At 37.8% G+C, this 107,911-nt stretch overlaps 7 protein-coding genes, 2 long non-coding RNA genes and 1 pseudogene across 13 annotated transcripts in view; 5 read left to right on the forward strand and 5 right to left on the reverse strand.

Moving 5' to 3' along the window:
• The first annotated feature begins 18,119 nt into the window (after positions 1–18,119).
• On the forward strand, positions 18,120–30,699 carry LOC126634580 (LRR receptor-like serine/threonine-protein kinase IOS1). Its single transcript, XM_050305109.1, has 13 exons — positions 18,120–18,289; positions 20,224–20,761; positions 20,974–21,456; positions 26,577–26,708; positions 26,789–26,860; positions 27,022–27,093; positions 28,233–28,313; positions 28,652–28,824; positions 28,928–29,151; positions 29,250–29,376; positions 29,536–29,598; positions 29,817–30,006; positions 30,180–30,699. The coding sequence occupies exons 1-13, from the start codon at positions 18,154–18,156 to the stop codon at positions 30,565–30,567; spliced, it is 2,679 nt and encodes an 892-aa protein (XP_050161066.1). The 5' UTR covers positions 18,120–18,153; the 3' UTR covers positions 30,568–30,699.
• LOC126634579 (uncharacterized) lies at positions 24,631–25,520 on the reverse strand. Its single transcript, XM_050305108.1, has 2 exons — positions 25,147–25,520; positions 24,631–24,829 (listed from the first exon to the last, which is right to left on the reverse strand). The coding sequence occupies exons 1-2, from the start codon at positions 25,490–25,492 to the stop codon at positions 24,786–24,788; spliced, it is 390 nt and encodes a 129-aa protein (XP_050161065.1). The 5' UTR covers positions 25,493–25,520; the 3' UTR covers positions 24,631–24,785.
• A 756-nt stretch (positions 30,700–31,455) lies between the features above and the next one.
• Positions 31,456–31,987, reverse strand: LOC126634581 (uncharacterized). Its single transcript, XR_007627389.1, has 2 exons — positions 31,843–31,987; positions 31,456–31,751 (listed from the first exon to the last, which is right to left on the reverse strand). It is a non-coding gene; the product is annotated as an uncharacterized LOC126634581 (long non-coding RNA).
• Positions 31,618–32,442, forward strand: LOC126634582 (uncharacterized). The gene is made up of 2 exons (XR_007627390.1): positions 31,618–31,759; positions 31,877–32,442. It is a non-coding gene; the product is annotated as an uncharacterized LOC126634582 (long non-coding RNA).
• Positions 32,443–35,421: 2,979 nt separating this feature from the next.
• On the forward strand, positions 35,422–66,298 carry LOC126634577 (LRR receptor-like serine/threonine-protein kinase IOS1; annotated as a pseudogene).
• An 8,038-nt stretch (positions 66,299–74,336) lies between these two features.
• Positions 74,337–76,717, forward strand: LOC126634578 (GDSL esterase/lipase APG-like). The gene is made up of 5 exons (XM_050305107.1): positions 74,337–74,623; positions 75,121–75,251; positions 75,436–75,669; positions 75,991–76,246; positions 76,357–76,717. The coding sequence occupies exons 1-5, from the start codon at positions 74,365–74,367 to the stop codon at positions 76,551–76,553; spliced, it is 1,077 nt and encodes a 358-aa protein (XP_050161064.1). The 5' UTR covers positions 74,337–74,364; the 3' UTR covers positions 76,554–76,717.
• Positions 76,718–76,745: 28 nt separating this feature from the next.
• LOC126634576 (polyadenylate-binding protein 6-like) lies at positions 76,746–80,153 on the reverse strand. Of its 3 annotated transcripts, none has more exons than XM_050305104.1 (8): positions 79,787–80,153; positions 78,980–79,286; positions 78,420–78,679; positions 78,030–78,323; positions 77,695–77,936; positions 77,532–77,591; positions 77,190–77,420; positions 76,746–77,091 (listed from the first exon to the last, which is right to left on the reverse strand). In XM_050305104.1, the coding sequence occupies exons 1-8, from the start codon at positions 80,061–80,063 to the stop codon at positions 76,942–76,944; spliced, it is 1,821 nt and encodes a 606-aa protein (XP_050161061.1). In that variant the 5' UTR covers positions 80,064–80,153; the 3' UTR covers positions 76,746–76,941. The 3 variants fall into 3 exon arrangements, with proteins under 3 accessions (XP_050161061.1, XP_050161062.1, XP_050161060.1); XM_050305105.1 differs by having other exon boundaries at positions 78,420–78,652; positions 78,977–79,286; XM_050305103.1 differs by having other exon boundaries at positions 78,977–79,286.
• A 639-nt stretch (positions 80,154–80,792) lies between these two features.
• Positions 80,793–84,879, reverse strand: LOC126582937 (protein CHUP1, chloroplastic). 3 transcript variants are annotated; one of them, XM_050247178.1, is made up of 5 exons: positions 84,409–84,879; positions 83,710–83,872; positions 83,408–83,505; positions 81,988–82,758; positions 80,793–81,900 (listed from the first exon to the last, which is right to left on the reverse strand). In XM_050247178.1, the coding sequence occupies exons 2-5, from the start codon at positions 83,861–83,863 to the stop codon at positions 81,025–81,027; spliced, it is 1,899 nt and encodes a 632-aa protein (XP_050103135.1). In that variant the 5' UTR covers positions 83,864–83,872; positions 84,409–84,879; the 3' UTR covers positions 80,793–81,024. The 3 variants fall into 3 exon arrangements, with proteins under 3 accessions (XP_050103135.1, XP_050103134.1, XP_050103136.1); XM_050247177.1 differs by having other exon boundaries at positions 83,710–83,942; XM_050247179.1 differs by lacking the exon at positions 83,710–83,872 and having other exon boundaries at positions 84,409–84,878.
• Positions 84,880–96,958: 12,079 nt separating this feature from the next.
• Positions 96,959–101,875, reverse strand: LOC126582276 (ATP-dependent 6-phosphofructokinase 6-like). The gene is made up of 13 exons (XM_050246360.1): positions 101,592–101,875; positions 100,628–100,674; positions 100,478–100,517; positions 100,287–100,349; positions 100,063–100,200; positions 99,612–99,770; positions 99,451–99,504; positions 99,215–99,283; positions 98,980–99,109; positions 98,455–98,711; positions 98,029–98,077; positions 97,739–97,893; positions 96,959–97,472 (listed from the first exon to the last, which is right to left on the reverse strand). Exons 1-13 carry the CDS (start codon positions 101,847–101,849, stop codon positions 97,269–97,271), a joined length of 1,623 nt encoding a protein of 540 aa, XP_050102317.1. The 5' UTR covers positions 101,850–101,875; the 3' UTR covers positions 96,959–97,268.
• Positions 101,876–107,877: 6,002 nt separating this feature from the next.
• Positions 107,878–107,911, forward strand: part of LOC126582278 (mitochondrial-processing peptidase subunit alpha-like) — a 4,400-nt gene continuing 4,366 nt past the window's right edge. The window contains exon 1 of the mRNA XM_050246361.1: positions 107,878–107,911. This exon is cut by the window's right edge and continues 131 nt beyond it. The gene's annotated coding sequence lies outside the window, so the exon portion shown is untranslated.

The raw sequence follows: 107,911 nt of genomic DNA on the forward strand, positions 1-107,911 counted from the left end.
ATTTTTAAGTTATTAACCTTTTAAACACATAACTAACCATTTATATGGGAACACGTGCCGTACCATCTCGTGTGACGATCACACTGAAAAATCTCTCGTGGCCGTGAAACAAAATCCAGGTCCCATGTGCTCCCATTGGCCATGAAAAGCGTATGACAAAGACCCATGAGACCTACCCCTTCATTAACCCCTAATGTGGTCTGTACGACAGGATGAGTGTAAATAAATACGCTCAAGTGCTATTATCACGTGAAGGCTGTGCGAAGTATCGCGAGTCACCTACAAGTCGGAACCACCTAATGTGGTCTGTACAACAGGCTAGCACCTGCCTTGGATCCAAGGTAAGCGTACGATGCGGGAGGTGAATGATCACGTGAAGGCTAGCCCTAGCCTTGGACGGAGCACTAACACCGGGGTGTAGGATAATGAGCACTAAATGCATGTAAACATAACCATACACACTGCAATAACTATCATCAATATGTACTCACCTAAAACTTACCTGGGCATCCGCAACATCATGCAATAATATGCATATCTATACTAATGCATATACTACAATGTAATGCAATTGACATGGCATTTAAAAACATAAATCCATTTAAAACAATTTATGGGAAAATAGAAAACATATATATGTATATATAGAAAACCAAAAGCCCACTCACCTGGAGTCCGTGCTACAACTCCCTAGCACAAACATCAAGGCGTCACGAACGATCGGCGCCTAGAACAACTATCAAATCATGTCTTAGAATTCTTATCAATATAACATGTAACTTACATATCCTATTCGGGAAGATCTGTACGTCGGATTCCCGATCCGTAAGTTTCTAATATCCTTAAATATTATGTATTATAACGTATCAAAGTTTGGTGACGATCCAACGGCCGGATCGTCGACTGCTATAATAGTTAAGCGGCGGACCTTAATGGAACTACGTTCAAATGACGAAAAATCGTCAATCAAACTTCACCAACGGAATCATGGTATTCAAATTTAACTTAGGAAGGTCAGGGGAAGTCTAGTTGGCCATCTCGACTAGCCGGAAAAATCAACTATTTTCAAAAATTACCAAATTCTACAAAAAAGTAGATCTTAGTAAGGGAAATAATTTTCATACCTGTAGCCAAGTCCAATTTGGCCAGGAGAGACCTGAAATCCACCTCGATCCGTCGGAAACCCTTGAAATGGGTGTTGTTGATTCGACTCCAAACAAGCTCCGACGCCTCCAAGGTTGATTGGGCTTTGTTTCTGGGTTCATGGAGAGTCTATTGGTGGTGTTAATTGAATGAAAACGTTTCAGGTTTGATGGAGGTCCTCACGACCCCCGTGGTTCTCGTCGGGATGTTTTCCCCAAAATACAACCAAATTCATTATAATTTTAGGTGGAAAAGGAAGAGGGAAGGTAGTGGAATGTTTTCCAGGTGATGGATGGCGGCGATTTGCCTAAAAAATCACCTGAAAAGGCGTCAGAAGTTGTGGAGGAGCCAAGTTGGGTATGGGTCAAGGAGAACCCAGCGGGTTCCTCTCCTTCTCCCATTCTCTCCTTTTCCTCCTTGCCTTTTTCCTGATTGGCCACCTCAGTTTTTTCTCCTATTCTAATTGGCCTCACATCCTCCTCATTTCTCTCCCTTATCCTTCATCACCACTGCCTATCTTTCCTTCCCTTCAATCTCAACCACACACGTGGCTCCATCAAATTTTGCTCCAAAAATCTGGAGCTTTCTAGATATTAACTAATTTACTAAAATGCCCCCAACTTTAAACGTTAATATCTCATTCGTTATAACTCCAAATTGTATTCCGTTTGCGCCCACACGTTTGTAGCGACGAGTACTACGAGGATACGCAAAGAAAACAAACTTTACGTGACACGACATGGTAGTCAACAAAAGTCAACACTTTGGCTGGAAGGACATTTTCATAAATTCACTTTTTAAAATTACAAAAATTATAATAATTAGGGACGGGTCATTACAGTAGGTCCTACTTGTGACATATCACTAATTTTAATGGATTTTTTTAATAAAATTTGATGGCATAGGGCAAAGTAGTTAAGTTTTAGAGAACTAAGTGACATATTTTAAGTTACATGAGGGGTGGATTCGGTTCCATTCAGTTCGGTTTTTTGTCGAAACCGGAAACCAAACCGAAGTTAATGTTCGGTTCAGTTCGATTCAGTTTTTTCCCTGAATTTATTTTTTTTAATCTGGATATTAAGGGTTCTTGGAGATGGGATCAGAAAAGGCTGCTTCGAGGTCATGATCCGAAAAAGATTCAGATCACAAAGGCCTCTCCCAATAGCATTCAGTCAACAATTATGAAATCCACAAAATACCCAGATGTCGAATCCGATCAAAGTTGCAAACTTTCACAAGAACAGCAACGAAATCTCGAAAACAAACGAACTAGAAAAGAAAACAAGCAAATAATCCAGTAGAGTTAGCTAAACATGCAAGAATTGTACATACAAATTAATACAGAAAGTTGGGAGTGAAAGAGAGAAAGAGTCTTTGGGTTGAGCCTAATGGGTTAGCATTTCAGAGGAAATTGAGGAATTGCAAACAACAATGGTGGTTGAAGGAAATGTGTGATGGATTGGAAATGGAGGATGAGGAAAAGTAAAAGGTCATTCAATGAAGGTGCGGGAAACGTGTGATGGACTGGAAATGGAGGATGAGGAAACATAAAATGTCATTCAATGAAAGTGTGGTTGGAGTGCAGGAGAGAGAAATGAAAAAGATACAAGATGGAGAGATGGTGAGTGCGGCTAGGGTGAAAGAAAAGAAAGGGAAGAAATAATAGGCTAGGGTTTAGAGTAAGGCTTTTTTTATATATATATTTTGGGCTTGAAGTTTAGCAACACATTGGGCTTAGCATAATTGGACTTACAAATGTTTTTCCCATAGTGCAGTCCAAGTCCAAAGCATGAAAACCGACCATGAATTTAAGGTGAATGGGCATCGTTTGAAGCCCTATTACGACCTGTTTGAGGAGCATATCGTGGAGGAAATACCTCTCCATGCCGTGAGTCCTAATGGAGCTTAAAATGAGGTATCGTCCGGCTGCAAGACGTTAAAGAAATCGCTTCTTGGGAGGCAACCCATGTATTCAAATAAGGAAGATTTTTGAATTGCTCCACAATCAGTTTTGCGTTTCTAAAAACCTTCCATTTTCTGTAGTTTTATTTTGCCATGATTGTCATTTTTATTTTGTTGCTTGTTTAAATTGTTTTTGGTGTGGGTTTATTTTTGAAACACTGACAATTATGCAAGGTATTTTTACATTCATAAAAAAAAAGGAACATTAAGCAGATAAATACAAGAGGGAGCCTTCACAAAGGCTGCTTAGGAGAAATCTCAGTAGTCGGCGGAGCCTCAGCAGTCGGCGGAGCCCCAGAAGGAGGAGGCATCAGAGGTTGATCATTTGGAGCTTCATTACGCAGTACAACCCCAGAAGACGAAGGCAAATGTTGTAGGAACAAACCCACAAACCGCTGATGATCAAGTAAAATCTGACCATCAGATTCCTGCATCTGGTCAATCTTCCTCTTCATGTTTATAGCATAATTATGTGCGAGCTTGTGCAATTGTTTATTTTCATGCTTAAGCCCTCTAATCTCTTGCTTGAGACTCATCACTTCAGTCGCCAATGATTCAACTTGACGGGTTCGGGCAAATAGGCGTTGGGCCATATTGGACACGGAACCTGCGCACTGCACACTGAGAGACAGAGATTCCTTAACAGCCAACTCATCAGACCGTTTGGTAAGTAGTCTGTTATCTTTGGGAGTGACAAGGTTCCTGGCCACCACCGCAGCTGTCATATCATTCTTCATCATCGAATCCCCAACAGTAAGGGGACCAGTAGGGGATATGAAGGATGGGCGCCATATGTTGTCTGGAGAAGGCGGGGCTGCCTCTTCACCAAGGTTCAAGTCAAAACGATGGTTGGAAGGGCCAGACATTTTTCAGAGGTGTTAAAGAAAGAGGAGATCGGACAAGTCAAGATCGTAGAAGTGCAAAACGGGAGTGTTTACAGGCAGAAACTCAAATGTACTTTGAACGTCCTGCATACCTCTATAAAAACCAGCACGCGATGAGATTTCAGAGATCGAATAGACAATTCCAGATATCGGAGAGGCATCTGCTTTTACAGACGTGTCAACATCTGTCACATGCAGAGTAAGCTTTGCGGAAATCACGGGCAGTTTGTCGAAGCACCGATTCCAACCATCTGCTTTTCCAGACGTGTCAACATCTATCACATGCAGAGTCAGCTTTACGGAAATTACGGGCAGTTTGTCGAAGCGCCGATTCCAACCATCCGCTTTTCCAGACGTGTCAACATCTGTCACATGCAGAGTCAGCTTTACAGAAATTACGGGCAATCTGTCGAAGATCTATTGTGAAGTAGAAAACACGTGAAGTTTACTATTAAATCATCCAACGGTTGCTAACAAGAGTGAAAGAATAGTACCGGTTATTAATTCCTATAAATGTCATCCTTCACCCTCAATTGCAAGGCAGACATACATAACCCCCATTCGTCTTAGAAAATGCCTTTCCAACACCCTCTCGAGTCACTTAGTGTTCCTAATTCCTTGGGGTACTTCTGCAAACAACTCATCCAAAGCAAAAGTATTTCATATCATGAAGGTTGAAAGCAAGAGTATCTCATATCATGCTTTCTCCCTGTCCTTCTCATTGTCTTTGTTTTAGGACAAGGAGAAAGAGAGCAATCAGCCAGCACTTGGTATTAATCTTCCGATCTGGAACCGACTGCCTGGAACCCCTTCTTGATTACTTACCTAGCCTTGCTCTCGAGTACTCATCTTCATCATCTTATGCTTCCTCTTCGTCTACCACATCTGCCTGGGGAACAGATAAGGGAAGTGAAAATGATACCTCGAAGCATGTGGAGACAATTTACCAATTCATCCTCAGTTAGGGACAAGGAGAAAGAAAGCAAGAGGTGGGCAATTAGAAAGATTTAAGAAAGAAACAGACCAACACCTTTACCTCGTGCCTGCCCGCCGTGCAGAAGAATCAACCAGAGAAGAATGCAGACTGCACAATCAAATCAGGGAACTCTCATATTCCTCGCTCAGAATTCCAAACCAGTTCAAGATCAACGCTGTGGAAAGTCAACAAGATCATCTATCTCCAAAACTAGATTTGCGTTCTTAAACTCCACTCTGTTTGGTTTTTACTTTGCTATATTTGTCATGTTTATTCGTTGTTTGTTTGTTTGCTTGTTGTTGTGTGAGTTTATGCTTAAAACATTGAGGACAATGTTTGATTTAAGTGTGGGGGGGGGGGTAACTATTGTTTTGCATAAAATTCGTAGAAATTTATCACCCATTACTTCTAGTGTTGTTCCTTGCTGTTTTAAGTGTTTTTAAGCTGTTTTGGAGTGTTTCAGTGTGTTTTGACATAAAAATAAGAAAATCTCATAAGAATTTGAAAAATTGTTTTTGTATGTTTATTTGTGTATTAGGGTTCCTTCCAACACAATGATGAGGATTTGCTTTTTAATTGCATGACTGTTAAAGAGAGTTATAAACATGGATGAAAATTTGATTTACTCTTTGGTGTATGCTTGGTTGTCGTTATAACTTACGAATTCACATGCAATCATAAAGGAAAAATCAGTTTTGTCACATGCTTGAAAGAAGGAACTCAAATGTACGCTACAACCTTGTGAGACTTGAGCCTAAACGTTTATTTGGAGAGTTAATAATTTGTGCATCATTGTTTTCTAAAGTCGTTGCATGATCTCATTATTCTTTGCTTGGTTGCTACTTAGAAGACGTTTCATCAGTTAGTTCCAAATGCTAGAACTCATGCCTATTTCATTCAAAGCATGTTATTGATTTGCATAATACATATTCAAGATGAAGTTGTGTAGTGACCACCACAGCCAAATTGCCGTGCCCTATTTCATTATGTGTTTAAGTTTAACCCCGTTGAGCCTTGTGTAGCCTATGTTCTTTGTTAACCCACACTATCCTCACCTAGCCTAGATTAGGACCATCCATACCCTTGTTCTTGAAGCATAGTAAAACATAATTTAGAAGGAATTCCTTTTGTTGAACTTTTGCAGAAAAACAAGTGTGGGGGAAGTGATTCTTGTGTGTGTGTGTGTGTGCCAAAGTCCTTAATAAGGCACGGAAAAAAAAAACATTCGTGGAAAATAGAATGAAAAGAAGAAAAGTGGTGAAAAAGAGCTCTAAAGTGTTGTTTGTTGAAGAAAGGGTCCAAAACATTGAATTCGGCCCCAAGTACTGCTTCAATCTTCCCGTTGTGTTTGAAAGTTAATTTCTGCATTATTAAATGAATTCCAAGCGTCTATTTCATTACGTTGCTTGCTATTGCTTTCAGAATGTTTGTTATCCCTATCCCTTCTTTGTTAGCCATTACCCTTAAACCCCGTTACAACCCTTAACTTCATCTTGAGTGTCATGCGTTTCAATATGTGGAGTTTGGAATTGGTATGAGCATATGGTGTCACTAGTTCTTGCATCTAAGTAGTAGCATTCCATTCATGAGATCATATCTAAAACATGCTTAATAACTCCAGAAAATCGCTTTCTTTGTTATACATATATGTGAGTGTTCGTTTTCATGTTTACATCAATCTTCTCACATATAACTAGTGTAGGGTGTGTAGTCAGAAAATGTGAGAAAATAGAGAGTATCTTGTAAGGAATTGAGCAAATTCTCTAAGGCATGTTACTACATTCAAAACATCATTTTAATTGGTTAAATGTGAACTAGTAAGTGGTGATTGTGATTAAGTATGTGTTCAAGTGTGAAGATAACGAAACTCTGTGGGAATAATGATTTTTAACATGTCATGTGCATTGGAAATACCTGAGGCAAACGTTGGAAGGTTTAGGTTGTGTTTTGTTTTCTTTATTTTGCTCGAGGACTAGCAAAAGCTAAAGTATGGGGGAATTTGATAGGAGCATATTTATGCGACTTAGTTAACATGTTTTCTTACACTTACTTAGTTAGTTATTGCTTATAAGAGTATTTTAAACCATTTTCGTATGTTTGTAGGTCCTAATAACAAAGATGGCAAGAAAAGTGCATTTTGGAGCAATTTCTGGATGAAATGGATTGCATGCACTTGGAGACATGAGGATGGATGTTTTGGGAAGATTAGAATTCAACATATGTGTGTAAGTGTGTGACCTACAACTAACAAACATCATAGCTGCCATGTGATGGAGACAACATCATGCAACGTACATGCAAAGACACCCACATGCAAAGACAACACACACACAGCATGGGTAGGAAATGAGTTGAATTGTGGTTGAAATAATGAAGAGCATGTGTGTGTGCAAGTGTGACAGCTTGTACATGTGGAAATGATGACTAGATGGCAGCACACACACACATGGGAATGCAAGGAAACACACGGCATGGGCAGCAGGAAATCAGAAAATGAAGAATGAAGATGTGGAAATGATGATTACATGGACATACACACACATGCAAAGAGGCCTTGAGCACCATCCTTCACACTTGTGCAGCAACAACCCTTCATCATTACTTAACATTTCTGCCACAAGAACATGGAGACAACATTATACAAGGCATGTGCAAAAGAGAAACATGGACAGCCAACAAATTCGTCAAAACTGCCTGTTCAGATTAGCTGACTTTGGAAGCATGTTACGAATAGCTCCGAATGAATGAGAGAATGTGCCTTATATGCTTGGAAAGCTACGGATGTCTATTTTCTGAAGAAATTTACGGATTGTTAATATCATTTTTCTAGAAGAAGTTATGGGCATTGTAACACTGAAAGGTTCAGAAAAGGGCTAAGCAGATTTGGCTAATAAAATGAGAAAGTAAAGGCACTTGTTTTGTGTTTTGCTTTGTCATCAACACTCAGCAGCAAATGGGGTTATGATTGCACTCATTTTTCTTTGGAGCAAGTGGAAATGCACAGCTAGAAAGAGAAGACACACCCACATGCAAAGGAAAGGAGAAACATGGGCTGAAAATGGGTGGATTGGTGGCTGATATGATGAAGCATGTGTGTGCAAAAGGAAAGGAGAAACATGGACAACACTCACCCATGCAATCTGTACATGCAAAGGAAATGGAGTGGTCCTCTCCCTAGCCTATAAATACATCCACCACCCCCCTTCCAAATGAGTACAATCTTGATCCATCAAAAGAGCTTCATTTCATTCACAAACACAATTTCCTTGCAGTGACCTCCATCCATTCATCTAGCCGTACTACATCTCACCAATCCATACACTTTCATCTCTTAGCCGTGCAAATCCATTCCATCTATGTATCCATACACATCCTAGACACTTGTGCTACAACAAGGTGGTGAAACCAAAGGTCCTTGGCGTTTCAAGCTTGGAACTTTGGAGCGTTTTAGGTGTACTTCGTTCTTGCTTTCAATGTCTACTTTATTATTTTCTAATTTTGTTGCAATTATGAGTGGCTAAACCCCTATTTAGTTAGGGGGAAGTTTGAAGCCATGAACATGCTTGAAATTTGAATTGATTTCCTCCAATTGTGATTTGATAAGTTGTGATTGCAATTCAATTATCTATTTTATTGATAACTAATTCTTGTATGTTTATTAAGGATGCATACTTAGTTTTCATGCATGAATTAGATGCTAGAATATAAATGAGTTTCACCTAATCGTTACAAGTTTATATTCATGAGTAGTGAAGGTTGTTTATCACAATCGCGTTAATTGAATTCTTGGCAAATGTATCATGCATTCATAGTTATAATTGCCTCGTCAACACTTATGATTTTCATTGAACGTAATGATCTCTGATTGTATCTCTATTATGCATTCATATAGGGGACTTTTAGAGAATGATTTGGGTTGTTGCATGCATTCATCCAACTCAATGAGTAAAGGAAAATCTGAGGGTTAATTTGTGCATCATAGTTAATTTGGGGTGTTGAGCATCATAGTTAATTGAAAAGCAATTGGAAATCGATTCATATACATTTGTGTCATGTGTGAAGAATGGACTTCTAACTAATCCATCCATCATCTCATTTCTTAAATTCGCTTTACAATCTGTCTAATTTTATAAGTTGTTTGTTTGTTTCAAATTCATCAAAACTAAAATCCCCCTTTTACTTTCTTGTTTCAAAGTGTTAAATTTCTATTTCGTTAGTGTTTTTAAGTTGTTTTGCGTCTTTAGAATCTATTTTGAGTCCTTTGAGTCTATTCAAATGTTTTTAACGTTGTTTTTATGTTTTTGAGTTAGTTTAGAGGTTTTAGCAAGCCCTCCTAATCCCCGGTTTAAGAACGATCCCTACTTATATATATAGTACAATTGTCAAAAGATGGTGTAATTTGAGTGCTTAACTTTCATCGCATCAGTTATGTTTGGTTTTCGGTTTTTTGAACCCACCCCTAAGTTATATGAGGCAAAGTGAGACTCATATTGAGTTCTATAAAGCGTATGTGTAAATAAATCTTAGGATTAAGTATCTAAAACCCCCTAACCTTTTAGTGTCATTCCAAATTCGTGCCAAACATTTTTAACATTCCAAATTAACAAATACCCAACCTATTGTAAAAGTCACATCCATTAAGCCCCAATTAATTTTTCAATTAAATGTATATATGGCAACACTCAGTGGCGAAGCCAGGAATTGTTGAGGGGAGGGGCGAAATATAAAAGGGTAAGAGGTGCAAATATGTAGACAACTAAATCCCTTTAGATATTTAGTAGACACTATTAATGTCGATCATAATTTATGACTACAAATAAATTACAATTATTATTGACAACGTCTCATGTTGTGAAAACATCGCATAATAGGCTCATTATCAATAAAAGCAAAAATATCTCTCAATGTAAACAACCATGCTATCCTTCAACCATTGATCTCTCATTTTGTTATGCAATAGTGTTTTCACAATAGTTATAGTTTTCACAACTCTCAAAATTCACCAAAATTATCACTATTTTTTTTATTGATGAAAAATTACTATGCATCTTCATAATTGCTTATGAGGTGAAATCTAGTTTCACCACATTACAAAATCCCAAAAGATACAAGTTTAGTTAGCCACGTGGGTTTAATTTTAAACCAGAATGCTATCTAGTTCTTCTTATTCTCATCAATCTCGACTTCTCCGAAAAACTCAGCTTCCCTCCGTTTTCCCTATAAAAAAATCATTGAAAATTCGTAACTTTCTTTTTGCTCGTCAATTTGACAAAATGTTTTCGCCTACGGATTTAGTGAGTCGAGTGAAACAAGTTTAGGTAAAGGATTTGGACATGCAATCAGGTTTGGGATTTTTTTTTTAATTCGAGATTTTATACAAACTAGACTTTAATCTCATTTTTCAAGCGTTTTTTTTTAATTCGGGATTTTATACAAACTAGACTTTAATCTCATGTTTCAAGCGTTCTTGACTTGTGACATTTGGAGGTTCAATCAAGATGAAGGAGCCAGCTTGGAGGAATTCAAGTAAGCTATAAGCTTATATATTGTTGTCGTCAAGTTTTGGAGAGGAATTCAGGTAAGCTATGAAAGCCTTTGAAGCTGGGCAGTGGCTTGGCTTGAAGGCTGGAACTTGGAGCGGAAGGGCGAAGGCGCAAAGGGGGAATCTGGGCAGTGGCTTGAAGGTTGGCTTGTCTTCTCGAGCTGGTTCGTGGGGGCTCCAATAAGGTTAATTTGGATGAGTGGTCCCCATATGTCAGTCTTATTTATTTTCATTTTCCAATGAATATAAACGACACTGTCTTTTCTTTTTTTTTATGTCCAACATGACGCCGTTTGGCTTGGGGTTTTCAGAAAACTGAACTGCCGCGCGCAGTGCCTGTGCAACAGCAGCAGAAAACCAAGGGTTCATTTTCGGCGAGAGGAGGGGCGGATACTCACTCCTGGGCTTCATTTCCAGCGAGGGGAGGGGCGATCGCCCCTCATTGTCCCTATGTAGCTTCGCCACTGGCAACACTGAATCCAACCAAAAATATCACATATGTTAAGCCCAAGTTAATTTTTCCGTTGATCCTATATCTTGTTATATATATGTCCTCATTTAGAAAGCATGGTAACTATATATGTACTGCTTAATCTACCTTTGCAGAAATTTGGAGAATAACAACCTTACAGGCTCAATTCTGGTGGTACTCATTGACAGATGGAAGGATGGTTTACCATCAATAAGGTGTGCCACCCTTTTTCTATAGTAGAACGAGGATATTTGTTGAAGAAAATAGAAAAAATTAGGATTTTTATCACAAATGATTCCTGAAATTAATCTATATTTTCACTTTGGTCCTTTAATTTCAAAATCAATCAATATCGTTCCTGAAATTGACTACCACACATCAATTTGGTCCCTACCGTTACAATCCGTTAAATTTTCTATTAATATATTGATGTGGCATATAAATGGGACCCATTGCTCCAATAATAAAATGCCATGTAGATTATATAAAAAAATAATTATTTCTTTTAAATTGTTTAAGTTCTAAAATTTATTTTTTAAAAACAAAAAGGAAAAAAAATAAAACGATAAAATTTCACAGCGGTCGTAACTTAGGGCTTTGCTGTAGAGGCATCGGCGCTGCTATATTGGACGAAGACCTTCAACTGGTAGTGACGAAGTGCGATGTTGGCTGCAAGTGAGGAACCATTAGAACCTCAGGTTCAGGTGAGGGGCAAAAAAATAGAGCTAAAACAAATGACAAAGAAATGGCTGTGCGGATTTCTTCAAGGGCTTTTGGGCTTGATCTTGAAGAAACGGCTGTGCGGATTTCTTCAAGGGCTTTTTGGCTTAATCTTGAAGGTTGATGGGTGAACGGATCTTCAAGGGTTTTTGGGCTTGATCTTGAAGAATATTTGGATGTGTGGATTTGTTGATGTTGTTAATCCAAAGGGTCGTTGACGCTTGATCTTAGGATGAACGGACGATGAACGATGAACACTTTCTTCGAGGGGCCGTCGGGGCTTGATCTTGAATTGGTGGAAGTTCTTTAAGGGCCGTCGGGGTTTGATCTTGAAGGAGGATTTGACGAAGAACGAAGAGAGATTTCTTGATCCTTCGGGATTCGCTTAGGAGCTTTAGACTTTCAAAATAAAGGTCTTGGCTTCTTATTTATAGAATTCCAAAACTTGATTTTTGGATTTAAATAATCAGATGAAATAAATCATTTCTGCCAGGTGTTGACACGTGTCCTATTTGATGACTTTTCTGATGATTTTCGATTTTTCGTTGAGTCACATGCTACGTGTAAAATTTATGTGACAGATGAACGTTGAAATTTTAATTATTGATCAACATTTATTTCACCGAAATTTCGATGTTGACATTAAGAAATAATAAAAAAAATACATTGTTAGAAAATGAAGGGTCCCTATCTAAATTTTGCACAGGACCCATAAATTCTCAAGATCGGCCCTGTTGCTCAGTGACAATATCTCTTTTTTTTTAATGGTTTTAAAATTTTAAGAAACTTTTAAAAAATTGTACTGTATAATCCATGTGTCACCATATTATTGGAGCAATGGAGCCACATCAACACATTAACAGACAATTTAACAGATTGTTGCGATAGGGACCAAATTGATTCAACAATACAATATTATTTTGGGTAAATTACACTTTACCACCTTAGGTTTGAGGTCTATTACAACCTCATACAACATCTTCAAAAAATTTCACTTTCATACCTCAAGTACTTGGGATGTGCTTCGATTCCTCGTTGGGTTACTAGGTACCTTAAGAATCTGCCTGAAGATACTCCAAATGTGAATTTGGTGGGATTGAGCTTCATCTTGTACTTTCTAAAGATGTCGAAAGTTTCCACCAAGTTGCCGATGTGGTCTAATCACTGCTTGCCTTTTACCATGATGTTGTGGACGTAGACCGTTGTGGTTACTCCAATTTGCTTCTTGAGCATCATGTTTACCAACCTTTGGTAAGTGCCTCACACGTTCTTGAGGCCAAAAGGCATCACCTTGTAGTAGTAGGTGCCTCGCTCGATCATGAACGCAGTTTTCTCCTTGTCGAGCTTGTACAAGGCTATTTGGTTGTAGCCAAAGTATGCATGAGCAGCTGGTTCCCAGAAGTTGAATCTACTAATGGATCGATTTGGGGAAATGGATAAAGGTCATTTGGGCATGCTTTGTTGAGGTCGGTGTAGTCTAAGCAAACCCTCAATTCGCCATTCTCTTTCTTCTTTACTAGCACGACGTTGGCAAGCCATGCTGAGTGTGCTACCTCTTCTATGAATCCAGCCTCTAGTAGCTTGTCAATTTCTGCTTCGATGATCGTTACTCGTTCGGGTACCAAATCCCTTCTTTTTTGGATCATCGGTTTGGTAGCGGGGTCGACGTGTTGGTATCGATGACATGGGTATCGATGCCTAGCATGTCAAAATGTGACCACGCAAAGATGTCACGATTTTCCATAAAGAAAGCATTGAGTTCCTCATTTTTTGCTAGGCTCAGACGTGAGCCAATTCTAGCCGCCTTCTTCAGCTGCTGGTGATCAAGAATTATGTGCTTGGCGTCGTCTGCTGGCATGTTGGTTTGGACTCCATCTTCTTGATCCGCTTGTTGTAATTACTATTTGGTAGCTTCGTCGCCTCCTTGGACCACGGTAGTCTCCACGAGGGTAAATGTCTTTTTTTTCTTCCTTTAGTACTTGCACAGTGCATCATCGAGATACGCCTTGGTCAGACTTGATTTCTCCGACTCCTGCTCCCAGCATGCGAAATTTGATTTTTTGATACTTGACAAAAGTGATAGCGTCCAGCTTTATTAGCCAAGGTCTCCCTAGAATCCCACTGTAGGGAGACGAGTCGCTTAGTATTGTGAACGTCTGCTTTGAGACAATTAGCGGTGTTTTCATGTCAAATGTGATGTGATTGATGGCAGTCGAGGTGTGTCCGTTGAATCGAGTGAGTACCTCTACTCGACATATGATTATGTTTTCCCAACCCATCTTCTGAATTACTAAGAGTTGAAGTAGGTTGACTGGACTTCCATTGTCAACCATCATTTTGTCGACTATGGAATGGGCTAGTTAGATTGATACCATCATTGCGTCATCATGTCGGAAATCGACGCCTTTAGTATCCTGCTTAGTGAAGCCAGTGATGGGTTCAGGTTGGGTGTCGACTGTTTAGACTTGCGAGACTAGTAAAGCTTATTAGATCTTCCTCTTCTTTGAATTATTGGTGGCCATCCAAATGCTCAGATTCTGCGAAGATGCTTTTAATCTGAATTGTCTTATTAGGTGGTTCTTCATCGACATATGTGCTCCTTTTAAGCTACGCAACCAGCTTGTATCTGTTGACTTTGCCTTCTTTCATGAGCTTTTCTAGGTAGTTCTTCCAAGTGAGCACAGTTGTGTGATCGGGACCTCAGTGGAATGTGCAATACTTGGTGTGGTCCAACTTGGAAGTATCTCTCTTTGATTGTTTCGGCAGCTTGAACCATGGTTCGCTTTTGATATCGCAAAGGATTTGGTGAATCAAGATTGAGAACTTAGAATAGTTGTTGGATGCCAAGCCTTCTTTAGTCGTGGGTCATTCCCAACTTTTGGCCTCATGCCTGCTTTTGTTGTATTGATTCTCGTCCTCCTTCTTTTAAGCCACTACCGACTTTTCATAAGGCTGCTCAGACACCTCTTCTGCTCAGGCGCCTTGCTTGTTCGCCGAGCCTCGTCCCAGAGAGCATGCTTCTTTCCCAAAGCGAAAAAGTCTGCCAGAGTCAGATCTTCTTTCATGATCAACTCTCCAAACTGTGAGTGGTCTGCTGGGAGTCCTTTTTGGAATGCTGCAATTGCTATCGAGTCGTCGCATCCGACTATCTTTGCCTTCTCTGCTTTGAACCTATTCACATAGTCGATATTGAATAAGTGATTGGACTTCTTCTTAATCGAGTGGTAAGATGAGTATTCTTTGGTGAAAACCAAGGAAAAATCATCAAAACTCCAGATGGATCGTAGTGGTAGGGTGTGAAACCAATCGTGCACCTCACCTTACAAAGTGATGGCGAATATCTTGCACATGAAGGCATCGTTGTTCCAATAAAGAACCATCATGCTTCAATAGTTCTTCAAGTGTCTCTCCCGATCATCATCTTATTTGAAAGATGTGAAATGTAGCATGCTAAACTTGCGTGGAGGCTCTACCTACTCGATCTCGTCTGTGAAGGGTGATTTGCTCATGTTGGTCATGTTCCATCATAACGCCTTTTCAGTGACTTCATTGCGTTGAAAGTCAAGCAATTGCTTGGTCAAGAGCCTCTCCACTTCTTCCTGGATTTACCTTTGTTGATGTAGCGGAGCTCTTGACTGCCCCCAGTCTTGACTTGTTGGTCTGGGTTGCTTTTCTACATTCTTGGCTCATCGATGTTGTGACGGCGGTGCATATGGTTCATTCCTAGCAGGTGAGGGAATTCATTGTAGGTTACCAGTTGAACAAAAGCCGGATTAATCGACTGTTTCTCTCCATTTGTCGTGCTGCCTACTCCAATGCGAGGTAAATGATGCTCCTTAAGGCCCTAGCCGTGAATAAACACTTCGCCTGGAAGGTTACCCATGTTGATCATCGGAGTGTGGTCCCAACCGTGAGTGTATGCTCGTTCGTGGGCCTAATCGAGAATGCACGCTCTTCTGCGCGCTAAGACGGAAGGGAATATACGTTATCTCGGGGGCCCAGTCGAGAGTGTACATTGCCGGAATGCTCGGTTCGTGGTTGGTCGAGTGGCTATTTTCCAGGATGCTACTGGAGAGGTTCTTCGTCTACCCTTGTCCTACTTTGAGATACCTCGTTCGGGTATATTACATTTCGGTACATTGCAAGAGTTGATTCACCAAGGTCGTCTGTTATGCAAGGGTGCTAGTCAACTTTATGACTTGTCGAGACAAGGGTTGTTCTCCGTTCAGGTTGGAAGAGCTTGGACAAAATGCTTCTCCTTGAGTAGTGGAAGTGTGGTAGACTCTAAGCGCGAGATTTGAGTTTGGAAATGTCAAATTTGTGGAGAAATAGGGTGAATATGCCCTTAGTTCAATCGTCAGCCCAGAAATTTAAAGTCGGGACGGTTGAACAGATCTTGGACCTGTTTGGGCTGCTTAGGACACCACAGGAGTTGGCTGGACCACAAAAGTGGGCTGCTCCATATGTGGTATGCATGGGAATTGTTCATGGGCTCGGCTCAGATGCACGTTGGGCTCGCACCTTGTCATGGCTCGGGTTAGCTCATCCTAGGCTTGGGCCTTTGGAGCTTGATGTGGCATGGCTTGGGCCCTTTGGTCATGGGCTTGGCCTTGAAATGGATTAGGCTTATGATGGCATTAGGCCGAGCTGGGTTCCTTTGTGGCGTAGGCCTAGGCTCGCCGCTGCAATGTGTTATGGGCCTGGGCTTGTGGCTGCAAAGTGACTCCTTCACTATGGGTGTGGGCCGCGTCGAGGGTTGCCACAATGGTGGTTACTACAATGGCTCCTACGGTGATGCCTCATGAGGGTGGTGCCACTCCACTTGTCGTCGCGTTGAGCCTCGTGGATCGTCATGGTCCTAATTCTTGAAAGTTTGAATTTCCGTTCATCGTGGTGTTTGAGTTTCTAGTCATTGTACTTTTCTTTTATGTTTTATCAAAGAATTTTTATAAATAAAAATTCCAAGAATAAGAACGTACAAAAAATCTACAAATGAACAAGAAAACAAAAAAACCTTGAATGCGAAAGTCTTTTTTCAAGCGTTTAAATCAAGACTCTCAATGAAAGCACCAATTTGTGGATGCAAATTTCTGCCTTCTTCTTCTTGGACGAAAATGCACCTGCAAAACAATTAATACCTAAGGTCTAAGCCAAGAGCTTCACATGCCCACGATGAATTTGGGGGGGGGGGGCTTTGGCCAAATAACCTCCGATGCCAAAGTTAGAATTTAAGGAAGAAAGTGTTTATAGGGATGTGGCCGTCCCTATTTGGTGAAATGGGGACCGGCCACTTATGGTTGTTTCTTGGCTCTAGATATTATGTTAAATCATATCTTGCAATCAATTAGGAAATTAATCAATTAATTTTGGTAATTAATCCCAATTTGAAAAGAATAATTAGGAGTTACCTTGTGGGTAAGAATTTGATGAGGAGTGATGAGAGGGTTTAAAAGAATATCATTATGATCACTTTTGACCTCGATTGAGCCGTTAGTCCGTTGCATGCGCGTGGGAGTCTCGGTGTGCCTCAAGGGTAATTTTGTCTTGTTACCCAAAAGTCCACATATCGCCTCCATATTTTTCTCGATTATTTTTAGCTCCACAATAAGCCGCATCATTTACAGGAAATTTCCAACGTTGGACATCCCTAGAATCATGAAATGAAGATGGAGACATCCATTAACTCTTCCTCCATTATTGCCTCCTCATTCACACAGGACCTTGATTTTCAAATGTCTTATAGCATAAATAAGCCTTAATTTATTTATCTTCCTGTTATAGAGTTAGACTCTAAAAGGAAATTCCCGTGATTGGTTCTAGAAAAATGTGATTACGGGACAGAGGTCCAGGGCTGAAGGGGTGGAGGAAAACCAAGGATAACTTTGAAAGAGACTCTAAGAAAAGACATAGAGTACTTGGATATAATGGAAGACATGACACAGAATCGAGCGCAATGGAGTTCTAGTATTCATATAGCCGATCCCACTTAATGGAAAAAGGCTTTGTTGTTGTTGTTGTTGGTTCTAGAAAAATTCGGAGCATTTTTCTTTACCACCATAAACTATATAGTGTATGCTCATTGCTCATCATATACCTTATCATTTGTTACGTGTTCTTTCATCTAATTCTGATTAGCTTTCAAATTAAATGTTTTTTTAAAAAAAAATCAATCAAGATTAAATGAAAAGACACGTAACAAATGATGATGTATATGAACATATAATAAGAAAAGTGATGATATACTTTGGAACAGCATATGCCAGACGACTTCTCAGAACTATTCTTATGACTTTTCAGAACAGTTTTGACTGGATACAGAGCCTATCACATTTTCTAATCAACCACACATCATTTCTAAGGCGACTGTATACATGTCACATTCAGATCATTAATAACATGAGATGCTATGGAACCAATCCGTGTGTTGTGCTGCCTTGCTCTTATATAAAATGAGATGCTATGGAACCAATATTCGGTGTCTTGTGTCCCAAAGATGTCACAGACAATGAAGCTACTCTTCCTCTTTGCAGCGCAGATTGGTGGTTTTGCTCTCAATCTTTTGCTCCTAGTTCATGCCCAAGATCAATCAGGTATGAATTCTAAATACAGTATTATAATAAAGTTAAGGTTTTTTATCACAAATGATCCTTGAAATTGATCCATTATATCAAAATGGTCTCTAACCCCGTCCCTCTTCCCCACCATTGATCTACTCTAACACAAACGTTCTCCCAATAGATTTGTAAGTATTTGAATTAGGGATGGACAACAGTTATGGCGGGCGGGTAACTGCGATTATTTATTCATAACCGTTTATGCTCATATCCGCATAATCGTTTACCCGTTGGGTATTTGTCTAAATGGTTATACTCATACCCATAACCGTTTATAAACGGTTAACTATACCTATAATCACATACCCATTTACCCTTTTTTAACCCATTTATCCTTTATTTTTTACCATTTACCTATTTTTCATCCATCTACATGTTTTTTTAATAACTTGAAAATTAAAAAAGAAAAATTTGTCATTTGACAATCGAGGAGTCTACATATTTTTTTCAACACTAAATATAATATGTTTATATTTGTTCCACTTTGCTGCATAAAATCTCATCTGACTGTTATGTTGGCATATGGATCTAATGGATCATACCCATCTGCATCATAAATTAATTGTCACCAAAATTTGAACAACTGAATTAAACAAATATCTTAGAGAGAGAGAGAGAGAGAGAGAGAGGGAGAGATAGCTTGTTGCTTACATGATAATCCGAAGGAGTTGATGAGAGAGAAGATGAAAAGCAAGAGCAGGTTCATCTTTTCTCCAAATTAAAAATTTTCAATTGCGCTGCACTAGCATATATCCAGACACATGCAGTGAGATGATATATTCTCAAATTGGGACAGAGATCCCAGTCCGATCTCCCCCACCAAGTCCTAAGGATCCAGAGATCCAAACTATTGAAATTTGATTCAACGGCTACAAATTCATCAAACTATGCTGAGTCTATATTATATTAACTACATAAACCATGCATTATAGTCAATAGCATTGATTTAAGTTTTGTTTGATAGGGAACATAGTTTGTGTTAATTTTACATATATAAAATAAACAGGTAAACGGTTATCCGTTTATAACCCCGGTTAATACCTATAACTACACATTTAAATTTTATAGGTAAACGGTTATACTCATAACCGTTTCTTTATCTAAACGGTTATTCATAATCGTAACCGTAAAATTTAAAAGGACGGATAACTGCGGTTACCCATAACCAATAGGTATTTGCCAATCCCAAGATGAAGCTCGCAGCTCCTTCATGATTAGAAAAGCACGCTTCTTTTCTCCTTCCTTGTTCTGCATGTGCGTCTGTACATGCTTCAATTTCGCAGTGAGCTCAATCATGCGGCCTTGAATCTCCAAGAACGCAGCTCTGTTGGCTTCGTCGACCATTTTTTCCCAAGATTGAATCTTTTTGAGTTATTGGTTTTAGTTTGTTTATTGGCGTCAAATCTGGAAGAAGAGGTGGCCTTGAAACAAAATCCAGGTCCCATGCGCTCTCATTGGCCATGAAAAGCGTATGACAGATCCATGAGACCTACCCCTTGATTAACCCCACAAAATTTAGAAATTCCCCACAAAAATCCCAAAAAATGTTGAAAAAACATATTAATGGTGGGGAAGTAGAAGATGAACAGTACTGTTTTTTTTTATATATAAGTTTTTAACTATACAAATAAAAATTGTTTTTTATTATTTAAATATTTTCAATTCACATAGCAATATTTAATTGACTTGTGGGATCCAGTTATGTACCACATCAGCATATAACAGAATTTTTTACGAAATTATGACAGAATGACTAGACTGAACTGTAACACCTATTTTCAAGGATTACATTGATTGATTTTAAATTTCATGAATCATCTTGACCAATTTCATAATCATTTGTGATAAAAATCCGAAAAATTAATAAACAATTAAGAACTATTTTCTTATATTTGTAATATCTGTGCCAGGCTTCATTAGCATAGATTGTGGCCTCCGGGAAGATTCCATGTATAATGACAATCCGTCAGGCATTACCTATATTTCAGATGAAAACTTCGTAGCCACTGGTGAACGGAAGCTTGTGTTGCCTGAATACAGAAACAAGTATTCCCAGTCATACGACTCTCTTAGAAGCTTCCCTGAAGGAATCCGAAACTGCTACAAAATAAATGTTACAAGTAAAACCAAGTATTTGATCAGAGCAGGTTTCTTTTATGGGAATTATGATGAACAACATGAAGTACCCGAATTTGAGATACATCTTGGACCTAACTTGTGGGATACAGTGAAGTCGGAAACAGATTATAATATCGAGCTCGAGCTCATACATGTCCCACTGCGAAACTATGTACATGTTTGTCTGGTGAAGACAGGCTCCGGGGTTCCATTTATATCAGTTATAGATCTCAGGCCCTTAACCGATGCCTCGTACAAAACAGTAAAAGGGTCCTTATCACTTCTCTGGCGGCATGACACTGGTCTAACAGCTGACCTTTGGGGATATAGGTAAGTGATTTACATGTTATTATTGTCCTCAATTTAACCACATATAGAGTCTGGCAGGATCCTTTTTTTTTTTTCACGAAATGACTTGGTGTTAAATAGTTGTAGAATCATTTATAAGTAGCAATTTATATTCTGTGTAGTTTTCTAGGTAGGAAATATAACATTCATCAACATTGTATGCATGCATTGATGCAATACCTTTATTTGTATAGGTATCCATATGATATTCATGATCGATTCTGGCATTACTTTGACAAACCCGGCTCTTGGACAAAATTAAATACCTCATCCACCATCAATTCAGAATTCGAGTATCAACCACCATCCGTCGTGATGGGCACAGCTGCAACGCCTAATAGTTCAAATGATCCGTTGAATATTTTCTGGCAGCCTGACACTGAAGTATATCATGTTTACTTGCACTTTGCAGAAGTTGAAAAGCTCCAACCCAACCAGTCTAGACAGTTCAACATTACTACAAACGGAGAGCTGTGTAATGGGACACTTGCTCCTGATTATTTGTCCACAACGACAATATTCTGTACCGCTGAATCCTTGAGTGGATCAGGAGTACAAAATAATTTGTCAATTATTAAGACTGGAAACTCTACCCTTCCACCCATCCTCAATGCCTACGAGATTTATAAAGTGAAAGAATACTTAATATCAGATACCAACCAAGACGATGGTGAGCCATATTGATTCCTTACACAAGCTTAAATTCCTTGCTATTGGTTTAGCGCCTCACCTAATATGTGAGTTTTATTAAGATCCTCTGTTTGCTTGTGAAAATATTAGTTGAGGCAATCACTATGAAGTTGGAATTTAAAGAATGCTCTTATTATTCAATCTTACTTAAACTAAAACAGCTAACATATATATATACATACAATGCAATCACGCATGCAATAATTAAATGTAAAAGGGAATGGGCATCCTTGCTGCCCATGATGTAACTGACACGTCCATGTTGTGCATCCACCATGTGCAAACCCTTTCTGACAAGGATTATAGTATCCTCATGCTGCTGTCCAAACTGTCCAGGAATGTGCATCCACATGCTACATTCCTGCTATCCACCTTGTACAGATTGAGTGATTTCTGCTCCTTTAACACTCCCCCTCAAGTTGGAGCATGAATGTTTTGGATGCCCAACTTGCTGAGAAGAGAATGAAACGTTGCCTTTCCTAACGCTTTTGTAAATATGTCGGCCAACTGATGCTTTGAAGGTGTGAACCTTGTTGCAATCATTCCTGAATGTAACTTTTCTCGGACCAAGTGACAATCTAATTCGATATGTTTAGTTCGCTCGTGGAATACTGGATTAGCTGCAATGTGTAAAGCTGCCTTATTGTCACAGTAAACATGAGCTGGAGCTGCATGAGAGACCTGTAAATCTTGTAACAGATAACGAAGCCATGTAAGTTCACAAGTGATTGCAGCCATTGATCTATATTCTGCCTCTGCAGACGATCGTGAAACCGTATGTTGTTTTTTAGTCTTCCAGGAGATGAGTGATTTTCCCAAAAACACACAATAACCTGTCACGGACCTTCTAGTCGTTAGACATGATGCCCATGAAGCATCACAGTAACCACTCAATTGTAATGCATCTGTAGATGGAAAGAATAGACCTTGTCCTGGAGTCCCTTTGAGGTATTTCAAGACTCGTATAGCAGCTTCAAGATGAGGCTTGCGTGGTTGGTTCATGAACTGGCTAAGGTTGTTGACTGAAAATGTGATATCTGGCCTTGTTATGGTGAGGTAAATGAGTCGTCCCACGATCCTTCTATATCTGGTTGGATCCTTCAATAACTCACCATCCGTTGGCCTCAACTTCAAATCTTGTTCCATGGGAAAATCCACCGGACATGCCCCTAATAGTCCAGCATCATCCAGTATGTCCAAAATATATTTCCTTTGTGAGATAGAAATGCCTTGTTGTGAACGAGCCACTTCGATCCCAAGAAAATATTTGAGAGGTCCGAGGTCCTTAATGCGAAACTGATGATGAAGGGATTGTTTTAAACGTTGAATAGCCTCATGATTGTTCCCTGTAATGATCATGTCATCAACATAGATGAGAACCACTGTAATGGAATGCGCAGTAGTGCAGGTGAACAATGAGTAGTCTGCAGTTGATTGTTTGAACCCCACGAGTTGAATGGCTTGAGAAAATTTTGAAAACCATTGGCGGGAAGCCTGCTTCAAGCCATAGAGGGATTTATGGAGTCGACAAACCAAGTTCTCCCCCTGTCGACGAAGTCCAGGTGGTGGAGACATGAAAACTTCTTCGTCCAAATCACCATGGAGAAAAGCATTCTGGACATCGAGCTGGTGGAGGGGCCAGTGGCGTTGAGCTGCCACGGCTAATAAACAACGAACAGTGGTAAGTTTGGCCACCGGTGCAAATGTGTCAGAATAGTCGAGGCCTTCAATTTGCGAGTAACCTTTGGCAACCAAACGCGCTTTATAGCGCTCTATGGAGCCATCAGAGCGATGTTTGATCTTGTAAACCCACTTGCTGCCGATAGCACGTTTTCCAGGAGGCAGGGAAGTGAGTGTCCAGGTATGGTTTTGTTCAAGTGCAGCAAGTTCAGACTGCATGGCAGCTTGCCAATGAGGATCAAGGTGGGCCTGGGCAAAAGAAGTAGGTTCGACGCTACGAGTGATGGTATTGATAAACACTTGGTGAGATGGTGATAAATGAGAAGAAGAGAGATAATGAGAGAGTGGATAGTGAGTACCTGACCGCGAAGATGACGTGGACTTGGAAGGCGACGTGGTGACCTGTGAACAGTCATAATCCTTCAATAAGACAGAAGGTTGCTTGGGGCGGAGGCCGCGACCAAGGGCAGGTGGTGGTGAGATAGAGTTGACTGGACGTGGAGAAGGAAGAGGGGATGGGGGCGACACAGGTGATTGTGGCGACACAGGTGAAGGAGGAAAAGCGGTTGGACTAGAGATGGTGGAAGAGGAGGATTCTTGTGAAAAAATGGAAGAATCTGAGATGGTGTCGGTGAGAGGAAGAGGGACGACGGGCACAACTTCATCAGGTTGGGTGTCGGGAGGATGATGAGCAAAAGGAAAGATGTGTTCATGAAAAACCACATCACGACTAGTAAAAAATTGATGAGTGTGAAGATTGTAGAGACGATACCCCTTTTGTCCAGAAGGATAACCAACAAAGAGACATTTGTGAGCCCTGACATCAAACTTGTGCTTAGGGGAGGTGTGTGTAGCATAGCAAAGACACCCAAAAACCCGTAAGTGCATATAAGTGGATGGTCGTTTGTTGAGCATTTCATAGGGTGTTTTTTTTGATAAAACGATGGTGGGTGTGCGATTGATGAGATAAGTGGCAGTGAGAAGACTTTCTCCCCAAAATTTGAGGGAAAGATTTGCTTGAAAACGAAGTGCACGACCTACATTAAGGAGGTGCCGATGTTTACGCTCCACCACCCCATTTTGTTGCGGTGTGTGTGGACAAGTATGTTGGAAAACAGTTCCTGAGTTGGCAAAGAATGAACGCAGGGATAGGAATTCTGCGCCATTATCAGTGCGTACTTGTTTAACTTGACGCTGAAATTGAGTGTTGACATAAGCAAAAAACAGTTTGATTTTCTCTTGTGTTTCAGATTTTAAATTCATGAGAAAAAGCCAAGTAAATCGGGAGTAATCGTCAACAATAGTTAAGAAGTATCTAGCACCTGATGAAGAGGGCAAACGATGCGGACCCCAAATATCACAATGTATTAACTCGAAAGGTTGTAGACTAGAAGTAGAACTTAAGGGAAAAGGTAACCTTGTTTGTTTGGCTACTGGACAGACATCACAATGAGAATCAAAATTAAAAGAAATATCAGGGATTGAACTAGATAAAACACGGGCTGGACCAGTGGAAAGATGTCCAAGGCGTTGGTGCCAGACGTTGGATGGTGCGGATGCAGAAGCAGCAACAACCCCAAGCTTATTCTGTCGAAGGGCGAAGTCTTCTTGGACTGAGACTAGGTAATACAGGCCATCACGCTCCTTCCCCAATCCAATCATCTTCTTCGTTGCCAAATCCTGTAAGAGACAAAAAGTGGGGAAGAAAATGATCAAACAATTTAATTCCCGAGTAGCTTTGCTAACTGACATCAGGTTAACTCGAAAACCAGGGACACAAAGGACATCTTTTAGGTCTAAATTTGGAGTGATTTTGATTGAACCAAGACAAGAAATTTGTGCTTGTGACCCATTTGGTAGATTGACGGAGGAAGAATGTGGGCTCCTTTTGTCGTTTAAATTGAAAGAAGAAGAGATGTGATCTGTAGCACCACTGTCAATAATCCAAGAATCTGGATTGCTTGTGGAAAAAGAATAGCATCGTGCATTAGGTATACCTGCTGTATTAGCAAAAACCTGGTTTTTACTATCACCACGAAGAATAGCTTTGATTTGGTTGATCTCGTCCACTGTGAATTTCAAGTCAACAGGTTCTTTGGTAGTGCTTGACTTGGCTTCTTCTTTGTGGGCATTATTGGCTGCTGCGCGCCTGGTTTTGTTTAGAGGCTTTACGTCCTTCCCGTGAAACTTGTGGCCAGGAGGAAAGCCATGAAGATAGAAACAGTAATCAACTGTATGAGTATTTCCATCACAGTAAGTACAATGAAAATCCTTACCAGTGTTTGTCTTGCCACCATTGTTCGGCTTGCGAGACCTATTCCAGGTGGTCTTGGATACGTGCATGGCATGTGTAGTGTTACTTTCACCACCTTCTGCCACCTCTCTATGTTTTTCTTCTTGTAAAGTCAAAGAATATACCTTACGAATGTTTGGTAGTGGCTGCATTAAGAGGATTTGTCCACGAACAGCCGAATAAGAGTCATCCAGTCCCATGAGGAATTGAATAACTTGTTCCTGTTGTTCTCTTTCATTGATCGCTTTCATCGTTCCACATGTGCAGGCTGGAATTGTATTGTAGGACGCTAGTTCATCCCAAAGTCCTTTGAGTTTAGTATAGTATGCCGATATGGACCGTTGACGCTGTCGATATTCAATGATCTCTCTTTTAATTTGAAAAATGCGAGAAACATTTCCTTGCGAGAAACGTTCCTTCAAATCCTCCCATATCTCAGAAGGTGAATCCGTGTATAGGACGCTGCTCATCAAATCATTACCAACAGAACTAACGACCCACGAGAGAACCATATCATTGCACCGTTTCCAAAGGAAATATTTGGCGTCGGTTTTTGGCGGGGCTTCTATCGAACCATCCACAAAACCGAGCTTGTTCTTGGCGCTGAGGCTGATTGTCATTGAACGACTCCATGTGGAATAATTGTCACCATCTAGTGGTTTAGAAACAAGGTGTAGACTCGGGTGATCCGAGTGATGGATGTAGAATGGATCAGTGATGTCCATTGTTGTTGTGAGTTGTGGTTTGTGTTTAGGAGTTTCTTCGTCACTCATGATGAATAACGAGATTGGGCGGAAGTGTTTCAGGCACCAGGAAGGTGCTCTGATACCATATGAAGTTGGAATTTAAAGAATGCTCTTATTATTCAATCTTACTTAAACTAAAACAGCTAACATATATATATACATACAATGCAATCACGCATGCAATAATTAAATGTAAAAGGGAATGGGCATCCTTGCTGCCCATGATGTAACTGACACGTCCATGTTGTGCATCCACCATGTGCAAACCCTTTCTGACAAGGATTATAGTATCCTCATGCTGCTGTCCAAACTGTCCAGGAATGTGCATCCACATGCTACATTCCTGCTATCCACCTTGTACAGATTGAGTGATTTCTGCTCCTTTAACAATCACAAACATCAAGTCAACCTATAATATTGAAAAGAACTGGCAAGGAGATCCTTGTAACCCTCAAGTTTACTCATGGGAGGGTCTAAACTGTAGCTATCATGGAAATGATCCCCCAAGAATTATATCCTTGTAAGTATAAATATCTTCACACCAAATTGCTGATTAATTTTCAGTAATAATTTTATTGACGTTATGGACTTTGCAATCAGGAACTTGTCTTCCAGTGGATTAGAAGGGGAGATTTCTCCTTCTCTGTCAAATCTAACAATGATACAGACATTGTGAGTGTATCTAAATAATCTGTAATTTTGTGTGAAAACATATCTCAGTAATACTACGGCAAATGATCAATTATACCTGAAAAGAAATGACACGAATCATACTGAAAGAATTTCAGTCATCATAACCAGTTGTGTTAAATGAGTTGAGCTGCCCATTGCAGGGATTTATCAAACAACAACTTAAGAGGATCAATTCAAGAAATTTTGTCAGAACTGCCGACGTTAAATGTCTTGTAAGTTATTTTGTTATATATGTGTGTATTTTGTTATTGTCTTATAGGCTTATTTACGCATTTGAAACTCAATATGAGCCTTGCACCATGCAACTTAAATTGTGTCACTTAACTTCCTAAAACTCAACTTGTTTTTCACTTTGCCACATGCGGTCAAAGTCTGTTAAAAAAATCCGTTAAAATTGGTGACATGATACAAATAGGACCCAATTTTTGCACAAATGGATGCTATTTGAAAAAAAAAATAATAATTGATTTAAAAAACAAGTTGGATTAATTCATTTAAAATAAGAATAAATCCCCTATACCCCTCTCTCCCTCCGTCAGAACCCTCATTGCCGCCCCCCCCCCCCCCCCCCCTCTTCCCTCTTCCCTCTTCCCTCTTCCCTCTTTTCCTCTCTCTCTATTCTCTTCTTTAATTTCCCAGACAACCCCACCAACCTCCACTCTCTCGCCATAGTTTCACTAGTTCTAGTAACAATGCAATAATAGAAAATGTGGCCATTTTCCCAGTAAAATTCCCGGATGTGTTTCAAAATAATGATGACCTTTTGTGAAAGGGCGTCGTACTCGGAGAGATCAGCGACATCGAGCAATTTTTTTTCTACTTTAAATACAAATTTGTTTAAATATAAAATTCATTTTCTATGTTAAAGTTATTTGTTTTGTAAAACAAAAACATTTTTATCGACACATGGTACTTATGTGGCACTGCCATGCATTTAAGTAAAAAGTGGGTCTTATTTGTGCCATGTCCCTAATTTTAAGGGATTTTAAGTAACATATTTTAAGTTATATGGAGCAAAGTGAGACTCATAATGAATTTTATGAAGCATACGATTAAATAAATTTTAAGATTAAGTACCTAAAACCTCCTAACCTTTTAGTGTCATTTCAAATTCGTATCAACAATTTTTAACTTTTCAAACAAGTACCCAACCTATTGAAAATGTGACATCCATTAAGTCCCAATTATTTTTTCCATTAGAAGTACATATGCCAACATTGAGTCCAACCTATTGAAAATGTTACATTTAAGTCCCAGTTAATTTTTTCATTAATCCTATATCTTGTTATATATATGTCCTCATTTAGAAAGCATGGTAACTATACATGTACTGCTTAATCCACCTTTGCAGAAATTTGGAGAATAACAACCTCACAGGCTCAATTCCGGTGGTACTCATTAACAGAGGGAAGCATGGTTTACTATCAATGAGGTGCGCCACCCTTTTTCTATAGCAGAAATATTTGTTGAAGAAAATAGAAAAAACTATATATTAAAATGGAAAAAATAAATACCCGGACAGCTGTAAGTTTTATACAAGGGAGAAGAAAAAAAATTAAAAAAAAAAGCTCAGACCGACTAAAATATAATCCACCAGTTTTTCATTTTTTTTTTAAAAACTTCTTCCTTCCTAGAAATTTAAAATGATGAGCCATTCCACAGAAACTTGATTTTTAGATATAAGAACATGTGTTACAATTTTTATTTGGGAATTATATTATCTTTTACCATAATTGATTAAACAATACAATATTACTTTTCGTATATCAGTTTCTGCGAAAATCCAAACCTATCCGGAAATGTTTCTTGCAACAAGAAGAAGAACAGGAAGTATAATTTTTTTGTTCCGATGATAATTGTTTCGGTTGTTGCACTGTCAGTCCTCTTACTTAGTGCAGCAGCTATCTGGTATCGGGCGGCTTCTAAAAGGAAAAGGCAACTTGGTAAGATTCCATATTTGTTAATGTCATCTTCTTCTGCAATAAATAATCACAGACAGAAGGTTTTGATTGTATAAGATACTTACGAAAAATGTTATGATTGTAGGAAATAGCACAGATGCAAATGTAGCCATTCAGCATGGGTCATTTGAACGAAAAGGGAGACAGTTTACGTACTCTCAGATAGTACAGATTACGAAGGGGTTCGAGAGGGTTCTTGGAAAAGGCGGCTTTGGAACAGTTTATCACGGCCACATAGACGACACTCAGGTAGCTGTCAAGATGCTTTCACCGTCATCAGTGCAAGGGTTTCAACAATTTCTCACAGAGGCATGTTTCTCATATTAAATAAACTAATCCCACTGTTTTTCGGATCAATATTAATCTTATTAAATTACATGTAGCGTTTCTGACCTACTAAATTACAGGTTGATCTTCTTATGAGAGTTCATCATAGAAATTTGACGAGTCTTGTTGGATATTGCAACGATGAAACCAACATAGGGCTGATCTATGAGTACATGGCCAATGGAAACCTACGAGAACATCTTTCAGGTTTGGCTGCAAATGAAATTACTCAGTACTAAATTTGCCATTGATTTCTTAATTAACTAGTACTATAAAATTCTTTGGTAGTCCTTAGTTTGATAATTCTATTTTCCTGGATCACCTGACTTTATAAAATAAGATAGTTATATTTTCTTATGGACGCAGGTAGCAGATCAAATATCTTGAGTTGGGGAGATAGACTTCAAATAGCAATAGAAGCTGCACAAGGTCTGTATAACTAACCAATCATATTATTTAGGCACACAAAAACGATACACCTAATATAGGTGCGTCCCATATACAGTGGTACGTAGGGCTGAACTTTATTAGAGAGTATGTTAGCAACTCTTTGAGACTTTTGAGTTTTAGGAGCTTAAATACCAATCATTATTGATAACGAAATGGTATCTACTTTTTGAGAAGTTGTGTCTGGATTTTAAAAACAGGACTGGACTATCTGCACTATGGCTGCAGTCCGCCTATAATCCACAGGGATGTGAAATCAACGAACATCTTGCTGAATGAAAAATTCGAAGCCAAACTCTCTGATTTTGGCATATCCAGAAGTTTCCCTACAGAGGATGGAACGCATATAACAACAACTGTCGCTGGCACTCCCGGGTACCTTGACCCTGAGTAAGAGTTCTTTTCATTTATTTGAGGCATCGTCTTTGTGTCCTTATTATATATGCAGACAGACTAATTAAATTATATAATCAACAAGAAGAATGAAGAAAGAAACTATAAATCATTTTGGAAAACTTATGACATTGGATGATATGATTTGAGATATATGGTTTGGCTTGTAGGTATTATGCATCAAACAGATTGAATAAAGAAAGTGATGTTTATGGCTTCGGCATTGTACTGTTGGAGATTATCACAAGTCGACCTGTTTTTTCTAGAACGCATGAGCGGAGTTACATTAGTGAATGGTTCAGTTTCATGCTTCAAAAAGGAGACATTTACAGTCTTGTTGATCCGAGGTTAGAAGGAAAATTCAACACTAACTCAGTCTGGAAAGCTGTGGAAATAGCGAATGCATGCGTGTCTCCAACTGCCATCAAAAGGCTAAGCATGAGTCAGGTAGTGGTGGATCTAAAGGAGTGCTTGGCAACAGAACTCGCTCGAACAAACCAGAGGGAAGAAACTGAACTAAGAAATTCCATTGCTATGCTACACCCCTCAGTTAGGTAGTAGTACTAAATATCTAACCAAATAAAGAGAAAGTTTGGGATGCATTATTTTCTTCTTTGTAATAGATACAATAGTTTTTGTATGGATTGCAACCATTTCACAATCTCATCAAGTGCATCTTTTCGTGCGAAAGGAGATAATGAAGATATGATCTAAACAACTATTATGTTGTTTGCCATTGAAGGTCCTAGCGATTAAGGATTAAGTTGAAGTCAACTTCAAAGTAGATAATGACTGGTATATCCGTATATAGAGAGTTTATCTGGAAGTTTACTTTTCTAATTTAACAACAATATCAAATCCACTTTATCATTACCATTACGAAAAGGTAATGTTGTGAATATATTGAAACAAAAATTAAAGGTTCAATAACTTAGGGAGACAACAAGCCTTATCCTTCCTAACACAATGTCAATAAGTTCACACGAGTTAGGCAATCATTATTAAGTAGCTAGCTACTAGAGTTACTTATAAATATCGGATCCATATACAGCCCGAAGGTTGTTAAGATCCTTGACCAATGATTTGAAATTCGAACATGGAGTACATAGAAGTTTATGAAAGTTAATACTAGGAACGTAATAAAACTTCTTCAACATATGAGAAGGAGAAACGATAACAAGACTGTCTCAAAGTAAGATTCTTCATGTACTTTTCATCATCTCATGTTTTTTATTATAAGATAAATCGAAATAGTCTCAATGGTGATAGGTTATTCAGAAGATATTATGTGGTAAAAAAAAGATAAATTACATTTTACTCCCTCAGATTTAAGGTCGATTGCAACCTTTTATAACATCTTTAATACATTCATACATTTACTTACCATTTTATTTTAATTTTAACATTCATTAATAAAATCTTTAAGTTGACAGTTAAATGATGATGTGGCAACTACGAATCTCATATTTTTTTTACTGACGTGGGAATCAATTTTGGAATGTAGATAAAAAAACATAAATTACACATAAAATTTTAATTATTTAATAAAGCCAAAATAAAATAAAATAAATACAAAAACCTAAAAGAAAAAAATCCACAAACCCACATTTCCCCTCCAAATCACCATATTCTCCCGTGCTGCTGTCTGGTTTTCCAGCAACTCTCCCAACCCCTCAAGGCCCATAAATTCTTCTCTATATGTTTCTATTTTTGTCCCTTATTCCAACGGATCTCTCTCGCAACTTCATGGGTAAGAAAATGCAAGAAATCTTAGATCCGCAAGCCAAATTGGAAAAAAACGAACGACAATACCTCAAAACCTACGAATCTAACCTTTATTTTTTACTTCGATTTTTTACTTAAACAGCAGAGATTGCTCCGATCAGAGTCCCCCTACCGCTTCTCCTACTCGGTCCTTCGCCAGGCGACTGACTCGTTCTCCCTGATGCGCCGTCTGGGCCAAGGCGCTCTAGGTGCGTGTCCTTCGGCACAATCCCACACACTCGCCAGAGATCTTTTTAGCCTCCAATCCCGATTCTCCGCTCGTTGTCTCGGTGCTCAGATTCTCCTCCGACCCAAAACAGCGCCGAAGTAGGAACTGGAGAGCAAGCCCCTCGGGTGGAGAAGAAGATGTGGGAGCAAGAGAGATGAAGGGAGAAAGAAGAAGAATAGGCAGGGCTGCAAGGAGGTTGACGCGATCTGGGTGGTGCGGATTAGGTTGTGAGTTTTTCTTGGGTTATGGCTTTTAGATGAAGGGAAGGAGAAGAAATTGGGTGGTGGAATTTGGGGTGAATGCGGCTGGGGATGGGGAAGAGATGGATTTTAGGTTTTTTTTTTTTTTTTAACTTTTCTTTAATTAATTATTTTAGTATTTAATATTCTGATTAAATTATTATTTTTTAAGGGTGTTGATAGACCCACCCTATTGTCTGATTTTCCCACCCACGTTATAATCTCACTCATTATAAAAATTTAAAATTTTGAAATCCTTATTTGTCCACTCACTATGATGCCTAAAATAACCTTCACCACAGTTCCATTGTTCCGTTTTCACCACCAAGAGGAGAAAATAGATGATCGATGGAACTTAACCTGATAAAACAAAATTTCTGTAAAAAATTTCTAATATCCAAATTCCCAAAATTTTGGAAAAATTCTGAATGCACTACAATGAGATGCCTTGAAAATTGGATGGAACCTAATCTAATAAAGCAAACCCAAAATTTGCAATCACCATGATCGTAATCCAATATTAGACGATATCATATGCATAGAATAATATGCAGAGTAATCAAACCGTAATCAGGTAAATTCAAGCTTATTTGAATTGATTTTGGAGAAAAATGGCCACCATGGTCAAGATTTCAAATTCAAAGAATCAAAGAATAAAGGAATTTCAATTAGAGAGAGTGCAAATTTTCAATTCCTCTACATTTTAGTTCCTTTGCAGAAGATAGCAAGAATTTATGAGGGCATGTGTGAATGAACTTCGAAGAAAAATTCCAGATTCGAAAAGAGTGAAATGGGTGGAACACTAGGTTCGAAGAGGGAGAGATTCCTGACGTTGGTCAAATGCCATAAAAATAATTCTATGACGCCTAAAAAGTGTCATCATGTGCATGGCGTTTAATAGGGACGAAGAGAGAGAACTTATGTGCTAAAATGATAAACAGGGGACGAGAGAGAGACGGTGGTGGTCGGTGGAGAATCCATAGCAGTCGATGTAGAAGGCGAGAAGAGATGAACCGAAGAGAGAAGCGAGAGGAGAGAGAAACGGGATAGGGGTTGAAAAGTCTTTTTATAGAAAATTAAACATGTTATTATTATTGTATTAAAAGGAGAGTGAAAAAATAGGACAATGGGGTGGGGTTAGTAGCACCATTTTTTAAATGCATAGAAATTTTTTTTTTGTCACGTGACACAAATTCGGCAGCCACATCCTTACAAATGTAGATTTAATATTTGCCACGTCATTGCTTAACGGTTTACTTAACAAATTTTGTGACGGATATATGAAATTTGGCATTAGAGAGCCCCTGAGGCCATGAAGCTTCTTACATTTATTAGTTTGCAATAGAAATCCAAACACTTGGAGCCAAATACTTTCTTCAAAATTTCCCGGGTGCAGTTAAAAAAATTCACTTTCATCACTTGACCAATCACCGATGGCATGTGTATCTGTTGAGGTCACCCAAAGGCCTACCATGAGTGAAGTATTGGTGGGACTAAAGGAGTGTTTGGCAACAGAGCTAGCTCAAGCAAAGCAGAGCGGCAATGAAACTGAATAGGAAGTTCCATTGAGATTATGTCTAAGAAGAATTCAATCTCTATGGAATTGGAAAGTCCCTCAGCTACATAGTACAAGTAGACCTATCTTGATAAAAGAGGAAATTGTTGTAATGGTCATTCAACTTTAATCTAATTAGAGTAATGGTCCCTTAATTAAAATTTATGATTATCGATCTCTTAACTCATCAAAACGTGAAACTATGGTCATTTTCGTTCACTCTGTCAAAATTTCTATCAAAATGAGTCACATATCACACACGCGAGGCTAAATCAAAGGTGCAAATATAGAAAACCAAATGAGAAAATTGTAGTGATTATCCCTAAACTTTAACCCAATTGCAGAAATAGTCCCTCAACTTTAACCTAATTGGAATAATGGTCCCTCAACTTTAACCCATATAGCAATGGTCCTTCCACCATGACTCATTTTGACGGAAGTTCTGACGGAGTTGACAAAATGACTATAGCTGCATATTTTGATAAGTTAAGGAACCAATTGTCACGAAATTTTAATGAAAATACCATTATTTAGACATTCTCCACTTTATTGCCCGAGCTAGCCCGCTTTTGTGTCACAAGCCTGACCCTATGTCCAAGTCCAATAGAGACTAGCATGTTATGAGCCCAGGAAGGCTAGCTTGGCCAATTTGTGACCATTTAGTGCAATAATTTTTGTCTAAATGTTGGCCAATTTGTGACCACATTGATATGTGACATCTATTTTTAAGGATCATCTTGATCGATTTTCAATTTTATGAACCATCTTTATCAATTTCATGACAATTAAGAACTCTTCTCTTATATTTGTAATATATCTGTGCCAGGCTTCATTAGCATAGATTGTGGCCTAGGGGAATATTTCAGGTATAATGAAAGTCCGACAGGCATTACCTATATTTCAGACGAAAACTTCGTAACCACTGGTGAACGGAAGTTGGTGTTGCCTGAATACGAAAACAAGTATTACCCGTCATACAACTCTCTTAGAAGCTTCCCTGAAGGAATCCGAAAGTGCTACAAAATAAATGTTACAAGTAAAACTAAGTATTTGATCGGAGCAGGTTTCTTTTATGGGAATTATGATGGACAAAATGAAGTACCCCAATTTGAGATACATCTTGGACCTAACTTGTGGGATGCATTGAACTGGTTGGGGAATTCGTCGGAAGCAAAATATACCGAGCTCATACATGTCCCTCTGCCAAACTATGTACATGTTTGTCTGGTGAAGACAGGCTCCGGGGTTCCATTTATATCTTCTATAGATCTCAGCCCTTTAACCGATGCCTCGTACAAAACAGTAAAAGGGTCCTTATCACTTCTCTGGCGGTAGTCCCCAATTTAACCACATATACAGTCTGGCGGGATCTTTTTTTTTTTTTTTTCACAAAATGACTGTTAAATAGTTATAGAATCATTTATAAGTAGCAATTTATATTCTGTCTAGTTTTCGAGGTAGGCAATATAACATTCATCAACATTGTTTGCATGTATTAATGCAATACCCTTATTTCTATAGGTATCCAGATGATATTCATGATCGAATCTGGAGTTTCCTTGACGACCAGGGCTCTTGGACAAAATTAAATACCTCATCCACCATCAAATTCAGAATTCGAGTATCTACCACCATCCGTCGTGATGGGCACAGCTGCAACGCCGAAAAGTTCAAATGATTCGTTGAATATTTTCTGGGAGCCTTATGATGAGACTGAAGTACATCATGTTCACTTGCAATTTGCAGAAATTGAAAAGCTTCAACCCAATCAGTCTAGACAGTTCAACATAACTACTAACGGAGAGCTGTGTTATGGGACACTTGCTCCTGATTATTTGTCCACAACGGCAATATTCTGTACTGCTGAATCCCTGAGTGGACCAGGAGTAGAAAATAATTTTTCAATTATTAAGACTGGAAACTCTACCCTTCCACCCATCCTCAATGCCTACGAGATTTATGAAGTGAAAGAATTCTTAATATCAGATACCAACCAAGACGATGGTGAGTCATATTGATTCCTTACACAAGCTTAAAGTCCTTGCTATTGGTTTAGTGCCTCACCTAATATGTGAGTTTTATTAAGATGCTCCGTTTGCTTGTGAAAATATTAGTTGAGGCAATCACAAACATCAAGTCAACCTATAATATTGAAAAGAACTGGCAAGGAGATCCTTGCAACCCTCAAGTTTACTCATGGGATGGTCTAAACTGTAGCTATCATGGAAATGATCCCCCAAGAATTATATCCTTGTAAGTATAAATATCTTCACACCAAATTGCAGATTAATTTTCAGTACTTATAATTTTATTCATGTTATGGACTTTGCAATCAGGAACTTGTCTTCCAGTGGATTAGAAGGGTAGATTTCTCCTTCTCTATCAAATCTAACAATGATACAGACATTGTAAGTGTATCTAAATATCTGTAATTTTGTGTGAAAACATATCTCAGCAATAATACGGCGAATGAGTTGAGCGGCTCATTGCAGGGATTTATCAAACAACAACTTAAGAGGATCAATTCCAGAAATTTTGTCACAACTGCCGACATTAAATGTCTTGTAAGTTATTTTGTTATATATGTGTATGTGTGTGTGTATTTTGTTATTGTCTTATAGCTTATTTACGCATATGAAACTCAATACGAGTCTTGCACCATGTAACTTAAATTGTGTCACTTTAACTTCCTAAAACTCTACTTGTTTTTCACTTTACCATATACCGTCAAAGTCTGTTAGAAAATTCGTTAATATTGGTGACATGTCACAAATAGGACCGGACCCAATTTTTGCACAAATAGATGCTACTAGAAAGTTCTACCCGCGTGTTGCTGCGGGATTAAAAATTGTGTAAAAAAAATTATGTTTCCAAGGTATCAACCTATCAACTTGTATCACATTTAATTAAACTACAACAGCATATTGACACACTTAATATGAAAATTCATAAACTATTTGACAGTATGAAATCAAGCAATCATTGAAAATCAGAAATGGAGCTTAGAAAGTAAAAAATCCTACCTCATTACATTAAAACAATTAACAAATTCTCAGGGAATGATCACAAAAAAAGTAATTCAATTTCTTAAATTCAAAAACGGTAAAGATGATAAAATAAAAAATATAAAAAAAAGGTTCTCAGTTCTCACCGTAATGAAAATTATGACATTGTTTTAACATGAACTCAGGTTCATTTTAGTCACCAGCATTAATAAAACCAGTGACTTCAACCTGTGCAAGGAAACAACTTAATTAGACGCAAGCCAACCAACTTCGAATCTAACCAAATAAAAAGAGCAATCACAATCGAACTAACCTCTTCTTCCCAATGAAGTAGAAGATGTCCCCTGTTTTGCCTTTGTGAACAGTGTACTCTACCTCTCAACAAACAAAAAGAACACACTCAAAATGCTGAGCAATATGATAAAAACTACACATATACATCATTGTATATATATTTGGACATAAAGTATGAGGATCTGCTGACAGTATCAAGCTTAAATTTAACAAAAGAAGTAATTACGAATTGAAATCAAACGATATTATAATTGTTAGAAAAAATGTCTAACTAAATTTTACAAATAGTCCCTTCTTGTGTATAGCTAATCCTTAGAATTTGCAGCTGAAAACGGAATGTAAGTTTAGAGTATGATGAAAAAGAAGAAATGAAAGAGTTGTGTCAATGAAAAAAAAATGAGTGAGCAGGTATCAGAACAATCTACAAAGAATAAGAAATTGAGATGAATAAGTGGATAAATTGCCGACAGGAAGAGCTGATTTTGAATCAATGATCCATTTCTCACCCTAATAATAGTTAACAATTGCAATTAGTAGAATTTTCTTGATAAGAGGAAATCTAGGAGCATAAGTAATAAGCATTAGAAATAGAAAAGCCTTAAACAGTGATTAAGGCCCTTGAATTAACTTGTGAAGCTTGAAAAGTCATTCTCTTCACTTGGTTAATTTGGAAGTTATCCAATGTTTGTAAAAACATGAATCAGAAGAAAATTGACGAAATCGAAGGGAAAAAATGTTACTTAATAATTGCATATGTTATGAAAGCATCGAATAAAGTCCTGATAAAATATCTGCATCTTTTTATTAACCACTTTACATATAAATTATAAATGATTATCAAACAGCCTTAAACAAATTTCATTTAGGGAAGACTGATGAGGGGATATACGACTCACAAACAACTGAGACCGTCCTCTTTTTTTTTTCTTTTTTTTTTTTTCATATCAACAAACACACAAATTCTTATATTTCCGAAAGCACCTGCATCCCAATATAAAAACTTAAATAATACATGAATCATCTATGTTTTGCTTTGCAAACAGCCAAGGGGATAGGAACTAAAATAAATTTCGTGACCAAGAACCTCTTAAAAACCAAGCTTGTAAGCATAAAAACAAAGCTTTCAATCTTTCTGTGCAAATAAAGATCACAATCAATTCAACCCCATTTCCGCAATCCAAAGCATCAAACTTCATACAAAAATACAATAATTTTTAGAATTTCACCCAAACATAAAGAGAATAATATTGTTAGGTGTAGAGAAGAAAAATCCAAGAAAAAATGGAAGATGGGTTTTACCTGAGGACTCTAGATGGGTTCGTGGTTTCTCAAGAAGATCCCGTGGTTTCTGACAGAGAATTGACTAAATAAAAACCCTGAATGAAATATATAACGAGAACAATGAATTATTTTTTTTATTATAAGAAAAAATTGAACTGAGAAAGGGTGAAAGCGAACGTTCCCAATTGCAATCCGATGATTTTAGCCTGGAAAAACATTTCATAGCAACAAAAAAAGTGAAATCAAAAGCTCAATTGAATCAAATGAAGAATTTTCTAGAGTGCAAACAATTAGTGTTATCAGCAAGAAGTTTCAGACCTTAAAATGCAAAAGCATGTGCCCAAAATGCAATCCTACAAAACATGAAACAGCAGCCATAAGAGAATTGGAAATTTTCTAATAAAATGAACCGAAGACCAACTTTGAATAATTGGTAACGATGACGCTTTGACATTGACAGAGTGTATGTATGTGAGAGAGAGAGAGAGATGGAAATAGAGTTAGAATTAGACCAATGCAGAAATCAACCTTAAGATTCCCTCTGGGTCATATGGTTGCACCATTGATGAGAAACTGTTGGTAGAGGTTGATAGTAGGAGGGCTAACATTGCATTCCGGAAACACAAATCATCAGTGAATGCACTAATACAGGACTTAAATTCTGAAATATTCAATAATCTAGTTACCAGAGAATGACTTTTATTCTTCTATAAAGAGGCAGTTGATAAAGGTGACTCTGGCCCAGTATACTTGACTGATAAAGTGGAAACTGTGAGGCTTCAAACTCTGAGCTAAAAGTTGAAGCTTCCACTTTCCAACTGGAGAAGAAATAAGAGTGAAAACGCACAAAATAAAGGGTTGTGCTATTCACACATCTCATTTTACTTGTCATACAACTCTGATAATTTATATCCATTCATCTTCTTCAATTCATCTGATCCGACGGTTTAAAATTAAAAATGTGTGAGAATAAAATGGGATTAAAAATGTGTGAGAATAAAATGGGATGTACGGATATCACTCTCCCAAAATAAAAAACCTAATTTCCAAATCATTTCAAGAGAAATTAAAATATTTAATTTGGGTAAGGGATTTGAACAGAATACTCTTTTGTTAACCTTCCATTTTTGTTAACCTTCCATTCGCCCTTCCTCAAGATTCATCCTTATTTTCTCCTTTTTTTTCTACCCACTCCTCTGGACGACCATTCTCTACTCTTCCTTTATTTGAATCAAAACATGGAATTACATTTTCTCAGCTACCAAACAAAAACTTACGAACTAAAATCACAGAAACACCAAAACTAAAACATGAGATCACATTTTCTCAGTCAACAAACAAAAATTACAAATCCAAAACTAAAAAGAATCAGAAACAAACTAAAACATGGGATTGGTGAAGGCCGTAACTTGGAAAGCATAGACGCAGACAGCTCTTCGAGAGCAATCCCAACTCCGGGGTCGGAGACAGAAACAGAGGCCAATATCCTCAAGATTTTGTGTTGACGATTTTGAGATCGGGATAAACCGGTTGAAACCAAATTTGCACGTTTTGGAAAAACGTTAAGGAATCGGTATTTTGTGAGAGAAAAAGCGCTAGATTCAAGAGCGAGTTCAACAGCGACAAAAGCGCATATTTGTGAGAGAGAAGAAACCGAAGGAAAAATGGAGAAGATGCAAGAGAGGCTTGGACGATGATCGACACATGGCAAGCATGGACAAATAGGTAACCTTACGTGTAAAGAGAAGAAAGAACGAAGCAGGAGAGCTGTTCGACAGGGTAATATCGCCAATTTAATGTTGGGCATTCGGATCGTATTTTTCGTGTTCATGTCGTTTTCGTGTCATATTCGATATCTTAATAGGTCGTGTCGTATAACACTTGTTAAAATAAACAGGTAAAATGACCCGACCTGAAATCGACCCGATAATATTAACAGGTAATATGATCTGATCCATTACCCGTTAAGGAAAATATAGTTCAAATCAATAAATAATCAAATGAAAAACATAATATTAAATAAGTATACACATACTATATTATCACAGTCAAAATATAAAAACGCATTTGTCTTTCAAGTATTACATATTTACATACCCAAAATAAGAGCATAATAAAAAAAAAACATTAGAACATTACAAAATATCAAATGTTCAAAAGATTTGCAAAATTAAGGGAGTTATGTTTCAAGGTTTGGAACCTTGCACATTTTCTTACAATCAAACTCTTCAATTTTCATCAATCACCATGGGAAACAGTATTGGAACTTTGGCTTGATATATTGTCTTCAAGTGTTATATTGATGATTGTGGAGCCAAAAATATTCACTAGGCGCCACGTGGTTTTTTGGACAAAAGAGGATAAAAATACCCTTGAGGCATACTGGGATTCCTACGCGCGAGCAGTAGGCAATCATCTTTCAACCAAATCAAAAGTGCCCAAAATAGGTAACAATTTAAAGCCTATTTCATCAAATCTTTTCTATAAGGTAATTCCCAAAACCTAATTTATTTAATATGTTTTATATTCCATTATTTAGCTAATCAATTAGCTAAATAATATATTCCTTTCAAATTTCCTAAAAATTGACTAATTAAGGGATTAATTACCTAATCAATCCCTTAATTACCAAATTGAAACACCCATTCAAACCTAAAAGTCACTAGAGGGCCGGCTATCCCCATTTCAAAACCTAATCCATCACTTTTTTTCTACCTTTTTCACCATTTCTTCCTTTTTATTAGCCAATAAATTCCATAACCACCAAAACATTTCCTTTTATGTTTAATGAGCCAATTAATTGCCTAATTAAACCAAAACAAAACCTAAAAACCCTACTAAGTGGCCGGCCACATTCCTCTCTAAAGTGAACCAACCTAGCCCTATAAATAGGCTCCTATTTTCACCAAATATTCATTCCAATTCTCTTACAAAAAATCCCAAATACTCTAAACACTATTTCTCTCTAAAATTCTAACTTTGGCATCGGAGGTTCTTCGGCCAAAGCCCCCCCCATTCATCGTGGGCACGTGAGGCTTTTGGCCTTAACCTAAGGTGCTAGTTGTTTTGTAGGTGCAAAATCGTCCAAGATCAAGGAGGAGAAAATTTGCATCCACAAATTGGTGCTTTCATTGAGAGTTGAAATCCAAACTCGTAGAAGACTCTCACACAAAAAGGTATTTTCTCTATTTTTTCTAGTCCATTTGAATATTTTTCATACGTTCTTATTATTAGAATTTTTTACTTGCAAAGGTTCTTTGATAAAACGTATAAGAAAAACATAATGGATAGAAATTTAGAAAATACCACAAGTGAAAATTCGAATACTCAAGAAATGGGATTGCGGAGATCCATGATGCAAAATACGGTCGTAAACAGAGTGGCACCATTACCACGAGGTTCCACCATGGCCCAAGCCTTGCCATCCAAGTTTGCATGGACCCAAGCCCAAGCCTCGCATTCGTATGCACCACGCACTGAGCAGCCTGTTCCCGTGATCCAGCCTGCTCCCGTAGCCCAGCCTACTCCCGTGATCCAACCTGCTCTCATGGCTTCCCAAGTTGCCCAAGTCGGCCCGAGACAATCTCAACCATTCGAACCAATCATCGAGGCTGGGGCGTTTTCACCTCATTTCTCCGCAGATTTGATATTCCCCAACTCAAATCTCGCACTTGGAGTCAACCACCCTTCTATTGTTCAAGGAGGTGCATTCCATCCAAGTTCTTCCAATCCGAATGGCGAACAAAACTTGTCCCGACAAGTCATAAAATTGACGAACGCCCTTGCACAACAAACAACCTTGGTGAATCAACTTTTGCAACGCACTGAGATCCAACGCGCCCAAGATGAAGTATCTCGAAGTAGAACAAGGGCAGACGAGGAACCTCTTAAGCAGCGTCCTGGAAAGCAGCCACAAGTCAAGCATTCAGGCAGTGCACACTCTCATTTGGGCCCCGAGATAGCGTATATTCCCGTCTTAGCGCGCGGAGGAGTATGCACTCTCGATTAGGCCTACGGGCAAGTATACATTCACGGTTGGGGCCACGCTTTGATAATCAATGTGGGCAGCCTTCCAGGCAAAGCATTCATTCACGGTTAGGCCCACAATGAGTATCCTTCACATCACATCGGAGCAGGCAGCCTGACAAACGGAAGGAAAGAATCATTCAATACGGCTCTAGTTTAACCGGTAGCCTGCAAAGAAATCCCTTGGGCTAGGAATCCATCTCATACATTGCAGCCACGGCATAGATGAACCGAGTGTGAAGAAGAGCAGCCTAGACCGGCAGGTAAAGACCAGGGGCAACCGAAGGCTCCGCTACCCCAACAAGGGCAAATCCAAAAAGAGGTAGAAAGGCTTTTCAATGAACAGATGCGTGATTTTCGACGCAACGAAATGGTTGATGAAGCACTAAGGCGAGATATGACCAACATAAGTAGGTCACCTTTCACGGATGAGATCGAGCAGGCAGGGCCTCCACACAAGTTTAGCATGCCGCACTTCACATCTTTCAAAGGAGACGAGGATCCCGAAAGACACTTGAAGCATTACTGAAGTGCAATGGTCCTTTATCGGAATAATGATGGCCTTATGTGCAAAATATTCGCCACTACTTTATAAGGCGAGGCACAAGATTGGTTTCATACCTTGCCGGCACGATCCATCCAGAATTTTGATGATCTTTCCTTGGTTTTCACTAAAGAATACTCATCTTATCGTTCGATCAAGAAAAAGTCCGATCACTTGTTCAACGTAAAGAAAAACCCAAAAGAGTCACTTCGCGATTACGTGAAGAGATTTAAAGCAGAGAAGGCGAAGATCGTCGGATGCGATAACTCGATAGCAAGTGCAGCTTTCCAAAAAGGACTCCCAGTAGACCACCCATTGTTTGGAGAAATGATCATGAAAGAAGACCTAACTCGAGCAGAGAAGCATGCATTTTGGGACAAGGCTCGACAAGCAGAAAAGGCGCCCGAACATCCTCGAAAATAGTCAACAGCTGCTCAAAGGAAGGAGGATGGAAAACAGCTCAACAAGGGCAGGCAGGAGGTTAAGCGTATAGACCAACCCACAACCAAAAAAGGCCCGATAACCAATAGCCATTCTAAATTCTCAATTCCGATTCATCAAATCCTTCGTGACATCAAGAACGAACCATGGTTCAAGTTGCCAAAACAATCAAAAAGAGATACTTCCAAGTTGGACCACACAAAGTATTGCGCATTCCACCGAGATCCTGGTCACATAACCGACAACTGCTACATTTGGAAGAACTACCTAGAGAAGCTCGTGAAAGAAGGCAAAGTCGATAGATACTTGGATAAGCCAGCTGCGCAACCTAAAAGGAATGCAGACGGAGATGATGAGCCACCAACCAAGATGATTCGAATCAATGGCATTTTCGCTGAATCTAAGCACTTGGGGGCTACTAATAACTCCAAAAAGAGGAAGTTCAAGCAGTCGATACCCAACCTGGACCTATTATTGGCTTCATTGAGCAGGATGCAGAAGGAGTCGACTTCCTACACGACGATGCACTGGTAGTATCTGTCCAACTAGCCTATGCTATAGTCGATAGGATGATGGTTGACAATGGAAGTGCAGTCAACCTACTTCAACTTTCAGTCATTCAGAAGATGGGCTTGGAAAGTACAATCATACGTCGGGCAGAGGTACTTACTGGATTTAACCGACACACCTCAACTGCCATCGGCCATATCACACTTGACGTGAAAACACCGCCAGTCGTCTCAAAGTAAACGTTCACGATCGTAAGTGATCCATCTCCTTACAATGGGATTCTTGGGAGACCTTGGTTGATCATGCTGGATGCCGTCACTTCCGTCAAGTATAAAAAAATCTGATTCCGCATCCTCGGAGGGGGAGTTGGAGAAATTAAGTCTGACCAGGTTTCATCTCGACGGTGCACTGTGCAAATGTTGAAAGAATCAAAAAAGAAAACCTTTACCCCCGTAGAGGTTACTGAAGTCCAAAATGATAAAGAGACTACCAAATAGAAATTACAGCAGGAGGATCGAGAATATGGCGCCCAAGCAGACGAGATAGGATGGAAACCCGAAGAGGACGCCGAAGACATCATTTTGATCCCTAGCAGCCGGAAAAGACGGCCAAAATTGGCTCACGACTAAGCCCTGCCGAAATGAGGAACTCACTATTTTCCTTAGAGAAAACCGAGATGTCTTCGCATGGTCACCATCCGACATGCCCAGTATTGACCCCAATGTGGCTTGCCACAAGCTGCACGTTGATCTTACTGCTAAACCGGTAATCCAAAAAAGAAGACATTTCGCACCCAAACGGGTAGCGATTATTGAGGCAGAAATTGACAAGCTATTGGAGGCCCGATTTATAGAAGAGGTAGCACACTCAGCATGGCTTGCTAATGTCGTACTAGTCATGAAGAAAGAGAAGGGCAAATGGAAGGTTTGCGTAGACTACATTGACCTCAACAAAGCATGCCCAAAAGACCCTTATCATGTCCCCCAGATCGATCTATTAGTAGATTCAACTTCTGGGAACCAGCTGCTCAACTTCTTAGAAGCATACTCCGGTTACAATCAATTGGCCATGTATGAGCTCGACAAGGAGAAGACCGCGTTTGTGATAGAGCAGGGCACCTACTGCTACAAAGTCATACCCTTTGGCCTACAAAACAAGGGAGCCACTTACCAAAGGCTAGTAAATATAATGTTCAAAAAACAAATTAGGGTAACCATGGAGGTCTATGTTGATGATATCATGGTAAAGGGCAAGCAGCGATCAGATCATATTCGCAATTTGGCAGAAACTTTCAATATCATTAGAAAGTACAAGATGAAGCTTAACCCTACCAAATGCACGTTTGGAGTATCTTCAGGTCCATTCCTAAGGTGCTTAGTAACCCAACGAGGAATTTAAGCACATCCCAAGCAAATAAGAGCAATCCTAGAGATAAAGTCTCCAACTACCTTGAAGGAGATCCAAAGCTTGACCGGACGAACAGCTACCCTCAATCGCTTCCTTTCATGATCCACCGATCGATGCAAGCCTTTCTTCAAAGCTATCAAGAGGGCACAAAGAGACAAATGGGATGAAGAATGCGAAAACGCTTTCCAAGACTTGAAGAATTATCTCACATCACCTCCCTTACTATCCAATTCGGAAGCAGCGGAGGATTTATACATTTATTTGGCAGTTTCCGAAGTAGTAGTGAGCTTTGTCCTCATACGAGAAGAGATGGGGGCCCAACTGTCGGTATTCTACACTTCTAAAGCTCTTCTCGATGCGGAAACAAGATATCCAAAGATCGAAAAATTAATTTTGGCATTAGTTGTTGCGGCTCGGAAGCTCAGACCATACTTTCAAGCTCATACAGTCATTGTCATGACTCAGTATCCCTTACGATCAATATTAAATGGTCCAGACGCTTCTCAACGAGTGATGAAATGGGCATTGAAACTTTGCCAATATGGTTTAGTTTTTTGACCTCGCACAGCGATAAAGGCCCAAGCCTTGGCAGACTTCGTAGCAGAATTCACGCCTAGCCTATGCAACGCAACAGAGCAGACCAACGACGCCCTAGAAGTAGCCGAAAGTACCTTAGTCACGCTTGCTCCATCCAATAAAGACTTCTGGAATTTGCATGTCGACGGAGCATCCAACTATAAAGGCTTAGGAGCAGGTGTAGTCCTTGTTACCCAAGACGGCTCAATGCTCGAGCAGGCGATCACTCTAGGCTTCAAAGCATCCAATAACAAAGCTAAGTACGAGGCTCTACTAGCAGGCCTTCGAATGGCAAAAGACTTGGCGGTGAAGAAAATCGCAATTCATTCTGATTCCTAGCTAATCACCAGCCAGGCTACTGGGGAATACACGACAAAACATCCTAGGATGGCACAATACCTAGAGAAAGTATGCCAGCAGCTTGAGGCATTTCAGACTTACACTCTCATTCAAGTTCCGCAGGCAGACAATGCCCATGCAGATGCACTAGCTAGTTTAGGCTCCGCCCTTGACCACCAATTTAAACGCTCCATTCCGGTGGAATATATAGACAAACCAAGCATAGAGATGGAGCCGATAGCCAAAGTGTCACAGGTTAGTGTAATTCCCACCTGGCAAAGTTCAATTATAGACTACTTGGTCAACGGCACACTACCCACCGAAAGATTAGAGTCAAGGAAGCTCCAAATCAAGTCGGCACATTACTATATGTGGAATGGCATTCTCGTCTGAATGTCTTACACCAGACCACATCTCCGCTGCCTAGCACATCCTGATGACTTGAAGGTTCTAAGCTCAATTCATGAAGGCATTTGTGGGAATCACTCTGGAGGCCAATCCTTAGCCCAGAAGGCTCTTAACGTAGGCTACTACTGGCCTACCATGCACCAAGATGGTAAGGAGTTAGTATAAAAATGCGACCGTTGCCAACGCTACAAACCAGTACTAGCACTACCCGCCAGTGAACTACCCCCACAGACGAGTCATCGGCCATTCATGCAATGGGCAATTGACCTGGTAGGGCCTATGCCACCTGCTACGGGAGGAAGATGCATGATGATCGTAGCAACCGACTACTTCACCAAATGGGTAGAAGCAGAACCCATGACAACCACGACTCAGACGGACATAGAGCGCTTCATATGGAAGAACATCATTTGCCGATTTGGCATCCCTCAGTCCATCGTCACTGATAACGACCCGTAATTTGTGGGAAAAGATTTGGCGAAGTTCTTCCAAAAATATGGTATCAAACAACACATGTCCACGTTAAGATATCCTCAAGGCAATGGGCAAGCCGAAGCATCCAACAAGACGATCCTCGACTGCCTCAAGAAATCCCTTACTGACAAAAAGGGAAAATGGCCAGATGAGCTCCCAGGATGTTTATGGGCATATCGCACCACCAAAAGACGAGCAACCGGTGAAACTCCTTTCTCTTTGGCATTTAGGTCGGAAGCAATCATTCATCCCAACGTCATTATGCCAAGTATCAATACTCTATTGCCAAACATTGAGCAGAACAGTAAAGAGATGGCCACAAATTTAGATCTGGCAGAAGAAATGCGCGAACAGACCATCACTCGCATCGTAGCCTACCAGCAGCAACTCATTTCCAGCTACAATAAAAGGGCCAAGATCCGGCAGTTCCAACCCAGAGATCTAGTCCTAAGAAAGGCATTCATCACTGCCCGCAGAGAAGGCTCGAAAAAAATGGATCCCATCTGGGAAGGTCCTTACAAGATCAGCAGAGTAGGCGGCAAGGGTAGCTACACTCTTGCTACCATGAATGATAAAGAGATCGAGAAGCAATGGAACGCCTACAATTTGAGGAAATACTATGTGTGACTTCCCACTATATCAAGACCTGAAGACTCAAGCAGCTCAATGGGCACCACTTCGTAAACCGAGGATTATCCAATCATCATGCAGTTTTTTGCAACCAAGTTTTTCGCTCATTTTATTCATTTTTCAATAAAGAATTCAAAAGTAATTTGTAACTTGGCTCGATTATATGTCTACAATAACTTATCTTTTTTCTGCACTTCAAAAGAAGATTACACCCCCATTTGGGACTTACTGTAGGAAATTGCACCCCCCCCCCGAGGGACCAACTGTGCTCTCCAAGGTGGGAGGATAAACTCAACACTTCGAATATCCAGACGTGGATGAGTCTGGCTGCCCTAGTATAACTAGGTGCATAATGGCTTGCGGTGGGATTCCTAGAAATAGCCACAATGGTCTTTTTCAAGGCTTAGCTAGCTGAATGATTATGGGTCTATCGGCCTAATCAACAGGGAACCGGGCCCTAGAGACGGAGGGGCACATTACGCAACACACCCAATGGGCGGCTGCCCTAGAAACCTAAAGTTACTACCGAGTGCACTAAGGTAGCCTACGAATTTCCAGAATACTGCCTACGGCTTGCCCTTCAAACAGTAGAACCACACTAGACTTATGCAACCGCACATTCTTGTGAAAGGTTAAACAAGCTAGCATGAATACGCGAAGATTTTATCCACTGCCGACATGCTACATAGTCGATAAGCTTCACCACTGCCAAACGCAGAACAACCTACACCAAGTCCTAAAGTGTTATGATACTTACTACACAACCTACGGAATTGGAAAGAGCCAAGGTTAAACAGCCTAGTGGTTACGCGGATTCGTCTGCTTCTGTAAGTAAGGCCACGGTCCAAGTCTTCAAGTACTAATGTTTTTACTTGTCAACCTAACTCTCCCCTTTTGTTTCAGTACTCCCCTAAACCTACGGTCTCAATTCTTCACGTACAAATGTTTCTACTTGTCAACCTAACTCTTCCCTTTTGTTTCAGTACTCCCCTAAACCTACGGTCTCAATTCTTCACGTACAAATGTTTCTACTTGTCAACCTAACTCTCCCCTCTTGATTAATTAATATTAATTGTATTTAGGCTATATTATAAAAAGCCTAATCCACACAACCATAAGGCCCAAGCCTTCAATCCATTTCCAAATGTCCCATGTTGTAATTATTAGACTAAAGCATTAAATCTATATAAAGGCCCTTGAGAATCTTGTTTTCCCCAATGTGGGACAAGAGTCTCAAAACTTCCAACATTCCCTACTCATAAAGCATTGGTTCTAAGTCTAGGGTTCTATCACCATAAGAGCATAAAGGGCCTGAGTGAGTAGAAGAGTTCTTTTGACAACCACGTTGGCTTCAACAGGTACGTCTTCCTATTCTATATATCACATTGTGGTTTAGGGTTAAATGATTCTTAGGTAGTCCCAACATTTGGTATCAAAGCCAAATTAACAGACCCTAAGTCCAGTGCATAATTATGTTGCACAAATGATAGGGTTTATAATTTACCTTACTGATGTTTCTGACTTCTTTTTCCTAATGTTACTTGGGTTCAACAGATGGTTGCAATCATAGCAATAAACTCTCTTATGATAATATTAATTGCACTAACCTTTACTTGTTCAGGAAAAACATCTGAGCGTGATTAGTGTAGACTTTACATATCTTTTCTTTTTACCAAAGTGAAAAGACTTAAGAAAAAGGATTATGTAAATTAGATTTTAAAAACTCATAACATGTCAATATTCTTTTCCAAATAGAGGAATGTATGAATGGTTTGAGATGTTTCCAGGGCATAACATTTTACGAGAATTAAGTTGACTGTTTTCTTGTCCAAAGACTCGAATTCTTGGTTGTTTTCTTAATCTTTTACATGATTGTTATTTAATAAGGTTACATGATCTATTATCGAATGATGACTGTTTATGTTTCTTGCCCAAAAGTGTGACATAATCATGTATTGATATGATTTAACATATGAAAAAATGGCGAAAAGGTAATAGAATGCCATTGAGGATTATGAAGAGGATCATGACTGAAACCTTTAGAGGAGGGGATTCCACTTGTGACTAAGCCAAGGTTTTTCTTGAAGATGTTGGTGTGAAGTTTTAAAAGTCGAAAAGGCTGGTATGTTTGAGTATTATTGATATGTATAAAGAGACATATTTTCCCCAATATTGCCTATGAGTTTGAAATGATCATATATACATATACAGGCCCTTTAAGGGAAGGGATCCCCATTTTTCAAAAAAAATGGGAACACCCTCTTAACCATTAGATTTGGCTGTAATGAAATTCTGTGGTTGAGATTAAATCACAGGTCACAAAATCTCAACCATAGGATTTCATTAAAGTCAAATCTAACGGTGAAGAGGATATACCTTCTTTTTTTTTTGAAAAATGGGAATCCCTTCCCTTAAAGGCTTTCTATATATATACACTGTTGAGGTGTCGACGAATTATCAAAACACACTTATGTTATAACACTTGTTTCTCCTTTAATTGGGCTTAGTTGCTTTTGTCATAAAATTAATTATGCGTATTGTGGCATTATATAATACATATGTGTGTGTGTGTGTGTGTGTGTGTGTGTGTGTTGAAATCCACATATGAGCATTTGTTCAGTATGGCTATAACTATATCTTGAGACTGATTTTCCAACATGAAATAAGTAAAACCCCATGTTGAGACATGGTTAAGAGGGGTTAGGCTTGATCATACTTATAGCAATATGAAAGGCAGGTGAAATACATGCATGATCAATCAATTAGGCTTTCATTTCGATGAGCTGGTGCATGTATAATTCTCTTCTTTAACATGTTGTTTAGCATCAGACATGAATCATAGCTTATATAGGGAGTAAAGTTTATAGCACGTACACGGTAAGATGATCCTATACAGATACTGCTGTCCATCCCTATGTGTCGACGAGTATTGGTCATGTGATCATATATATGTTAACGTCCAGTCAAGAAATGATGATTATATATTGAAAGACATGAATATGGAATTTTAAGTATGTGCAGCATTCACACATTCAAATTTTAAGCATGCGATTTAATTGATAAGGCATTCAAAATTGTATTCTGGTTTGTTAGTTTTCCTGCACCTAGAGAACTGAAACCATATTTGTTAGTCGATTTTTATATGCGAACAATCTAAGATGACATACTAATAACTTGATAATTAATATCTACTTTATCCTTCACGTCTAACCTTGAGTCTGTTGGTTGGAATTGTGTTGAAGGCAATTCAACGTTACATTGTTAAGTATAGTGAATACAAGGTAAGTGATATCATAAAGTCATATTTGGAAGAGCACATTATTAAGTGCTTTGCCCAAGGGGAGAATTGGTGAAAGAAAAATTTGGGCTTCTCACTCATTGACTTCTTTTAATAGGATATTGAATTTTGAAAACATGGTGGGAGTATCCTAAATCATATTGATTTTGAGCGGAAGAGATTTATGTATTGAGTTAACTTCCTCTATTATTTCATTATTCTATATTACATAAATATGTTGTTTGGTTACAAGACATTTCACACATTCTAATATGCTTTAATGGTTTATGAAATTTGAATTGAATCATGACTCAAAGGACAATAACATAACTATGTGCCCTTGTTAATCTTTCCTATTGCTTATTGTCATTATCAGACGCCTTAGATTAGTTACTTGTTAATTCTACAAAGGATTTTGAGGTCAACAAGAACCTAGCATTAATTCAAGTTTATTGACTCATACTAATTTTATTGTTAAATTGTATGATTTTGTGTGTTAATGAGAGCTCAAATGTTTCTTGCTTTCCAATGTTACTGGGGAATAGTAAAAACGAAATTAAAGGGACTAAATTTCACACAATAGCCAACCTTAAAATGAAGCATGGACTGAAGGAGAAACCCCAATAACATCCGTACATGTGGTTTTGGTGAACAAATTTGTGTTGCTTTTAATACTATGGAAAGGTAGAAAACAAATTTGTGATGATATACAGTATGTGTTATGTAATTGCTTGAGTAAGGTTGATCCCGAAGTATGTTTAAAGCCTTGTTTGAAGTATTCTGTAATTAAGTTATGGTAACTTAGTGGGAGTGTTGTCTACACTATATTATTTTCTGTTTAAGACCATTGAGTTATCAACTGAATTCACATTTGTCTATCATGGTTATTCATTGAATAACTAGTTTATCTGCAAGGGAAAAACTGAGGCTTCATTGGAAGTATTTAGGCAAACTCCAAATCTGAGTTGGCCTTAAGGGTAGCCGGAGTAGGCCCCCGCTTAGGGCCCCCATTTCAGAAGGGCCCCCAATTTTTAGGCAAAGTTAGACGGAACTGGACGATGATGGACAGGAGCTATGCGGGCTTATATGTAAAAGCTGGAATTTGGAAATCTTTTGTTGCAGAGTCGGCCTCGCACGAGAAAGAAGACAACCATATTCCCAACATTATTTTAATTGCACGATTTTACTTAAGATGGTCCCACCATCTTTTTTTATTTATATATATGCACGTCTTCTTCTCTTTAAATAGTCCCCACCATCTTATTTTTACTTTTTTGCTTCTCTCGTAAATATCACATTTATGTTTATTTTTATGGGGTTTTATTATCCTATTTTAAGATCACACCACATATATCATTATTATGTACCTAAAGGGCTAAAACTCTCACCTTTTAGAAAAATGACATTATTAAATGTTCAAATTAATTAGTTTATATAATATATAATAAATTATTCAAATCCATTTTGTCCGCCTAGGCGCGTATACGAAAATTACTATCCTCTTCACTCTAGTATTTTTCCTAGTTGTAAGATGTTGTCTCTGTAATCCAACCATTCATTCATTTATTGAATGTAATAAGTAACATTGTAACAATAGAAAAATGATTGGAATTTGGCGTAATGGGTAGGGACTTCTCTTTTGGTTTGAATTGGTTGAAAAATTAGATTATGTAAACTTAATAAGTGCATTTGCATCTAAAAATGCGAGACGGGTAATATACTAATATTTGAGTAATGTTTGTATATCTTTATTTTTTTTATATTAATTTTTAATGATATTTGATTTAGAAATAGACTTTTCATGTATTTAGTGAATTTTTTTTACACATGTCAATGTACAAAGGGTCGAGAGTCAAAGAACTCTAGGACCCCATTTCGAAGGCTCACTTAGGGCCCCCAAATTCTCAGGGCCGGCCCTACTCCAAATTGAGGCTTCATTACAAGACACATTCATATTTTGATGGTGTTTTCATGTGAGGAAATGAGAAGTGCCTGACAAATGCTGATGCTAGCTAACCCATTAAGAAAGCCACTAGCTATGGGAGCTTTCAAGAGTCATGTTGCAAATATGGGAATTCATGATGAATTTGAGTCGGCTGATGTGCGGGAGTAAATGACTATTGCTTTTAATAAATGTTGAATTTAGCCATTTCAAGTTTTTTTATGATAATGTGATATGTATGTCATGTGATTAATCCATAATGTTGTGATTGATCCTTGTTCCAAAGAACATGTTGATTGATATCTGAAAATGCACGAGTTTGAAAGAAAAAATTCAAGGGTAAATAACCAAAATGGTCCCTGAGATTTGCATAACTCATCACTTTGGTTCCTAACATTTCAAATCAATCAAAGTGGTCCCTAAGATTGTCCACCATCCATCATTTTGCTCATTCCGTTAAAAACTCCGTTTAGTGTCCCGGAACTCTTGGTCGGAAGTTTGAGCAATTTTCAAAACTTCGTAACTCAATCGTTTCTTAACCAAATTCGACCCATAATATATCAAAATGAAGATAGGAAAGTATATAATAAGATTATACCTATTTAGAAGCCCAATGGTTGCTGGAGATAGCCGGAAAATTGCCTCAAAGTTGACTGGTCCGAGAGAAAACTGGAAAACTCGCCGGAAACTGGGTAAACTTTAAACGTTCATAACTTCTTCAATACTAAACGATATCAAGTGATTCAAAAACTAAAATCATACCTTTTGATGAGACTAAGAGAATGGTACCTTTTTAGACGGCTAAATCGCCGTGGTTTGGCTGGAAAATGGCTCGAAAGTGGCTGTCCTCCAGCAACCATTGGGCTTCTAAATAGGTATAATCTTATTCTACACTTTCCTATCTTCATTTTGATATATTATGGGTCGAATTTGGTAAAAAAAATGATTGAGTTACGAAGCTTTGAAAATTGCCCAAACTTCCTGAAGAGCTTCGAGACACTCAGCAGAGCTTTTAACGGAATGATCAAAATGATGGATGGTGGACAATCTCAGGGACCACTTTGATTGATTTGAAATGTTAGAGACCAAAGTGATGAGTTATGTAAATCTCAGGGACCATTTTGGTTATTTAGCCAAAATTCAATGATTGAAAATGAAAAATTTGGGTTCGATCAATAAAGGTGAAATGGGTGAATTGACGAGAGGAATGGAGTGATATATATTTATACAAGATATATATATATATATATATATATATATATATGTGTGTGTGTGTGTGTGTGTGTGTATGTACCGGGTAAAATTTGTGGATGTGTATAAATGTATGTTTCATCTGCATTATACAACATGAATTTGAAAATTGTCGTTTCAGGGTGGATACAGTATGATACATGTATTATTTCCTGAAGTCCAATCTTCTAAATGCATGCTGGTCAATGTGTATAAGAAGTCAGCGGCGTAGACTCAATGTGATCACTTAAGGGATGAATTTTATTTTGGTCATATATCTTATAGAACACAACTAGTTACGTCCATGTGGGAGAATGTAAGAATCTTATGTGGACTCAACTTGTTGTGATAAGGACTAAGATATATGCTGATAAAAATAAATTTAAATTCATCAATGGGTTGTATACGTGGAATACTAGCTTCCTATAATTGTGGAAACACATTCAAAATGCTTTGAATACAAACCGTTCCTCCGCCACTCAATAACTTCCACGTTGTGATGATATGGGACGATAACCAACTCACCCATGATAGATGGAAGTTGGCTGCCAGTCATCAATAAATAAAAAGGATTCCCTACTCACAAAGCATTGGTTCTAAGTCTAGGGTTCTATCACCATAAGAGCATAAAGGGTTTGAGTGAGTAGAAGAGTTCTTTTGACAACCACGTTGGCTTCGACAGGTACGGCTTCTTGTTCTATATATCACATTGTGATTTAAGGTTAAATGTTAATTATTAGGTAGTCCCAACATGCCCCCTAGTAAGTAATTATTGTTCTCAACGCTTGTTTGGGAGTCGCTTCTAAGTGTTTGGCAAATATTTAAAATTTCTTTAAACAATTCCTAGACATTAGATCATTGTGAACGGTTAAGATTAAAAGCATTGTATTTTCTGCTAGACAGAAAATCTGGTAGAGGATCCAGATATAGACAGAAGGATATCTATATCTATATATAGCTTTTTGGATTAAGTACCCCCCCCCCCTCCCCTCCCCTCCTCCAAACCTTTTAGTGTCATTCCAAATTGGTCTCAATCTTTTTAAACATTCCAAGCAAATATCTAACCTATTAAAAATGTTACATCCATCAAGCCCCATTTCATTTTTCAAAAATAGATTCTATACAACCACCACTTTGATATATCATGGACAATATTAATATTAGTTGCCTCAAAATCTAAATTTCAAACATAGATTATATAATATGGAACCCAATGATCAAACAGGTATTGAATTGAATCGAAAATGGACCCAAATCAAAATACATCAGGAGGACAATCTCTTAACGAAGAAGAGGATTAAGAATTCACATAGGGTTTCAAGGAGTTTGTTTATACTCATATGATTTCCTCTTTTTCCGATTCTCGGCTCGTAAAGCTTCTAGTTCTTCTTTGTGGGCGGTGAAGATGGTGGTGTTGCATCATGGCAGTCCATGCCATTTCAGCAACCTCCATAACCTTCTTCTCGAAGTTGGTGACTTGAGTAGTAGGGTGAAGTTGATGGTTTTGCAATGGGTTTAGAGGTGATGGCATGATGAGGGTAGTGGTAACCATTAGTTTGTGGAGGCTATGCTTCCATGACCTTCTATTGATTTTGGAGATGAAGTAAGCCTAGTTAATTTAAAAGATTTTTAACTGGAACTTAATGGATGTGACATTTTCAATAAGTTGGGTATTTGTTTAGAACGTTTAAAAAGGTTGAGACCAATTTGGAATGATACTAAAAGGTTGGGGGATTTTAGTACTTAATCCTAGTTTTTTTTTCACCTTTCATTATATATGGCTACGCATAAACATTCATAAGATAATGACTTGAGTTGCATAGTCTATATTGCAGGTACTACTTATCAAACAGGTTAAATGAGAAAAGCAATATCTATAGCTTTGGGGTTGTGTTGTTGGAGATTATCACTAGTAAACATGTTTTTATCAAAAACGCATGATCACATTAGTGATTGGGTTGCTTTCTTGCTTGAAAAGGGGGACATTAACGGGATCTTTGATTCGAGATTAACAAGAACTTCAATGTTAACTCTGGCTGGAAAGCTTTGGAAATAGCAATGGCATGTGTATCTACAGATGCCACCAAAAAGCCTAACATGAGTGTAGTGGTGGTGGGACTAAAGGAGTGTTTGGCAACAGAACTAGCTTGAGCAAAGCAGAGTGGCAATCAAACTGAATAGGAAGTTCCATTGAGATGATGTCTAAGATGAAATCAATCTCTATGGAATTGGAAAGTCCCTCAATTAGATAGTATAAGTAAACCTATTTTGATAAAAGAGGAAATTGTAGCAATGATCTTTCAACTTTAGTCCGATTGGAGTAATGATCCCTTAACTAAAAATTCATGATTATTGGTCCCTTAATTCATCAAAACGTGCAACTATGGTCCTTTTTGTTCACTCAAACAGAACTTCTATCAAAATGAGTCACATGCCACACACGTGAGGCTGAATTAAAGGGGCAAATATAGAAAACCAAATGAAAAAGTAGCAATGGTCCCTCAACTTTAATCCAATTGGAGAAATGGTCCCTTAACTTTAACCTAATTTGAGCAGTGGTCCCTTAGCTTTAACCCATGTAGCAATGGTCCTTCCACTGTGACTCATTTTGACAAAAGTTCTAACGGAGTTGACGAAAGAACCATAATTGCACATTTTAATAAGTTAAGGGACCAATTATCACAGATTTAAAGACCATTACTTTAGACATTCTCCATTTTATTGCCCGAGCTAGCCCACTTTTGTGTCACGAGCCTGACCCTATGTCTAAGTCCAATAGAGACTAGCATGTTCTGAGCCTAGAGGCCAGCTCGGCCAATTTGTGACCATCGAAATTATCTTTTTCTTCTTTTAGTTTTAGTGCAATGTTTTTGGTCTAAATGTTGGATTTATCCAATAGGCTTAAATGTCAAAATAGTCTTTGTGTTATAGTCATTTGGTCAATTTAGTTCTCATGTTTCTAGTTTGACCAATTTAGTCCTTGTGTTTATCCATTAACCAATTAAGAACATTCCGCCCAATCTTTGTTAAAAATTTAACAATATTGTAACCTATTATAGAAAAATATTCTCAACTAAAATAGAAAAATATTTAATTTCAAAATGAAAAAAATAAAATAAACAAACTTACCATGACATCCACCCTGTCCTTGATCCAAACCCCAACCCTAGCCACACATGCAGGCAACTCGATGAACACGTCTCTAGATCCATCGTGACCCTACTTGTCACCGCGCGAGTTCCATCTTCGTAGTCACAAGAAAATTAACCCCAACTACCTTGCCTCTAACTGTGTAATCGAGAAACATACCGCAATTTAAATATACAAAAAATGCAAATCAGCAAGAAATGACACACATAAGAGATAAAACTTCTAATCTAAAAAATTCTTAGGGTTGTGACATAGAAAAAGTGGGGGTGCAAGAAAATTGGAAGAGTAGAGAACGTTAGGGAGGAGGTCGGAATTTTTTAATAGAGATTACATGGAAATTCCTTAATTGGCTAACGAAGATAAACATGAGGACCAAATTGTCCAATTTGGAAACATGGGGACTAAATTGACCCCATGACTATAACGCAGGGATCATTTTGACATGTCAACCTATCTAATATAAATCAACAATTAAGTGGTCTACTACATGTATTAGGAATGTAATATTAGAGAATAATGTAGATTGTGATTTGATCTCTTAAGGTATCAATCTTATATTAAGTGTCTTATAATATAAGTAGGATTGATGGAGTCCTTAATTACTTGTGATTATGATACCTTTCTTGGTAGCTAAGAAAGTGGGATTAGGTTTCCTTTATGGACGGAAACCCTAGTTCTTAGCTTGTACAAATACTAAGGTCCCTGCAGATCTTAGATACACATAACATAATACTTCTCATAAAGTAGCTGTATCCGGCTAGGTATTTGTAGAAGACCTTGGTTACTGCTTCATGATATGATCAGGCAATCCAGCTTTTTCATTTGTGTTTTATTGTATAACCATATAACTCTAACAGTTGGTATTAGAGTCATTGATTATATATATGATCAAAACGTTTAACGCTGGATTACATACATGAACTGCATGTTTAATCCAAGTTGTGATTGCATATGCTTGGCAACACCACCATGCTGTTTATAATTATATCAGTGCAAATTGTTGATTATGATCAGGTTGTATAATTATTCTGTTTTAAAAAAGATTATCTCTTAATGATCTTATGGCACGAATTTGGAGAAGCATATATACATAGAATTCAAGTATGAAATTTAAATAATGGTAATGATTGCTTCGAATTCCAACAGTTTTCCAAATTCCAAATTATACGTTGAGTAAACTGCCGATTTCTCCCCTAAACTTTCACTTAACTTTCGATTTCCCTCCTGAACATTTTAGTTGGAAAATTAAGAACTTAAACTATTTTTTTTTTTGGCCAATTTCCCCTGCTATTAGTTTTTCATTCATTTCATCCAAATTTATGTTAAATGAAAGCATGTGCACAACATGTAAGGTAATCCGGTCACTTCGTTCTTTAGAATAATTAAAAACCCTAAATTTGTAAAATGTCGACCTATGCAAATATGAGTGATTCTATAGTTTTTGTGTCTGAAAGTTTAGCAAAGTGACGCTTTTATTCTCAAATGAGAGTCACGCGGTGTGCACATGATAAGAGTTAACATTAATTTGGATATCATTTTTATGCTGATAGTTTAGGCTTATACCTATTATAATTACTAATAATACAGGGAACTTTAACGAAAAGCATCTGGTACTGTTCACTTTAACGAAAAACCACATTTTTACACTAAAAAGTTAATCCTGCTACTATTCACTTTACCCTTTATTTTGTCCTTATCATTAAAACTCAAAGTTTTCAAGCCCTTTTCATTAGTTTTCCTAATGGCATTTTTATGCAGGCCTTTTTTATTGCCACTACTACATTTCTTCTCAATAAAGATACAAGTCTGAGTCTCATTTAATTTCCAGAAACATCAAACAAGCACAGAACGCGTCACAATGTTGAAGCTGGCAAAGCTTTGTGGCAACAATATCCACTCTGATTTGTTGCAGATCTTGACCGTAGATTGTGGTAAATGTGGCACCTCACTTCAAATGCCAGGTCCTAAATCATCAATAATTATAAAGAACGGTTCCAACCAATTATTTCTAAAACATTAAGAGACCTCATCCATTTGTGACTCACAATGTCTGAAGGGCTCGATGCATGTTTTAGTGTAGTTTGATCGTCCTTGGGTTAGGTTTAAGATTAATTCAAGGTTAGTTAATCAAAATTAATTATACGTATGTTTTATCAAAACAAAGCAATTATAATTGCGGATATGAATTTAACCAAGTTAGTTAGAAGTTTAGAACAGTATGAATTTAGTGTAAACTTCAAAATAAGCTAATCGCGCTCATTTCATTTCCAATTCTACCGCCCAGGTCTATGAGAGTGATGCCATGCTCATGAGCCCATTTAAGTGCAAAGTTTTATTTCAATTTCTGACAATTGAATCCGACCAGTTATCCTAATTAACACGCATTTCCAATTCTATACGATCTTCTAAACAATGTATCTTTAATACAGAAAAGTGATATGAACTTGAACGATACTATGCCTTGACCAATTGACCTAATGCATTTGCAACATGTTAATTTTATTAGTTTTAGTTGGCCAAGTAAAGCCACCTATTTCCATGCCTTATTTGTCCAACCAGTTGTGCTAGGCCAGAAGATTTTTCAGAACCACCAAAATAACTCCATCACATGCAGCTTTGACATGCCTTTTAACTCATAATGCCTCCACCTGCTATCCTCTCAACCACCCTATGCAACCGCATATTTAATACCCAAAAAAAAAAAAAAACGTCTTGTCTTCAAATTATCACAAGAAATTAAAGTAAAGCAAGACCAAAAGGGTCAGTAATTTATTATGTTTGGGCATTAGATTGAATAAATCAATGATATAACAGACAAAATGTGTGTGATTGTCATTTCCTAATTTTTAGTGTGGGTAATTAAATCCATAAAACCAGTTGATCTATCATTCAATGCCTAACCAGAAACTTCAAAAGGGCCATTTTCAAAAGCACTTTATAAGTTCCAATTTCACAACACAAAGCACTTCTGTTTTTCACAACATGGAAAGCCATTTCTTGAGAGCAGCAGCTTTTGGTTTGGTTTTGGCTTTTGCGTTTGTGATTGGAGGAAATTATGCACAAGAGTCAACCACACTTGTTCCGGCAATCATGACGTTTGGAGACTCTGCAGTTGATGTGGGCAACAATGACTACCTCCCTACCATTTTCAAGGCTAATTACCCACCTTATGGAAGGGACTTTGTGAGCCATCAGCTGGGAGGTTTTGCAATGGCTGTTGGAGAACAATTTAGAAATAAACAATATAACAGAAATAAACAGAACTTGAAATTCACAATTTTATTTCACAAAAAGTATTTGCTATACAGAATGAAAAGTATACAATAAATACAGAAATTAATATAAGAATATCAATAGTACTACCTTGATTACAGAAGGTAGAGGCTAGCGTAAAAGCTATGTCCTTCGAACAGTAATTCCGTCTCACTCTTGTGCTTGTGGTTCTATAACGTCTGCTCGACCAGGATACAACTACCTAATCCTACAACCCGCACTGGATTATAGAATTCTAACGAATTGCTTTGTGTGTTTACTCTCTCTGGAAAGTTTGTACGGAAGAAAATGAAGAAGAAAAGATGAAAGATGATGAACTGAGGACTCCAGTTATATAGGCTCTTTCATACCTCTTCAAATACCTTTTGGATGTATTTGAAGCTTTACAACTCTCTACAAAAGGTTGTATCTTTAATCAAAACGTTTTTAATTAATTTAATTAAAAACTTAATTTGAAATTAAAACTAATTGATTAGATTAATTTTAATTCTTAGGCCCCAAGGCCCAAGGCCCTTGTCTTAATTAATTAATATTAATTTATATTAATATTATGGTATAATCATCAAGCCCAATCCACAGAAATGGTGGCCCAAGCCTCAATTCTCATTCCAAGTGGTCCAACACATAACTAATATTGTAGAAGACAAAACATATATAAAGGTACTTTGGAATCTTGTTTTCACCAATGTGGGACAAGAGTCTCAAAACTTCCAACAATGGCAAACTGGCAACTGACATCACTGGTAAGTTGAAAATTTAGCTTCCAACAAAAGTGCTTTTGTTATTAACAATATTAAACAGTAATTAATTGCTTCTTAATTAGCATAATGGGCAACTTAATGATGATCTGCATAAGATTTTTAGTTAACAGAACTGCAAGTTTAAATTGTTAGTGCAATTAATGACTGTTTGACTGTTTTGCTGCTTTTTTTTCTTTTGCAGCTCAGAATTTAAGTGCTTTAGATTAATAATATGGTCACTTTAGCTGCATTGGCGATTAATTTCTATTAGAGCGAGCATGTTAACTGATGATATGATATGGTAGCTGATGTATTAATTAACAGTTGTCGGTAGTAATTGATACATGATTTGATTTAATAAGTGCGCATCAACTGCCTCGTAGTTCTCCAATGTGGTTAGAGAATATGATTTTTCTTGCATTATTCTTCGTGATCAGTAGTTAATTAGAATATCCAAGGAAATTTAATTGACTGGTAAAAATCTAATCTTATGTTTTTATATATGCAGCCGACACTCTGGGGTTCACTACTTATCCGCCGGCGTATCTTAGCCCACAAGCATCAGGGAAAAACCTTCTGATCGGAGCGGGATCCCTCTGATACCACATTATTCTCATGGTTTTCCCTTTCAGCTCAGTGTAGTTCAGACAAGCCATAGCCTTGGATGCTGACCAAAACAGACCGAAAGCTTGTCAAGAAATCAAACGTTCTATGATAATCATAATATAATAGAAATAACACTAAAGGATAGGTCGATTACTTGCGCCCCAAGTAACTTCGGACTTCTTGTTTATCAAAGACTGTCGTGGATAGGTTAAGTCCACATAAGATTCTTTTTTTATGCCTTGAGACCAAGGACTTTTAAATGATCAATCTTACATGCCCGAGGGCTTAGAACTTAGATCTGATTCAATCTGTGAAGACATATTTAAATCGGATTCAAGAACTGAGGAGTCTTTTTAATCATCAACTTGCCAGAAATAACTTGGATACAACTGGAAGTATACAACATATTGCTAGACTACTGAATGAAAAGACAAAAACAAAGAGGGTCGGGCAAGGTTTCACCTTGTCGGGCAAGGCTGATCGTCTTGCAACTTCATATCTTTGTGGTTTATCAAGGGGTTTGAGAGCTTAGAAAGAGGGGTAAGGAGATGGGTTTACAAAAGGAAATCGATACTACAGCAAGTTCTAGACAAGGTAGCAGAGCTATTACAAAGGCTTTGGTGAGGGTTGATCCTGAAAGGGATGAAGACTTGGGCTGACTACAGCTTTGTTGAAGGAAAATCTGGTTTGAGCTGAGTTTGTGCTTGTATTTGTTTGTTTGATTGAGTGTCCTTATCTCTGATTTCTCTTTCTTCTTTTATAGACACTTCGTCTTGGCCTCCTGTAGCAATAATCTTGCCCGAATGCAACTTGAATGGCAATGATTCATCAGCTTTTTACTTGTACTGCCACTGTAAAGTGCTTTTGGGCTGATTAGCTGGCTGGTCTATACCACTTGACCTCTAAGTAGGTGAGCAAGTGGTTCAAATGGTCTGCACCTAGTCAGAAAAGGGTCTCTCCTGCTTTCTGGGCTTTGGCTGGGCTTCGGACTTTTCTCCTTCTAGACCTTTTTCTTTTGGGCCAACTCCTTCTTGAGCCCAAAGTTCAAGTTTTAACCCAAACAGTAATAATACGGCAAATGATCAATTATACCGAAAAAGAAATGATACGAATTTTGCTGGAAGACTTTCAGTCATCATAATCAGTAGTGTTAAATGAGTTGAGCTGCTCATTGCAGGGATTTATCAAACAACAACTTAAGAGGATCAATTCTAGAAACTTTGTCACAACTGCCGACGTTAAATGTCTTGTAAGTTATTTTGTTATATATGTGTGTGTGTATTTTGTTATTGTCTTATCGCTTATTTACACATTTGAAACTCAATACGAGTCTTGCACCATGTAATTGAAATTGTGTCACTTAACTTCCTAAAACTCAACTTCTTTTTCACTTTCCCACATGCTGTCAAAGTCTGTTAGAAAACCCATTAAAATTGGTGACATGAAACAAATAGGACCCAAATTCGTATAAACCTTTTTTAACATTCCGAATAACTACCCAACCGATTGAAAATGTCACATATGTTAAGTCCCAGATAATTTTTCCATTAAATATACATGTGGCCATATTGGGTCCAACCTATTGAAAATGTTACATCTGTCAGGCCCCAATTAATTTTTCCATTAATCCTAATCTTGTTATATATGTGTCCTCATTTAGAAAGCATGCTAACTATATATGTACTGCTTAATCTACCTTTGCAGAAATTTGGAGAATAACAACCTCACAGGCTCAATTCCGATGGTACTCATTGACAGATGGAAGGATGGTTTACTATCATTAAGGTGCGCCACTTTTTGTTTTTTTTTATAGCAGAACGAGGAGATTTGTTGAAGGAAATAGAAAAAACTACATATTAAAATAGAAAAAATAAATACCCGGACAGCAGTATGTTTTATACAAAAGTACTGTTTTTTGTTTGAACAAAAGTACTTTGATGGCTTAATTGGAGAGAGAGAGAGAGTGAGAAAAAATATAAAAAATATAAACATGTGCGTGGATGATTTTGAGCTCAGACCGACTAAAACATAATCCACCAGTCTTTCTTGGTTTTTTTTTTAACTTCTTTCTTCCTAGAAATTTTAAATGATGTGGCATTCCGCAGAAACTTGATTTTTAGATATAAGAACATGTGTTACAATTTTTATTTGGGAATTATATTATCTTTGACCATAATTGATTAAACAATAGAATATCATTTTCGTATGTCAGTTTGTGCGAAAATCCAAACCTATCCGGAAATGTTTCTTGCAACAAGAAGAAGAACAGGAAGTATAATTTTTTTGTTCCGATGATAATTGTTTCGGTTGATGCACTAGTGTCAGTCCTCTTACTCAGTGCAGCAGCTATCTGGTGTCGGGCTGCTTCTAAAAGGAAAAGGCAACTTGGTAAGATTCCATATTTGTTAGTGTCATCTTCTTCTGCAATAAATAATCACAGACAGAAGGTTTTGATTGTATAAGATGCTTATGAAAAATGTTATGATTGTAGGAAATAGCACAGATGCAAATGTAACCATTCAGCATGGGTCATTTGAGCCTAAAGGGAGACAGTTTACGTACTCTGATATAGTACAGATTACAAAGGGGTTCAAGAGGGTTCTTGGAAAAGGCGGCTTTGGACCAGTTTATCACGGCCACATAGACGACACTCAGGTGGCTGTCAAGATGCTTTCACCGCCATCAGTTCAAGGGTTTCAGCAATTTCTCACAGAGGCATGTCTGTCATATTAAATAAACTGATCCCACTGTTTTTCAGATCAATATTAATCTTATCAAATTGCATGTAGCGTTTCTGACCTACTAAATTACAGGTTAATCTTCTTCTGAGAGTTCATCATAGAAATTTGACAAGTCTTGTTGGATATTGCAATGATGAAACCAACATAGGGCTGATCTACGAGTACATGGCCAATGGAAACCTACGAGAACATCTTTCAGGTTTGGCTGCAAATGAAATTACTCAGTACTAAATTTGCCATTCATTTCTTAATTAACTAGTACTTTTAAATTCTTTGGTAGTCCTTAATTTGATAATTCTATTTTCCTGGACCACCTGACTTTATAAAATAAGATAGTTATATCTTTTTATGTACGCAGGTAGCAGATCAAATATCTTGAGTTGGAGAGATAGACTTCAAATAGCAATAGAAGCTGCACAAGGTCTGTATAACTAACCAATCATATTATTTAGACACAAAAATGATACGCTTAATATAGGTGCGTCCAACATACTGTGGTACGTAGGGCTGAACTTTATTAGAGAGTATGTCAGCAACTTTTTGAGACTTTGAGTTTTAGGAGCTTAAATACCAATCATTATTGATAACGAAATGGTATCTACTTTTGAAGTTGTATCTGAATTTTAAAAACAGGACTGGAGTATCTGCACTATGGATGCAGTCCGCCTATAATCCACAGGGATGTGAAATCAACAAACATCTTGCTGAATGAAAAATTCGAAGCCAAACTCTCTGATTTTGGCATATCCAGAAGTTTCCCTACAGAGGATGGAACGCATATAACAACAAATGTCGCTGGCACTCCCGGGTACCTTGACCCTGAGTAAGAGTTCTTTTCATTTATTTGAGGCATCGTCTGTGTCCTTATTATAGATGCAAACAATTATAAATATATAATTAACAAGGAGAATGAAGAAAGAAACTATAAATCATTTTGGAAAACATTTTACATTGGATGATATGATTTGAGATATATGGTTTGGCTTGCAGGTATTACGCATCAAAGAGATTGAATAAAGAAGTGATGCTTATAGCTTTGGGATTGTACTGTTGGAGATTATCACAAGTCGACCTGTTTTTTCTAGAACGCATGAGCGGAGTTGCATTAGTGAATGGTTCAGTTTCATGCTTCAAAAAGGAGACATTTACAGTATTGTTGATCCGAGGTTAGAAGGAAAATTCAATACTAACTCAGTCTGGAAAGCTGTGGAAATAGCAAATGCATGCGTATCTCCAATTGCCATCAAAAGGCTAAGCATGAGTCAGGTAGTGGTGGATCTAAAGGAGTGCTTGGCAACAGAACTCGCTCAACAAACCTGAGGCATGAAACTGAATTAAGAAATTCCATTGCTATGCTACAACCCTCAGTTAGGTAGTAATACTAAATATCTCAACCAAATAAAGAGATAGTTTGGGATGCATTATTTTCCTCTTTGTAATAGATACCATAGTATTTCTTAAGGACTGCAACTATTTTATAATCACATGAAGTGCATCTTTTCGTGAGAAAGGCGATAATGAAGATGTGATCTAAACAACTATTATGTTGTTTGCCATTGAAGGTCCTAGCCATTAAGGATTAAGTTTAAATCAACTTCAAGTAGTTAATGATTGGTATCTAGAGAGTTTATCTAGATGTTCATTTTTCTAATTAAACAATAATGTCAAATCCACTTTAGCATTGCTATCATGAAAAGATAATGTTGTGAATATTGATACAAAAATTATAGGTACAATAACTTAGGGGTACAGCCTTATCCTAACACAATATCAATAAGTTCACAGGAGTTTGGTAATTATACTAAGTAGCTCCTATAAATACTTATAAATATCGGATCCACAGCCCGACGGTTGTTAAGATCTTTGTCCAATGATTTGAAATTCGAACATGGGGTACATAGAAGTTCATGAAACTATTAAACTTCTCCAGCATATGAAAAAATACAACAGGTTACTAATTTTGCATTGAAGCTTCTTATGTTAGTTTGCAAGAGAAATCCAAACACAAAACCTAATACTTTCTTCAAAACTTTCCACTTAAATAGTTAAATTCTTTCACTTTTGTGACTTTGACAATCTGAATGTGATTTAAAGATTTCCGAGAGCTCAAGTGCCAGTCCGTGAGTTTGTGGCACATGCAACTTTGTCAACCTAACTCTTGCCCTTTGTTTCGATACTGCCCTAAACCTACGGTCCAAGTCTTCAACTACAAATGTTTTTACTTGTCAACCTAACTCTCCCCCTTTGTTTCAGTACTCCCCTAAACCCACGGTCTCCAATTCTTCACGTTCAAATGTTTCTACATGTCAACCTAACTCTTCCCCTGAATGCAAACAAGGGTATGACCACTCCGATGTAGGTGCCTCATTAAAATCTCATCAAGTTAGCAAAAACTACCAAAAATTACAATTTGCCCTACAAACCAAAATTCGTCAAGTAAATGAATTTTACCCAACAAAATTTTGGTTGGCAAAAACTGGTCAACATTTAGGTTTTGTCAGAGACTTTGCGTGACTGAGTGAGTCGGTCAGGCAAGAAAGCTTTTGTCGGGCAAACATTTGCCGCGAAGGGAAAAAAATGGCGCGTGGTGTGTGAAATCTTCCCCGATGAATCATAAAAGGATCCATTGCGCAAAGGTTTAATTAGGTTTTGGGGTTTAGGATTTTGTTTCATCTCGTAAGTGGTATACCCATCGAGCAAATTGAGTGATAGGGTTGGTATTTTAAATTCCTTCAATGATTAATGCATTCTACGAAACTAGTTTGCACGATCCAATTGACAAGTTTGTTTGTATATACTTCGAGATCTGATAACCTATAAAGGAACACACAACCATGGGTAAGCCCAGGACCGGGGGTGTGCCAGTTCAAGGCTCTACAACGATCAAGTTAGTAAGAAATATTAAGACGCAAGCAATAGGCAAGATAATAAGTGAGTAGTGATTGTGTTACCAGAGAGGAAGCCTAGAAGGGTGCACTTGTAACAGTCAAGGAGAGAACCTTTTAGGATAATAGAATCCGTATTAAATCGGGAGAACCTATGATCATATCAAAGTCAATGGACCTCACCCACTGATTCCGAAGTAGGACGATAGTAGCATCGTTGATCCTTTTAGTCAACTCCGCTATGGAGGCTGTTGAGTCCATGACCGAACTTCTGAGGCAGGCAAATTACTATCCGTCTTACTCCGATCTTGGAAAATCATAGTCCCACAAATGCCCCTAACTAGACATAAAAAAGGAATTGTTCCCCTTAAATACAAAGATCATGCACTTCGGAATAAATCAAAATACATACTGCTTTCTTCCTTTCAGATGTGTGGCGTCTTAACTTCGTTTCTTGTGAACTTTTGTAGCAATAGAAGCTGCACAAGGTCTACAACTAAACGATCTTCATAATCTTTTTTTAATTAGCTAGCTTCTCGTCTCTATGTTCTTCTCAATCATCTTTGGCAAGTGATGTCTTAATTTATAAACGCAGGATTGGAGTATCTGCACTATGGTTTTAAGCCACCTATAATCCACAAGGATGTGAAATCATCAAACATCTTGCTCAATGAAAGTTTCCAAGCCAAACTATCTGATTTCTACATGTCCAGAAATTTTCTTACGGAGGGCGGTACTCATATATCGACTCGTGTTGCTAGAACTCCAGGGCACCTTGCCCCCGAGTAAGTAATTTTTGTTCTCAGTGCTTGTTTGGGAGTCGCTTCTAAGTGTTTGGCAAATATTTAAAATTTCTTTAAACAATTCCTAGACATTAGATCATTGTGAACGGTTAAGATTAAAAGCCTTGTATTGTCTCCTAAACAGAAAATCTGGTAGAGGATCCAGATATAGAGAGAATGATATCTATATCTATATATACCTTATTGGATTAAGTACCTAAACCCTCCTCCAAACCTTTTAGTGTCATTCCAAATTGGAATTAATCTTTTTAAACATTCCAAGCAAATACCTAACCTATTAAAAATGTCACATCCGTCAAGCCCCAATTAATTTCTCAAAAATAGATTCTATTCAACCACCACTTTGGTATATCATGGACAATATTAATATTAGTTGCCTCAAAATCTAAATTTCAAACATAGATTATATAATATGGAACCCAATGATCAAATTGGTATTGAATTGAATTGGAAATGGACCCAAATCGAAATTACATCAGGAGGACAATCTCTTAACAAAGAAGAGGGTAAGAATTCAAATAGGGTTTCAAGGAGTTTGTTTATACTCACATGATTTCCTCTTTTGCCGATTCTCGGCTCATAAAGCTTCTAGTTCTTCTTTGTGGGCGGTAAAAATCGTGGTGTTGCATCATTGCCATGATGCAACCTCCATAACCTTCTTCTCGAGGTTGGCGGCTTGAGTAGCAGGGTGAAGTTGATGGTTTTGCGATGGGTTTAGAGGTGATGGCATGATGAGGGTGGTGGTAACCATTAGTTGGTGGAGGCTATGCTTCCATGACCTTCTATTGATTTTGGAGACAAAGTAAACCTTGTTAATTTAACAGAGTTTTAACTGGAACTTAACGGATGTGACATTTTCAATAAGTTGGGTACTTGTTTGGAACGTTTAAAAAGGTTGAGACCAATTTGGAATGATACTAAAAGGTTGGGGGATTTTAGTACTTAATCCTAGTTTTTTTCACCTATCATTATATATGGCTATTCATAAACATTCATAAGATAATGACTTGAGTTGCATGGTCTATATTGCAGGTACTACTTATCAAACAGGTTAAATGAGAAAAGCAATATCTATAGCTTTGGGGTTGTGCTGTTGGAGATTATCACTAGTAAACATATTTTTTTATCAAAAACGCATTATCACATTAGTGATTGGGTTGCTTTCTTGCTTGAAAAGGGGGACATTAACGGGATCCTTGATTCGAGATTCGACAAGAACTTCAATGTTAGCTTTGGCTGGAAAGCTTTGGAAATAGCAATGGCATGTGCATCTGCCGATGCCACCAAAAGGCCTACCATGAGTGAAGTAGTGGTGGGACTAAAGGAGTGTTTGGCAACAGAACTAGCTCGAGCAAAGCAGAGTGGAAATGAAACTGAATAGGAAGTTCCATTGAGATGATGTCTAAGGTGAAATCAATCTCTATGGAATTGGAAAGTCCCTCAGTTAGATAGTACAAGTAGACCTATCTTGATAAAAGAGAAAATTGTAACAATGGTCCTTCAATTTTAATCCGATTGGAATAATGATCCCTTAACTAAAATTCGTGATTATTTGTCCCTTAACTTGTCAAAATGTACAACTATGGTCATTTTCGTTCACTCTATCAAAACTTTCATCAAAATGAGTCACATGTTACACACGTGAGGCTGAATTAAAGGGGCAAATATAGAAAACCAAATTAGAAAGTACTAATGGTCCCTCAACTTTAATCCAATTGGAGAAATTGTCTCTCAAGGTTAATCTAATTGGAGCAGTGGTTCTTTAATTTTAACCCATGTAGCAATGGTCCTTCCACCATGACTCATTTTGACTAAAGTTTTAACGGAGTTGACGAAATGACCATAACTGCACATTTTGATAAGTTAAGAGACCAATAATCACGGATTTTTAGTTGAAAAACCATTACTTTACATTCTCCATTTTATTGCCCGAGTTAGCCCGCCTTTGTGTCACGGGCCTGACCCTATGTCTAAGTCCAATAGAGACTAACATGTTCTGAGCCCAGAGGCCAGCTCGGCCAATTTGTGACCATCGAAATTATCTTTTTCTTCTTTTAGCTTTAGTGCAATGTTTTTGGTATAAATGTTGCATTTATCTAATAGACTTAAATGTCAAAATGGTTCATGTGTAGTCATTTGGCTAATTTAGTCCCCATGTTTCTAGTTTGGCCAATTTAGTTCTCGTGTTTATCTCTGTTAACCCATTAAGAGCATTCCGCCCAATCTTTGTTAAAAATTTAACAATATTGTAACCTATTATATAAAAATATTCTCAATTAAAATAGAAAAATATATAATTTCAAAATGAAAAAAAAAATTAAACAAACTTACCATGACATCCAACTTGTCCTTGACCCGACCCCAACCCTAGCCACACACATGCGGGCAACTCAATGAACACGTCTCTAGATCCACCGTGACTCTACTTGTCACCGCGCGAGTTCCATCTTTGTAGTCACAAGAAAATTAACCCCGACTACCTTGCCTCTGACTGTGTAATCGAGAAACATACCGCAATTGAGAGAGCCATATATTCCCTTTCTCTTTATTTAAATTTAAATATAAAGAAAATGCAAATCAACGAGAAATGACACACATAAGAGATAAAACTTGTAATCTAAAAAATCCTTAGGGTTGTGACATAGAAAAGAGTGGGGGTGCAAGAAAATTGGGAGAGTAGAGAACGTTAGGGAGGAGGTCGGAATTTTTTAATAGAGATTACATGGAAACTCCTTAATTGGCTAACGAAGACCAAATTATCCAAATTGAAAACACGGGGACTAAATTGACCCCATGACTATAACGCATGGACCATTTTGACATGTAAACATATCCAATATAAATAAATCAACCTTTAAGTGGTCTACTACATGTAATAGAAATGTAATATTGGAGAATAATATAGATTGTGATTTGAACTCTTAAGGTATCAATCTTATATTAAGTGTCTTATAATATAAGTAGGATTGATGGAGTCCTTAATTACTTGTGATTATGATACCTTTCTTGGTAGCTAAGAAAGTGGGATTAGGTTTCCTTTTTGGACGGAAACCCTAGTTCTTAGCTTGTACAAATACTAAGGTCCCTGCAAATCTTAGATACACATAACATAATACTTCTCATAAAGTAGTTGTATCCGGCTAGGTGTTTGTAAGACCTTGGTTACCGCGGCCTCCACCCTCTCCGTTTAGCCTTCAATGGCTACCGCTTCATGATCAGGCAAACCAACTCTTTCATTTGTGTTTTATTGTGTAACCATATAACTCTAACAGTTGGTATCAAAGCCATTGATTATATATATGATTAAAACCTATTAGGTTTAACGTTGGATTATGTACATGAACTGCATGTTTAATCCAAGTTGTGATTGCATATGCTTGGCAATACCACCATGCTGTTTATATCAGTGCAAATTGTTGATTATGATCAGGTTGTATAATTATTCTGTTTTAAACAAGATTATTTCTTAATGATCTTATGGCACGAATTTGGACATATTAATACAAAAATAGCTATAAATCGTGTATCAATCCTAGAATCATATAGGAATTTGGAGAAGCATATATACATGTGTGTGTATCGTGCTATTATGTAAGGTTTTACTGTATTTTGCTGTGGGATCTAAACATGGAGTTGAAGTACTATAGAATTTATATATAATATTTTTCATAGAATTCAAGTATGAAATTTAAATAATGGTGATGATTCCTTCGAAATCCAACAGTTTTCCAAATTCCAAATTATACATAGAGTAAATTGCTGATTTCCCCCCTGAACTTTCACTTAACTTTTGATTTTCCCCCTAAACTTTTTAGTTGGAAAATTAAGAACTTAATCTTTTTTTTTTTGGCCAATTTCCCCTGCTGTTAGTTTTTCATTCATTCCATCCAAATTTATGTTAAATGGAAGCATGTGCACAACATGTAAGGTAGTCCGGTCACTTCGTTCTTTAGAATAATTAAAAACCCTAGATTTGTAAAATGTCGACCTATGCAAATATTTGTGATTCTATAGTTTTTTTGTATGAAAGTCTAGTGAAGTGACGCTTTTATTCTCAAATGAGTCACTTGGTTTGCACGTGCAGGGCCGGCCCTGAGAATTTAGAGGCCCTGTGCAAGATTTAGATGGAGGCTCTTCATTTTTTAATACTGTATTTTCTTTGTTATTTTTTTTAAATTTGTATCTGTAAAATTTAAATACTACAAATTAGAGCACCACTTTGAGTGGACAAGAGTGTTTTCTGTCTTGAAAGGTCTTCAATTCGAAATATGTTGCACGGTTTTTTGTGTAAAACTTAACAACTTTTTAAGTTAATAAATTTGCAAAACTTAAAAATAGCAAAATAGTTCTACAAGGACTCAAACCCATGTACAAGAAGATTGAAGGTTTACACCACTAGCACTGGTGTGGTGATTATTATTATCTTGCACATTTAAGTATATAATAGTATCTGTTTACATGTAAAGAAACTTTGGGGGTCCTTCCGAATTGGGGGCCCTGTGCGGTGGCACCTTTTGCACACCCTCAAGGCCGACTCTATGCACGTGATAAAAATTAACGTTAACTTGGATAGCATTTTTATGCTGGTAGTTTACGCTCATACCTATTATAATTATATAATAATATATGGTTAGGTTGATGGCATTTTTATGCAGGCCTTTTTTATTGCATATAATATGTTTTGGTCGAACCACCAAAGTCTGGAGGTTGCTAGTATTTTGATCAAGCAAGTACATGTAATTTTTCATAGGCATTTATGTATATAGGTTGTCGCTACTACATTTCTTCTCAAAAAAGATTTAAGTCTGAGTCTCATTTAATTTCCAAAAACATCAAACAAGCACAGAACGCGTCGCAACGTTGAAGCTGGCAAAGCTTGATGGCAACAAGTATCCACTCTGATTTGTTGCATATCTTGACCGTAGATTGTGGCAAATGTGGGACCTCACTTAAAATGCCAGGTCCTAAATCATCACTAATTATAAGGAACGGTTCCAACTAATTATTTCTAAAACATTAAGAGACCTCATCCATTTGTGACTCACAATGTCTGAGGACTCGAGCATGTTTTAGTGTATTGTGATCGTCCTTGGGTTAGGTTTAAGATTAATTCAAGGTTAGTTAATCAAAATTAATTATACGTATTTATTTTGTTTTATCAGAACAAAGCAATTATAATTGCAAATATGAATTAATCAAGTTAGTTAGAGTAATATGAATTTAGTGTAAACTTCAAAATAAGCTAATCGTGATCATTTCATTTCCAATTCTACTGCCCAGGTCTACTGGAGTGATACCATGCCCATGAACCCATTTAAGTGCAAAGTTTTATTTCAATTTCTGACAATTGAATCTGACCCACAATTCCTAATTAACGCGCGTTAACAAATTTTTTTTCCTATACGATCTTCTAAACAATGTATCTTTAATACAGAAAAGTGATATGAACTTGAACGATACTATGCCTTAACCAATTGACCTAATGCATTTGCAACATGTTAATTTTATTAGTTTTAGTTGGCCAAGTAAAGCCACCTATTTCCATGCCTTATTTGTCCAACCAGTTGTGCTAGGCCAGAAGATTTTTCAGAACCACCAAAATAACTCCATCACATGCAGCTTTGACATGCCTTTTAACTCATAATGCCTCCACCTGCTATCCTCTCAACCACCCTATGCAACCGCATATTTAATACCCAAAAAAAAAAAAAACGTTTTGTCTTCAAATTATCACAAGAAATTAAAGTAAAGCAAGACCAAAAGGGTCAGTAATTTATTATGTTTGGGCATTAGATTGAATAAATCAATGATATAACGGACAAAATGTGTGTGATTGTCATTTCCTAATTTTTAGTGTGGGTAATTAAATCCATAAAACCAGTTGATCTATCATTCAATGCCTAACCAGAAACTTCAAAAGGGCCATTTTCAAAAGCACTTTATAAGTTCCAATTTCACAACACAAAGCACTTCTGTTTTTCACAACATGGAAAGCCATTTCTTGAGAGCAGCAGCTTTTGGTTTGGTTTTGGCTTTTGCGTTTGTGATTGGAGGAAATTATGCACAAGAGTCAACCACACTTGTTCCGGCAATCATGACGTTTGGAGACTCTGCAGTTGATGTGGGCAACAATGACTACCTCCCTACCATTTTCAAGGCTAATTACCCTCCTTATGGAAGGGACTTTGTGAGCCATCAGCCTACTGGGAGGTTTTGCAATGGCAAACTGGCAACTGACATCACTGGTAAGTTGAAAATTTAGCTTCCAACAAAAGTGCTTTTGTTATTAACAATATTAAACAGTAATTAATTGCTTCTTAATTAGCATAATGGGCAACTTAATGTTGATCTGCATAAGATTTTTAGTTAACAGAACTGAAAGTCTAAATTGTTAGTGAAATTAATGACTGTTTAGCTGCTTTTTTTTCTTTTACAGCTCAGAATTTAAGTTCTTTAGATTAATAATATGGTCACTTTAGCTGCATTTGCGATTAATTTCTATTAGAGCGAGCATGTTAACTGATGATATGATATGGTAGCTGATGTATTAATTAACAGTTGTCAGTAGTAATTGATACATGATTTGATGTAATAAGTGCGCATCAACTGCCTCGTAGTTCTCTAATGTGGTTAGAGAATATGATTTTTCTTGCATTATTCTTCGTGATCAGTAGTTAATTAGAATATCCAAGGAAATTTAATTGACAGGTAAAAATCTAATCTTATGTCTTTATATATGCAGCCGACACTCTGGGGTTCACTACTTATCCGCCGGCGTATCTTAGCCCCCAAGCATCAGGGAAAAACCTTCTGATCGGAGCCAACTTCGCTTCAGCTGCATCTGGTTACGATGAAAAGGCAGCAACCTTAAACGTAAAATTCCAATCTTATTTATAACAGTAGTATATGCTATGAACTTATATATGTATTATGTTTTTATATACAAACGATTCCGGGGAGGGGGTTTTGAACACAGGATCTCGGGTGCAAGGATAAACACTGTTATACATATGTTAATGTCGTAACTTTGATACGATTGAACTTGTGTGGAATGCAGCATGCAATCCCATTGTCCCAGCAGCTGCAATATTATAAGGAATACCAGACAAAGCTTGCCAAGGTAGCAGGCAGCAAGAAAGCGGCGTCGATCATCAAGGATGCTCTCTATTTACTGAGTGCCGGAAACAGTGACTTTCTTCAGAATTACTATGTCAACCCTTTTGTTAACAAAGTCTACACTCCTGACCAGTATGGCTCCATCCTTGTTGGTGTCTTCCAAGGCTTCGTTAAGGTGTATATCTGCTCATTGCTCCTCTTAAATAGTTCTAATCGTAATAAAACGATAATTCAGTTATTGCACCCGACTTTTACCTCATTTAAGTGAATCTCACTAACATTAATATATCACTTGTCACGCGGACTACGCTAATCAAGTAACGGAATTTTGGTTAAATTTCTATTTTAGATTTCTGATTGTGAAACTAAGGGCTCGTTTGAGAGGGATGGTTTGATTCAAAACTAATTTACCTTGTCATTAAATCCGCGAATCCTTTTTTTCAAACATTTCGTCCGAATGGATACTAAGGTTTTGCTACGCTTCCTTGAAAACTAGGATTTGTATCACCTGGGAGCCAGGAAGATCGGTGTGACCTCACTCCCTCCATTGGGTTGCCTTCCGGCTGCAATCACCTTATTTGGAAACCATGAGCAAGGATGTGTCGCTAGAATCAACTCCGATGCCCAAGGGTTTAACAAGAAGATAAATTCCGCAGCGGGAAATCTCCAAAAGCAACTTTCCGGTCTTAACATCGTCATCTTCGACATTTACAAGCCGCTCTATGATGTCATTAAAGCCCCAGCAAATTACGGTACTGAACTAAGTCTCAACCTGTAGCCTAACGAAAAAATATATCTACTTGAGAAACAATATAAGCATACGGATTATAAGAACCTATTATTTTCTCTGGTAATCTTACAGGATTCACCGAAGCGAGGAGAGGTTGCTGTGGAACGGGAATTGTAGAGACAACATCACTGCTGTGCAATCCCAAGTCGATTGGAACTTGTTCTAATGCGACTCAATACGTGTTTTGGGACAGCGTCCATCCGTCTCAAGCCGCTAACCAAGTTCTTGCCGATGCATTGATCACCCAAGGCATCTCCCTCATTGGATAAGGGGATTATATGGATCTTTCTATATCTCAAAAAAAATGTTTAAAGACTGCTACTACTTGCTTTTAGATACTGCTATGTTTACAAAGATAGCGACTCAAAAGCTTAATAAGTTGTATGCAATTTGTTAATTTATCAAATGGTTATAAAAGGTCTTATTTTGTTAATTGAGAGAGAGAGAGAGAGAGAGCAACATTTAGCTAAACATCATGTTCTAATTGATTACTATTGAAGAGATTTACAGATCCAATTTGTCAGATTTAAGCTAAACGTTTAGCAAATCTTTTGCAGTGATTTGCAAATTTACCAAAAGAAAGCATCAAATGCTTTGATCGGAACTGTAGTAGTAAAAAGCTATATGGCAAAAGGAAAAATGCCACCGTTTTTTAGCTCAAGTAGCGGCCACCCTTAGCGAACATGGACGATCTGCGCTGGTCCTGGTACCATTTGCCACCTTCAAAACTTGAGCTGCTGCTTTCTCAGAACTGTTCAACTCCCACAGCATTCCCGATGTTCCTGTTATCTGTGCTGCACGCCCAGGCTGGAGAGAGACACAGCAGATAACAACAATGTTATAGAGTCACTTGTCAATGAAACATAAAAATCCTCTGAATCGAAAAAACATGATTACTCAGAGACCTGAAGGTTCTCAACAAACAAGCGGCGTCGATCCCTTAGAGTTGTCTTCGAGTTGGAGCTCCCAGTGATTGATGCTTCAGTGAGAGGAGCTCTGCCTCCTGTAGTTGCTGATCTTGAACTTCCTGCAGCGGCTCCACTCTGTTTGTAAACCTTCTTCCGGTTTCCTGTAGCTTCATAACCTCCATGATTCCAAGAGTTGGTATGAACATTTGAGTTAGCATATGTCCTGGACTGTTAAAAACAGGCGAAAGTAACAAAACAATCAGTTCAAGCCACAACAAAAGCCAGCATTATAACTTGAGACAATTTTCTTGTCGTACAAGTAACGAAAACTGAACCTACATTCTTCTGGAAATTCTCATTCCTAGTGCTGCTACCCCACTGTGGTTGTCTGCTTAGAACCTGTGACATCATGAATCAAGTAAAAATAGCTAACACTAAATACACACATGCAGAAACACACACAAACGATGAGGCTGATTAGGAAATACGATGGATTACTTACAAAAGGGTAATGCGCATCAACATTAGTACCAAAACTTTGATGCATGACTGGCGGGCATAACAGAGGAGCCGTAGGAGGCCTTGGGGAAACGCTGTACTGGACCGGGTGCAGGGCAGGCCAGTTTGGAGATTGCAAAGATCTTTGTGGTAGCTGAAGAGTACAGTAATCTTGCAAAGCCTTGCAGCGATCTTCTTTTCGTTGAGCTACAGCCACATAAAGTTTTCGTCCTTCAAACATAGCTCCTGAGAAAAACAAACTCAAATCAGACAGTCATAAACCAAATATAGGCTTAACAGATGCAAAAGCATGAAAAGACACAACAAGATCTTGTTTACCATTAAGATTACTGCGAGCTTTTGCAGCTTCTTGAAGAGTTGAGAAGCAAACAAAACCAAAACCTCTGCTCATCCCGTTGCCATCACGCATCACTTTCGCAGATAGAATCTTCCCAAAGGCACTGAAATGTTCTCCTAATTTGCTATCATCAACAGATTCAGCTAGATTCTTAACATAGAGATTCATAGACTCAAGTTTCTCAATCTGACTGTTCAGCATTTCCTCTTTACATTTTAAAAGCCTTTCCCTCTCAGCTTTCCTTTGAGCCCTTCCTACAAACAAATGTTTTGATCCTGATCCACATTTTGAGTTTGTTTATTAGAGAAAGTTGCAGACACATTTATACTATCAACAAAAAACGCTACAATGTGATTAACTCAGAGGTTTACCCAGCAGTGCGCCATTCATTCCCTCAACAGCCTTCTTAGCCTCTTCTGGTGACTCAAAGTTAACAAACCCGAAACCTTTTGACTTCCCTTTCTCATCCTTCATGATGACAAGACTATGAACACTTCCGTACTGAGAGAACATCTCTCGAAGCAGATCTTCAGTTACATGTTCATCCAGATTTTTCACAAACAGATTCGTAAATTTGGATTCATCCTGGGCTGGTATCCTCTCACTTTTCTTCACAAATTTCGATACATATCTAATGAAAATGAGGGAAAAAAATTATTGACAAACAAATAATAATATCACTAAATGCAGAAACTATAAACAACACATGTAAATGCAGAAACTACAAGAGAGTTCTTTATATCAATTATAATTAACAACAAATGCAAAACTAGTTTATCGATAAACATGTAACCATTAACCAATTTATCGATACCATGTATGAAAAGGGATCTCAACACATTTGACAAGACCATCTATAAACAATCAAACATCACAAAAACAAACAAAATGAAAGAATAAACAAGACAAAAGGAAACAGAGGGCGTACAACTTCTTCCCCTTAATGATTGTATCATTGAGAGCATTGACAGCAGCCATAGCCGATTCCTCTTTTTCAAACTGGACAAACCCAAAACCCTTGCTCTTCCCATTTATTTCGGCTACCTTGCAAGAGAGTATAGTCCCGAACTCCATGAACATGTCCTGCAAGTGAGTGCTGGTGATTTCAGGGTTCAGGTTCTTCACAAAGACATTTCCAAGACCAGTTTTCCTTGGAGCGGGATCCCTCTGATACCACATGATTCTCATGGTTTTGCCTTTCAGCTCAGTGTAGTTCAGACAAGCCATAGCCTTGGATGCTGACCAAAACAGACCGAAAGCTTGTCAAGAAATCTAACCAAAAAATCATACACGATAACAGAGGAGAAGAAATTAAGGACGCGAAAACCCATTTCAGAAAAATAGAAGAGGAAAATCCCAAAATTAAACCCTAATAAAAAAAATACAGGTACCCATTTCAAGAAAGACATTCTTTAAGCCCAAGAAACAGAACCATTGGAAACCAATTTATGGAAATTGAAATTCGGTTTTCCATTAGCAAGAATTCCCCAAAACCCTAATCAAATAGCTAGATTAACGAACCCTAGGGGCATCAGAACTAGAATAAAACTCCAAGAAAAAACCTATTAAAAGAAACCCATTTCATAGGTTCATCCATGAACAAGAAAACGAAAACTTAACCAAGATTTAGATATTCACACAAAGAATTTCAGAGAGAGAAACAGAGAGATGTACAGAGAAGCAGAGCCACCATTGTTGAAAGAAAAGATGAGAGAGAGAGGGTGGGGTTTTTGGTTACCGTGAGAGTGTGAGTAGAAGTTGACATAGCCGTAGCGGAGGGACTCGCCGGAGTGAGAGTCACGGCAGACACGGACGGAGGCGATGGGACCGATGAAACGAAAAGTAGCGAGGAGGTCGTCGTCGGTGACGTATGGGTCCAGGTCGCCTACATACAGCGAGAACTTCTTCTCAGGATCGGCCGGCGCCTGCGGTCGCACTGTTACTGTCGGCGTTAGTGGAGGGGCTGGTGGTGGTGGCGGCACTGGGGTTTTGGGGTCTGAGAGCTCTGCCGCCATTTTCCTTGCAGTTCAAGAATTGCAGCTCAGAGAAGAGGGAGAAATTGAGGGGAGAGAGGGGGAGAGAGAGAGAGAGAGAGAGAGAGAGAGTTGTCTGTTTGTTACAACGGAGAGGGAGGTGTGTGATACTGTACGGGTATAAAAAGCGGTTAAGAAGGCGGGAATTTCTATACGACGTCGTTTGATTAGGCGTTTTAAGTTCGTGTACGATACAGTTGGCATCCAATCCACAGCCGTTGGGAGGTATGCTTTAATCTAATTTGGACGGTTGTGATTGTGCTTGCCCAAGTTAGAAAGATAAACCTAACCGAATGGTTAGATTTAACCATGTAAGAAAAGAGGAAGGCTTAGTGTCACTAATTCACTAGTTTCTTTTACCTCACAGATATTATGTACAATTTTTTTTTATTTAACGCACATAAATGATATATATCGTAATAAGGAACATTATTGGAAGAAAAATAAAACTTCTCCAAAATATGTAAAGTAAGAAATTCTACCGTGTAACTGATCGTTTATCAACTAGTATGTTCAAGATTTTTCTGTAAAAAGAGATTATCATGTTTTTCGCATGTCAACAATCACTGGACAATACAAAAGGTAGATTGTCATATTCAACCCTCATGCGAAAAATAAAAAGGTGAAGGGATTTCATAATCAAGATCGTTCACTCATACACAATATTCGGTTTATTTCCAAATGTAGCAATTTTGAACTTCCACCAGAATGTCCATTGTTAATTATCAATTATTCATATTAGATTAAAAAGGTGAACTAGTGTAAATTGCATTGTTTGTGGCCACACACATTTGGTTCTTAAATTGAAATTCTTTCCTATTTTTACACAATTAGTTCTTAACTAGCTTCAACTGTAAAAATATGGTAAAAACTGGCTTTCTTTTGCTATTTTCTTAACTATAAGATTCACATGTATGTGTACGTATATAAACCGGTTGATCAACTAAGATGCTGATGCTGATTTTCTGTGTACATTCGGGGTAGTGCCACGAGAGTTGACCAAAGCTTCTGCATACTTCACCAACTCAGCTTTCTCAGTAGAGTCTGAGTCTTGGTCTGATCGATCTTTGAGTGGGAAATCCGCAGAACCTTCCCTGCTGAAGGTCTTATACCCGGAGGGGGTTCCCACATCACTATGCCTTTGAGCCCTGCGTACATCCTTGGTATCCTGTTCCTTTGGGCTCCTCCATCTGGGAAGGTCTAAAGAAGCTTTTGATGAACTATGAAACGAAGTTGCAAATATGTTACTTTGACCCTCTTGTCCACCATAAGCTGCTGGTGATTTACTTGAACTGAAAAACAGAGATGGAGACTCAATATCTTCTGCATATCCAGTTTTCTCTGTTGACACAGCCTGGTTGTGATAAGGAGTGTCTTTTCCCTGTATGAGTCTCCTAAGCTTGCTAAACAATTTGGTTTTACTCGACGTGTTGGTTTTTGTAGCAGATGAATTGTCGACAGAAAAGTCATCAAACTCGGGGGAATCTGTGAAAAATGAAGCTTGGGAGGATGACCATTGTTCAGAATCAAAATCAATGCTCTTATCCCCGAATCCTTCAGTGTTTGCATATTCAACTATTAGCTGCTTGGCTTTCTCCTCTGATCTTGGGCTTAATGATTTACTTAAGTCCCTTGCCACCGTTTTACCAGATTGGGGCTGATAATTCCGCAGTTCATAGCGTAAGCAAGCATTTATCCACCGGAGGTAAACTAATTCTTCAACATCAGAACACCGATCAACATGGAGTTGCTGAATTTCCTTTGTCAAATCATCATTTTCTTGTCTTAAACGCTTACTCATTTCCTTCAATGCTTCTGCCTGCAACAAAGTGTAAAACGTAAATTCTAAAGAATAATGATCAAAGGAAGACACGATAACAATTGAAAACTATGATCGGCTAGTTACCTCCGGACCTTCCAAGATAGAATTTGCAAGGATTTGTGTGGACTCTAGGCTCCGTGCCAATTCAGAGTTTTCGAGTTGCAATTTCAAATTAGACTTTTTCAACTCTTCGGCTTCATCCTCCAAATCTTTTATCCTTCTCAACTTCAATTGAATATCTGAATTACTATCAGCAGCTTCGCTATCGTGAAACTTCTCTACTCTTTTCTTCAGAGCTAATATCTGTTCTTTGTTCTGTTCAGCTTCAAATCTGAGTTTCTTCTTTAGAATCTTAATTTTTGCCCTAGTAGCCTCAAGCTCGGCCACCACTTTTGCATGATCGGCCACTTGTGACTCCAGTCTTCGGTTATCTGCCTCTAAGGACTGAATCTTGAGAGAGAAAAGCTTAGCCTCCATACCGTTTATCTTCAACTGGTTTTGGAGCTCCATAACAGCAGTCTCCTGCTCTTTAAGACCATAGTACTCGAGCAACTGGACTTCAAGACTCCGCTCCCTCTCTTGAAGCGATCTAACTATGTTTCTGAGGTGTCTGATTTCTTGCTCATATTCATCCATATCTGATCGATATGCTTTGGGAGTCTCTGCATCTGACCTAGAAGTTTCGACATTCTTCCTTGGAGAAAACCCAGAATTTGCAGCACCAAAGTCAAATTCCTCCACAAGCTCATTGAACACTGGTAAGAGTAACCCATCTTTGCCTCCACCGTGTTTGCTGCATGGAGAAACACTGGAAGTGCAATTAACATTACAGACCTTTGGCATGTGCATCTCGTCCTGTTAAAAAAAAATACAGAAACATGCTTACTTCACTGAAATAAAATTTAACAAGAACAAAGCCACTCGTTGGGTTCGTCTTAATTAATGGGAACCTCATAACCAAATGCCTCCTCCTATATTGGCAAGAGATAATTCCTATATTGGCTCGTAACCAATTGTTATATGGACATAGAAAAGGTGATATATTCCCTTTCATGGCCGGAAAATGAAAAACACAGAACACGAGCAATCGCTAGACAAGCGGACAGTTGACAAATTAATGCATGATCAAGTTCCGTCCAAGCAGTAAACCTTCTATGTTTAGTTGCCGCACATAATAAGGGAAAAGAAGGGGAAATAATGAACTGAGAAATTCCATAATCCTGTCTTTAGTTTCTGTAATTGGAAAAAGTAATCCTTAATCATTCAAGTAAGACGATTATATGGATAATCATAAACAAAAATACACAGGTTTCCTGTGCTGCTCTCTTTCCTACTTTATTTTTCAGAGTGAAACTACGTCGGCATGTAAAATTCATCTGCTCATATAACCAAGACTTTATGACCCAGCAATACCATCATTGTAATTAACTTGCTATAAAGTTTTGAGATCAATCGAAAGCACAAGCAGAGATTAACTAAGACTTTATGATCCAGCTAAACATACATATTTTTCCGAATTGCATGAACTGTGTGATATCCTTGTGGCATTAAGGTCATCCTTCCGCCGAGGCCTCACTCCCAAATCAACTTCACTTTCTTTATCTGCATACATAAAACGATCAAAACGATGACTAAATCAACAATCAAGTACAAACAACAACAACAACTAAGCCTAGTCCCACCAAGTAATCCATATCTTTTCTTATAGTATCTTTTCTTATAAATCGACAATCAAGTACGAAAACAAAAAATGAAAAAAAATAAAAACACAAATGAAGGAGATCAATCTAAAGTGAGAAGATAAACCCGAAGAGCACGGAGAGCGTGGTGGAGGCAGGGAGGGCTTCATCTTTCTGGTTTTGAGACGAGAAAACAGAAATCCGGCAAATGAGAGAGCAAAAGCCACCCCAACTTTCAACAAAAGGGGCTTAATGTCCCTGTTCCTTCCCCCAACCATCATATAAAATCCCTAATTGCAAATCATTAACCCACATAATTTAGAAACATAATTATGGGTCCTCTTCTGCTTCATCTTCCATCTACATCACCACCCCATGTCAGATTAATCCACACAGGAGAAATTAGTACTAATTAAAACACCAACTAAACCTTTCCCAAAACAATAAACTTGAACTTAGTTATAAAAAAATGAAGAAGAAAAATTCAAATGAAATTAACAGCCTGATTTTGATCTAATTTTACGGCCAGAAAAAGAAATAATCACATAAACCATTACAGATTAAGCCAAAAAGATAACAAAAAATGAAAAATAAGCAAAACCCAGCTGAATTTAAAAACCTGATTTGATCAAAGTTTATGCCAAAAAACAGAAAGAATCACATGACTACCCAAAAATGATTTTTTTTTTTTCAAGCAAAACCCAGCTCAATTTATAAGTTTTATACATACCCAGAAAGAGAGATTTTCATAAAACCCATGTCAGATTAGCAACAAAAACTTAAATTAGCAAACGTAAGCAAGACCCTTTTGAAACGAGAAACTTACTAGTATTTAATGGAGCTTTTTCTTGGAGGCAACGAATCAGCAAGGATCAAGAGGATGGTATAAACGTTTTGATTTGGTCTTTGATTTAAGTTTCAGTTGAGGATTTGTTTTATTGTAATTGTATCTTTCTCCTCTCTCTCTCCTCTCTTTCCTGGGATGATGAAACAGTTGGTAATATAAAACAAAATCTTACATGAAATACTTTTTTAATACAAATGTTCCCACTAATGTTTGTCTTATGTCATGTTCGATGTGATGTGCAAGAAAATGGTTAGTGAGAGAGAGAGAGAGAGGAGAGAGAGAGAGAGGAATGAGATTCTGGTTCCAGGTGGGCAAACGAAAAGGAAAAAGTGAAGAGGTTTGAGCACTTTCAATGGAGAAGGAGAAGATAATTAGAGGGTTAATCTAATTATCTAATAATAATTAAGGAAGGTAATGGATGGGCTATATTTAAGCTGCCTCTGTTTTTCTCCTGTTGTTTATGCAGTTTTCTTCTTTTCCCTCCGTTTGCAAACTATATATTGGGTGGGTGAGAAGCTGGGGAAATTTGGAATTATATTAATAATTGGGGTTTCTTTAGATTTATACATTGACCAACCTATCTATATTTTGGAAAAATAAATTATTGAGTTTCAGAAAACAAACATATCCATCAACAACGTTGGTTTCAGAAAATGGAATGTTTAATGTTTTTTAACTCACAAAACTAATTGGATTGTTGCGAGCTTAACGAGCGAGGCGTGTTTTGAAATAAGTGATTTGTTACCGAGCCATATTATTAAGAATAATGAAAGCATCTATAAATACTCAAAGTTTTATTTACTTAATGAAATCTCTAGATATTTAATATTCATGAAATCTCTTGATATTTAATATTAAGATTTTATTATGAATAATGTTATTAAAATCCATGACTCTCAATTTTTTTTTGTTCTCAATATCATTGGTTTCTATTATTAGATTTCTTTTTTATGTTCTGAATCATGTTTAGAGAAAATTGTTATTAACATACCAAAAGTTTCATAAATTCCTTCTCAGTAAAAGATTGAAAGAGAAACTAGGGGCGGTGTGTAATTGTTTTTTAAAAGTGCGGATAACAATTCATTTATTAAAAATATAAGCTTCCGTTACATTTTTCAGTTTAACTAGAAGAAACTCCCGTTACATCTTTCACAATTAACATTTAAGCGTCTCTCAAACAAACGTATGACTTTCCATATAATGTTACAAATATTTCACACTGTATATTGTTGGATAAAAGACGACGAATTTGATTTTTAATATTAGTCAACACCTATGTTTGTGTTATGTACAGATGGAGGAGAGAGCCATTTGACAAGGGAGCCAGATTTTCTGCTCTCCTGTTATGGTGTCATTCTCATCCCTTCCTATTTGTGCGGTCACGGTTAAGCCACGTCAACATTTTATATTAATTTTTTTATAGAGATAATAAGACAAAAAACAATAAAAATATAAAATATTGACGTGACTTAACCATGACTGCACAAATAAAAGAAGATAGGAAGGGCACCATAACAGGATGGCAGACAATCTGCCTCCATTGACAAGAGACTCGAGTTTGCATTGATTCCTTACCTACTGTACATTTCAGCTCCCATGTGCTTGGGAATGGAAAATAAATTAATACTCTTTTTAGGTCAAAAAAAATAAATTAATAATTAGTTTGAACAAATTATTGGAAACTTCCAGCGATATATCTCTTAATTCATTGAATAAATTTTAATATATGATGTTAATTGGAAGCCTGGAACGCGTGCATGCCACCTAACCAAAGTCTAAACATCATTGACCCAAAGAAAAAGAAAACAAGTCCAAATCATCCATCCATCAAACGGACTAGATAGTGACGGCTAGATCTGTCAATTTCTTACACGATAAGTAAACAACACAAAAATAATAGGTTTTGGATCGACACAATAACTAATTGGGTCACACATTAAGAACCCGTTAATAATTGGTCCTTAACAGGTTTACATTACAATGACACGGGTAACCCGTTTTGACAAGTTAAGAAAAAAATTATTTTAATGATTTTAATTTTTAAACTACAAAAAAAAAAAAAAACTTACTATAAAATACAATAGTCATAGTGTGTGTGTATATGTTGTATATTAAATATGAATTCTTGAATTATTATTCTATATAAATTAAAAAAAAAATTAAGTTTTATTTATTTAGTTTTATAGTATACTAAAGGCAAATAGTAAGATTAAAATATTATAAAATACATTAAAATAAAAAATATAAGTAATTTTAAAATACCAAACACGTTAAAAAAATATGATAATTAATTTATAAGTATGAAAAATGTGAAAGAATATGCAAACGCTCGTGAACGCATCCTCTACGCTATGAGGATGGGTACATTATCGTTTGAACTTTTAAAACCATACAAACCCTCATGAATATTATTTTTAAGGAAGTTCAAAATAAATAAAATTCATAATCATTAATGTACAAGTCTGAAACATATGAAATCACATATAAACGCTCGTGATTGCGTCCTCTATGCTTAGACAATGGTTACATGGTCATTTAGATTTTTAAAACCCTCCAAATGTCATGAAACACAAATCCCTTCATTTTGCATATCCTTGAACATTTGGTATTTTGTAGTAATGTACTAATGTTTCCATTAGACTCTTATTTTGGGTATGTAATACTTGAAAGACAAATGTTTTTTTTGTATGTTTTGAACTAATATTTATATGACAATATAGTATGCATATACTAATTTAATATTATGTTTTTCATTTTTTTTGGTCAAATTATGTTTTTTAGTTTCATTATTTATTGATTTAAAATATAATTTCTTTAACATGTAACGGGTCGAGTCATATTACCTGATAACATTAACGGGTCAATTTCGGATCAGGTCAAATTATCCTTTTACATCAACGGGTGTTACATGACAAGACCCGTTAAGATATCAAGTATGTCACGAAAACGACACGAACACGAAATGCCAAGTCTAGTGACTGATATGCCATCTTAATGGTCAAATAATAATTATATTAAATACATATATGCGCATGAATAAATATGACTTTCTATTCTAGCTAATCTCAAGAGAAACACATACAAAACAGAAGCGTCAAGATGGTAGTATTTCAAACTTATCACGAGTAATGATGTGTTTTGACTTTCCTACATTGCTTTCGTTTAAGGTATCATACGCTGAGATCATTGTCTTATAATAATTTCTTGGGCAATTAGCAGAGATCTTTTTGACATTTGGTATCAGTTTTTATTAACGATCACACAACACCTAATCATTTCTACAAACAAATGTAAAAAGTGATCATTCCAGAGAATTGCCCTAATATCTTTCTTAAAAGATCGATGCTGATGTTATCCCTCCTTAGTTCATTTTTCTCTAGTTGTGGCAACAAGGAAAATCTCTATAACTCGAAAATTTCCTTCTCTAGGTTTCGTGTTGTAGGATATATCCACCAGTATATAAATTCGCGGTTTTGGTTAGGTTCATGTGACATGATGTCCCAATTTACTCTTTTTTCATCCTTTATTATTCAGGTTATTGTTGTGAAATTGCATGATTGTGAATAAGTGTGTCAATTTCTGTGTCCTGATACATCAATAAGAATCATACATGTAATATGCTTTACAAAGTGGTATGTTGATGGCGTATATGTAATAGACAATCATTGATTCAAACACGCAATTGTTTTGAAGTTGGACAATTAGCTGGAATATCATAGACGGTTGTAGAAATAATCAATTTTTAGTAACGACGACATATTGATCATGTATCGATGATACATCCATGACACTACGACCACACAACAATAATATCGTGACGATATGGTAAAAACTATTATTTCTGCAACCAAATGTCAAAAAATGATCATTCCAACTAATTGCTCTTTAGAGTTTGAGTCATAAAAAATGTATAGGTAATAACCTTTAGGAGCAATGAAAAGTTACAATATATATATATGATTATATATAATATCTCTAGACCAATTTCTTTTTAACAAAGGATAAAATCATTTAGGCTAATTATCAAAATTACGGAGAAAGAGATGATTTAAATTTGAGACAATACAACGAAATTCTTGTCCACAAAGACAATCCACCACGTAAGTCTCTCAAGCGACCTTTCAATACAACAATTTTGCCATGCATGCTAGCACTAATGACACTCGTGAGTGTCCAAAAACTTGAACACGATCACCAATGGTACATGGCTTAAACTTGAACACGTTGAGTAGCTAAGCTTAATTGCTATCTTTGAATTATGTACCATCAGTAGACATCGATATAAATTTAGCACTTAATGAACATGTGTGCTTAATGCTTAATAAAGGGAAAAGACAAAGAATTAGGTGTTGAGTAATTCTAAATTAAGGAAAATATTATTATAAAATATTATGTTAAAAATATGAAGTGACAGAAAGTTTATAAATTATCTTATTTTTGAAGAAGTTTTCTTAACATTTCTCTAATATATAACCTTTAGTAACCCATGTGACTTTTGTAGATGAATAATTAGATTAAATATAAATAACATGACGAGAAAAAATTTGCCAAAATAAAAGTTCAACCTGAGAATTGGCACTAAATGCAAGTTAAGGAGGAAAATCCACCATATACTCAAAATCGTTATTTAAAAAAAAAAAAAAAAAAAAAAAAGGTGATGCTAGGAAGACTGTGACATCTCACATCGTTCAGGGGAGTGGATCCTTTAAGCCTTATATGTATATTATCATCTCTACCTAGCACAAGGCATTTTGGGAGCTCACTAGCTTCGAATTCCATCAGAACTCTGAAGTTAAGCGAGTTCACGCGAGAGCAATCCCATGATGAATGACCCACCGGGAAGTTCTCGTGTGAGTTCCCAGAAACAAAACCGTGAGGACGTGGTCAGGGTCCAAAGCGGACAATATCGTGCTACGGTGGAGTTGTGCCTAGGATGTGGTAGGGGCTCAAGTCGGGATGTGACAATTTGGTATCAGACCCAATCCTTGGCCGGAAGTGTGCCGACGAGGACGTCGGGCCCCTAAGGGGGATGGATTGTGACATCCCACATCGTCCAGGGGAGTGAATCCTCTAAGCCTTATATGTATATTCTCATCTCTATCTAACACGAGGCCTTTTGGGAGATCACTGGCTTCGGGTTCCATTGGAACTCCGAAGTTAAGCGAGTTCACGCGAGAGCAATCCTATAATGGGTGACCCACTGGGAAGTTCTCGTGTGAGTTCCCAGAAACAAAATCGTGAGGGCGTGGTCGGGGCCCAAAGCAGACAATATTGTGCTACGATGTATTTGAGCCCGGGATGTGGTGGGGGCCCGGGCCGGGATGTGACAAAGACAATATTTTGTAAACCATATCTAAATCATCTCTTTAATGGATGTGAGACCTACTTGTATTGTGGACCCCACATCTGTTAAAAAGATGTTTTATATTTTGATTAGAAAATGTGGTCTCCTTAGCATTTTTCAAAACTATAAAACCAACATGATTTTGCCCTTTATTTATAAGGAGTTTTAACCAAAAACCCGCGGTACTGTTCACTTTAACAAAAAACCACATTTTTACACTAAAAAGTCAAACCTGGTACTATTCACTTTACCCTTTATTTTGTCCTTATCGTTAAAACTCAAAGTTTTCAAACCCTTTTCATTAGTTTTCCTTTATTTATATGGTGATGCTAGAGATACTACATTTTCAGACCATATTTTGTAGACCACATAAGGTGGGGTTGATGATTGAATTCCTTATTTAGATCATTAATAAATGAATCCGGTTGTCAAGTGTCATATTATGCGATTTACAAAATATAGTTTAAAAAGAATAAATATAAAAATTAAACATCAAATTTAAAATATGGCCGCATTAAATTTTTTTTTTTTACAAAGTTGTCGAATAATACACGTACTTATTTTTCACTTATTATACCCGCTCTGTATTTACTAATTATGGTTTCTCTAGAATTTTCCTTATTTATATAGTTTATGGGGAGAGGAGTGATAGCAACCTTTGTTTTTGGACCTTTCCACTTCTTCAAATAACTGATGTCATTTTTTTGTTGAATATATGCGATATTATTTACATTAAAAGGGTAAGAGAGTGGACTAAGCCTCACTGTGAAATTCCGTCCTTGAATTTCACTGTTTTAAAGGTACATATTTTAGTATTATTAATTGCAACGCATTTATATGTACAACGCATGTTTTATATATGAAAAGCCTTTGATCGCATATTGTTGGGAAGTAAGAATAATAATAATAATAATAATTTAATGTTAAGAAATTGAGCTGCCAAATGGCAGCTAAAGAAAGAAAGAAAGAAAGAAAAAATGAAAAGAAAGGGGAACCAATCAGAAATGAGGAGGGGGGTCGGATTGAGCGAAAGAGAGAAGAGATGAGAGTTTCAGGAGGGAAAAAATGAGAGAGGTGGCCGAATAGGGAGAGAAGAGAGGAAGGACGGTAACCAATGGAGAGTCAAAGCAAGGAGGAAAGGGAGAGAAGGGAGGAACACAAGATCCCGAAGGATCCGGTTCTAACCCGTCGGCCAAACCGGGTTGGTTAGCCAATTCCGGTGATTTTTCACCCCTTTTTCCGACAAATTGGGAAGAGCCACCGCTCCAAATCATTATCTTGACCCTTCCTCTACCATTCCCACACAAAATTCGGGGAGCTTTGGTTCGAAATTGTGGAGATTTGCACCGGTGGGTGCGACGGGCTTCGGGGCGGAAATCTATCAAATTCAAAGGTAACTCCGTCAACTAACACAACCAAAATACTTCCCTCAACCTCAGGAACAAAGCCCAAGCAGTGTTGGAGGCGTCGGAGTTCGATTGGAAGCCGAATCAAAGCACACCCTTTTCTAGGGTTTCGACGGTCTTGAGTGAAATTGAAGTGTTTCCCGGCCAAATTGGACTTGATCACAGGTATAAAGTTTTCCCTACTCTTTGAGATCTTCATTTCTGTAATTTTTGGTAATTTTTAAAAATAGTTGAATTTTCCGACAAGTCGGGACGGCCAACCGCCACCCGCGGCGGCGCGTGCGGCGGCGGCCTGGCCGGTGGGCCGACGATGTCCTTTTAAGTTCAATTATATGCCCTGGTTTCATAATTGATATCCTTGTGATATGGTTTGATTGTTTGAACTTAATTGCATTACGATACATGGTTAGGTCATAAGTATGATTCGACGATCCGACCGTTGGATCGTCACCAAACCTTAATGTGTGATAGAACATAATATTTTTGGATCATAGAAACTACCAATCGAGAATCCAATGTACGGATCTTGCCTAATTGGATTTCTAATTTTGTAAAATTAAATGTCGATCGTCACTTGAACTTTGAAATTGGTGGAGATCCGACCGTCGGATCGTGTTGAGATTTTAGTATGTTGTTATTTGAGCATAATGTGGACTTTGGAAAGTTATAGATTGGAAATCCGAGGTGCAGATCTTCTGAATCAAATTACGTAAGTTTGTGGACCATACTGTTGATCGAGAGTTGACTTTTGGTCAACATGTCATGAAGCGTCCTAATTACTAAATTTAGTACTATGGGAGACTTAAGTGAAGTCTAGTGGGACTACATTGGTTGGAGAGTAACTTGAATACTTATTGTTTATTATCTTAATTTCTTATATTGGTATTAATTGTGAATATGAATTGGTTTTATAAATATATATATATATATATATATATATATATATATATATATATATATATATATATATAATTAGCCATAGACTTATGTTTATTAAACATGAATGGGCTTGTGTACGGGTGATGATTGTGATATATGTGCGTTTAATCATCTTTTAGTAATGTGAAAGGTAAGTCCGATAAATGTGGTGATAATGTAATCGTATATTCCTATTAGAAGTATTCTATAGAATTTATATGATTGTGTGACATATTAGTTGGTGGCCACGAGAAGTGAATGTGGTAAGTGACTACGTTGTAATTATGGAGACGATGAGGTTTAGATATACCTGGTACATTTCATAGGAATCATATGCTTGCTTGGATTCCGTTGAGTGATGGTCCGGAATTCCTTTTTACTTTGCGATTCCGTTGAGTGATGGTCCGGAATCGTATCCCAATTTGGATTTCATTGAGTGATGGTCTGGAATCCCCTTTGGTGTCTTGGTTCCGTTGAGAGGTCCGGAACCCGATGATGATGGATTTCGTTGAGTGGTTCGAAATCGCATCATTTGAGACAGCTTCAGATATGTAGGCTTCGGCCGAACTGTGTCGTTCTAGCCCTGCAGTTCGATGAATTGTATGTGTTATTGATGATATGGTGATTGGCATCATTGATTGATGTGACAATTGGATGGTGTTGGAATGCATATGTGTGGATAAGTGATGATATGAATAGGGATTAATAGTGTGCCTTGTTAAATGCTCCTTGAGGTGCTACCTAATTGAATTGTGGTATTATGTTAAGATACAATGGTTTATGAGTTGAATGTTCGAGTGTAGTGAAATGACGAATGGCTTGATCCCTAATAAGGGTACGTAGGCAGTCTAACGAGGAGGTTAGATGTAGCCATGAAGTATACAGAAAAATGACTATGCGATTCGATTCTTGAGATGTGATTTGCCATATTCTGGAGACGGGGTATGTTGAGATACGAGTATTTGGTAACGTCACGTGTCGATCCTGGATGTATGTCGGGATCGGGGCATGACACTCACACTGGGTTACCTATAATAATTTAGTTCAAATTCGTCTTTGGTGAGAATCGAACACAAAACCTCTTACTTATAAGTGAAGATGGATACCTCTTGACACACCCCAACTCGGAATGTCCATTAGGACTCCGAATCGAGCTGTGCTGGCCGACACCTGGAGGGTGACGAAGCCATAAAGTATGATGATGTGGAAAAATGTGAATACATTTAAACCTAAGAGTGCCTAAATACCAGAATGCGCTGGTGAGCGGGAATGAACCCACTTCACACGTGACGTTAGAGCATAAGCAAGTACAGTAGAGTGAATTAAGAATCGTACCCTCGAAATAATCTCCAATACTAAGAATCGCCACGAATCTTCGACGATAAGAAATCTCAGTTAATAAAACCTGGAGGGTGAAAACAAAACAAGGATGAGTGGCCCTGGAAATAAAATTTTAATAGAAACCATATAAAATATTATAACCCTTCGTTACAACACCTATATAGTTTCCAAAAAATCATAAATATACCATAACACAACATCTCATTAGCAATATCAATAATCATGTGATTAATAACCCATAGTAGCACGCAAGTCGGAGTCACCTATAGTGACTTGTACGACTTACCCATATCTCATTACATATGCTAGCTCATCACATATTTCATTACATATGCTAGCTCATCACATCTTTCATCACATATGCTAGCTCATTACATATTTCATCACATATGTAGCTCATCACATCTTTCATCACATATGCTAGCTCATCACATATCTCATCACATATGCTAGCTCATCACATATGTTAGCTCATCACATCTTTCATCACATATGCTAGCTCATTACATATCTCATCACATATGCTAGCTCATCACATATCTCATCACATATGCTAGCTCATCACATCTTTCATCACATATGCTAGCTCATAAGTTGGAGTCACCTCTAATGACCTGTACGACTTATCCATGGCTCAATAAGTATACCTGCACACGAGTCGGAACCACCTAAAGTGGTATGTACAATAGGACTGAGTGTAAATAAATACGCTCAAGTGCTACGATCACGTGAAGACTGTGCGAATAATCACGGGTCACCTACGAGTCAGAACCACCTATAGTGGTCTGTACGACAAGACTATGCACCTACCTTGGATCCAAGGTGAGCGTAAGGTGCGGGAGGTGAACATCACATGAAGGACTGTGCCTTGGCCATGGATGGGAGCACTAACACCGGGGTGCAGGTTTATGAGCTCTCAATCCATCTCAACATAGCATGTACGATTCATGGGCAACTCGTACGACAGTGTCGGGGTTGCTTAAAACATAATATAGTCATGCCATAACTCCATCATTTCAACTAATACCATAAACTCACCTGAACTTACCTTGTTGTCCTGTGTTCACCTTTGCACTTCAAGCGTTCACAATAATTATGCACAGGTAATATACATATAGATAAACCATGATGCAATCTAATACTCAACCATGTTATAACATTTTCAATTATACATACATATATATATATATATATATATATATATGGCATAAAAATGCATAAGCTGTAACACTCTGCTCCCGAGCTATTTATTTTCGGGAATAATTATCGGTGATAAGCCCAACTAGACACTAGTTTAATTAACTATCATTAATTACATTTCCTTACTTCAAATTCTTGATTCTTCGCACATTGATTTATGACTAACATTTAACTACTAATTCATAAGGTTAAATCTCACATTTTCCACCAATGTCCCTCACATTACTCAATTCCCTAAACAAGGCTATTGTCTCAATTATTTAGTCTCATTTATTGTATGGCTGCATCTAATGTCTCGTTAGACTGCCTACGTAGGCTAAATAGGGATCAAGTCATTCGTAGTTCACAATAATTACTTCAAAGCATTCACAGTAATAGTAAGCAATAATCAATATATATACACACACACACACACACATACATACATATAATATACGATAGAAAGGTAAAGACCCACTCACCTGAGTTCCGCGCTACAACTCCCTAGCACGTATATTGAGACATCACGAACCATCGTCGCCTATGACCAATTATCAATCACATCTCAGAGTTCTGACAGATAAAAATACATAATTTACATAAAACACACCCCTAAGATTTGATCCGGAAGATCTGCATCACGGATTTCCAATCCGTTACTTCCAAAGATCCACATTATGCTTCTAGAACAACATCCTAAAATTTCATTATGATCCAACAGTCAGATTTCCGCCAATTGCCAAAAACCAAGTGGCGGTCAACATTTTATTTTATAAACTTACAAATCCAATTCAGGAAGATCCATTCATCGGATTCCCGATCTGTAAGTTTCTATGGTTCTTAAATATTATGTACTATAATGTATTAAAGTTTGGTGACGATCCAACGGTCGGATCGTCGATTCACATCTTTACCAAGTAACGTATCTTAATGAATTTAGATCCAAACAATCAACCTACGATATTCAATCACCAAAACTGAACTCAAGACATCTAATTTAGCCTAAGAATAACATCGACGGTCCCCTGGCCACGCGCCGCCGCAGGTGGCGGTCGACCGCCCCTACTCGCTGGAAAATCCAACTATTTTCAAAAATTACCAAAATTTACAGGAATGAAGATCTCAATGAGTGGAACAACTTTCATACCTGTGACTAAAGCCAATTTTGCCGAGAAAAGCCTCAATTTTTCCAAAACCCGTCAGAAACCCTTGAATTTGGGTGTTCTTGATTCGACTCCAAAGCAACTCCGACGCTCCAATCAATGTTGGGCTTTGTTCTAGACCTCAAGGAGAGTCTAATGGTGGTAGTAATTGGATGAAATCATTTCAGATTTGGAGGATCGAAGACATGGATTCATCACACGCCCATGGGTACGGTTTTCATCAAATCAAAGCCAAACTCCATAAATTTTGGGTTGTAATTGGTAGAGGAAAGGTCATGGAGTGTTTCCTAAGTGTTAATTTGACATGAATCGCCGGAAAATGGGTGGAAATTGGCCGGAATAACTCCGGCCGAACGGGTTGGGTGATATGGGTACACGGGTTGAGAAAAAGAAGGGGGGAGATTGGTTCCCTCCTTTCCCTCCTTAATCTCTTTTCTCATTGGTTGCTTGGTCCTTAGTTCCCTTTTATTTGGTTGATCCCTTGTATCTTAATTTAATTGGTCCTCATATAACTAATCTTTTAATAACCCAAAATCAAACGTCTGTAACTATACCGTTATAATTCGGACTCGCAAACGGCTTTCGCCTATACGTTCGTACCAATGAGTACTACGAGGATATGCTAAAAGAATAAGTCATACGTCTCGCTATACGTTGGTCAACGTAAGTCAATACCCTCGCCTCTCAGGGCATTTTCATAATTTCACACCTTTAAAATTTATAAAATTCTAGAACTAGTGACGGGTTGTTACACCTCTAAACCGTAACACTAATGATGAAAAACAATAACATTAATGCCTTTGATTCTTGTCCTTTTAATATAAAAAAAATGGTTTCTTTCATGTTAGGCAAATCATTTCAATGGTATTTCAACATTCGTATCATATTTCCATAGTATATATTTTACTACTGGTTCCTAAATAGTAATGCTGATTTTCAGTTGAAATATGCGAAGCTTGGCTTCGTATTTAGGATACTTTGGGCACTTACGTATGATTAGTTGTTTCTTTTAGCTTGATTTGAATTTGACATCGTACAGATAAGACCTAATCTTAACGCTTGGCTGGCCATCCAAACTCAGACAGGTGAACTCTTTCAAGCAATACATATTTGATGACGGTTTGTACTCGAAGGGATAAAAGGATATATAGAGTGGCGAAACTGGGCTACAAAAAGTGTTATTGTTCCAAAATCCTCAAATTTTAATAGATCGTTCTGAAAAGAGAATGGAATGCTTAGTTGGGAAAAGTAGTGGAGAGGAACCAATCTGCCAGCAACTCATAACTTGGCAATGTTTCTTGAATATACTACCGACTCCTTTTAAATATATTTAAATGTATCGATCGAACAACCCAAAACACCGCCGGATTTAGGGTGCTCTTCTAAAGAATTACATCACACAGGAAGACAGGGAGCGAAAACGAATAAGAACGCCAAGAACACAACGATCTTTGATTTCGGAAACAAGCTGCTTGTTGAACCCTTTTCCTATTCCTTCGGTAAAGACGCTGAAGTTGCTTCAGTATGGTTTTCCCCAACTATCAGTTGGGCTTTTGTTTCCTCTTCCTTTTCCTCTTTCTTCATTGCTTCGACCTCTTTCAGGTCCAAGAAGCTCGGCTGATTGGTTGATGACAGTAACCGTGCCCACATTCTGTCAGTGATCACAACCTTGTTCTGCCTCTCGGTCACCCGCTGCGCATGAAAGAACAATCAACTTGAGCATACAACTCAATCACAAGAATGGCAATTTATGGCAGTATCCCAAAATGAAAGTGCTCTGGTATCCCCAATAATGTAAAATCGATATTTTGCCTACGTTCTTGTATCACCTGCTTCGTCGTATTGCCTATTAGCTTTTAAAGGGGAATGTAACATGCCAGAGTTTCCCCACTTCTGAATCATATGCTTCCCTTCTTTTACTGAGATAACTAATTAAACCAAGAGTAACTTTAACTTACACGGAACGGAATGTAAGCATGCCTCCCGTTAACAGGGCCGACAGTGAAGCCTGTGTATCCAGCCATCGCACCATGAATGGCACTGTGAGCAAGGAGGGTGCAATATACATTATCAGATGCATTACTTGGAATCGCACGGATCATGTAAGTAGGATCTGTAAGAAATGCACAACAGTTGTTAGGTTATGTAAGTTGTTCCATCAGGCTGTACGACAAACATCCGTAGAATCAGACAATAAACGGGTAATACTTAAAAATCCGAAAAGAGGCAATGATTCAGTATAACAAACCTATATATTTGAGATTTATAGCCATATTTCTCTGTTTCGAGAAGTGGTCCTACAAGAACATAATCAAAACCAATACAAATGGTAAGAAGTGGCATACCCACGGTCAAGTCACCTAAAAATGTTAGGGATAAACAACAGCATATGATGTCAACGTCATCAAACAAGTAGGCTACATTGCTTGTAACTACATTGTTTGCTTAAGATTAAAAGCATTTGGCTGCTTGACAGAGTCTTCTTGAGTCCCCCGCCTCGTTTTCTAATGGGCGGTAATATCAAAAGGAAAAAAGGTTATCGTACATCCCAACCCTATTCCAGAATGGACATGCTTACAACAGCGAAAGGTGTAATAAACAGACAACCACACTAATGAGGGCAGGGCTAACAAGATTTCTAACATCAGGCATAGAAATAACGCTGGCATCTTACCCTGATATTTTGAGATAACCAGAGACCAACATCTTGGAGAAGCTTATTTCCAGAAGCATCCTGTTGGTTCATGCTTTCAGCAAGAAGCTCTTGTCCTGCACCTTCAGCCATTACTATAACCAGGTGACCATCCTCCTTCAGTCTTCTTTCAATGTATTCATAAAGTCCGCCTGGTCCTTCCAGATAAAAAGGTGACTCTGGAATCAGACAACAGTCGACGTCTCGGCTACCAAGAGTAGCATACATTGCTATGAAACCTGCGTGACAAGAGATTATCAGAATAAGAACTACATAACAGTGACTGTTCTACCCCACAGTTAGTCTCGTCAATGGATGCATATAGTCAACAACCCAATATATACTAAAGGATATCTAGTCAAAACGCAGAGGGCACAATTATTACACATGGTCAGGGAGAATCAAATTAACTGGAGAAATAAGATAGCATCAAGTGACATAATAACATCACATCGGAAGCCTATTTTCACATTATCTTCCTAAGATTATAGAGGAATGACACTTTACCACTGTAGCGGCCCATTAACTTGACGAAGCCAATACCATTCTCAACGCTTTCTGCTTCAACATGAGCTGCATTAATGGCTCGTTGAGCCTCCTCAACAGCAGTGTCAAAACCAAAAGACCTGTCTATAACCTAAATAAAAGCAATTATGGAACCCAAAATTAAGACACCGCTTCCAAGAGTGTGCTAGATTTAGATCAAATACATAAGACAAGCAATGCACGGGATAAGGGGTACCGGAATGTCATTATCGATGGTTTTGGGAATTCCTGCCACCACTACTTTGAGGCCACGCCTCCTGATTTCCTGCATTGAATAATGGCAAGTAAATAACAAAATATTGGGCTCAACTTACTTATAATTTCATCCCATATTGTTGCCCAACACTCTCAAGATTGTTGAATCTTCCAAATTCCTTGTGCCTGGGTAGCAATGGAGATGAATGCTAGTATGGCCACATCAAACGGAATTACCTCAAAAATCACCGAAGCTCCTTTCTGAGTTCCATCTCCTCCAATTACATAAACCTGACGTGCACAAACATAGTTAGTCTATGCACAGAATTTGTTTGAAGAAAGAAAAGGCAACATAAAATGAAATCTGAAAATCTAGAGTAACATAAGACAAGATCAACCTGATTAATTCCTCTGTCCTGGATGCTGTCCACAATCTTTGAGGTAACATGCCCACCTCGCGAGGTTCCAAGGATGGTGCCACCTCGTTTATGGATGTCATTCACAACCTTCGGTGTTAAGGGGATTGTATTTCTGGCATAAAACCCTCTATATCCACCCTACATGGAGAAAATTACTTCCTTAGTTCATGACATTGTTCAACCGTATGATAAAAGATTATCATTGAATTGAGGGGCCAAATTATCCACCAACAGGCCTAAAAGAAACCCACCATTATGCTGCAATAAAATTATAGTCTGTTATATTTACCTCATGTAGAATGAGAGCAAGGGAACAAAAAGGTTTGGAAAACTTTTTATTCATGCACATTTACACAATTTATTCTCCTATTTTGCAATATGAAGATGGAGATTTAAAATGTCTTTTGAGTATACACCAAATATGCCTTACCTCTATTCCGAGAATTCTTCTGACACCATACATGTGGTACAGACCGCATACTATTTCCCTAATAACTGTATTCAGTCCTGGACATAGACCACCACATGTCACAATGCACGCATGCACATCATTTGACTCGAAATACACCTGAGAAATATCCAATTGTATGTGATTTGTCTGGAATACATAACACAAGGACGATAAATAAAGGGGAAAAATTAGGAATGTAAAACCTTCTGACGTGGTCCAGAGCGTCGAAAGTGTGTCCCCCTTGGACTATCCTTATGAACAACAATCTATACAAAGCAAAACACTATAGAATTAGAGAACCTGAAGTTGTAACATATAGAAATGTTCATATCAGTACAAATTTGAGCAAAAAACAAATGCATTATTAGTAGAGCAAGAACTGTATATTACTCACCTTTTGAGCAACGGTATCATCTGCATTAACGAAATACTGCCTGGCCAAAGCAAGATCAATTTTGTGAATTATAAGATCACAACAAAATGAGTCGAACAAAATACAATTGCAGTGAATGTGAAGCAAAGGAGCTGAAAGAGTCAAACTTACTTAACAACCGAATAGGACGGATTGTCTTGTAATGGATTGGGATATGTCTGCGAGATGCCATAAAACATATAAAACTGCGCGTTAGATTTCGTTTCCCCTTGCAGCAAAACAATCCAGCACTCTTAGCAAAGCACAATTGTTAGAAACACAAAAACTATAGAATTTGTTTTTCATGGATAATTAAGGGACTGTTTGGGACTCTTCTGCTCGCTTTTACTAGAAGTTCTTTTATTAAAAACACGCAGAAATATTCATTTCAAATCCAAGTGCTTCCTCAAATAGCAGTTGGAAGTGCTTGACGAAAAGCCGCTTCTCCAAAAAGCATTTCTACAACCCATAAACACTTGAAAGTTTTTCTCCATACGTAATCAGAAGCACTTCTGGTTGGCAGAAACCGCTTCTAACTCTTCCAGAGGCACTCCAAACAGGCCCTAAATGTCATCACTTTTTTTCATTGAATCAAATCTAAAACAAATAATGTTAGTCGTAACAATTTAACAATATCCACTGGGCGCAAAATACCAAAAACAATTAAAAATTAAAAGAAAAGCCACCACAATTCTGCTTACTGAAGAAACAACTAAAAGCTCAAGAAACTAATTATATGGAAATCAGATTACTTAAAACTTAAAACGCAACTTAAACAAGTCCCAGAAACAACAAAAGAACAAATCGAAAGCTTTTTCGTGATGGATCCAGTCCTCCCAAAACGCTGCGTTTCACTCACCACCTAAAAGCAACCGCCACTACAACACCGAACATGCGAAACACCAACCAGAAGTAGATCGCATGTTTTTAGCAGCTACAATTATTAAATTCTTTTTTTTTCCGAATTAAAAAAAAAAAATCAGAGTCTGCAAGTATGTGGCATATAACACTGTAACACTGATATTCCGATTAACTTTTTACCGATCAGCCAAACAAAGCCTTAGGAAAGAGAGAAGTAGGGGAGAGAGAGAGTTACGGGGAGATCGGGGATGTAATCAACTAAGTGAGGAACATCTTCGAGGACGTAGCCACCGGGGCCGGTGGCGATTTTGAGCTCGGAGTTGTCGGAAATTGCCATGCTGCCACTGGAGCGGCCGTTCGCTCGGGGAGTGGAGGGGCTGGAGGTGGGAGGGGAAGCCGAGAAGTAGCGAGGGTGATCGGGAGTCGCAGGGTAAGAGTTACTAGGGTCGAAGCAGCGGAACCTGGGCCTAGAAATGGAAGCGGAGCTGGCCATATCTCCAGATTCGGGACTAGTACTAAAAAGGCATGAGACTGCACCGCGTATTTGTAGCCGTTGATGACGATTAATCGGACAGCTCCCACGTATTGACTTGGAAAATTTACTTTTCTGATTTCATTTTTTAAATGTGAATTTCTTGGGCGAGAATTTAGAACAGCTTCAAAGATTTTTTTGAGAATGTATTGAATTATTTCTACGTACAAGGATGGGTTTGTCAATACACAATGCACATCTTTGTGATGAGGGTATTATTGTGTTATTGGTTTGATATGTCATGGTGGTGTTAAACGCGTTCCACCCAAGTCAGCCACTTTCTTTCTTAGTATCTTTTATTGAAATTATTTATGTAATCGGTTATACTACGGTTTTTATTTAAATTGTTTTAATTTGAAATAGTGTATGAATTTGTAGACATCGAAATTTTGGTAAATAAATGTTGACCGATAAATCAAAGTGTCAACGCTCATGTATTACATAAATTTTACACGTAGCGTGTGACTCAACGAAAATTGAAATGAGTTGGAAAAGTCATCAAATAGGACATGTGTCAACACCTGGCAGAAACGACTTATTTCATCTAGGATATTATATTCAAAATTAGGCCTTGGAAAATTCTATAAATACAAGCCCATTTCATTCATTTGGAAAGGGGGGAGAACCAAAATCATTAGGCAAAATTCTTGAAGTTCTGAAGCTCTGAAACTCCGAAGTTCTCAAGCATCCAGGTTCCCGAAGAATTAAGAAAGCTCTCTTCGTTCTTCGTTCTTCGTTCATCGTTCTTCCAAGATCAAGCCCCAACGGCCCTTTGGATCAACAATCATCCACCGTCCTTCCAAGATCAAGCTTCGACGGCCCTTGGATCAACAATCATCCACTAATTCAAGATCAAGCCCCGACGGCACTTGAAGAAAGTGTTCTTCGTTCATCGTTCTTCCAAGATCAAGCCACGACGGCCCTTGGATCAACAAGCCACCGTTCTTCAAGATCAAGCCCAAAAGCCCTTGAAGATCCGTTCATCACTGTTCTTCAAGATCAAACCCAAAAGCCCTTGAAGATCCGCTCATCACCGTTATTCAAGATTAAGCCTCGACGGCCCTTGAAGAAACACTCATCCTCAAGATCAAGCCCCAACGGCTCCTTGAAGATCCACTCAAATCCATCTTCAAAGATCAAGCCCACGGCCCCTTGAAGAAACACTCACCCTCAAGATCAAGCCCCAACGGCTCCTTGAAGATCCGCTTAAATCCATCTTCAAAGATTAAGCCCACGACCCCTTGAAGAAACTTCCAACAGTTCATTCAAGATCAAGCCTCGACGGCCCTTGGATCAATCAAACATTCACAAATCAACACCTTACGGAGATCGAATCAGATGATCAAAATAGAGAGAGATTGTAACCCAAAATCATCAAATACAAATATTATTTTGTGCACGTTGTTCTTGTCTCTTTCGTTTTAGGAATTTTCTGTGTTCACAGATTGGCACGCCCGGTGGGACCATCTCTGCCTCTCATCTCTTTCTCCGTTCAAGAAATTCAAGCGCACTTCCAAAATTAATGGCATCAAGGAAGGCTCAAACTGTTCCCGCAACCGGCGCAAAGAACAAGAGCGTCCTCGTCGCAACTAGTGTCACTTTGGGCATCACGACTCGAAGCATGGCAAGAGCTACTTCTGCCGCCTCTTTCACCTCTGCATCAACTCTGCCAAGGGAACAAAAGCACCCAAGGCACGAGCCTTTGATCACCTTAGCCTCACTAAGGGCACCAAGGGGGGAAAGCCCAAGGAAATACTCTGAATCCATGCTCTCCGATGCCGATTCAAGCGACAGTTCAGCCATGCAAGTCATGACCATTGGAGCAACTTCAATTGATGAGCAGCTGGCTCAAATGAATGAAGCAATCACAAGGCTAACACGGATTGTTGAAGAAAAAGACTTGCAAATCGCTGCACTCGTCAGCCGACTGGAGCCACAGGACGACGATAACCTTAACCCAGAAGAGGAGCCTCCGGTGGAAAATATCGATATGAAGCCGGAGCCAGACCAAGCAGCGGCACTCATGGGATCTCTTTCTATCCAGCAGCTGCAGGAGATGATCACCAACACCATCAAGGCACAGTACGAAGGGAGCTCACATACCTCCTTGTTCTACTCAAAGCCCTATTCCAAGAAGATTGATGCCCTAAGGATGCCAAGGGGTTATCAATATTACAAAATTAAGTCTTTAGTTCACTTTAGGTCAAACTTTAACAATATTACAAAATTAATCCAACTTAAATAAGTCACATGTCAGTCACCACTTGACGACCAAGGACAAATTCGTAACTTCACATCCTCGAATATGAAATTCCGGGACGGGCTGTGACAATTTTGGCATGTAATATACCGTGGAAATTTTGGCTCTTCAAATTGAAATATTTATAGGCTATTTAATAACTATTTTATTTTTAGTATTTATATTTTTTTTAATAAACGATAGCATTATTGAGTTAAATTGTCAAATGTTAGGAGGAAGTAGAATCAACAGGATCGAATCGGTACTAGAGTGCATAGACATTATTGTTTTCTGACATTGTGGTAAAGCGTCATCTGCTTGAAAATTTGTTTGATACTTACTTTTAGTTTTCAATTTTAACTGAAAACAAAAAATTGAAGACCAAATTTAGAAAAAAAGTAGCTTTTAGTTTAAAAAAAATAAATTAACATCTTATTTGGTGATGCTTTAAATACGTCATGTTTAATCATGATATATTTATATAAAGAAAGTGTATAAAAGTCATTTATCTTTTTTTAAAAGGAAAACTAATGAAAAGTGCTTGAAAACTTTGAGTTTTAATGATAAGGACAAAATAAAGTGTAAAGTGAATAGTACCAGGATTGACTTTTTAGTGTAAAAATGTGGTTTTTTGTTAAAGTGAACAGTACCGGGTGCTTTTCGTTAAAGTTCCCTTTTTTAAATCCCTCCTTCCTTTTAGTATCTTTATGTAAGTAAACATGACCCTAGTGCATTTTATCCATTGTTTATCAAAATCAATAATGTCAATTTCTAAACAGTTTTGATGCCTTCATTCATTATTCACGCTGGTATAGTGCTAACTGGTGACGTCGAGATGCATGCCTGATGGCTGTTCCGTCGCTTCATGTGTCACGCCTTTCGATTCAGATTTTTATTTAAGAACAAACAATATTAACTAGATTAAGAGTGGAGAGTGAGTTTAAGCTTAAAAATTGATGAACAATAATGTAGTTCAAATTCACATTTCGCAATAATCGAATCTAAAATATCTCACTTAAAAATGATAAAAAATACATCTAAATCATAGTATTAAGTAACTTTTCAATTTGATTTGTTCTATCAAATAAATAAACTAATGAAAGTCACTAAAGAAGTCGGGAAGGCAAATTATTGTGATGTATGACGTTGTTGGAGCCCGCATGGGTTTAAGTTGACTTTAGATGACTTTTTATATATAAAGCTAACAATCTTTTTTGGGGTCACAAACTTCACTACAAAATTTTGAACAAATTTTTTTAACAGAAATCTAAAATAATGCACCTAATAATGCAGGGGTATTTTTATCATTTTAATAGTGTTTTTAATAATTAATTTTTTTGTACAGTTTTTTTTTTTTTTAAATTAGTATCTCACAATAGGCTAACAATAATGTGATTCAATCCGTTATTCATTAAATATTATTTTCTCTATTTTTAAACACTTTCAAAACATCTTAAAAAGTGTGTAATACCGGTTATAAAAAAGGTCTTTCGCACGCGCATAATAATGTGATTAAATTAGTTGTCAAATGATTTTTTTTTTTTTGAACAAATGATATTATCTACACTAAGAGGGAGGGGGTGGGCTTAGCCTCATAATGGGCTAGCAATAATGTGATTCAATCAATTGTTTATTAAATATTATGTTTTCTATTCTTAATGTAAATTCAATAGAATGTAGATGGAAATTGAAAGATCGATTTCTAGCATGATCTAAGATTATTCATTTACTTCAAATATCTGACTTTCCTTTTGTAATTTCACGCATATAAATACATTTAAAACGTGTAAGTCACGCGTAGCACGTTGTGATTCAAAAAATGTCTTCTGCACGCACGTGAGCGCATGCATGAAGGCTATTAGAAGAACAAGCGAGGGAAAAAGAAATATATTCCAATCCAATCAACCATGCAAAGTTAGGTATTGTCTTATTTCTTCAATCTCCTACTGTTGGAAAACAAATATTTGCAGTTATATTTTGGGTAGTGATTTTGGTTCTCTTGTTTTAACGAACTTAGGATGATATTGTATCGACTTGGTCATTTGCTTATGTGTGTGACACTGTGACCATGTTCTCATTTTTGCATGACCGCTCATTTCCTTGCCTTTTGACTTATTACAACATAGCAACGTTTTTTGCAGCAATTACAACGGTTGTTTGGATGTAAGGTTTGATGTTTGGGTTTTACGTACTTTGAGCTTCAACTTAGGTTTCGGCCCCATGTTCTTTCTTTTCGCTATTTGTACTTTGGGCCCGTTGAGTTAATGAAATGCATTCTCCTTGCCAAAAAAAAAAAAAAGTTGTTTGTGAACACTTGTGTATAATGCACTTTTCCACTCGTAAAGCACTTAGCCCTAGTTTGGGAGTGAGGTGCTTAAAAAAAAAGCACCCATGAAAAAAAACTGTGAGAGTTTTAGGTGTTTGGTAAACTGAAAAAAATGGCTTATTTTGGAAGCTGCTGTGAGAATAAGCTGAAATCAAAGGAAAAAGCTGAAGCTGCTATTTGCAGCTTTGGAAAACTGGCTTTTTTTCAAAGCACATCGAGCTATAATGCTCCTTTAATGAAAAGACCCACTATCAGACTGCCTTTTTTCCAAAAGCACTTTTACAAAAAAGTTTACCAAACACTCTGCTGCTTTATTTCACAGCCGCTTATTTTCACAACACAACCGCTTATTCTCGCAGCAGCTTTTTTTTCAAAGCACAGCAATACCAAACCAGCCCTTATTTTGGTAAAATTAGCTCATTATAAACATGTATAATTTTTTTTTTATTTACTAAAAGTTCCAGTGCTTCTCTGAGAGCAGTTTCACCCCTCAAGGCAATTGGGCAATAGATAATTATTGCTTTAGTGAATAGTAACTGCTCCAATATATCTTCATCTCGTAAAATGAGTTGCTGGACAATTGCTATTAAAAATTTGATAAAAAATAAGGAATTTTAACGAAAAACTCCTGGTGCTATTCAGTTTAACGAAAAACTATATTTTTACGCTAAAAAATCAATCCTAATACTATTACTTTACCTTTTATTTTGTCATTATCGTTAAAATTCAAAATTTTCAAACTCTTTTAATTAGTTTTCCTTAAAAAATAATATTATTATTTCTCTTTCCTCCTCCCCCTTTCTCTCTCTCCTTCTCCTTTCTCTGTTGCTTCCCGTCTTCTCCCACCCCTCACCGACGAAATCTAACAATCCAAACCCACCCCCCCCTCCACACACGCACCCCAAAATTACCAACTCTCTTGCTGGACTCCTCGCACAGTCAGTAATCCTAAGGTCAGACAAGTCAAGTTCTTCGCTTCACCCAAGCCCATTGCCTCCTCCTCCTCTCCTCCTGTCACTGACACTCGGGCGTAGGGTCGTGAAAAGATTGCCTGGTTGAGCAATCCATCCGCTATAGGCCCATCAATTGCTCAAAATTTTGTTATGGGCTAGAGCAAGATTTTCCCTTTTTGCCTTGGCAGTTTCATGTCGGTTGGCGATGCTTTAAAAAGCACTTCTACGACTCATAAACATTTTAAAGTTTTTCAATCAAAAAGAAAAATCATTTTTTATTTTCAGAACCACTTTTAGCCCTATCTTGAAGGTCGACTAAAAAAAAAAAAAAACCCACAACTTGGGCTTGGAACTTGAAAGGTCCAAACGGTTATGTCACTACGTAATACTTTTGGGCCTTCACCGGCACAGTAACCGAAGCCCAACACTAACTAGACAGGTTCAGGTCTCCGAAACTACATCTCTTTTAACTGTTTTATTTCAACAGCCACTCTCTCTCGTTGTT

Source organism: Malus sylvestris, chromosome 9 (assembly GCF_916048215.2).
Source record: "Malus sylvestris chromosome 9, drMalSylv7.2, whole genome shotgun sequence".
NCBI lineage: Eukaryota > Viridiplantae > Streptophyta > Magnoliopsida > Rosales > Rosaceae > Malus > Malus sylvestris.

Bases quoted from the DNA above. Each gene is read 5' to 3' on its own strand.
- LOC126634580 (XM_050305109.1), top strand. From the start codon at position 18,154: ATGCTATGGAACCAATATTCGGTGTCTTGTGTCCCAAAGATGTCACAG. The intron at 20,762-20,973 runs GTAAGTGATTTA...TTATTTGTATAG, and splicing joins GCTGACCTTTGGGGATATAG to GTATCCATATGATATTCATG. The intron at 29,152-29,249 runs GCATGTTTCTCA...ACTAAATTACAG, and splicing joins TTCAACAATTTCTCACAGAG to GTTGATCTTCTTATGAGAGT.
- LOC126634579 (XM_050305108.1), bottom strand. From the start codon at position 25,492: ATGCACGTATCCAAGACCACCTGGAATAGGTCTCGCAAGCCGAACAAT. The intron at 24,830-25,146 runs GTATACCTAATG...TGTCTCTTACAG, and splicing joins GGTTTTTGCTAATACAGCAG to GATTTGGCAACGAAGAAGAT.
- LOC126634578 (XM_050305107.1), top strand. From the start codon at position 74,365: ATGGAAAGCCATTTCTTGAGAGCAGCAGCTTTTGGTTTGGTTTTGGCT. The intron at 74,624-75,120 runs GTAAGTTGAAAA...TTATATATGCAG, and splicing joins ACTGGCAACTGACATCACTG to CCGACACTCTGGGGTTCACT. The intron at 75,670-75,990 runs GTGTATATCTGC...CTTGAAAACTAG, and splicing joins TCTTCCAAGGCTTCGTTAAG to GATTTGTATCACCTGGGAGC.
- LOC126634576 (XM_050305103.1), bottom strand. From the start codon at position 80,063: ATGGCGGCAGAGCTCTCAGACCCCAAAACCCCAGTGCCGCCACCACCA. The intron at 78,680-78,976 runs GTACGCCCTCTG...CATTTTCATTAG, and splicing joins ATCATTAAGGGGAAGAAGTT to ATATGTATCGAAATTTGTGA. The intron at 77,937-78,029 runs GTAAACAAGATC...TGTTTTTCTCAG, and splicing joins AGCTCGCAGTAATCTTAATG to GAGCTATGTTTGAAGGACGA.
- LOC126582937 (XM_050247178.1), bottom strand. From the start codon at position 83,863: ATGATGGTTGGGGGAAGGAACAGGGACATTAAGCCCCTTTTGTTGAAA. The intron at 83,506-83,709 runs GTTTATCTTCTC...TTATGTATGCAG, and splicing joins ACGCTCTCCGTGCTCTTCGG to ATAAAGAAAGTGAAGTTGAT. The intron at 82,759-83,407 runs GTATGTTTAGCT...TTTTTTTAACAG, and splicing joins CATGCAATTCGGAAAAATAT to GACGAGATGCACATGCCAAA.
- LOC126582276 (XM_050246360.1), bottom strand. From the start codon at position 101,849: ATGGCCAGCTCCGCTTCCATTTCTAGGCCCAGGTTCCGCTGCTTCGAC. The intron at 100,201-100,286 runs GTTTTACATTCC...GATATTTCTCAG, and splicing joins GCTCTGGACCACGTCAGAAG to GTGTATTTCGAGTCAAATGA. The intron at 97,894-98,028 runs GTTTGTTATACT...CATTTCTTACAG, and splicing joins TATAAATCTCAAATATATAG to ATCCTACTTACATGATCCGT.